This window comes from Perca fluviatilis, chromosome 19 (genome assembly GCF_010015445.1).
Source record: "Perca fluviatilis chromosome 19, GENO_Pfluv_1.0, whole genome shotgun sequence".
Lineage (NCBI taxonomy): Eukaryota > Metazoa > Chordata > Actinopteri > Perciformes > Percidae > Perca > Perca fluviatilis.
Window position 1 is genome coordinate 30,486,383 of NC_053130.1, and position 138,802 is coordinate 30,625,184.

The window sequence follows — 138,802 nt, forward strand, 5'->3', positions numbered from 1 at the left end:
TCACAGCTCTCAACGTTACTAAGGTGGGCCAGTCTAGTAGCACATCTATGATCGTTCCTGTATGGGTGTCCACAGTTCAGAGCCCGTCTAAAGAGCAATTAGTTTACGCACTATTAGACACACAAAGTGACAGCACATTTGTCTTCTGTAAGCAACCAGCTACAAGCGGACACTCACCCTGTAAAGTTAAAACTAACTACCATGCTGGGTGTTCACTCCATTGTTAAGAGTAACAGAGTATCTGGATTGCGTGTGAGAGGATATGAATCAGACATTCGCATCGACCTACCCTCTTCATATCCCAAGGACTTTATTCCAGTTAACTATGACAACATACTCACTAGTGACACAGCGAAACAATGGCCCCACCTGACAGAAATTGCTGATAATATGCCACCTCTTCTGAGTTGTGATGTTGGACTCCTTATCGGATTTAACTGTCCCAGAACTTTAGCTCCAAGACAAGTTCTACTAGGAGAAGGTGAGGAGCCATATGCCATCCGCACAGACCTAGGGTGGAGTATGCATGGCAGAAGCTTGAGGCTCCACACCAGCGCTCAATGAAACTCAGTCAAGTTTGTGTCATAGAGTCACAATAAAGCAATTACCCCCTGTAACTCCCATGGACGTGATTAGTGTGCTAGAGTCAGATTTTAAGGACACAAAAGCAAATGACAGAACGGTCTCACAAGAGGAGCTCATCTTTTTGGACAAGCTTAAGGAGGGAATAAGGAAAAACGAACAAGGACACTGTGAGATGCCTCTGCCATTCAGACAAAGGCCACACTTACCCAATAACAGAAAGCTTGCTGAAATCCGACTCGAACACTTAAAGCGAAAGTTCAACAAAGACGAAAAGTACAAAAGAGACTATATAACTTACATGAAAGACATTGTTGGGGACCAAGAAGCTGGTTAAACCTGATTTAACCAAAAAGGCCTCAGATTGAGCTGACCAGAGAGACAAAGGAATCGTGGCCTGTATGTAAACCCCAAAGCCTGGTTAATTCACACCTCTATGCGAAAGTCCCAGCTGGAAGGGACAAGCCTCACAGCTGGCAGGAAGTCAAAGAACTACAAGATTGTAGTCTTCAAACTTTCAAGAGTTTTGAGTCTTCCTATTGGTTCAGCGGGACCATAAACACAGCATGAGGTCTCAAACTATAAATAGCCTGTAAACCCCAAGATCTTTGCTTTTCCACGGTGACCCAGGTTACTACAGGAAGCACACTAGTCCGGGCTAGCTAGCCAGCATCACGTCGCTGGTCGACTTGGAGCTGGGACAATTTTATATCTGTCTGATATACAAAGGGGATCCGAGGAAATACTGACAGAGTATTCCCTCATCTGCAGCGGGTGTTCGTTCACTGCTCTGGACGAAACGGATCGTTTAACTGACAAACAACGCACACAGTAAGGCTTTACACAGTTCTGGGCAGACGTTAGAACTAGTGTGGTTGTTTTGTTTATTAATGAGCAAAGGGTTCGCTACCGCTTGTTGCCATTAATGTGATCTGTGATTGTAATCATGTGTTGGCCCATATTTGGTTATTAATCTGTTTCTGTGAATGTATAAATTGATCACTATACTGTTGGTTATGTTGTGTTAAGTAGCTGGTTAAAAACCGTAAGCGCTACCTGCTAAATCACTCCTTTCACGGAGTTTAGTTACTGTCTGCGAGATCATCGCGGAAATCAGCTGTTAGCCACTGAGCTGGCTATTATCGATAACTAAGATCAGAGTGTTTTGTTTTTCCTCCTTTTACTCTTCTCCTTTTACTAAAACACACACAAACATACACACGGACATAAGCTAGCAACGTAGATCCTGAGCTAACGCTGCTAGCTTAACCACCTGGGGTCCAGGGGTCGGCTTACGTTTATACAGAGCTAAAACACATGAACAGAGCAGGGTTAAGCGTGCGTGTTGCCTAGCAACCCCCTCGACCTTTTCAACCCCTCCTCGTGCACCCAGCACCACTACCGCCCTCTTGAGGCTAAATAGTTTTGTGCAGCTCACAGGAGTAGCCATTTTGGGAGTCGTTTTTGTGTTAGAACTACATTTCGACACCGCCCCTCCACTTTCACTCACCGTTACACACACACACACACTCGCTCACACTCGCTCTCTCTCACACACGCTCACACACAGACACAGACGTGTCCATGACATGCTGCTTTTGTTTTTGCTTTGTTTGGTTGTGATATTGTAAAAGGTATATACGTTTTATTATTGAAGCATTATTGATTGGCTACTGATAATTGTGACTTTAATAAATTCGATTATACTTGATTGGCAGTCGCTGGTGATTATTTGTGTACTTGTTGTGATAATTGCTGGTCGAACGGTTCCGCGCTCGAAATCACCCCTTCCTTTAATTCCTTTTAAAGGATTTTTACAGAAATGAGACTGTTCCACAGTTTGATTAGTGGTCCCTGACTTGCAGGGTGGTGCCCTGTTTTGATTGTTTGTCGATTTGATAAAGTTATTAATAACCATATTCATAACTTCATTAATATTGATAAAACATCTTTCGATAATTTGCCAATGATGAAATCTGTACCCTACTGGTATCCTACAACATTATTGAGAGGGGTGACGTCGAAGAAGTACACAATGAAGGAAAACAAGGTGAACAATGGTACATCCCCCATCACAGGATTTATCACCCCAAAAAGCCCACTAAACTTTGTGTTGTCTTCGATTGTTCAGCCAAACACAAGGGTACGAGTCTGAACGAACATCTTCTCCAAGGGCCAGACCTGATTAACAATCTAACAGGCATCCTTTTGCAGTTCAGACAACATTCTAATGCTCTAATGTGCGATATAGAGAAGATGTTCCACCAGTTCCATGTCCAGCGGTGCGACAGAGATTACCTGAGTTTTCTGTGGTGGAAAAACGGCAACACAGATACACAGCCACGAGTATACAGAATGAAAGTACATCTTTTCGGTGCGACATCATCCCCAGGCTGTGCGAATTACGGACTAAAGTATTTGGCTAAAGAATACTGTTACACACACCCTGTAGGATCTGAGTTCATGGAAAAGGACTTCTATGTGGATGATGGAGTTACAAGCACAGACACAGTTGAAAAGGCAATACAGCTCGCAAAAGAGGCCACAGAGATATGCAAGCAAGGAGGGCTCCGTCTGCACAAATTTATCTCAAATAGCCCTGCTGTTCTACAAAGCATCCCACCATCTGAATGTGCAGTAGAGACAAAAACAAAGGACTTAATGTTCAAAGACATGCCACAAGAAAGGGCCTTAGGCATCCAAGAGGCCAAGGTGGCAACGTGACTTTGCCAACTTAGACAAGGTAAACATAAGTCGTTGTTACTTTCCTGCTAGTTTTGGAGAGCTTAAAGAAATAGAGTTGCACCACTTTTCGGACGCAAGCACGAGTGGTTATGGACAATGCACCTATTTGAGAGCCAAAAACGTTAAAGAAGAAATTCACTGTTCACTGGTAATAGCCAAAGCCCGTGTTTGTCCTACCAAGCTGACTACAATCCCCAGACTCGAGCTAACTGCAGCTGTAGTTTCAGTCTCAGTTAGTAACATGTTGAGAGATGAACTCAGCTACGCTCAAGTCAAAGAGTATTTCTGGACTGATTCAAAGGTGGTTCTGGGCTACGTAAACAATGAGGCACGGCGTTTCCATACCTTTGTAGTGAATAGAGTCCAAAAGATTTGCCTAAGTACAAACCCTCAGCAATGGTTTTATGTGCCATCTGAAGAGAACCCAGCCGATAGTGCATCAAGGGGTAAATCGGTCACTGAGCTTCTCTCATCCAACTGGTTCACCGGCCCCTCCTTTCTCTGGGAGAGAGACCTACCCACAACACAAAGTGTAGAGCTGGAACCGTCTCTTGGAGATCCAGAAGTCAGAAAAACACGGACAATGTTAACCAAAGTTACAGAGACATTCAGCCTTGCAGAACGTTTATCCAAGTTCTCATCATGGTCCAAGGCAGTCAAAGCTGTCGCATGTCTCATAAGAAGGGCCAAGAAAGTCAAATCAGATGCACCGGCTACAGTGAGTGAACAAGAAAGTGCAGTACACGTCATCATTCAGGATGTACAAAAACAAACATATGGAAAAGAGATAAAATTGTCAAGCAAAGGCAACCAGCTCCCACATCACAACAAACTGTTCCACTTAGACATTTTCAGGGACACGGCCGGTCTCATCAAGGTTGGAGGGAGACTTTCATCTATAAAAGACTCTTTCAAAAACCCTATTGTGATTCCAAAGGAACATCATGTGACCAAACTCATAATAGCTCACTGTCACGACAAAGTAAAGCACCAAGGAAAAGGCTTCACCATAAATGAAATCAGATCCAGTGGCTACTGAATCCCAGGGATTAGCAGAACCGTTGCTTCCTTCCTCCGCCAGTGTGTCATCTCAGACTCCGCAAAGCTCCGGAGGGTCAGAGAATGAGCGACTTACCTGCAGAACGCTTAGAGCTCTCTCCGCCCTTCACATATGGCGGTATGGACTGTTTTGGCCCTTTTATAACTACAGAAGGCCGAAAACAACATAAACGGTATGGGCTTTTATTCACTTGCTTTTGCTCCCGCGCCATTCACATTGAGCTATTAGAGGACTTATCCACTGACACATTCATTAATGCATTAAGGTGTTTCATTTCTATCAGAGGTGCAGTTTGCCAAATTCAGTGTGATCAGGGAACAAACTTTGTTGGTGCAAAAAATGAGTTTAAAGCTGCCCTACATGAATTGGACACCCAAAGACTGAGTACTTATAAATCCCAAAAACAATGTGACTTTGTGTTGAATGCACCTCACTCCAGTCATGCAGGTGGAGTGTGGGAATGCCAGATAAGGATGGTCAGAAGTGTATTGACTACTACTCTGTCACTTGCGCATGGTAGACTTAATGATGCTTCATTAAGGACTTTATTCTACGAAGCTATGGCCATAGTCAATAGTCGCCCATTGACTGTAGACAACCTTAACAACCCTGACAGCTTGGAACCACTTACCCCTAACCACTTGCTCCACATGAAATCCAGCACAACACTGCCCCCACCTGGTGCCTTCCCAAAGGAGGACCTCTATGGAACAAAGAGATGGCGTCGTGTGCAGTTTTTGACTGAGCAGTTCTGGTGCAGGTGGAGGCGTGAGTATCTGCACAACATTATGGCCAGGCAGCGCTGGCATTCACCAAAAAGGAATCTAAAATTAGGTGATGTTGTGTTGGACATTGATGAACTGTCGCCCAGAGGTGAATGGAAACTTGCCAGAGTCCTGGAGACTGTTAGCGGCAAGGACGGACTCGTGACAAGAGTGAAGAGCTTTTGTTTTGTTTTTGCTTTGGAAGCACACGCGTCTGGCTAACGCAGTTCATAGCAGGTAGCTCATTCCAAAAAACGGCAATAACTTCGACACGGAGCCCATGGTAAATTACGAATTCATGCTTGCAGCCCTTCCGAAGAGGCAAAAGGTTTGTTTATTCAGTTGAGAATGAGCATTTTGCCTGTTAATGTTCGTTTTGCACAAATTTAAGACAGCATGTAATTGTGAACAATGTTAACTGATCGGTTACATGTTTTGTATACATTTCAGCTCTTACGTTGCCGACATTGTGAACGGATTATGGTTCATAAAGAATTAAACATCATGAAACCATCAGTAAAAGTCTCATCTCTATTCGGGGAGCATGCTACACTCCATGTTGACATATTGACTGATTTGGGTATATGGAAATAAATAAATTAAATTTTCCTCAGTTTGCAGCATTGGTCATATGTAGTGTTTGGTGAACTTATTGTATATTATCACTTTCTCTGTGTACTTCATTTACAGTACTCTAATCACTGAGAAGTATAATTGCTCAACGTGTTTTAGCAACAGCAGAGTGTAACTGGTTCAAACAGAATTCAGTAACAAAATATGTTTTTTTTATAAATTAGTGTATAGTTTTTGCAAGAGTGTTTCATTTTGCAAATTGTCTGAGGTGTTCTGATAATTGGGTGTGTGATTGTGCTAATTGGGTGTAGTTTTTTGAAAAACCGATCCCTGTTTTCAAAATAGTGCTTAAGCAATCAAAAAAATTGCTAAAACACTAAACTCCATGCTCTGAACCAAATGCTCAGTGGCCTAAACCCATTTGTTGAATGAATCACTCTTTTGGCAAAACCCTAAACAAGTTCAGGTAGTTAGAGACAAGTTGCCAATCTCATCCACTCTTCTTGTAAAACTCATTCTCACTCGCTAAAACACATTTCACACTGTGATGCACTTGTGTTGCAAAATGGTTAACACAGGCAGCAAAAGTTAAACACAACGACGAATTTTACACACGTTTCTACCGAGGTCAGGTGATCAAACCAATTGTAGAGAATAGAGCTCAACAGTCCCGCCCCTCCTCTGAGAGACCTTGGGTTCCGGAAGTAAATTTCCCATTCATTTCTCCCATTGACGTCTGGAAAAATCCGTATATAAAGAGTTTTAGATCATGCCTTAGGCTAACCAGATGGTATGTGACTCATATGTATACAACGTACCATTTTGAGTGAAAAAACGAACAGAAAATCCAAAAAAAGTCAAAGGTACAAGACTGTGTACATATTGTCATTTCAGAACAAAGGAACTACTCATCCCATAAACCACCGTGCACAACTGAATAAAGGAAGCTACGTTAGTTTAGCTAACAGCTAATTGGGCTAACTGCTAGCTGAGACAGCATGTAATAACTTTAAAAGACCCTCAAAATAAAACCTGAAAATAACCGTTACAATATATAACGGCTGTTACATCAGCTGTAGCCTGCTTTCCCCAGTGTTTAGTTTGAGTTAACGTTATTTTAGACTGAATCAAGCTGACAGATAGCGGTTAGCCGAATTAGCTGTTAGCTCAACTAACGTTAGCTTTCCGGCGGAGGCTAACGGCAGAAGTGTGGAACAGATCGTGATTCGTGCAATGTCATAAATCCTCGTGAAGGATCGTACGGATCGTACGGATCCCCCTCCTCCCCCTCCTCACCAGCATGAGTTCCACCAATCAGAGGCATCACTGTGGAATTGTGGGATTGTTCAGGATTGTGGGTAACGAAGTACTTATCCAAGACATTGCGAATAAAAGACGTTTATCTAAAAACAAGGTTGTTGCTCCATGATTTTTGGTGTCTATATGAGCACATAGAATCGCTTAGTCAATCGGTTTTAAGTCTGCCATCGACGGTTACCATTTTATGGCTTATACTCCAATTTGTCAATGGAGAAATTGCATTGTATTTTTACTTCCGGAACCCGCTGTGGGCGGGACTGTTGAGCTCTATATAAGCCAGTTCAGAGTGCACAGGTGGCACAGGAACATTGAATGTTGATGTTTGATTTTGCGGTTTCACAATATTTTTTAGTTCTACCCAGTGCCTAATATACAGACAATCAATATTGTATTGCTTGCACTACTTGCAGTGTACAAGATATTCACTGTACAAGTTGTGATATACTTTTTGTTTTCATTGTTCATTCATTGTTTTCACGTGCTGACGTGTAAGAGTGAGCGTATTGTGTCACTTCCGGTGTTCCCGTGTTACAAACGCTAGTTTGCTGCTCCAGCAAAAACTTACTCAACTCTGCTTTACTGTTTAAATTAGCGGCTATTTGCCTGGATTGCATTTGAATTACAATTGTTCTACTCAAGCACATACTTTATATTTTAGCTTTACTTACAGCGATTGAGTTGCTGAAAATTAAAAAAAAAAAAAAGTGTGTGATATTATTTAAATTAGAAATAAAAAAAAAAAATCCCCCTTTTGCCCCTCTTTCTTGCTCTGTGTCAAATGTTTAGCTATTCCTCTGCCTCCTTTAGTGATAACGATACATGTAATAAATGTAGTGTATTCGCTGCCCTGGAGGCAAGGCTTAGTGAATTTGAGGCACGGCTCTGCACCATGGAATCAGAATCATATGCTTCCGTAGCTAGCCAGCGCCATGCAGTTAATGCGGGCCACCATACTGTAGCTTCTGTAGCTTCTGCTAGCTGTCCCCTGGCAGACCCCGAGCAGCTGGGCGAGTGGGTGACTGTCCGAGGGAAGCGTAGCGTTAAATCTAAACCAGGGAGGGCACATGATGACGGTCGCTTTAAACCGGAGCGTCTTTGCCTCTCTAACACTTACTCCCTACTCAGTGATACACCCGCTGAGAAGCCAATTCTGGTTATTGGGAACTCTATACTGCGATATGTGAAGCCGGCGGCCCCAGCAGCTACAGCACCTACGGTCATATGTGTCCCCGGGGCTAGAGCGGGCGATATAGAATCCCATCTAAAGCTGTTGGCTAAAAAGAACCGTAAATACAGTAAGATCGTACTTCACGTAGGGGGTAATGGTCGTAAATTGGAGATCACTAAAATTAATGTTGAGTCACTTTGTGCATACGCAAAGACAATGTCGGACTCAGTAGTTTTCTCTGGACCCCTGCCAAACCTGACCAATGATGAAATGTACAGCCGTACGTCATCCTTCCACCGCTGGTTGTCGGGGTGGTGCCCAGCTAATGATGTGGGCTATGTGAATAATTGGGGGGCGTTCTGGGGAAAGCCTGGTCTGATGGAGAGAGACGGCATTCAATCAAAAAATCTGACCGAGTTTATCGGACATAAACCATGACAACCCAAGTTTGATATTAGTAATCAGAGGTGCAGTACTACGCGCCCCTCTGTGCTTCCGTTGGAGCAGTCGCCCACTCATAGTCTAATAAGCACGGTGTCTGTCCCCCGACTCAGATCGGTTAAATCAAAGGTAAACAAAAGATGCGCTATACTTAACCTAATTGGAATAAAAATGACTGCAACGATACAACAAAATAGGAAAATTAGGTGTGGACTATTAAATATTAGATCTCTGTCTTCTAAAGCAGTATTGGTAAACGATTTGATATCAGATAATAACATTGATTTATTTTGTCTTACTGAAACCTGGCTGGGCCATGAAGATTGTTAGTCTAAATGAAGCCACTCCCCCCAGTCATATTAATACTCAAATTCCTAGAGGCTCAGGCCAAGGAGGGGGAGTTTTTTAATTACTCCTAAACCTAAATTAAATTATAACTCGTTTGAAAGTCTTGTTCTTAATCTTCAACATCCAAAATGGAAAACATTACAGCCAATTATATTCGTTGTTATTTACAGGGCTCCAGGTCCGTATTCTGAATTTGTATCTGAATTCTCAGAGTTTCTATCATGTTTAGTCCTTAAATCAGACAAAGTACTTATTGTAGGTGATTTTAATATCCATGTGGACGTTGACAATGATAGCCTTAGTACTGCTTTCAACTCATTATTGGATTCAATCGGTTTCAGTCAGAGTGTGCACAAGGCGACGCACTGTTTTAACCACACTCTCGACCTTGTGCTGGCATATGGTATTGAAATTGAGGATTTAATAATATTTCCGCAGAATTCGGTATTATCAGATCATTCTTTAATTACTTTCGAATTCTTACTACCTGACTATATTAAATTAGATAAAAGCTTCTACACTAGATGCCTATCTGACAGTGTTATAGCTAAATTTAAGGAAGATATTCCAACAGCATTTGACTCTATGTCATGCCTTAACATAACAGAGGACCTTTATGTTAACCTCAGTCCCTCTCAAATTGATACATTTGTAGACGGTGCTACGACTTGCCTACGGTCGACTTTAAACTCCGTTGCTCCCCTGAAAAAGAAGATGATGAAGCAAAGGAAACTAGCACCTTGGTATAACTCTCAAACTCGCAAATTAAAACAAATCTCGCGAAACCTCGAAAGTAAGTGGCGTTCCACAAAAGTGGAAGAATCCCATTTGGATTGGCAAGAGTCTCAAAACCTATAGAAAGGCCCTAAGAAAGGCCAGATCAGACTATTACTCTTCACTAATAGAAGAAAATAAGAACAACCCAAGGTTTCTTTTCAGCACTGTAGCCAGGCTGACAGATAGTCACAGCTCTACTGAGCCATCTATTCCTCTAGCTCTGAGTAGTGATGACTTCATGAGCTTCTTTAATGATAAAATTACAACAATTAGAGATAAAATTCATCACCTTTTGCCCTCAACTTCTAACGGTTCACCTTTAAACGCAGGGTCGCTAGAAATAACGACTAGTCTCGACATATACTTAGACTGCTTTTATCCTATAGACCTTCAACAATTAATGTTAAAGATATCCTCAGCTAAGCCAACTACCTGTCTCTTAGACCCCATCCCAACGAGACTACTCAAAGAAGCGCTACCCGTGGTTTTACTAAATATGATCAATCTGTCCTTATTAAGAGGTTATGTACCGCAGTCATTTAAAATAGCTGTGATAAAACCTCTTCTGAAAAAACCCACCCTCGATCCTGAGGTCTTAGCAAACTATAGACCTATATCTAACCTTCCATTTCTATCCAAGATCCTTGAGAAGGTAGTTGCTAATCAGTTATGTGATTTTCTACATAGCAATAGTTTATTTGATGACTTTCAATCAGGATTTAGAAAGCATCATAGCACAGAGACGGCACTAGTGAAAATTACTAATGACCTTCTAACTGCTGCAGACAAAGGACTTGTCTCCATCCACTTAGTTGGCATTAAAGGAATTGCTCTAAACTGGTTTAAGTCCTATTTCTCTGATCGATCTCAATTTGTTAATGTTAATGATAAATCCTCCAAGTACACTAAAGTTAGCCATGGCGTTCCTCCAACCCAGTCTCACGGCAGTTCGTGTAAATGTACACGTTATTCTTAATCTATTGATACGTGTTCACGGAGACGTTTTTCTCGTTTTTTACGTGTAACTGTTACGTTATTTTCTCGGGGAAAGGACGCCGGGAGGCGCCCGAAAAGGTCGCTCCGTAAGCCGGGAGGCGCCCGGGGAAAGGACGCCGGGAGGCGGCCGAAAAGGTCGGCCAAAACAACGGCACGGGCCGCCACTCGCGATCGGGGAAATGAGGTGCCACACGCCGGCCAAAACAACGGCACGGGCCGCTACTCACGATCGGGGAAATGAGGCGCCACACGCCGGCCAAAACAACGGCACGGGCCGCCACTCGCGATCGGGGAAATGAGGCGCCACACGCCGGCCAAAACAACGGCACGGGCCGCCACTCGCGATCGGGGAAATGAGGCGCCACACGCCGGTCAAAACAACGGCACGGGCCGCTACTCGCGATCGGGGAAATGAGGCGCCAAACGTCGGCCAAAACAACGGCACGGGCCGCCACTCGCGGGCCGCCACTCGCAGGACACGGGAAATGAAACGCCACAATAACGAGACGGTTGGGGTTAGGGAAAAAAAAGAACGGGGTAAGGAACCGTCACACGCGGGACACGCCGACAAAGGAACTGCAACACGCGGGGCGCGATCCCCGGTCTCCGGCGTGAAAGTCCTGTGTTGTTTGGCCCATCCACCACCCCGACCAACCTCCCTACGCGGATTTTCGGCTTTATATGCTTCCCATTGAAATACATTGGTTCACAATTTCGTGTTGTCCACCACGTAAAAAACGAGAAAAACGTCTCCGTGAACACGTATCAATAGATTAAGAATAACGTGTACATTTACACGAACTTCCATGAGACCGGGCTGGTTCCTCAAGGCTCAGTGCTTGGACCAATTCTATTCTCCTTATATATGCTTCCTCTAGGCAATATTATTAGGAAACACTCAATTAACTTTCACTGTTATGCGGATGACACCCAATTATCAGCTAGCTAAACTTCAAGCGTGCATTAAAGATATAAAATCCTGGATGACCTATAATTTTCTGATGTTAAACTCTAACAAAACTGAAGTTATTGTCCTGGGCCCTAAACACCTCAGAACCTCATTATCTAAAGACATAGCTACTCTGGATGGTATTGTCCTGGCCTCCAGCACTACTGTCAGAAATCTAGGGGTTATTTTTGATCAGGATATATCCTTTAACGCCCATCTAAAACAAACCTCAAGAACAGCCTTTTTTCATCTTCGTAACATTGCCAAAATTAGGAATATCCTGTCTCAAAACAATGCTGAAAAACTAGTCCATGCATTTGTTACGTCCAGGCTGGACTATTGTAATTCCCTACTGTCAGGTTGCTCAAATAAGTCCCTAAAGACTCTCCAGCTGATCCAAAATGCTGCAGCGCGTGTTCTCACAAGAACTAAGAAAAGAGATCATATTTCACCAGTATTAGCTTCTCTGCACTGGCTTCCTGTTGAATCCAGGATTGAATTTAAAATCCTTCTCTTGACCTACAAAGCTCTAAATGGTCTAAGCACCATCATATCTAGAAGAGCTCCTAATACCTTATTGTCCCACTAGAGCACTGCGCTCCCAGAATGCAGAGTTACTTGTGGTACCTAGAGTCTCTAAAAGTAGAATGGGAGCCAGAGCCTTCAGTTATCAGGCTCCTCTCCTATGGAACCAGCTCCCGATCTGGGTTCGGGGGCAGAAACTATAATCGCTTTCAAGAATGAACTTAAAACTCTTCTATTTGATAAAGCTTATAGTTAGGGAGTGAGGAGTTGCAGTGTCCACCTAACTGGCCCACCTGCTTCTCTTCATAATTGTTAGATTAATAATATATAACAAAGTAGAGGGAGGCAGGCCAGCAAAGCCAGATCCGGCAGGGGAGAGTTCAAAGCCCGAAAAAGCTACCTCTCCTTATGACCTGTCTCTTAGTTACGCTGTTATAGTTTTAGACTGCCGGGGACTTCCTTCCGTTGACACACTGAGCTGCTCTCTCCTTTCCCTTTCTATTACTATTTCTATTACTATTACTATTTGTGTGCATCCCGTCCCAGAAATGCTTGTTATTAATCCTAGCTTCTGGGGAGTTTACTCCCCGGAGTCATTATGTTTTTTTTCCCCCAGCGTATTTCCTTGGAGAACGTTGGCACCAAGATCTTGGTTCCAGCTGTTGCCGTGGGCCTGCTGCACTCCCTGTTGAGCTCAACGGGGCTCTGCAATTTCATGCTGCGTCCTGCTGAACCCTGCTGCTTCCTGCTACGTCCATCCATGCTCTGCTGGGCCACGCTACATCCTGTAACGCCCTGCAGCGCTCTGATATGACATGAACTACTACGACTATCATTTGAAGTCACTGTTCCATTATTAATGTGACTATTATTGCCACTGTTCATCACATCCCCAACCGGCCCGTCAGACACAGCCTACCAAGAGCCTGGGTCTGTCCGAGGTTTCTTCCCAAGAGGGAGTTTTTCCTCGCCACTGTCGCACTGCTTGCTCTTGAGGGACTTATTGTAATTGTTGGTGCTTTGTAAATTATACAGTGTGATCTAGACCTACTCTATCTGTAAAGTGTCTCGAGATAACCTGTGTTATGATTTGATACTATAAATAAAATTGAATTGAATTGAAATTGCAAAATGTGTTTACTATATGAAATAAACATTGTTTTTTTCTGTAACTACATGCCCTGGACACTGTGTTCTCGAATTTTTGAGGTAATGTCTAAAGAATGCTCTGTAGTGTTTAGTTATTGACTGGCTGTGTGTATGATCTGAAAGCCTTGTTTGATTTTGCCAGCAGAGTCAGGTGTTTTGTGGATATAGTTTGAGAATTTGGTTTCGTTTTTACAGTTTTGAGAAAATGGGTGATGGTTTCAAGAAATGTGTCTTTGCAATCGAGACATTTACAGTTCTTCCCAATTAGTTACATGCTTTTGCTGAATCCTTTACTCATTTTCCCAAAACTGTAAACATAAAACCCCTAAAATGGTAAACTCTACAAGTCCCTAGCAAAAGTGAACATTGCATTCAAAACTGTTAAATCTTTTCATGAAAATGACATGCAAACACACACACACACACACACACACACACACACACACACACACACACACACACACACACACACACACACACACACACACACACACACACACACACTACTATGAATATCCCATCAGGAGGTTTATGCCTTTTGCATTCTCGGTGTTACGCTGTAACCGGTTGTAAAAGATTGTCACAGTAATGTATACCTACTCAAATATAAATAAACAAACACACAAATGCAATACAGTAATAAAAACATTGCCATTTATTTCCAAAATGCAGTATTTTTCAACACGTGTTTTGCATGTACCACTTTCCATATCCAAGAGGAGAAAAACCAGGAAAAGGTTTTACTGTCCAAAGATTACAAATGAAAGTGACTAATTCTTTCAAAACTCTAAACACTAGTGTTAATTTTGTCACCTATTTTTAATTTAGTTTACACAGTCTTAGTCTTGTGCCAAAAATTGTTGTTAGTCAAGTTTTATTCGACTAAAAGTCTCATCATTTTAGTCTACTTTTAGTCAAAAGAGAACTCAAGGTTTCTTAGTCAAGTTTTAGTCGACTAAAAGTCTCGCCATTTTAGTCAAGTTTTAGTCAAAACATTTTAGTCTTTTTTTAAATAATTTTTTTTCTGATAACCATTTCAGTAAAATAGTTATAAAAATAAATAAATTATATAAAGTTATATAAATGTTGAGCCTCTTATTTATTTCACCAGTAAATTTCTGCTAAACGACAAAAACAGACACTGCATGGGAAAAGGATATTTTACAATAAAATAAATGCAGCATGAAACTGGCGAGGCGTATTTCAAGTGAACGCAAAATATGTGTTTTTTTTCAGACAACGGCAGCTGCAGCTACAGACTGTCGTACGTCTCGTGTTGGAATCCTACACAGTGAAATAGAGACAAACTTTTACACCGTTTAGTTGTCAGCATTGTAACCGTGTTTACTCCAACTGCTAGCTAACGGTAGGCTAACGTTACCTGCTGCCAAGCGTAGTGTTAACTAGCGTCCTGTGCAGCGATGTTTCGGTTGACTCTAACGTCCGTTTAGGAGCATCAGAGAGAAGCGCTGGCACCAAAATCTGCGTTGTTATTAGGTCCGGTAGATAACGGTCGTTAAGGCACCTGTCGGTGCCGTAGCACCGGGTCTCGCTAATAGCTGAATATTCTATCTCATGATGAAAAAGTAGAGACGATTGTAGACGAAAATTAAGAGAGATTTTATCTTAGTTTTTATTTTATGCAAAACATTTTAGTCTCGTCTTTTTTCGTCAACAATAATGCATGTTAATTTAGTCTTAGTCAGCGTTTTTGGACATTGGCGCAGTCTCGTCATCGTCTCGTCTTAATCATGGAAAAAAAGGTCGTTGATGAACATATTTAGTCTCGTCTCGTCTGACGAAATTAACACTACTAAACACAAAAAGACAAAAACACATGCAAAATGTTGGACAGAAGAAATCAGGGTGCATCCTGCCTCCTATTTTGGTCCGGCCACAGCACCTCATCCACATCACAAGCAATGTTCTCCCTGGCTAAACAGCGGGGAAAGAATCTTCTGGAGCGACGGATCCAGCCTCCAAAAGCCCCCACATTAACTTCACCACATGCATCCTCCATTGCCTGGAGACGAGGCATGCGTGCGGGGGATGGCGGTCATACACCTTCCATCGCCATGCTGAAAAAAAACTCTTTGATTGGGTTTAGGAAAGGGGAATATGGTGGGAGGTATAGAACAATAAATTGTGGGTGGTTGATGAACCAGTTGCGGACCAGAACAGCCCAGTGAAAACTCACGTTGTCCCAGATGACAATATACCTAGGCTGCTCTGGTCCACCCCTCTGCTCGGATGGAATGAGGATGCCATGTTATGTGTCCAGGAATGTGATGAGAAGGGCGGTGTTGTAGGGACCAAGGTTGGCATGATGATGGAGGACATTGCTGGCCAACGGCTGCGCACATGGTGATATTCCTTCCATGCTGTCCAGGGACACAATGTCAACCACATGTCACACATGATCAACCACTGTGGCCCTGATCTAATCTGAGACAACTGTCCTTCCTTGTCCTCGTCCTCCTCTTCCTCCTCCCACTCCTTGACCTCTAGCTCTTGCTTCACCAATAACTTCCATTTTTCTCCAAAACAGGAGAGTTCATCTGAGGCCTTATAGAGCTAAAGCTCTGATTGTGCACAATTCAGCAACTAGTGACACCTGTGAGGAGTGGTTGTTGCCAATTGGTGTATAGAGCTTGGCATTGTGATTGGTGATGCTTTCCAAAGGGACTACAGAGATTTTAATTTTGAATGTTGTGCCTAATCTAGACAACTGTGTGTAGTGTTTTGCAAAACATGTGATACAGAATTGACGAAGACATAGACCAAGGAGACGAGCTGAAAAGATTTTTGCCACAAGGATCACACTTTTTCATTTGAGTGAACACAAAATCATTAAGCGTTACAGATTAAGCAGCCATGCAATATTACAGTTACTGAAAGAAATCAAAGATTACATAAAATCTCAGACTCAGTATTCACATTCCATTCCAGCAGTTGTTAAACTCCTCGCTACATTACAAATATTGGCTACGGATAATTTCAAACAGTATCATAGCACAAGTACTTAACACTTTGCTACAGCGCAATTTACGGTATAGTGGGCGGAGAAAGGCGCTGATTACCCGATGAACTGCAGGTTTGGTAAATAGGACTAAGCTGAAGTATCACAGCGTGCGCTTTCTGCGGGTTGGCCATGGCGCTGATAACGCTACATTCACAAATGTACGTACATCTGGCCCAGAGTGTAATACAGGAATTGTGCTTGCAATTTTGCAGACTTGGTTTAGGGATTTGGTACATGAGTTTCAGGTTTCGGTGATTGCATGTCAAGTTCCAATTTTGGTGTGTAAACAATTGGGAAAAACTGTAAATGAGTCAAGAAAGCTCACTTTCCTTTTAAAGGTGCCCTGCCACACAAAACCGTTTTTACTTGTATTTTCTTTTAAATATGTTAGGTACATATGTGTTTGTGTTATGTCGTGAATGTGAAAATGAACCGCTACCTCCTCTGTCAGCTCCAGCCACTGAAAAGAAATAAGTGGAGAAATCAGGCCAATTACAAAAGCTGGTCAGTCTGATGTGGTGTTGCCTGAGCTCATTACTATTCATGAACTCGCCCAGCTGCAGTGGGTAAAGGATGCTGGCTAGCTGTTAGCCAATCAGAGTCAAGCAGCTTAGCTCATTGAATATTAATAAGAACTGGCAGAAATCGAGCTGAGTCTTCCTGCAGGCTTTCTATACCACGCTAGAATGGCTTGAAACAAGGTAACCAAGGCATTTTTTCCACAAAAAATTTTACACACTCCATGGTAGAACTTCAGACATTATCATTACCAATTGATTTTTCATTACACTCACAAGATAATGTTATTGTGTAGTACAATACATTACAACTTTTGTTTAATAAATGTACCCCAGGAAGAAATTCTTTTTCTGATGGAGGTGGAAGATGTATGACCACCAGCCACATGATCACATGTCTCTACTGCAAGGGTGTCAAACATATGGCCTGTAGGCCAGAACGGGCCTGCCAAAGGGTCCAATCAGGCCCACTGGATGACTTTGCAAAATGTGAAAATTGCAGAGAAGTAATTCCAATTCCACATTTACCACTTTAATCTCAGAGAATATCCAAGTTCTTTTTCCGTAAATTTACGACTTTAACTTAGAAATTCTGAGTTTTTTCTCTGAATATTACCCCTCTCTCCTGGGTTCGTAACATTTAATTTTTCCCTACAATGGCCTTAGAACGCTGTCATAGCAGAAGCAACTTGCGTTTGCCAACATCAAACTGACAAGAAACTCTGTGGCAGATAAAGTTTCTGATCTTTCTGGAGTGGTTTACTGGTCTGGCCCACTTGAGATCAAGTTATGGGGTATGTGGCCCATGAGCTAAAATGAGTTTGACACCCCTGCTCTACTGGATGCAGTGAATGCTGGATGTCCACAAACAAACAAAAAATATCCGGACACATCTGCAGGGATGGATGAGGATCAGGCATGCACATACACACACACACACACACACACACACACACACACACACACACACACACACACACACACACACACACACACACACACACACACACACACACACACACACACACACACACAGGCAGTGATGGTTTCTGTTGAACTAATTTCTTAATTGTTTATATTTCTCAGTGGCAATTAGAGAGGTGCTGAAAGAATATATATAATGAAAGAATTTGTAAGACTTTGTGTTGTAGTTCCCTCAGATTGCCAGTAGAGGTCGATGCAAATCAAGGGTTACCTAATGTCTCACTGTAATCTAATTGTACTGTATCACTGTGCAAATCCAGTCCTTTGGTCCCTTGGATGGTGGAGCTGTGAGATGTGAGAAGAAGCTGTGGCAGGGCTGGAAGAAAGCAGGACTGCCATAACTGCCCCTCACTTTAATGATTATTAGGCTATTAAAAATCTGATAGATATGTGTGGGGTTTTGTTGTGAAATAAAGAAGCAATTTGTTGTTGTTGCTTTCTCGTCCGCTTCCATGGCGTAGGTTATAGCCTATGATCCAATTCATTTTTCATATTTTAATATTTATTCATCATAGGCCTGTTTTTTTCACAGATTACATACAACATTCCCGCCCACCTGCATTTAATGGTCAATAGGAATGATATCCGTATATGACCCGGGAGTTGCCGTCCCTTTAAACCGCACAAAGAGGGACAGTGGAGGCGGGCTGCTCATGGGGCTGTATGACTGTTCGACACCACACACTGTAAAGTAGGCTACATGGATGAGAACTATAAAGCCAGTGTTGGCCACACTGTACCCGCTTCCGCACGTGCGCTATTGGCCGCCACCGGGGTGTGGGCGGGACACGACGTTCTGACTCACCTCTGAGTCACTGCACTGCCTGCTGCTGCGTTCATGTACTGTGGAAATAAATGCATATTATAAACCTGTTTCAAATATACTGTATAGCTTATCCCCGCAGGGCCAGTCTTCCCAGCAGGGGCAACCTGCGTAGTCTACTTAGCCTATACTGTCTATATTATTGTATTATCAGTGGTGGAAGAAGTATTCAGATCCTTTACTAAAGTAAAAGTACTAATAGGCTACCACACTGTAATAGCCTATAGGCTACTTTGTTACAAGTAAAAGTCCTGCATTGAAAATGCAACTTGAGTAAAAGTATGTAAGTAGTCATCCGTAAAATGTAGCCTACTTAAAGTATTATAGTAAAAGTATGCTACTCAATGCAGAAAAACCCTCACATTTTAGAAACTGGAAATAATCAAAACAGTTTGGTAATGAACAATGTGTTTAATCGGCCAATTATTTTAGCTGTAGGCCTACCTATAGGCTATATTGTTGGGTAGTTTAATTTATAATAAAACATAATATTTCATAGTTTTAAAATCTTAATTTTTAAAGTAACTAGTAGCCCAACTAAAGCTGTCAGATTAATGTAGTGGAGTCAAAAGTACAATATTTCTCTCTGAAATGTAGTGGAGTAGTTGTCAAATTGCTTTGCCTATTTAAATCTCCCATATCTGGTGGTAAAAGATACATTAGTAGGCCTATGTAAACCCTGCATTTTAAGATAAGCTAATATTTCAACCATAGATTTCAACACGTGGATGTTGAGATGTGTCCTATAGCCTATTCAATGGTCGCTAAACTACTCGAAAGCTAAGGCAAACTGTAATTTATAATCGCTTTCAGCATCTAAACTCTAAAGTGAGCCTAATTGTATGAGTTATTGACCACATACAGAGTAGTGGGTTTATCGTATAATTTACTATCTGTCTCATGGCACTTAAATGCAGCACCAGACTGGCTGTTCTTCCATGACTTCGCATTGGTCGCGATCTGTGATATTAGAAGTGTTGGACTGATCCTACGTGGTCTATCAGTTTTTAGATGCAAAATAAATTAGACATTTCAACAGTAGTGGAGTGAGCTTTCTGCAAAACTTCTCGAAAGACATTTCTTTCAAATCTATTTTTCTACTTTAGCACCGTGCTGGACGGATCTGCCATAGAGGGTGAGTGTCTTAAACTGTTTCTTGAACTTTTGTTACTGATGTAACGTTATGGTGCTCTTGGTTGTGATTGTAAGATTCACGTTACCTCGTTTTGTAGGGTGGAATGGTATGCGCTGCCTCCTTCTTGAAGCAGTTTAAACATTTTCATAAAGTATGGTATGGTAAACATATGGTAGCGTGGGTAACATTACAATTAATGTGGAGGTAGCCTACTGCCTGCCTACATTTGTCAACGCTTTCACAAGAGGAAAAGCGCATCGTGGAATTCCTGTTACGCACCAGTCAGTGTACCGGAGAAATTGTTGTTTATTGAATCTTGCTTATTGCTTAAAGCTGATACTCGACAGAACAAGGCTTCATCTATATTCTACATATTTAGTTGAAGCTGCTCTTCAAATCGGCACATCTGACACAGCAAATATGACTTACTATCAATAAGATCTTGCATTTTGAAAATTGTGCCTCTCGTACCGACGTTCTTCTATTGAAAGAGACAGCGGGACTACCGTAACGAACCGGGTGAATCCATTTTAAAAGTTATAATTATATGAAAATGTGTCATCTTCGGCACGTTATCCGAATTTAGTAAAGGATTGTAAAGATTAACATAGCCTACGTTAATCTGTTGTAGGCCACATTTTCCCATTGGCAAGATCAATAACTTGCTATATTTTTCACGGAGATCCGTTTTAAAAGCTTTCACAGGAGTGGAAACATAACCTGTCAGGGTTGGATGAACTAGCCATGGTGTAACGTTACTCTCTTGTCGCTCCGAGGAAAGCAGCACGCATTCGCCGCCGCCGTTGCCACTGCTGCTGCTGCTGCCTGCATTATATAACCGAGTTATACCAAGTTAACCTGTCCAGTGCTCAGCATTCCCTACTTCCCCAGGGGTCTTTGATGTTATGTGTTGCCGTAGTTTATGCTGCTGCCACTGCATAGCCTACTTGATAGTTAGACAGAAAGTGACAACATTAAATTATATTATTTAATATTCAACAGCTAACATTCAAACTTCTGAATACACGCAAGTAATGTCAAGTCAAGTAAAGTACAAGTCGAGTCTCAAGTCATTTATTTTTTGTCAAGTCCCAAGTCATCAAAACGGTGACTCAAGTCGACTCAAGGCTTTGATGCGTGAGTGACATCAAGTTTAAACTGTAGGAAAACATATTGTAGAATGAGAAGTGTTCACTACTTTATAGAATATTAATATCGATGTTATTGTTAGTAGTATTAGTTAAATCTCCCATTGTGACAGTTTGACTTTTGTATCGTTTTTGAAAACAGTTTTATTATTTGGTCAAGGCATCGAAACAGGAAGCTCAAACACTAAGTTTTGCTCGTGTACCCAAACAGAAGGCCTACACATTAGGGTTGGGTATCATTTGGAGTTTTTCCAATAAAAACGATTTAAAACGGTGTCAGTGCCTAAATGGTGCCTGAACCGATACTTTTAAAAATATTTAAAAATATATATATTTTTTTAAAAGGAGCACAAAACGACAGTCAGCGACATTAAAGAACGGCTTATTTATTGCTAAGGCCACAGGCTCAAAATTTGGTGCGTTGTGACAACGCTGCAGAATATCCAGAAGTTAAAGCCCGAGCAAGAAAAATCTCTGCTGAGTTGTGTTGGTGGCCATGATGTTGTGGCCCTCCTCCCCACGGGGTTCGGGAAAAGTTAGATTTTCCAGCTCACTCCGTTAGTGGTGAAGGAGTTGGCTAAGGCTAACGCTAGCGATGCTAAATGCTAAATATAAGCCGATAGTTGTCGGTTTCCCCTCTTGTTGCACATGTGCATGACATACGTCACGACCAAACATTAGCGATTGGTTATGGCAGATCCAGAGTGGCTCTGGGCAGATCCAATAGTTTTAAACTTCAACAGAGTACCCGCCTTCAAGGAAGTTAACACTTGTCAATGGAGAGTGGCCAGACTATCTGTACAAATGAAATGTACGAGAGTCTGGCAGGACCAGGCTAGAAAATGTGTGTTTGACGTTCAAAATTTTGCTGGTATCACCTCATCAAGTCTAGAATGTCCCCTATAGTAAAAAATACAAAACACCTTATAACACAATCCATTCCTAAAGATTTAGTGGTTCTCAACATTTTTGACCTGTAATGTTTTATGATGAAACAGCATCTAGTTGGCCCATATAGACATGTTTCAGATGTCTATGAGATGTGAACAGTTTCACCAAAGAGTGGAGCTTATCAGATGGTCTCATTTAAATAACTGTTTCAGGCCCCAAAAGGCAAAATCATCCAATATTAAAAAAATAAAAATAAATGAATTTGTGTTGCAGAACTTAGTATTTTTCTTCTTCCCTATGTCCTTAATGAGATGAAACTAAGAACTGTATATTAAGTAGTTAGTTCCACCTGACCAGCTATAAAGCTATAGTATGAACGATTTTATAATGTCATAGTATATCAGAGAGAACCATATGGTCACATTTTCTTCTCTGAAATAGTAATGTAGCGATTTCTGTATAATATTACCTATGTGCGTATATACAGATATTTTCAGCATCCATGTAACATGTGTTAACTGTAGTATGGGTACTGAGTCAGTCAGTCAGTCACCCTGTCTGGCCCATGTTGGGCTGGCCTGGATGATTAGGCTGCCGTTAAATGGCCACGGGGCTGACGGAACTTTTTCAACGGGATTACATAAGCAACAAGGCTTTTAATTTAGCAGCTAATCCAGATTAAGGTGCCGTGATTGGTCTGTATTCGCTGCTTAAGGTTCAGACGCTGCGGCCCGTCTGGCAGACAGAGTCAGCAGCCATGCAGCGTTCACTGTCTCTGTCTGGAAACAGAGATGATACATTCAGGACCTTGAAATAAGGTCAGGTCCCCACATTTGAAATCTTTGTTGCCAGTAGAGTTTTTAAACTCACATTATGAGCAGTAAACTTCACTGATGTCTGTCCACATTTTATAAACTGGTCAGTAGAAACCAGTTTAACTGTCTTTGAGGGAATGTTCTTAAATGCAACTCTGATGGATTTTTTTTTAATGATTTCCAGATAGAAGTCTTGTGGTTTTTATTAAATCTGGACTCAGTTTGGAATAGAGCCGCAAAGATTAATCAATTAGTTGTCAACTACTACATTAATTGCCAACTATTTTGATAATTGATTAATCAACCAACACAACAAGACTCAGCCCCGAAAGAGCACTTCAGCCTCCTTCTGCAGCACGGTACCTTCCCGGCTGATCCCGGCATCTCATCGTCGCTAACGCTGCAGCCCCTAGTGTGGTCTGTAGCACAGACCCTGTCTCACCTGAGGAAGTCAGAGCCGCTCTGGGAAAACTTAACAACAGGAAAGCCCCCGGAATCGGTGCAATAGCTAAAATCAGGCGGTGAAAGCATCGTCAAGTGGCTTACCCACATATTCAATGAGGTGTGGGAGACAGAGAGGCTTCCCAGCGACTGGACCAGAGGAGTTATCTTGCCCTTCTGGAAACGTAAGGGTGACAGGCTAGTCTGCGGCAACCACAGACGCATTACCCTTCTATCCATCCCCGGCAAGCTCTTTACCAGGATCTTGCTCACTCGTGCTCTTCCAGCTTCTGCTCTCTGCTGCTGCTGCTACCGGCAATAAAACGAGTGCTTAATTTAATCTACAAATTACAACACCGAAAAGAGATACAACAAAAATATTTATTAATTAAACTTTTTTTTTTAAATAAGTGCTGTAGTACAACTAGCAGGAGACAAGTTATAATTGAGGTAAGTTTGGAGACATTACCTTATTTAATCATTAAGTTAATAAATATTTTTGTTGTATCTCTTTTCAGTGTTGGAATTTGTAGACGGCCCTAAGCACTCATTTTGCTGTCGCTAGCAGCAGCAACAGAGCAGAAGCCAACAGGCAAGTGTTATTTACATAAACTTCTGGTGTACTTACAAACTTTCCAATCCATAATTTTATGAGTGCATAACCTATTTGTACTACTGTAGAAGTTTGGTATCATTTCAGGCATTATTAGTGGGGTCATTTACGAGATAAAAACGTGGATCCATTAGCGCCGGCACTAAGCTATTCAGCTGATAACGCTAACTCGTCCAATGTAGACCCAGCTGAAAAAAGCTTCTGGAGGGTTGTTTGGCTCGAGGTTGTGGTGCAAAGGACCCTAGGGTGAAATTACTCCAAACCATCACTTTAAAATGTCCTTAAACAGGACACACTCAAACTTTCCCACTCAGTTTACATTGCTCTGAATGGCATCCACCAATATCCACTGCATTATTAACATGCAAATATGTTACAATCAGGGCTGTGCTAGATCTGTAAAAAAAATGAGTTTCTCCACAAACAATGCAAAAGCACCACTTTAAATCTTGTTTTAACACAGATGTGCTGTTATGTTTCTTCAATATAAGTCCTTAAGCAGTAATTAGTTTATAATGCTAGTGGTCTGGGCACGGGTAAAGTAAAGAGAAAACGCTATTTCTATACCACTAACAAGCCTCAAAACAGCACCACACTTCCACGGTAGCATAATAAGGGTCCCTACATGTAAACCGAAGCATTGAGAACTTTGTAAGTGTACAGACAGTTTATTAAAAAGAGTTATAAGTTTATAAAGACTGTACCGTGGATGTGTGGTGCTATTTTGAGCCTTGTTAGTGGTATAGAAATAGTGATTTCTTTTTACTTTACCTGTGCCCCGACGACTAGCATTATAAGCTAATTAGCAGTTTGCGCTAAAACTGGTCACAATTCGATTAACATGAAAACAAATCCCAGAGAATGGTCGATTCGGTACACATGTGTTATTAACCCCTAGGTTCATTTTGCGCTGGATTTATCCTTTAATAAAAAAATAAATAAAAAAAGAATAGCACTCTATGTAAGATCAGGGACAGGTGCTGTATTTCAGTGCTGAGTTTGAAACCGCTAACTGCTGGTTAGCGCTTCTGTTTTTTCTGACCTTCTCCTTTTAATGCATTTGGCATTCAATATGGAGAATCTGACAGAGAGACTGAAAGAAAGACAGAGAGAGAGGGAGAGACAGACAGACAGACAGACAGAGAGAGAGAGAAAGAGAGAGAGAGAGAGAGAGAGAGAGAGAGAGAGAGCTCTGTGAACTATAAATAGACAGTGGGAGAGTGGCTGTAATGATAGCATCACCACACAATAATCCCTCAGTAGAATCAGCATTGCACTACACTATAGCCCTAACAGTGAACAGGTATCCCCTACGTATAAGCAGGGTTATCTGGGGAACGTGAGCCTCTGACCCTCTGCTCAGCTTCTCTATTACAGTTTTTCTTGATTCCTTTGATACAGCAGTCAACTCAAACTCCACATTTTCAAAACAGTTAACACACAGGCCGAAACAGTGGCACTCATGGTCAAAATGAAACATTTTGTTTGCAAAAGGCTCTAACCGTGCCAAAACATTTAAAATATGCAACAAAAGCAAATTTTGCCTTCAAACAACACAACTTGCAAACAAGTGTATGAGCTCTTCCAATCAACCATTACACAGTGGACAACAAAATACAAAATACAGCACTCAGTGCGAATAAGTGCACCATTGCTTGACATTGTAGCCTATTACTGTACGGAGCTTTCATGCCAGTGCCATTTGTTGTCAAATTTGCCTTCTTGCAAAGAATTGGATCAGAAATTATTTGATGAAAATGTTATTGATTCCATTGATTCTTATTTTCAAACTCTGGCTGAAAACTGAAATACTGTAAATATTACACAAAATACATGTAAACCAAACCAAACTAAAATCTATTAGAGTATAAGAAATTAAGAAAATAAAAATAAAATCTATTACAGTAAAGTATAAACATCTATTACTGTAGAGTATACAGTTTCTCAATTGCTTAAACACATTTGCCCACTCTGACATCACATTTTCAAAACAGTTGACACACAGGATAAAACTGAAGCTCAATGGCCAAAATGACTCATTTTGTTAGCAAAATGCTCTAACACTCACAAAACATTAAAAGCATGCAACATAAGCAAATATTTCCATCAAACACCACAACTTGTAGTCAAATTAATTTATTCTTTCAATCAATCATTACACAATGGACAACAAAATACAGCCATCAACATGAAATATGACACTTTACAAACTCAAATGGATACTGAAAAAAAAGAAAAAAGCTACCAAAGGAAACTTATGGGTGGAAATACCTTTAAAAAAAAAAAAAAAAAAGATATATTTTATCTTTCACATTTAGTCCATTTGTTCTTGACGATTATGCCACAGGTTCTCATCAACATCGCATTGAATGTTTTCCCTTGCAATGCACCGAGGGAAATACCTCCTTGCATGGCGCATCCATCCCTGGCAGTCCTCTGCACCTATTGCCAGGCATTCATTGCCTCCAGGAGGGGCATCTGCTCATATGGCCGGTGATCATACACCTTCCACCTCCAAACAGAGAAGAACTCCTCGATTGGGTTCAGAAAAGGGGAGTATGTAGGAAGGAATTGCATCATAATACGAGGCTGTGCTGCAAACAATTCGTTCACAAGGCGAGAGTGATGGAAAGCCACATTGTCCCAAATTATGACATACAGAGTCATGCCAGGCCTCAACAGCCCTCTCTCTTCGGGTGGAATCAGTATTTCTTTCAATGAATCAAGAAATGTGATGAGGCGTTCTGTATTGTATGGGCCAATGGTTGGTATGTGGCAAAGGACCCCATCATTGGAGATGGCAGCACACATGGTGATATTGGCACCCCTCTGACCTGGCACTGTGACAGTGGCCCTCTGCCCAATGATGTTCCTCCCGCGTCTCCTCACTTTACAGAAGTTGAAGCCGGCTTCATCCACAAAAATGAATTTGTGATGTGCCCCTTCAGCTTCAAGCTCCATTATTCTCTAAGAAAAAGAGCAAATTCATAAAGCAAATTACAGTATTCCAGTTGCATGTAACTATGGTAAACAAGGTATTACAATAACAAAATCTGTACCTACACATACTGGAATCGTGCCTCCTTTATGATGTCAGAGTTTCTTTGAAATGGAACTCGGTACAGCTGCTTCATTCTGTCATGGTGTCGTTTAAGGACTCGATCTATAGTTGCCAAACTCACACTGTTTATATTTCTAAATGCTCCCTGATCTGCAATTACTGCTGCCTGGATTTCACGCAGTCTGATTGCATTGTTTGCCACTACCATATCTACAATGGCAGACTCCTGTTCAATACTAAATATCTTTCCTCTGCCACCAGTGTGTGGTAATGTGTGGATCCTATAAAGTAAAAGCAAAAAGCATGTCAAAATTGACATTACTGTATGACAGTCACATAAATGGGATTGATAAAACATCTGCATTACTGTAGACACAGTTTGTTCTGCTAACGGCAATACAGTAAAGCTGAAATACACAGTGGTATACATTACAGTAACACTGTGAATTATTATTACTGTTCTCATTCCAAAAAAGCCTGACAATAGATGCCACAGTGCTCCGAGTCAGAATGGGCTGGACCCTTTGTCCAGCCTCTCTAAAGGACAAGCCATGATTGATGACATGGTCAATAATTGTTGCCCGAATTTCATTTGAAACTTGAGCTCGATTTTGTCCTCTTGATGCTGCAACTCCTCCACCACGCATACGGGCTCCTCTTCCTCTGGCCCCTCTGCCATGGCCTCTTACTCTATGGCCTCTTTGATCCATGCTTGCAAATAGCAACACAGAGGTGGCATCTTTTATAGATGGATGAGGACTGATTGCTGATTGAAGAGTTGTGCAAATGAGTTTCACACAGGTGCATAGAGTTTTATAATTATGCAAGTACTTTCTATCAGCTGTGAATAGATGTTTTCCTTTTGTTCAACACAGTGAATCCAATAGAGTTCGGGGTCTTTCAATGAGATCTGTGGTAACTGTTTTGACAAAGGGTGTGAAAAATGTGTGAAATAAATGAAAAAGTGTTAAAACATTTGCAAGAGAAGACTTCTGCTGTGCTAATAATGTGATGATGAAGATAAAGCGGATCCCAGTTTCATTTAGTGTGTCTTAGCAAATGAGAAAAACTGTAAGAAATAGCCACTATTGATACTCAGGGCCCTATCTTGCACTCAGCGCAATTGCCTTTGTACACCGACGCATGTATCATTCCTATTTTGCACCCGACGCACAGCGGACTTTTCCCTCCACAGACGCACGTCGGTAAATTAGGGAATGTATTTGCGCTCCTGGGGGCGGTTCAGCGAAAAGAGGAGGCGTGTTCCGGCGCAAACGTTACTTTGTGCTATTCTGCAGTTTCAGAAAACAATTCCGCCACTGACCAGGAAAAACCTGGTCTAAAGTCAGTGGCGCTAGTCTAAAGTCAGTAGCTCGTTATTCAGATGCTATTTTAGGGCGCATGCTTGGCCATAATGTAGCGTGTGCACAACGCGCATACACTTCTCTCATCTAAATGGATGCAGCAGTTCCCATTTTTGAAAACCATACATAATTACAAAGGAAAATATTACTGAAAATGCGCTTCAGGTGTTTGGATAGATCAGGAGGCACTTTACAGTACAGTCCTCAAAAAGTCGCAGCATTCTTTGTGGCTTGTTGTGTTTTACACATTTCCATGAATCATGGATGTGTTGATGACATAAATGAGGAAATATTAGAGGACTTAAAGACGTGATGTTGAACTACGGTGGGATTGGACACCCGGCGGAATCTGGTCCGGAGTATTCGCGCGACCGCTCCTGATGGAGCCGGGTGGACGGAGATGAAGTGGGGGAGGAAGGGGCACAACAGGTGCAGGGGTGCGTTTGAGGCCCACGCTCCATGGCTGCAGCAATCCTCTCCAGACTTGAGGAGATGCGCCGAGTGGCCGCAGCAACATCGCTACCCAGCCAAGACGGGCATTTATTACTTTGCCGCATCCCGGACAGCTCCGGCCGCGTGCGCCAGGCAAACCCGTCCATAATAGCAATCTGCCATGGAACAAGCGCCCTGCTCTTAAAGGGAATGTGAGATGACGCTCTGATTGGTTTATTGCACGTTACGCCCAAACCACACCTAGCTACTTCAGACCAACCCATTTTAGATTTGCGTCGGGCGCAAGACTCATTTATCCCGCCGGTAAAATAGCAACAGCGGCCGAGATCCGCCCACAAAGCTACTTGCGTTTTGCGTTTCATACTTGCGTTTCAGATCGTTAAAATAGGGCCCTCAGTCTCTTCTGTCTTGATGATGGGGCCACATGGCCTAACCCTGCTGACTGATTGCTAATTGAAGATTTGTGTCAAGGAGTGTCAAACAGGTGCTTCAGTGATTTCATACTGATGTAGGTAGTTTCTAATAGTTAGGAACAGATGGTTTCTGTTTTGTTACCATAGCTAAAACAATGGAGTTTGGACTGCTTGAATGACATCCGTGTTAACTGTTCTGTAAAAGGGTGGGGAAAATGTGTCAATCCAATGAGAAAGGGTTAACACATTTGCAAGAGGTGTCTTCTGTTCTGCTGAGACATTGATGATGATGGTCAGTCAGACAGCAGGCGGAGGTGGGGATCATGTTGTGGGCTTTAACTGCCATTTGTTGAATGTCATGCCAGACCCTCACTGTGGCTCCCATCCGCTGTCGCTCAGCAACAGAACATTAACTATCATCAGATCCAGCCCTCAGATATATATCTTGACATGGCAAAACTTGTGTTGGCTGTAAGCTCTAATGCAGTATTACAAATGAAAAGAGATAGATTAAGATGCTCTTTAAAAGCTTGTTATTGCAGTGCTACTGTATAATTGAATGTTTGCTAGTCTTGCATTGCCAGATCTTCACAGTGTGGAGTAAGGTCTGGATACACCACACATGCATTCTGGGATAGGACAGAAAAATGCTCTGGGTAAACTAGGGATGCACCTGATACCGTGCGCATGTTCTCAACACACTCAACATACATCCAAACCATTAACTTGCCTTTATCATCCAGCAATAATATTACAATAATCATACTCATACGTAATCATACGACTGTCCAGTCGTGAGTGTTTTTATGTCTTAAATTATTCTTGATTTTAGCTACTTATTGTCTATCCTGTTTATTATCTTTAATGCACCTGCAGTTGTGGCACTCACAATTTCGTTGTTCTCTGTGCAATGACAATAAAGGTTTATCTTATCAATCTTATCTTATTCGTACTTGTAATCATAAAATGACTCCGATACTACCACACCCGATACCACCTTATAGCAACGTGACATTAACTTCTGTGTTGAGCAGGTTTAGAGATGGGGACTTGAGTCTGAGACTCTGACTCATTTAAGTCACACAAACAGCTGACTTCAGACTTGACTTGTGACTCGACCCAAATGACTTCAGATTTGACTCGGACTCGAGCTTCAAGACTCGTAAACAACCTGTTTTCATGCAATTATTGCTTTTTAAATCAAAAGTATTTCTATTTTCTTTTATTGGCGCATATACGTTGGGGAAACGTATGACGAGCTGCATGTCCCCTGCCCTTTGCCATAATGTGCAATGTAATGCATGCACTATGCCTTATGTGCCCGGACTCACATATCAAAAAATGCATTGAGGATGGCGACACCAAGTCCTCCCGGAGTTGTGCCTTTTGTCATTAGTTTTACTTTCAGTAACTTCGTAAACAGTGGCAGGAAGCGAACAGCTACATGCAAGTTGTGTGGCACCAAGATAAATGATGCCGGATCAACAACGTCGAACTTCATCAGGCATCTCAAAACGCACCCAAATAGGTCAGTCACTTGCTAATATGAAAGAGACGTTACATTTAGCATATATCGTCGCAGGTAACAAGCTAACCATTGCAAAGTGTTGTGCTAATGCTGGCCTCACTAACCTCTCCTCCTCTGGATTCAGTTTCACTGAGCGTACTAACACTTAGAAAATAAATGGTTAAATGAGTTCAAACTGCTTATTGTGCGTAATTTGGTCTGACACTGAGATGCATGTTGTTCTGTAACTGGTGTGGCGTTGCCACTATTCTATTGATTTCCATTTCGACATTAGACATTTTTTTGAGTGAAAGAGATGTTACATTTAGCATATATGGTCACAGGTAAACTAGCTAACCATCGCAAAGTGTTGTGCTAATGCTGGGAGCAGGCAAATTGTATAGTTGTATCCATATGATGTGACAGACTATAGGTTAATATTTCACCAAGTCCGAGGGCTAGAGGGATGTGTTAAGTAGACCTCATAAAGTTATCCTACAGCTGATTTTGATACTGTACTGTCTGGATGGTAGCTACTAGGACATGCTTTGAATTCATAAGATTTAACAATACAGTGTTAGGGACAGATCAGATGGCCAGAGACTTGAGACTTGACTTGGAACCGTGGCAAAAGACTTGAGCCTTGACTTGAACTTGCCCCTCAAAGACTTGACACTTGACTTGGACTCGAGCTCAAACACTTGAGACTTGACTTGGACTCAAGCTCAAAGACTTGAGACTCAACTTGGACTTCCAAAAAATGACTTGTGAACATCTCTGGTGGCGGAAGAGGAGCAATGCCAGTCATTTGGAGATTTTTGGCTGTAAAAAATAACAGAGGCTCCAAACGCGTAATTATCGGTAAGCAGGGTAAGCGGTGCTTACGGGCCCGCGTGACTGGAAGATATTGATTGACAGCCGGGGCCCCCTATCACATTTTCATTACTCACGACAATCCCAGCAGTCCCACGTGCCTGACCAAGTGGGAATGAGAACAGTCAAATAAATTTTCTTGTTTCAGAGACTGTTCTCTTAATACATCCATGGACGAGACACGTGTCTGACTCGAACATCTCACATTTACCAACAAAACGTACAGCGAAAGACATTTCAGACCGTCCTGCCAACCTGTATACATTTTAACATCATTGTATGCTGTAACAATTTTTCACTATAAAGTTGCTGAAAGCTGCTGCTGTTTCAGTCCTGTCGGCTGTCTGCAGCGGGCGGGGCTGCTGAGTTCCCTCTGACGCGCGCACACAGACATACACACACAAACACACACAATCTCACATGGTGGATGCAGGAAAAACCGCAGATGAGACGACACAATGACCTAAATTGAGGACAGCTACGCTCGTTATTGTAAGTGCAACGATAAGTTAAAGTCAGTACTTTATCAAACCGTATGAATGTGTGTCCCAGGCCAGGTTAGGAAATTAACTAACAATGTAAAGATCAACAAGCCACTGACACATATGTTCAAATTTGATTCATTTAATGAATTATTACTTTTTGTCTTAAACTAGTGCAGTGCCCGTTGAAAACGGGCTGATTGCTTTGCTTGTGGTGTTGCTGCTTGTAGAATTTATCAAAACCAAAGTGTACCCCAAAATGACTTACAGAAGGACCCTGAACCACTTAATATGCAACTCCACTGTATAGCCTACTATCTATTGACTTAGTGTAGGCTACGTCTACATCAGAGGAAGACATAGGCGCCGATACCGTGGGTGCTCCGGAGTTCGAGCACCCACGGAAAATACCAGTCCCCACTGAGCACCCACGTGTGCCAGACTGCCAGTAGGCTACATTCATTTAAAATTAAACATTGCAATTGGTGCTAAGTGGAGCGTCTGTCATAATGTGATTGATTATGTGCTGTCAGTCCCCTGCTCCATATCCTATCCACCAATCACAGCGTCTCTTGGATGAAAACGCCTCCATCCCCACAGGGGCGTAATGTGCGTTAGGTAATCAGAGTGACAATTAAACAGACAGATTTGTTATTAAAAAAGCAAAGTTAATGATGCAAGTGCATCGACGACATCCACCACCAGTGCAGAGAGTTCTTCATTTCCCACGAAGCTGATCGCGGTGGATAGGCTACCCCAGAGCCCGGGCGGACCCTTGATCAAGCGATTTTTTTTTTTATTTAATTTTTTTAAAGCCTAATTGAGTGGGGAGAAAGCTATGCCATAATCAGAAATATTATAATGGGCTATATAAAAGTAACAAATGTGTACAAAAGTTAGGCTGCAGTTACAAAATGCAACACGTGTCATGCGCGGACTCTCCCCTCTACTCGCACGCATCCCACCGGGCCTGCTGGGCTGAATAAACAACTTGTTGCATTATTAAACAGATTTCTGTATTTCAAACAACTCGGAATTGTAGTTGAGAACGTCAGTTATAACGGCCCACGTGTTAAAAAAGTGTTGGTTTAAATCGGGCTCGGGCTCATAATTACAGTTAATGTGTCGTGTCGGGCTCGGACACAACGTGCTCGGGCTGGGTCGGGCTTGATTTTTTGGGCCGATCTAAACTCTGGTGGTCAGTTAAACTTCTCATCTTCAATCCTATCTGTATTTGTGAGAAGTGGCGCTGTCCTGAGTTGAAACTTTACGGCTTTATTATCGAGTTAATAGTGTGTTTATATCGGCTGCTGTCCGTTTCCTAAGGTTCTGAAATGCAAACATTTTTTGACTACTTTTTTTTTTTTTTAAGGGCATGCGCCCGTGAGCACCCACGGAGGAAAACATAAATCGGCACCTATGGAGGAAGACATTGTGCGTCTATATTTACTTAAAATGTGGATTAATCAGACATTAGCGTCATGGACTCAGCAGCTACCCACCCGGCCCGTTATGAGAGCTAAACAGCACATAGCCTATCTGCGTTCATCAACCACCAGAACCGGTGTGTGTGTGTGTGCGCAGAGAGAGAGAGAGAGAGAGAGAGAGAGAGAGAGATACACACTGTACAGATACGTCTGGCTTTATAAGATAGATAGCCTGCCTATAAGTGACATTACACTCTGTCTGCACTTGTTGTAGCTGGATGTGCCTTGCATGTGTGGGATTCTGAAACGTCCTTAAATTAGGGAATTGTCGTTTGTTTATTCAAAAGTCAAAGACAGTCCAAAGTAGTGCTGCTTTGCACACAGTTTAGCTGCCAAAGCTCCGCTGCTCTCTCTCTTGTCTCTGCTCCTGCTCACTCATTGAGCAGAGGGGGAGGGGCCAGCGGCTAGAGCGGTAAAACCTAATGTGTGCTTCTTTTACCTGTATATTTAAGGATAACTTTTGCATTTCTTATCCAAACAACGCCAAACTTGGCACTGCACTTAATTACTCGTGCCCATAGCAAGACACATGTCAAGTTTGAAATCCATCGGACTAACGGTTCGAGAGATATGCGCTTAACACCCACACAGACAGACAGACACACACACAGACAGAAAGACGTTCCTGGAATTATAGATAGATAGATACACCAGCCATTTTCATATTATAGCAATATTTGCAGCATCCTGAGCCTTTTTGGTTCCTAGAAAATCTCAGCCCAGAGTAATTAATTAATAGTAATAATTATTATTCTCCTCAAAAAAGTTTCCTTTTTATTTTTAATGAACTATACAAAATAATGTCACTGTCTTCCGCAACTTCATTGCAACAAACATACAAAAGACATCGCAACTTTTATTGCAATTTTTTACAAAAGCTCCCGCAAAATCAGGCATTTTGGGCTGCAACAATCTAAAAAACATTTCGCGAAATCCTGGAGGGACAGCCCTTGTGTGTTTTTTCATGTGTTATGGTGCGCATTCACCAGTGTTTTTGTTGTTGTGGTGCGCGTAGGCTACTCCTGATTTTGACAGTCATCTCATCTCTTATATGCTGTGTCTCTATGATCCTATCCTGTCCTATTCATGGTAGCCTACTTGTGAACATTGCACCGTCATCACGTACAGTGCGTAGTAGGAGGGCCCGCCTTGATAATCCTGCATAAGGGCCCGGTGTTGGCTCGTTACGCCACTGAGAGGCTCTCACCCAATACGTGATTGCACTTGACCACCACCCATTGTCAGTTGTTAATAAGACTGTGTTTCGACGTCTTCTCAGTGTACTAGAGCCGAGGTATGAGATTCCTAGCCGTCACCACATTACAGAAACCTTGTTACCAAAGCTGCTTTGTGAAAAAGCACATCAGCAACCTGTTGCCCGTACGCTTCACCACTGATATTTGAAGTAGCGGTGTGAGCCCAATGTCTCTCAATAGCTTAATAGGCATATGCATGAAGAAAGCGATATTTCAATCTGATCCGTCTTTCTCCACAGCGCTGTTTTATCAATCACGGCGCTACTCTGCAAATTGTGATTTTTTTAATAATTTTTTTTACAAACAAGCTAAAACGAAAGCTCTTGGTTTGTAGTCTAATTGTTAATAGAGTTATAAAGCCACAAGTCTTACAATTTGGACAAAATCTTGTAAACTTAGCTGCTGGGTAAACTAAACATCCATCCATCCTCTACTGCTCCACATGGCTACTTAATTTGCACGTGAATGGCGTCATCAGACTTTGCGTTCTTCATTCTTTCTCAAAAGAAAAGACCACATAAAATATCATATGAAGTTAGCTGTTCATACAATACAGTAACGTGAGCTATTTAAATTAGCTGGATACATGGTTAAACATAATTTGCTCTTACCAGTGTATCGCTGTGTTTACTTCGGCCACGCAATCCCACCAATCATTTCCAAAACGTCCCAGTTAGAGAGCCGTGCCGTAAATATATTCTTTGTAAATCTTTAAAATCATTTCCAGAAAGAACCAAGCAGGTCTGCCTTGTTGCACAATTCAAAGTTTCTTCAAAACGTGACTTTTTAGCGTGAAGCTAGGTAGCTAGCTTGAAGTTAGTTGTTGTTTCCCGAAATGGACAGAGTTTGAGAACGTCAACACACAGAGAACGGATCAGGCATTTATACTAGATCCATACTAACCGAGGTCCCATTTGCTGTTGCTACTCCTGTTGAGCTTACTGTTCTCTTTAAGCACATGAATGGTTTATAATGTCATTATGTCATAGTCATTTTGAAACAATGGCAGATTTAATCAGCTGGAGCTAGCTAGCTATAAACTAACATGTTTCCAGCTGACTCATTTTAAAACATGAATCTTTTGAAAGGGTAAATATGCACTTGACAGCTAAATACATATTGTGCTAACATACTGGGGCTAAAGCTAACAGGTTTACACACTGTTTAACAAGCTCTACACTTTTTCTCTTGTGTTTTTGGTTTTGGAACGCATCTTTAAATGCAGAGTATCTTTCTCACTACAGCCCCATGCACACCGCTTCAACATGTGGAGCAATTTGAAGCTTAAGGGGAGACACCCCAGGCAAAACCATCAATTTTTAGTTTTTGGGCTATTTTACTTCCATAGCATGTCAGACTATTGGGAAAAAAACATCCAAAATACACATTTAGGTGTTTATTTTACTACACTTTGTGTATTTGCACATGCAAATTTCTCCCTAAATTCAGCAAAATCAGATAATGCCTCATTTGCATATTTTAACATAACATTTCAGAAAACTTTTAATAGAAAAATATATGTCTTAATGAAAGTAATTAACTGGCAATGTTTCATCCATGTTTTATGTAGTTATTTTTTGTACCCTATCACCTGTAGTGTCTTGCAAAATGTCTGATATTTTATAATCCATATGGTTTTTCTCAGACTCTGAGCCAGAAATCTCCACTTCAGTAGGACTTACATACTCCAAACCTTCCAGTTTCACTCCTATATATATTCTGAAGGTTTTGACAGAGGGGTTTGTTTGGATATCATTCATAGCCTAATTTATCTAACGTTTTATACCTTTTTTATGGCTGTTGACACCATATTCTGATCTATGCAGTGATAAAATGAGCTATCCAAAATCCCCTCTGTAAAAACCTTTGACCATAATATGTCAACAAAATAAAATAAAACTTTTTAACCTGTGTTCAGATTTCTGCTCTGGAAATGTATGCAAATAAGCACATATTTAACAAGATAATGCTTAATTTAATAAACTTGTAATACAAAAGATATCTGTCTTAATGTAAGGAATCAACTGGAGAAGTTTCATGGTAATATCTATTAGTTAATTTTTTCCCCTATTCACCTGCAGTGTCTCCCCTTAACAGGGCTAGTGCTTAGTTACAGTTGCTAAGCTAGGATTGGACAGAAGGGTTTAGCAGACAATGAATTTTCCAAAAAGACCAATAGAGCTTCTGTTTAGTTTTCTTTGGAAGTGTGCACTTCTTCATCCAGTCAAAAACCACAAGATGTTACAGTAATTGACCAGTAGGAACATAAACTCAACCAAATATTGTGGCAACTCTTTCATCAAATGCAGTGTATTTGCTCCTATGTAGATTTTTGCCATTTTTTTACATTACATGTCATTTAGCTGCAGTTTTATCCAAAGCAACTTACAATTGCTATATATGTCAGAGGTTGCACGCCTCTGGAGCAACTAGGGGTTAAGTGTCTTGCTCAGGGACACATTGGTTGATGTATCGCATTGGGAATCGAACCCAGATCTCCCACACTAAAGGTACGTGTCATAGCCACTGCGCCATCACCACTCCTTTGACTAATGATGTGAGTCAGTAATGGATGTGAGAGGTCTTCATGTCACATACGCCCTATTTTAACAATCCAAGCGCACACTATGAAGCGCCTGGCGCCGGTGTGTTTAGGGCGTGTACAAATCCACTTTTGCTAGTTTAGCGGCGGAAAAAAGGGTCTGTGCGCCAGGCGCATGGTTCAAGGTGTCTTAATTAATCTTAGGTGTGTTTTGGGCATAACATGCAATAAGCCAATCAGAGTGTCATCTCCCTTTCCCTTTAAAAGCCAAGCACGTTTGTACCTTGGCACATTGCTATTATGATGGCGGATTTGCTAAGCAGGAAGGAGAGATTTTCAGGAGAAGAAACTGATCTGCTCGTGCGTGAAGTAAAAGTGCACGAGCAGATCATATCATAATACTATTTCACATTGTAGTATTTTTATTTTTAATCTTTTGCATGTTTGTGTGCTGCTGCTGCATCCCTGTGTGTGTAACAAGCATAGTGTGCGCGTGCTGTGTACGAGCCTAGACGCATTTTACTAATGTGCTGTTAAAATAACAATGAAATGCTGGGTTATTGACTTTAGACCAGGTTTTTGTTGGTCATTCTCCGCTGCCTCAAGATAGCAATACGTCAAGAATGCACCTGAACACACCTCCCTAATTTTGCTATTTAAATGGACGTGAAATTGACAACTGCATCAGTCTTCAACTAGCAAAGACACTTGCGTCGGGCTTTGCACTGTGCTGTGCCAGGTGCAAGATAGGGCCCATGGTCTTCATCAACGGTTGGAGTTTGTTCAGTTGTGAGATGGATCTGTTGATATGCAGCTCAGTAGTTTATTTTATCCATATCATATATCTGGCCCTATACACTGGATATACAAAAGAGCTGTTCAAGCCCAGGTAAATGTGACTGTACAAAGCTTACAGCACACTGTTCTGGGGGACACATTTTCAGAATTCAGAATGAAGAATGAAGAATGCAGAATCACTGGCATGGTCCGATGACATCATTCACATGCATATTAAGTAGCCATGTGCAGGAGGCGCTGGTAAAGAGAGAGGGGCTGGTTTGTCCCCGCCAGCAGCTGAGTTTACAGACAGCTTTTACTTTAGCTTATTTTCCTAAAAATTTGCTTTTTGCAGAGTAGCTTGCTGTAGTTGTGGAAAAGCTGGACGAGAGACATGCAGACGTTAATGTTACCTTGTGTAACTTGTCCGCTCCATGACACACTGTACAGAGTTTTCGTTGTTTTGCAGCTTAAAATGATTCCAAACTTTCTGTCGTTGTCTTTTGCCTGTCTCTTTTCTTAGCCCATCACTATTTTCGCTCTCTTGCTTTATTTTGTAATACACACCGTCAGTCTTCACGGCACTTGTCCAATAATAATCATCCGTTCAGAAACACAGTGGTTTAAACAAAGCTTTGAGGCGAAGAATTTTGCATTGATTATTTTAGGTATTAAAATTATTCAAGTTACTTGAGAAATCATTTCAACCCTAGTCTGTAGGATAGGATTTGTGGCTGGGACGTCTCTGCTATGGAGGGAATATTTATTGCAATTGGCCATCAATTTTTGTAAAACTGCCCATATTCAAACTGTACACAGTTAATTTCTCGCATAAAACAGTCTCAGAAATGAATTTAGTGGTACAATAGCAGACAAAAAAAGCAATAAATTCTGGAATCTCGCGGCTCGACTGCGGCTCATAGAGATTCGGCATGTCCCCTTTTTTTTGTCTAGCCGTCACACATCCAGGTATCGATGTGAGCGGGGAAGGGAGGGAGGGACGGAGCCTGGTTCAGCCTGCTGGAGAAGCCTGTCTCCTTCCCTTGCCCGGGGCCGGGGCACATCAATACGGGCTGTAGCGGCAATTATGCCGAATCTCTTGATGAGCCCCAGCTGAGCCTCACATGATTGAACCGCGCTTATAGTTAGATCAAGTTGTGGGGAAATGAGTGGTGAAATAGCAGACGAAAATTGTAAAAGGTTTCCAGTTGTTGCCTGCTGCTACTACAGCAAACTCCTGATCAAGATTCTAGAATTGATTGTTTTTTTGTCTGCTATTGTACCACTAAATTCATTTCTGAGACTGATTTGTGTTTTATGCGAGAAATTAACTGTGTACAGCTTGAATATTCAATTGCACATTTTCTCCGATATGTTGTCGGACTTGGAAGCTCCAGTCTTAGGTGACAGCCAGCTGGCGGTGGCCGGGATCGCTTGCTTACCGGCGGCCAGTAATACTCACAGCAACCGCTGTCAGCTGGAAGTCGTTTCAGACCCTCCCACCAGCCGTTGGGCCACGCCTCCTCATTTAAATTGACACCTGTCATTATAAATGAAAAGCATAATGTTAAATCGAAATCTAAAAGGTGAATCTTAAAATGTCAATGTCAAATGTAAAACATAAAATTAAAAAGATAAAATGTTAAATGTTAAATTGAAAATTATAAAGGGGAAAGGCTAAAATAAAATAATTTCTTTTTTTCTATTTGAGATTTTAATTTAAGTATTTCCATTTAAGCTTTTACATTTCACATTTAATTATGGTATGATTTTTCCTAGTAGCATAGTAAAATAATACTATTTTTAATTAAAATAATACTATTTTTAATTAAATATAAGTCTTTGGACTTTCAATTTGAATTATGAATAAATATTCCCTCCATAATCTGCAGCACCTCAATACTTAATTCAACATGGTTTTACACATATTTTGCCTTTAAAAATATTGCGCCCCCCTGTGATTTGGATATTGCACTAGTCCATATTGTGATTTCAATAAGATTGTGATTAATTGTGCAGCCCTAGTATTAACCGTACTAACAAGTCACCCAAATTAACACCAGTGTTGTCAACACATCCGGGACCGTACTTCTGTTCTGCACCTTAAAAGGGCATGCTTTAACAACTCCAAATGATGCAGTAAAAGCTCCTTAATTTCCACTTTGAATGTAAAGTTATACCACAACCTGAGCGTCGCCCTAGCCTTCTTACTGCTTTCTCTCATCAAAGTCACTTTCGTACACTAATTAGACATGTAAATGTCCATGTACATATATGAAAATTCACACGTAGATTGTTAGCTATGTATAAATAATTCTGTTTGCACTTAGAAGCACTTTGGGGGCAATCGTCCAGGAAAAGCACAGCGAAAAGACCGGAAATGGTGGCAGACTGGTGGTGTCCAGATAAGGCCAATAGTTGCAAATATTGTCCAAACATGGACACAGTTACCTTCAAATTATTATTATTTTTTTTATTATATAACACTGGTAGTTTAACTGTTATTTTACATGTATTTAGATTTTTTTTTTATTATTTGTTTACATGTAAACGAGTACCAGTGTTACAAACATGTGCTTTAAATGTAAAATTCTGTTATTGGAGACAACCTTTTAGCTCCTACAGGCCTCATAATATGATCATGATTCAATACAACATTACACATTTTGTTTTCTGCAGTACTTACAGAATGTTTATGATGTTCATCACAATGAACTTAGTATCTAATGACTGTGGAAGTATTGTGCTGTATTCAGAGATCCAGAGGAGACAAGACTAAGTATGGATCTGAGGGACACATACATAGTGTACATGCAGAACACACACACACACACACACACACACACACACACACACACACACACAGAGTACTTATACGGCAGAGGGATGTGTTTGGTGTCCTCCAAAAATCTGCTACAGATCAAGACAGCCAAAAATCATGAGAACTGGCTTCAGCTATCTACACACACACACACACACACACACACACACACACACACACAAAAACAGGGGGATCGGATGTCAGAAGAGCAGCGTTTGCAGAGCAGGCCTCTTATAACGAGAGCCAAAAGAACAAAGTATTAATAATAAATAAGCCTGCATTCAGAGAGAGGATATATAGATAGATAGATAGATAGATAGATAGATAGATAGATAGATAGATAGATAGATAGATAGATAGATAGATAGATAGATAGATAGATCAGGGTTTTCCCTAGATTTGTGGAAGATTAAGGTGCACATATTTGATGGGGGATTTAGGGGTGATCCCTCAAGAAAATGTTTCACTTTTTTTTATAATTATGCAATTTCAATGGGAAAGCTAGAACAGATAATAATAAATAACATTCAAAAAGCTTAAAGACAAAACTTGCTTAAGAAGTCCATTGTTGACCAACTACAATCATTAGATCTGAGAAATGTCATTAGGTTAGTGTTGATGCTTGCATTGATTTTACATTCATTTGGCTTACGTGTTGCCCAAAGTGGCTTGGGTACTGTGCCTAAGCTTTATAATAGTAGGGAAAACCCTGTAGATGGATAGATCGATAGATAGATAGATAGATAGATAGATAGATAGATAGATAGATAGATAGATAGATCCAATTGAGCTTTCTCCGTAACAACGAAGCAAATATCATGTTCTGAGGAAGACCCTGAGACCATGTGGCACGAAAGCTCTGGAAAAAGCTACTTTTTGTAAAGAAACTTTGAAACTCCACAATAATAACTGGTAATAATTAAACATCTAGTTTACGGGTATTTTAATATTTAAATTTAGCCACACACACACAAATACACACACACACACACACACACACACACACACACACACACACACACACACACACACACACACACACACACACACACAAACACAACACAGCCAGCTCCTGGAATACAGTATGTTCGGCCCACATGTCTGATGTGGGTTTGCAGGCACAGTTGGCACACACACACACACACATACACACACATTGAGTTGTTGTGATGTTATCATGTTCACCTTCCTCAGCGCAGTGACTCATTGCTCCACTACCTGTATTATAGTAGTCAGTGTTACATCATGTCCACTGTTGGAATACCCCCTCCCACACACTCTTCCTCCGCTCTGTAAGTGTACATTGACACTGAGAACATGCTGTTCAGTGCTCAACATCAGGTTTAGACTCTGAACGAAAGCAGTTCAACATTATACATCAGAATCAACATGCTGCATAAATACCAGCGTGTTTCTTCTTCTTCAAGTGTCCTGTATGATATATTCATTTTATGTAAGTACGAGGAGTTAAAATTAGTCTTTTTTTATTGAATGCACCACCCACCAACTCAAAAGGATGTTGATTGTGAAAAAATCAAAAAGTAATGGTCATCGCAAGCAGTCTACAGAAATCTTCATGGAGTTTTGAAGGCTTTACGTTGTCACATCTGAACCATCAATCTGATCAATTCATCTAATGTCAAAGAACAGAAATGAAGCCGTGCAGTCCCACAGGTCAATGTATTGCAGCCTAAAGGATCAGACTTTATTTAGCACTTTGATTGCATTGTAATATTGCTGCTGATCCAGGAAGTTGGCTGATAAGAGTACATAATTCTTCAAGACGGCTAGCATAGACTGTAAAATAGTAAAAATAGTGGAGGTAGCATCCGTGACGTCACACATTGGTTTGTGGACTGCCGTTTGGAAGCCTTGAGTTTGGCGTTACGATCGTTGCCATGATGTTTTTTTGCAACCAGATGTGACGATTTTTGACAAGAGGCTGGAGCTGGGGAGGATGATGCAGCCAAGGCAGTGTTGTTTATGGTTGCTATGGCGCTGCTCTAAGCTAAATGCTAAAGGGGGAAAGTTGCATTGTAATTGATGCATTATTATGGAACCCACGCAACTTCTAGGCAAGACCCACCGTTCAATAGCATTCACACGCTACCATTGGCCAGGCCTCCATGCTTAGGCAAGGTAACGGAACCCGATTTGTTCAGGTCCTATCCCCTGACCAGTTGGCTATCCTAACCTTAACTACTCGAGGCCAATGCCTAACCCCAACCAATCGGTCTGCTACTTAGCAGGGTGTGGCAGGACGTAGCAGGGCACTCCAGGGCACTGCAGAGCGTAGCAGGTGTAACAGGGCATAGCAGGGCACGCAGCAGGACCACGGTGACAGGCTGCAACCATGATTTAGGGGCCACCCTTATCCAAGGAAACATGCTGGGCGAAAAGAAAATGTATGGGATCCGATGAATAAGCTCTGAGCTGTTCCTTAACACATGACAATAGCCTGCCATGTATTTAGTCCCAACCATCACAAAATGCTTTGACACTAGAAATGAACCGGACCATGTTTAATCCGGACCAAGACTACCTCTTTTGGTCGGACCAAATTTTGGCTGTTTGGTCCAGACCGTGGTCCGGGGGAGGTTTCACACCTGTCATTTGGTTCGGATCAAACTAAAAGTCCAGCCATGGCAAATGCTGTATGAGTGAGGGAGTGTTAACAGGCCTGCCCTGATATTGGGATATTTGGCTTGCAGCTTCTGTATGATTATGGCCTAATGATTATATACTTTATTATACAGTGCTATGTCAGCTTGGCAGCCATTCAAGTGGCTGATATCTTTGTCAATGGTACAGAGTAGCATTTGGGGAGATTACTGTTTGGTTCTCTGACTGAATGATGATGTGTGTAACACCATATTTTCGGCTTTGCATGGAAGCAAGTTGTGTGCTTGGTGTGACAACTTCACCATTCCATGTTACACACAGCTGGTCGTGAACATACAGTATAGTACACATATGGCGTTTTTCCATTACATGGCACCTGCTCGACTCGCCCCTTTTTTGGTTTTCCATTATGAAAAAGAGTCCCTGGTACCTGTCAAAAGGTACTTTTTTTAGTATCACCTCCGTCGAGGTTCCAATTGAGCTGAGACGATACCAAAAGGTGACGTGAAAACCTGCAGACTACTCATTGGTCACTAATCACTTGCAGAGAATCAAAAACAACACACCTTCGACGTTCTGTGTGTGTGCCGCATTAGGTCACGGCAGTTTCCTGTGACGACCAGCCACGCTCGCCTCACGCATGAGGCCGTACTAAATCTGCAATGGAAAAAGGAGGACGGGGCACCAAGGCCGAGTTGAGTCGAGCCAAGCCGAGCCGAGTAGAGCTGGTACTAGCAGTGGGTAAGCGCTATATAACCTTTTCATATAGTACACTGATGAAAAGGTTAAAATGCACTGAATTGCTGATCTGTAGGTAAGTGGTTTCATTCTGCCTTATGTTGCATTGCTCCCCAATGATGGTAAAGACAGACAATACATTGCAGTTGCCTCCAACCTGGGGGTCGGGATCCCCCGAGAGGCCTCAAAAGAAATCTGCCAAAAAGGTTATGAACCAGTGGTCCATTGTCTGCAATACTGACAGTTAAAGGCCTAGTATTGCAGCTATCGCTGAGGGGCAATGTGACGGTTGGGAATGAGAACATGCTGCACACCCTGCACGCTGTTATTGGCTGGTGGTTACACACCCACGTGGGGCCCAAAGGCTCTTTGCTGACGCCCATAAACGTCCCACACTCAAAAATAAGAAGAAAAGAGGAAATCCAGGCAGAGGGCAGATACACACACCACCAAACACTTCTAGTGGGTCATAGGTGATGATTGAGAGAGATTATATTTGTGTTAGGTTAGGAAACCTGTAGATTTGCACTACAGTGATTATACAATATGTTGTCAAACTGTGTGTATAGTTTATTTGAATCCTTTATTAATTACTCCTGGAGGATAAAAGTATATTCATTTATCAATTGTAATACATTATTTATTATTTGTAGATTAAGCTGTGTGAATAAGATGCACAGAAATAACACATATACAGTCTATAAATTACAGTGTGTGTGTGTGTGTGTGTGTGTGTGTGTGTGTGTGTGTGTGTGTGTGTGTGTGTGTAGCTGAGGCCAGTCCTCATGACTTTTGGCTGTCTTGATCTGTAGCGGATTTGTTTGGACACCAAACACATCCCTCTGCTGTATAAGTGTGCGTGTGTGTGTGTTGCATTGTGTTGGCTGGGACTGGTGCTGGTTTTATGTTAAGACTGTTGTAGAAGAGACTGGGACAAACTGTTTTGGATTGGGCCAAACTGGACAAAACGTTGGTTTAGCTTTGAACCAAACTTGAAACTAGGGATGCACCGATTCGACTTTTTCAGTCCCGATACCGATGCCAGGGCTTAATACCGTTGCTGAATTAATAATAAACTGTATACCTTCCACCTTATACCTTCCTTCCACCATGTGTAAGAGACTAAAGGCACCAGACCTTCCTAACTAAACATTACTTTCCTAACTAAGACAAAATAACATAGATGTAATGTATTGAATTCTTATTTATTCAATATCAATTGTGCATTCAAATCAAAAATATAATGTAATCAAACTTCTTAAAATAAATTTAAATAAATAACAATAACGTGCCTTCAATAATGGGCCACCTTTATATAGATTTATAATGGATTATTCTACTGTCAGGAGTACATAGAATATCACAAAAACATGTTAATGTCATTATGTTTACTAAAAGCTTTGATTACTAAAGGGTTTGGCTCCATGACATTATACAATAACTTTATATGAAGGAGAATCCATGAAACAGTTACAGAAGCTAAACTATTTTTATTTTGCAAATTAGTAAAATAAACTCAAATCAAATTAATAGCCTACACATACAAACAACTTTAACATTGTTTCCCTTTCAAAACAAAATAGTTGTAAGCTAGCTAGTTTTATAAACACTACCTTGGCCACAGGTAAATTAGGTTGTTGTAGTGTGGTTGTAGTGGGCGACTGAACGGGGTTCCGCTGTCAGCCTTCTTCGGTGTTTGAATAATGTTAGCAGGTTGGCGGACATATTTCAGTGAGGCAAGACATCTTAAATCCAGTGTTTTAATCATTGCTCTGAACCAGTCTTTCTCAATGGTCTGTAGCGGGACCGTAGGTGGATTGCGTTCAAAACGTTGCTCCGCTGCATGCTTGAAGTGACATGTCTTTAACGTTAGCACAGTAACGTTAGCACGGTAACGTTAGCACGGCCGAGTAACGTTATGGTAACGTTAGAGCGACGGGCAACAACATTGGCTAAATTATGTCCGATTTTTTTAGAAACAAAAAACTTCGGAACAACAGACGACTCCTCTCTTGAGCACACGTTGTTCTGGTGTATCTCCGGTCTTTCTTCATCCTCTAGCTAACTTTCTTCTCTGTTCTTGAATGAGCCTCTCCCAGCTTAACAGACTGTTATACTACCTGGCTAGCTAGCCAGCTATAATGTTACCCAGCATGCCGTTGGGCAGTGTAGCTACATTTGTAAATTATTAATAATAAATTATTAGTGTTAGAAACTGTTTAAGTCACAAATTGTTATATGCTATGGTGTTTTATTCTTTTAAAGAGAGTTAGTTGTGGGTTATTAATTGTTGTGTTATAAAGTTACTACCATGAATTAACAGGGGTTCCGGATGCTGCAACGGAAGAAAAAAAAGAAAAACTGGACTAATTTTTCAATATCGGGGCCGATATCTGATCCTAATATCGGATCGGTGCACCCCTACTTGAAACTAGACTGGACCACTCTGGACTAGCATGAGTTCAGGTGGACTGGACTGGGCTCAAATGGTAGTAGTTTGATGTTTGAGCAGCGTGTTTAGACAGGATAGGACCAGATTAGGCTAATCTGGACTGGATTCAGTTCACATCATTTACCCCCAATTTTCCATCCTATTTGCTATTATGTTTCTGAAACCAGCAGAAGCATCTCACATTCTCAGGTTTTCCATGTTCCATGTGTTGTTTCCAGAAAATCTCACTCCATTTCAGTTTCCCTCTGTTTGTTTGAGCAGTTTGGGCTTAAAAAAACGTTGGAAGCAAAGTATTTTTTCTTACAGGTTTGGTTTGGCTCACAATCACCGTGCTGAAGGAGAAAGTTAAACTAAATATTTAGTAGTCTGGTTAGTTTTTTCCCCCTCCATTCATTGCCCTGCTCTGACTGTTTTCCCTTCTGATTTCATAAAGATTCATTTTATTTTGTTGCACAATAGCTGCTCCATTTCAGTCCTTCTGCTACAGCTCTCCCCTTAATCAGCTGCTGTGGATCTCTGTTTTAGTGTGTTCATGTCTTGGACATTACAGCTACAAATGAAAAAAGGAAGCAAAAAAAAAAAAAAATATAGAATCAATAAGAACATAGCAGTGTGTATTGACATCCATGTATGGCAAAACTGTTTAGATGTGGTCTGTAATACTTTTTAAATGCTTTGTACAGAATGTGCAGATTTACATGTGAGCATCACACAAATTTATGTAAGATACAGTTTATGGCTTTATGGCTGTAAAAAGTTAAAAGTCCTGTGTTTGACCCATCCGCCACCCCAACCAAGCTCCCTATGCGGAATTACGGCCTTACATATTACTCGCTAAACCCCGTGTAGCTGCCTGCTCTTCCCGGGACGTTAAACAAACACGCTGAAGGATGCCTTTTTCGTCGCTTTAGACGCTGACCAAATGTCCGTATTTTACGAGTTCAGAGTGAGAACGGGTTGATGTGCCCTACATTTTACTCCCGTATACCACAATGTAATGCGGTCGTGTTTTCCTGGAGGAGAAGAAGAAGGAAAACCACCCGCGAAAACTGAAAAGCGGGCCTTAGTTTCTAAATGGTGGAAATGTAACATGCAACATATATATACAACCTTTTAATTTAATTCAATTCAATTCAATTTTATTTATAGTATCAAATCATAACATAAGTTATCTCGAGACACTTTACAGATAGGGTAGGTCTAGACCACACTCTATAATTTATAAAGCCCCAACAATTCCAACAATTCCAGTAATTCCCTCAAGAGCAAGCAGTGCGACAGTGGCGAGGAAAAACTCCCTCTTGGGAAGAAACCTCGGACAGACCCAGGCTCTTGGTAGGCGGTGTCTGACGAGCCGGTTGGGGGTGTGATGAACAGTGGCGATAGTAGTCACATTAATAATGGAACAGTGACTGGATGTAGCGGGAAGCTGCAGGGTTCAGCAGGACGCAGCATGACATTGCAGGGCATCGCTGAGCTCAGCAGGGAGTGCAGCAGGACCACGGCGCGACGCTGCAACCAGGGTCTTGGTGCCAACGTTCTCCAAGGAAATACGCTGGGGAAAAAAAGCATAAGGACTCCGGGAGTAAACTCCCCAGAAGCTAGGATTAGTAACAAGCATTTCTGGGACGGGCTGCACACAAATAGTAATAGTAATAGTAATAGTAACAGTAATAGAAAGGGAGAGGAGAGAGCAGCTCAGTGTGTCAAAGGAAGGAAGTCCCCCCGCAGTCTAGGGACTATAACAGCGTAACTTTAACAGGTAACTAAGAGAGACAGGTCATAAGGAGAGGTAGCGTTTTCGGGCTTAGAACTCTCCCCTGCCGGATCTGGCTTGGCTGGCCTGCCTTCCCTTACTTTGTTATGTATTATTAATCTAACAATTATGAAGAGAAGCAGTTGGGCCAGTTAGGTGAACACTGCAACTCCTCACTCCCTAACTATAAGCTTTGTCAAATAGGAGAGTTTTAAGTTCATTCTTGAATGAGGTGACAGTTTCTGCCCCCGAACCCAGATCGGGAGCTGGTTCCATAGGAGAGGAGCCTGATAACTGAAGGCTCTAGCTCCCATTCTACTTTTAGAGACTCTAGGTACCACCAGTAACTCTGCATTCTGGGAGCGCGCAGTGCTCTAGTAGGACAATAGGGTATTAGGAGCTCTTCTAGATATGATGGTGCTAGACCATTTAGAGCTTTGTAGGTCAAGAGAAGGACTTTAAACTCAATCCTGGATTCAACAGGAAGCCAATGCAGAGAAGCTAATACAGGAGAAATATGATCTCTTTTCTTAGTTCTTGTGAGAACACGCTGCAGCATTCTGGATCAGCTGGAGAGTCTTAAGAGACTTATTTGAGCAACCTGACAGTAGGGAATTACAATAGTCCAGCCTGGAAGTAACAAATGCATGGACTAGTTTTTCAGGCGTGTTTGAGACAGGATATTCCTAATTTTGGCAATGTTAACGAAGATGAAAAAAGGCTGTTCTTGAGGTTTGTTTTAGATTGGCATTAAAGGATATATCCTGATCAAAGATAACTCCTAAATTTCTAACAGTGGTGCTGGAGGCCAGGGCAACACCATCCAGAGTAGCTATATCTCTAGATAATGAAGTTCGGAGGTGTTTAGGGCCCAGCACAATAACTTCAGTTTTGTTAGGGTTTAACATCAGAAAATTATAGGTCATCCAGGATTTTATATCCTTAATGCACGCTTGAAATTTAGCTAGCTGACTGGTTTCGTCTGGTTTGATTTGACAAGTATAATTGGGTGTCATCCGCATAACAGTGAAAGTTAATTGAGTGTTTTCTAATAATATTGCCTAGAGGAAGCATATATAAGGAGAATAGAATTGGTCCAAGCACTGAGCCTTGAGGAACCCCATGGCTAACTTTAGCGTACTTGGAGGATTTATCATTAACATTCACAAATTGAGATCGATCAGAGAAATAGGACCTAAACCAACTCAGAGCAATTCCTTTAATGCCAACCAAGTGTTCCAATCTCTGTAACAGGATTGAATGGTCAATTGTGTCAAATGCAGCACTAAGATCTAGTAAAACAAGAATGGAGACAAGACCTTTGTCTTTTGCTGAGGATATCTTTAACATTAATTGTTGAAGGTCTATAGGATAAAAGCAGTCTAAGTATATGTCGAGACTAGTCTTTATTTCTAACGACTCTGCGTTTAAAGGTGAACCGTTAGAAGTTGAGTGTAAAAGGTGATGAATTTTATCTCTAATTGTTGTAATTTTATCATTGAAGAAGCTCATGAAGTCATCACTACTCAGAGCTAGAGGAATAGATGGCTCAGTAGAGCTGTGGCTATCTGTCAGCCTGGCGACAGTGCTGAAAAGAAACCTTGGGTTGTTCTTGTTTTCTTCTATTAGTGATGAGTAATAGTCTGATCTGGCCTTTCTTAGGGCCTTCCTATAGGTTTTGAGACTTTCTTGCCAATCCAAACGAGATTCTTCCACCTTGGTGGAACGCCACTTACATTCGAGGTTTCGCGAGATTGGTTTTAATTCCGGAGTTTGGGAGTTATACCAAGGTGCTAGTTTCCTTTGCTTCATCATCTTCTTTTCAGGGGAGCGACGGAGTCTAAGGTCGTCCGTAGGCATGTCGTAACACCGTCTACAAATGCATCAATTTGAGAGGGACTGAGGTTAACATACAGGTCCTCTGTTATGTTAAGGCATGACATAGAGTCGAATGCTGTTGGAATATCTTCTTTAAATTTAGCTATAGCACTGTCAGATAAGCATCTGGTGTAGGAGCTTTTATCTAATTTAATATAATCAGGTAGTAAGAATTCGAAAGTGATTAAAGAATGATCTGATAATACCGAATTCTGCGAAAATATTATTAAATCCTCAATTTCAATACCATATGCCAGCACAAGGTCGAGGGTGTGGTTAAAACAGTAGCGTCCGCTTTGTGCACACTCTGACTGAAACCGATTGAATCCAGTAATGAGTTGAAAGCAGTACTAAGGCTGTCATTGTCAACGTCCACATGGATATTAAAATCACCTACAAGAAGTACTTGGTCTGATTTAAGGACTAAACATGATAAAAACTCTGAGAATTCAGATAAAAATTCAGAATACGGACCTGGAGCCCTGTAAATAACAACGAATATAATTGGCTGTAATGTTTTACATTTTGGATGTTGAAGATTAAGAACAAGACTTTCAAATGAGTTATAATGTAATTTAGGTTTAGGAGTAATTAACAGGCTTGCATCAAAGATGGCTGCAACTCCCCCTCCTCGGCCTGAGCCTCTAGGAATTTGAGTATTAATATGGCTGGGAGGAGTGGCTTCATTTAGACTAACATAGTCTTCATGGCCCAGCCAGGTTTCAGTAAGACAAAATAAATCAATTTTATTATCTGATATCAACTCGTTTACCAATACTGCTTTAGAAGACAGAGATCTAATATTTAATAGTCCACATCTAATTTTCCTATTTTGTTCTATTGCAGTAGTTTTAATTCCAATTAGGTTGTTAAGTATAGCGCATCTTTTGTTTACCTTTGATTTAACCGATCTGAGCCGGGGGACAGACACCGTGCTTATTAGACTATGAGTGGGCGACTGCTCCAACGGAAGCACAGAGGGCCGCGTAGCACTGCACCTCTGATTACTTGTCATGGTTTATGTCTGATAAATTCGTTCAGATTTTTTGATATGAGAGCGGCACCGTCCCAGGTGGGATGAATGCCGTCTCTCTCAATCAGACCAGGCTTTCCCCAGAACGCCCTCCAGTTATTCACATAGCCCACATCATTAGCTGGGCACCACCCCGACAACCAGCGGTGGAAGGATGACGTACGGCTGTACATTTCATCATTGGTCAGGTTTGGCAGGGGTCCAGAGAAAACTACTGAGTCCGACATTGTCTTTGCGTATGCACAAAGTGACTCAACATTCATTTTAGTGATCTCCGATTTACGACCATTACCACCTACGTGAAGTATGATCTTACTGTATTTACGGTTCTTTTTTGCCAGCAGCTTTAGATGGGTTTCTATATCGCCCGCTCTAGCCCCGGGGACACATATGACCGTAGGTAGGCCTACTGTAGCCGGGCGCGCTGGCTTCACATATCGCAGTATAGAGCTCCCAATAACCAGAACTGGCTTCTCAGCGGGTGTATCGCTGAGTAGGGAGAACCTGTTAGAGAGGCGAAGACGCTCGGTTTAGAGCGACCTTCATCATGTGCACTCCCTGGTCTAGATCTAACGCTACGCTTCCCTCGGACAGTCACCCCACTGCCCGGCTGCTCGGGTCTGCCGGGGATAGCTAGCAGAAGCTACAGAAGCTACAGTATGTTGGCCCGCATTAACTACATGGTGCTGGCTAGCTACGGAAGCATACGATTCTGATTCCATGGTGCGGAGCCGTGACTCAAATTCACTAAGCCTTGCCTCCAAAACAGCGAATATACTACATTTATTACATGTATCGTTATCACTAAAGGAGGCAGGGGAATAGCTAAACATTTGACACACAGAGCAAGAGAGAGCAGGAGAGGGAGAGGAATTAGCCATTGCTAATGGCTAAGCTAAAGTAGCTAACAGTGTTTTAACAATTGTAAATTCAGCGAGTCAGTCGCTGTAAGTGAAGCTAAGTATAAGTGCTTGAGTAAAACAATTGTAATTCAAATGCAATCCAGGCAAATAGCTGCTAATTTAAACAGTGAAGCAGAGTTCAGTAAGTTTTTGCCGGAGCAGCAAACTAGCGTTTGTAACACGGGAACACCGGAAGTGACACAATACGCTCACCTTACACGTCGGCACTTGAGTACTTGGTCTTTTCAGTGACGTATTAAAAGTAATTTTGTTTCGGTTTGTTTACATGATGCTGGGCGCGCATACATCTTCCAAGTTGATTTATTTGAAGAGATTCTTTTTCTGTTTATTTAGTTATTTTGATGTGGGATTTGTTATACAAATCTAATTATTCAATTTGTATTTAAGATTTCTGTTATTTAAAGGGATACTTCACCGATTTAGCATTCAGCTTTGTATCAGTAGAAACCCGATAGTATTTCTGAATGACCGTGCTTCCCTCCCTCATGTCCCCCTGAGACGAGAGATCTCTGCATTTGGGGCCTGGAAAAAAATCTTCCAATGACGTAAAATGACGATTTTTGCGTCATCGGAAGATTTTTGGGCCAGTGGCAAGGACTACAGCCAGTATTAGGATCTACTTCCGTATGTTTTCAACACGCCCACAGGGGGTTGGACTGCCGAGTCTGGCCGAGGTATTCCGAATGAAAACGACTGTCAGCCATCTTGAACCTTCGCTAAACAGGCTTTCGGTTTTCAGCAGAAAACTTTTACAACAATTATCTGCATTCAAACTACCGGACGTGTGTACCACACAGACGCAATACTACAGACGCAATACTTGGCACACTACGTGAGCTTCGCCTGCACGGAGACCAGCGGTGTCGCTCAATGCCGCTAGCCGGCTACGGGACATCCTCATCGGCTAGGTGGAAAGCTAACACTAGCTGTCCACCTGTCCCATCCATCCTGCTTGCAAGTGTCTGCTCATTAAACTACAAGCTGGACTACATCCTCCTTCAACGAAACTCCCAACGTGAGTTCAGTGACTGCTGTGTTTTTGTTTTTGTGGAAACATGCCTGAACAACAGTATACCGACACCGGGACTATCCAGCTACCAGGCTGCTCTCGCCGGCCCGTGGAGGTGGGCTGTGTTAAACGGACTGGTGTAGAAATAAAATCCAACTAGCTACTGCTAACTGCTGGTGGAGCTTGTGACTGTTAAATGCACCGACCATTGGCTTTCCACGCTAATTCACGGCTGTGTTTATACTCTGTGTTTAGCTACACCAATGCTAGTATGCGTTAGCTGAACTTCCGGATCCTGCTTGCAAGTGTCCGCCCATTTAGACCACAAACTGGACTACATCCAACTTCAACGAAACTCCCAACGTGAGTTCAGAGACTGCTGTGTTTTTGTTGTTGTGGAAACATGCCTGAATAGTGTACCGGACTGTCCAGCTACCAGGCCTGCTAGCCCTCCGAGCTAGAGATGCTCTGTCGCCGGGTAAAAGAGGTGGGCTGTGTTAACACGAAGTGGTGCAGAAACGTGGTGATTTGTATCCATTTAACTGCTAACTGCTGGTGGAGTTTGTGACTGTTAAATGCTGACCATTCTACATTGCACGCTAATTCACGGCTGTGTTTATGCTCGGTGTTTACAGCCCACCAAGCACTAATGCTAGTATGTGTTAGCTGAACTTCACGGAGCCTATAAAGTGTGTGTATTAAATGTAGCCCGTTTCATATGTCGTTTTTATATAATGTCGTTTTTATATAATGTCGTTTTTATATAATGTCGTTTTTATATAATGTCGTTTTTATATTAAATGTGTTAAAAACACCACTTGAATCACGATGAAACGTTTCGTGTATATGGTTGAAATGACAATAAAACACGCTTGAGTTGAGTTGAATGCCTCTGTCGGTCTGTCAAGCGGTAGGTGTGGCTTGGGAGTGGACTCAAAGCAACGAAGCAGGTGCATTCTGAGATTTGGTGTTTTTCATCCATATAAGACCAAAACACATTTTCTGGCTTTTCTCGGCCTAGAAGGCAAAAAAAAAATTTCTTCACATTTCTACTACATAAGTGACCCAATTTAAAGATATATTCAGCTTTCCAGCGGTGAAATATTCCTTTAAGATAAAATACAATTTCAGTTGCACTTTTGATAAGGGGACACATCTGTTGTTTTGCACTATTAATATACATAAAGGAATATTTTTCAGTCATTTGGAGTCTGAATTTTAAATTGTTTTCAAATTGAAATTGCGATTTGAAAGAATGCGATTTGCTAATTGTGAAGACAGCGATTAATCGAATGTGCAATATTTAGTTGAATGTTTGGTGTAAGATTATTTATTCCTCTTTTTATTATTATATTTACTGTTTAAAAGATAAATGCTGGAATAATGTCACAGGTTGTTTCTTATTTCCACTGGATTTTTCATTTATGTTTTATAACTTTATTTAACATCATCGTAAACGATGCAACATGTAGGCTGCTATTAAACTGAGGTATATCACAAATTTCAGTTTGGAAGAAAGTACTGATGTTTTCTTTATTGGAATTGTTTTTGTATTATTATATCTTTAGCTTTCTGTGTTTGACTGTTCAATGTGCTCATTAAAAAGAAAAACACTCATATCTATGATCTCATTCTTGCATAAGAATATCGAGCAGTTTTGATTGTGTCTCATGTTATAATGCTCCATGACATGTTATATCTGTTACACAGTGAATATTGATCTTTGGCTAAAAAATCAAAAATCGAAACGTAATCACAATATCTGGCAGAAAAATCGTAATTAGATTTTTTCCCCAAATCGTTCAGCCCTAGTCATTTGTCTGCAGCTCATTCTGTAAAAAATCATATGGGGAGCTTAAAATTGTGACTACTACTCATTGGCTAACTTGGGTGGGTCGGCAGTTTTTACACACAGTAAACAGTTTGTTGGAAAGATTACCAGTATCATCGTCTTTTAACAATTAAGTGTCACTGAGATTTCTGGTCATTTACCTGGATGGTGAAAAACACTTCTAACGGATGATGGAAACCTACAGATTTCTCAGAACATACTGTGTTGGTTGTATCGTACCCACTTTCAGCTATGGTACATTTATTGCGATACAATTGAAACCATTTTTTCATCATCACTACTGAACTGACTGCGACAACTTAGCAGTTGTTCTGAGGTCTGTCAAAAGCTTTCTTCAATACTTTGGAAAACATGACAGAAGAAGCAGGTATTGGAAAAGTAATAGAGTAGTCAGAGAACTGAGCTGGGATTTATAGAGGCTCCTTACATAATTCAAAATAACAATGGAGCTCTATTTTAGTGTATTTAATGTATGTCTGTGAATGTATGTGTGAGCACCACAAACACAAACATGCATTTACTCTCCGCGTTGTGTCCACTTCTTTTTGGGACCAAAACATGTTCATCTGTTCTTCCTCAAATATGTTTTTTGTGTGCAGAGCAGAGTGTGGACAAAGGACTGGGTGTCTGGAGAGGGTGCTGGGGAGGGGAGACGAGGATGATGGGTGGGAATCTGGAGGAAGGAGTGATGGGTGGAGTCTGCAGGGGACGGCCGGCTGGCTGGCTGGTTGGCTGGCTGGCTGGCTGGCTGTGTTTATGAATGTGAGTTTGGGGGGGGGGGTTCTGAGTGTGTGTGTGTGTGTGTGTGTGTGTGTGTGTGTGTGTGTGTGTGTGCGTGCGTGCGTGCGTGCGTGCGTGTGTGTGCGTGCATTGATCTGCATATCTGTCTGCATGTGTCTAAGAACATGCATATACTCATTTGCTAGTGAACCCGTTTCTGTGTGCGCAGTGCCTGCCTGTTTATAGGCTTGTGTGTGTGTGTGTGTGTGTGTGCACGCATTGATCTGCATATCTGTCTGCATGTGTCTAAGAACATGCATATACTCATTTGCTAGTGAACCCATGTGCGCAGTGCCTGCCTGCCGTTATAGGCTTGTGTGTGTGCGTGTGTGCGTGTGTGTGTGTGTGTTCTGTTGTTTTGCTTTGGGTTGCTGGGTGATGGGACCAGCTGGGAGGGCTGAAGCCATTCACTTCCCTTCTGCTTCCCTGAAGGCAGCCAGCAGGAAGGGAGAGAGAGAGGGAGAGAGGAGGTAGAAGAATGAAATAGAGGAGAAAATCAAGGTAGAGGTGGAAGGGAGGGGGTGGGGGGTGTTTTACCTTATTGCATAGAAAGAGATTGAGAGGGAACAGCTGCAATCAAATGAAACAGAAAGAAAGTGACAGCGAAAAGAAGAGGGGCGAGGAAGTTTTGACCGAGCTCAGTGTGAATGAAGAGATTCATGAAGGAAAGAGAGGGGGGTTGAGGGAGGGAAATTGTGACAGGCTGAATCGTGATAGAGCAGCAGAGCTGACTCAGCCAGTCTGGTCTGGCGTAGGAGGGCAACAGCAGGGGAAGAAGTAATAGATTACTCTGCATATACAGTTTTTTTGTATATCAACATAAATAAACATTAACATATAAGAAAGTTATAGCAATACATTAATAGAAACCAATAACTGTGCTCTGCTACTCACAAACATGAAGTAGGATAAATCTGTTAGCTGCTAAGAAGTGTGACTGTTAGTCTTCTGATGATGGAATAGCCGAGAGACTATAACAAATAAATAAAATAATTTAATATTTTTTATTGAGCTATTGAGTATTGTACAGACAATGAATTAGTCAAGTCAGTGCTCATTAATTTTTTTTTTTCTAGAACAGTGAAAGTAAAATTACAATTATTAATCTGTATATATAAAATATTCGTTACAGAAAAACACAATTAAAGCGTACCATGTAAAACCAGAGAAGAACTACTAAAGAACAAAGGTAGAATTAAAAAGAAAAGAAAGGAAAAAAAATAAAAAATAAAAAATAGTGCATATAAGAGAGTTTCGTTCCTCTATACCAGGGGTCATCAACTACATTTTTTCAAGGGCCAGAATTTTTCTAAGCAGACACTCTGGAGGCCGGACTTTGAAATAAAATGAATTTATACCTAATACGCCTATTCTTGTTCGAAATTTTCACTTTCTTACTGAATTAATGCTATATTTTTTTTTTACATGTATTAGTGTGAGCAAACTCCTAAAAAACATGGAAACTCCATAATGATAACTGCTCTTTAACTAGAAAATGATCTCAGACTAGGAGGCAGTTCACTGAGGAGTGATGGCTAAAGTCTGTGATTATGGAAACATTATTGTAGTATGCAGCATCCTGATTGGTGGAAAATGCTTGCAGAAAGAAATGGCTGTTGTCAGGTAAACATGTCACTGTCAAAGAGGCTGAAGGGAAAAGTTGATGTGGAAAAGCCAAAAGCCCAGCTTTAATGATGAATGACTGATAAGCAGGCTATGCACTCGTCATGTATGCCTCATTTGCAATGAAAGATGCTGTTGAAAAATAATACAACCAGAATCATCATCATCATCATCAAGAATGAAGGACTCGAACATAACGATCGCGTCATTCACGTGCATATTAAGTAGCCACTTATAATACCTCCATAGATTTACCGCTCCAGCGGAGTTTGGTTTGTTCAGCCAGCAGTGAGGTTTACAAGACTTTGTCCAAATTCCCAGATTCCCGGCAAACTAAGACTACAGTTAGACTACAAACCGACATCTTTTGTTTTAGCTTGTTTGTAAAAATTCGCTATTTTCAGAGTAGAGCTGTATTTGCGTAAAACAGCGTGGTGGACAATAGTGGACTGAGCAGACTGTTTATGCCGGTCTACACAGGTGAGTGCATTGATAAGTATTGACTTTTTACTCACGAAGGTTTAATTGTAGCCTATTTACAGAAAAGAGACTAGCGTGAGTTAATCTGCCCCAGCGGCGTTGGTAACTCTCTCTGTGTCGTTCCAGTCAGGTGCTGCGTGTTTTAACGCACACACATCTCGGCTCAGCCGTGTGTGTGGAGCTTGGGCACCATGATGAGACAGTAGGAGAGGAATTGCTGTTGGAACTTGGAATTTTCTCAACATTTCAGATGTTCCAAGGACAATCAGTAAAGGGTCTGGTTCCAGTGGAGTGTTGGTGATTTCTGAGAAGGTTTTAAAGATATGAGTCCAGAAGGGAATTATTTTGGGACATGATACAAAACTGTGAAAGAGGGTTGCTTCTGAGGTCAGACATTTATCGCACATAGGCGAGACGTTTTGATAAATGGTGTGTATTTTAACCTTAGAAAAGTGAAGCCTGTGTAATATCTTAAACTGTATAAGGCAGTGTCTGGCATTATTTGAACATTTATGTACCATATTTTCCGCACTATAAGGCGCACTTAAAAGCCTTTAATTTTCTCAAAAAATGACAGTGCGCCTTATAATCCGGAGCGCCTTATATATGGATCAACCTCTCGGATCACTGCCCCGTTGACGGGACACTGTGTCGCTGTAACCTCGATAAAACTTCCACTCATTCGCGTTTTTATAACTTTAAAGCATTAAATATTCAAAATATACAGCCATGCGACACACCAATTGAAAGCTTAGCCTCTAATGATTAATTTAAGCCCACATACAAAGCATACGATGATTTATAGCAGTTACACAACTGTTACAAAGTAAACAATTTACAATAAAACAATTCAGCCATAATCTGCGCAGCTGTCGAGAGTGCATCCATACCTGATTTCGTTGTCCTTTCAGCAACAAAGTGGTATTTTGGCCAAAACTTGATTTTTATAAATCCACAAAAGTCCAAGGAAATGTAATATCCAAGCTTTATATTCCAAAACGATCTGTTCGCCTCACAATGTTGAAGTTTCTGGCCGAATCACAACGGAAAAAAGCGTTTTCCATTTCCGCACTTGTCATCGCCGCTAGCTTCTCTGCCCAGCTTGCTACATGATCGATGTGGGCGTCATCGTATTCCCCTAGCTTCCAAGCTTTCGATTGGTAGCTCATATTAGCCAATCCGTTCAGGTTCGCCTCTGATATGACCAATGGAAGCGGACAAGCCGATGACAACATGTCAGGGACCACGTTGAGACGATCATCATTTCTCGGACCACTTAGATTTAAATGCTATAAGGAGGGAGTGAACGGAGTTGTCAGAACGCTTAATAAAGTTTGACTTTATCTGACGGTTTTGTTGACATTCCCTTTAGCACAGCTCCATCTAGTGGATGCATAACGCAACCCCAGTCAAACGTTTGACTGCAGTATCTTCTATTCTATGCGCCTTATAATCCGGTGCGCCCTATATATGAAAAAAGTTCTAAAATAGGCCATTCATTGAAGGTGAGTCTTATAATCCGGTGCGCCTTATAGTGCGGAAAATACGGTATATGCTTAAGACTCTCTTCCCAAATATTGTCTGGAATTTGAATATCCATTTCATTTTCGCATTTAAGTTTGAAACTTTCAGAAGATGGAAGGGTTGACGATAGTAAAGAGTTGTATATGCAGGAGATAAAATTATTGTTAAATGGCGACATAGATAGGCACCTGTCTAGGGATGAAAGCTCCCGCTTTGATTTGTAAGTATCTGAAAGAATTGTTGTTTGGGAGGTTAAACTTATGTTGTAGTTGTGCAAAAGTGGCAAACGTACCCTCGATGTATAAATCGTGGATAGTATGAATTCCCAAACTGTTCCAGGCGAAGAAGGTCTTGTCTAGTCTGGATGGGATAAATGTGGGGTTTTTGTCAATCAGCAAGATAAGTGATAAAGGTTTAAGACCAAAATGAGACTTAATTTGTTTCCACGTACGTATTAAGTCAAATATGACAGGGTTGTGGTTGTCCACAGATTTAGGGATTAGAGTGGGGGTTAGGAGTATGGCACCTATAAAGTAGGGATGGCAATCTTCCTGTTGAAGCGTTAACCAGTCGGGTGGAGAGATTGAGGTATCTAACCAAAAGGTAAAGGATTGAATGGCAGAAGCCCAGTGATATAGCACAAAATTAGGGAGAGCTAGGCCCCCATAATGTTTTGGTTTGGAAAGATGTTTTTTATTTATCCTATGAGCTTTATAATTCCATAGAAAGGGTAATATTATTGAGTCCAATCTTTTAAAAAACGCTTTCTGCAGAAAAATTTGAATATTTTGCATTAGGTAAAGTAACTGGGGGAGGAAGATCATCTTAATGGAGTTCACTCTGCCAAGAAGAGAGATTGAGAGGGTTCTCCAGAACTGTATTTTGTTTTGTAGTCTATCTATTAATGGTTGAAAGTTGGCTTGAAAGAGAGAGGAGTGGCGTTTTTTGACCTCAATGCCTAGATAGGTGATTTTTTCTAAGGATATCTTAAAAGGAAAGTAATCTAGTGTACCTATGAGAACTGAATGGATGGGCATTAACATACTTTTACTCCAGTTAATCTTGTATCCAGCAAATGTACCGAATAGCTAGATTTTTTCTAAGATTGTTGGGATGGTTATTTGTGGGTTTGTTATATATAGAAGAATATCATCTGCATATAGCGAAATTTTATATATTGTGTCTCTTGTGTTGTAGCCGTGAATTTGGGGGTCCAGTCTTATACTTTGGGCAAGTGGTTCTATGGCCAGTGCAAATATTAATGCAGATAGAGGGCAACCTTGCCTTGTACCTCTGAGTAACTTGAAAGAGGGGGATATTGTTTGGTTGGTAAGGATTTGCGCTGTTGGGCATTTATAAAGAAGCTCAATCCAAGTTAGGAATCTGCCTCCAATATTAAACCTTCGTAGGACCTCAAAGAGATATGGCCATTCGATCTGGTCGAATGCTTTTTCAGCATCGAGGGAGAGTATGACCAGATCTTCATTTCCTCGTCTTTTGGTGTAAATAATATTGAAGAGTCATTTCAGATTAAAAGTTGAGTTTCTATTGGGTATGTAGCCTGTTTGGTCTACGTGAATTTGTTTGGTCATTAGTGGATTGAGCCTATTAGCTAAGATTTTGGCAAATAATTTCCCATCTAAATTTAAAAGGGAGATTGGGCGATATGAACCTAGTTCTTGTGGATCTTTTCCTTTCTTGTAGATTACTGTGATTATCGCTTCTGTTAGAGTTGGGGGGAGAGTACCATCGAGTTGGGCTTGTGTGTACATTCTGTGTATATATGGGGAAAGGATATCATTGAATTTCTTGTAAAGTTCAGCTGGTAGGCCGTCTGGGCCTAGGGTTTTCCTTTTCCTTTCTTTTAAGAGATTTAATCGTCTTCTGAATTTCTACAACAATGATTTCCGAATTTAGGTTGTTATGTTCTGCTTCGCTAATCTTCGGAAGGTTGCATTTTGCGAGAAAATCTTCTATGATCGACGTTTCTGGTGTATTTGGAAGTGTATAGTTTAGAGTAAAATTGTAGGAACCTGTCGTTGATATCTTTGGGTTTTGTTAATTCTTCTCCATTATTAGTCTTAAGTTTATGTATTGTTCCATCGCTCTCCATTTTTCGAATTTGACGCGCTAGGAGTTTGTGTGGTTTGTCCCCGAATTCAAAATGTTTTTGTTTGGTGTATAAAAATGCTGTACTTATTTTTGACGACAGTATTTGATTGTATTCATATTTCAAGTTCATTATTTTCCTATGTAGGTTAACAGAGAGAGATAGGGCATTTTCCCTGTCGAGTTGTTGGATGTGTTTCTCAAAATTTTCTATTCTTTTTCTGTTCTTTTTTTTCTTTGCCGCTTCATAAGATATTACACAGCCTCTTAGGAAGGCTTTGAAGGCCTCCCATAATATGGTGGATGAGGTTTCTGGGACATCATTTGTTTCAAAATATAGGTCAATCTGAGACTTCAGATATTCACAGAAGTCTTTTTCAGTTAACAATTGTGGGTTTAGTCTCCATGTCTTATGTGGTTTGACGAGAAAGTCAAGGGGCTATGATCTGAGATTCCAATGTTATATTTGACGTTGGTGACAAAGGGTGTACATTTTGCATCCATTATTCTACTGTATGAGTTATGCACTGAAGAATAGAATGAGAAGTCTCTGCCAGTGGGGTTGTTAATGCGCCATATACAGTACAGGCCAAAAGTTTGGACACACCTTCTCATTAAATGCGTTTCCTTTATTTTCATGACTATTTACATTGTAGATTCTCACTGAAGGCATCAAAACTATGAATGAACAGATATGGAATTATAGCTTCATGAGGTAGTCACCTGAAATGGTTTTCACTTCACAGGTGTGCCTATATATCTATAGACGGGAAAAATCATTTCATTCACTGTGCTGCTCAAAGGCTACCGCCGGCAGCTACCGGCAACTGTTAAGGTGTAATTATTTCTGGCGCATGAGTTGACGTCATTAAATATTAAACACACCTTTAAACATTGTTTTATTGTCTCTCTTGCATGAAATAAACTTGAGTGATTATTGGATCTTCAAGCACTTAAAAAAGTATGAATTTCAACCGGATTACGCAAAGTGAGAGTATTCTATTTCCTTACTTTTTTATTATAGGTGGGATATTTTTTTCTAATGTTTTTCAAAATATTGCATATCTCATATTTGGGATTTTAAAACAGTTGAAGGAAACTCACACAGATGAACTATTTATGGTTATTTATTGAATATTGCAGACAATTGCATTTTTTGCAAACAACAAAACATTTTAAATACTTTTTAAAGACTATATATATTTATATACTATATTTTACCATTTTTGTTTTCTGCCAGATTGTTTATAGAGCTCAACATTTCCGACCACACTTGAAAGCAGCTTCATTTCATGGAGAAAGAGAGAGAGAAAAAAGGACAGAGCGACTGTGCTTTGTTGTTGCAGAAAACAATCAGCTGTTACACAAACTCCTGGGCAGTTCAGTGCTTGTGTTTCGTGTTTTAAAACTTTCATGTGGCAGAGATAGAGGCAGTGATGTTTCCTGTTTACTGTACGGGACTCTCATGCAGCCTCAAAACACACTGACAAGTCTGATCACCAGTTACATGACTGGCCACTGCAGCGTGATGTCGGCTTGAGTTTCTCCAAAAGTTGAATCTGTCTCAACTTTCATGCTACTGGGGCGGAGTTACGTGACTGAAGTACGTAAACACACACAGTGGGGAAAGTATTAACAGTATTAAAAAAACGAAATAACCGACATGGGAATATAACATTGGTTAGAGGTTCTGAATTTATGTTTTGACTTTTATTTTGATTAATCATCCAGCCCTATGAGGAAGTGGATCACATGATTGATCGCGGGAGCAAAAACATCCCCAGCACCCATATAACACGATATATATACACGATATATATTGTGTATATATCAATGGTTTATGGTTATATGGCTGGCCCCTGCTTTGCTGCGGTCCAGCCAAAAAGAAGCTGCAGGAGGGCGCAAAAACTGGGAAAAGAAAGATGGATAACCAGCCAAACTGTACTCGCTGGCTGCTAGTCTCTGCTGAACTGCTGTGGCTGCTTCCTTGTGCCATGACTTGTGAGCAGTGGTGGAAGAAGTATTCAGATCCTTTACTTAAAGTGATGGTTCGGAGTAATTCACCCTAGGGTCCTTTGCACCATGACCTCGAGCCAAACACCCCCTCAGAAGCTTTTTTCACCTGGGTTGAACATTGGGAGAGTTAGCTAGAGTAGCGTTATCAGCTGAATAGCTTAGCGCAGGGGCTAATGGACCCACGTTTGTATCTTGTAAGTTACCCCACTAATAATGCCAGAAATTATACCAAACGTCTACAAGTAGTACAAATAGGTTATGCTCTCAAACGCGACGGATTGGAAAGTTTGTACGTACACCAGAAGTTTATGAACACTTGCCTGCTCTCTTCAGCTCTCTGTTGCTGCTGCTGCTGCTACCTGCAGTTAGACGAGTGCTTAGGGCCGTCTACAAATTACTACACCGAAAAGAGATACAACAAAAATATTTATTAATTTAATGATTAAATAAGGTAATGTCTCCAAACTTACCTCAATTATTACTTGTCTCCTGCTAGTTATACTACAGCACTTACTTAAAAAAAAAAGTTAAATTAAAAAATATTTTTGTTGCATCTCTTTAAGGTGTTGTAATTTGTAGATGGCCCTAAGCACTCGTCTTACAGCAGCAACAACAGCAGAGAGCAGAAGCCAGCAGGCAAGTGTTATTTACATAAACTTCTGGTGTACTTACAAACTTTCCAATCCATCGTTTTATGAGAGCATAACCTATTTGTACTACTTGTAGACGTTTGGTATCATTTTCGCATTATTAGTGGGGTAACTTACGAGATACAAACGTGGGTCCATTAGCCCCTGCGCTAAGCTATTCAGCTGATAACGCTACTCTACGCTAACTCTCCCAATGTTAGACCAAGGTGAAAAAAGCTTCTGGGGGGGTGTTTGGCTCGAGGTCATTGTGCAAAGGACCCTAGGGTGAATTACTCCGAACCATCACTTTAAGTAAAAGTACTAATACCACACTCACACTGTAAAAATACTCTGTTACAAGTAAAAGTCCTGCATTAAAAATGTTACTTAAGTAAAAGTATGTAAATATCATCAGTTTGCTATGGATGGGTTCAAACACACACACACACACACACACATTGAAGGGATAGCATAAACCTTTTCACATAGCCCTGAGCCAAACGCCATTAAACCATACAATAGAGTACTGTACTGTAAGTCTAAGGTGGCTATTACAGTGTCTCATAATGTCTTGACTGGTTTAACTGATTTGAAACATCATATACTCAACTTTAACACTTATTTTTTGTCTTACAGTGGCTGTATTCAATTCAAATCATTCATCATCTAATATGATTTGGATGCATAACTTAATGCTTGTTTTTGACATTTTAGACTCGGATTAGGGAGTTTGATAAACAACATGCCAGTAAAGTCAGTGAACAGAGAGAGAGAAAGCATTCATCTCCGAAGTTATGAAACAAGAAAAAAACTCAAAAGAAAGAGAGACAGAGCAAGAGGGAGAGAAAAAGAACAACAACTTCTTTCCTGTAAGTCACCTGACACTGGAAGCGGCGTCACATGGCCATGAGTAAACACACCTCCCCCCCTTCTCTCTTTCTGTCTGGGTCACTCATGTCCAGGCACAAGCCCTCTTCTTGCAAGATGAACAGTTGTGTTTGGAGGGCCCTAACTAGTTTCTATTAATAGATCTCCCTACATTTTTTTTTTTAAGTATAAGTCAGGTCTAATTCTTTATTTTTCATATTGTTGACCAATCCCATAAAAAGACCAAAACCAACAATGTGTTAATCCGTCTCATAATAAATTCTGACTTCCCAACTTGACTCTGGCTCTCAGCCCCAAGTCGATTGGCTATATAATTTTCTAAAACAGCTGGGCTGTAGTTTGTAACAAACTATTTTTTGCTGCGGATTAATACATATTCGATCCTCTTGTCTAGTAGTATAGAACTATTTGACAGTGTTGGAAGAAGTATTCAGTCCTTTACTTAATTAAAAGTACTAATACCACACTGTAAAAATACTCTGTTGCAAGTAAAAGTCCTGCATTGAAAATGTTACTTAAGTAAAAGTATGTAAATATCATCAGGAAAATGTACTTAAAGTATTAAAAGTAAAAGTACTCAATCCTCACATTTTAAAAACTGGAAACGATCCAAACAGTTCTGTCAATCAACTAAGTGTTTAATCGGCGAATCATTTCAGCTGTACTTGTAGGCCGTTATATTGTTGGGTAGTTTAATTTATCGTAAACATTGTATTTTATAAACTACATGTGTTTTGTGCGCAAAAATCATACTAGTAAACTAGTAACTAAAGCTGTCAGATGAATGTAGTGGAGTAAAAAGTACAATATTTCTCTCTGAAATGTAGCGAAGTACAAGTAGAAAGTGGCATGAAAAGAAAAGACTCAAGTAAAGTACAAGTATCTCAAATTGACTTAGTTACAGTAGTTGAGTAAACGTACTTAGTTACATTCCACCTCTGCTATTTGAGCATATGACTATAACCTTTCCAGTATGGATCTGGGTTTATCCGCCACAGTACACAGAACCCAACTTACTAAAATATCTATGAGCTTTAAGGATGCAGTATGATGGGAAGAAAATACAAACTGTGAAAAATCAAACTTTTGTTGATGTACTGTTATGAGCCGATGTCTGCATTCACAGCAACTTCAGGTGTGTTGGCTTAATGACACTGCTTACCAAACAGGGGAGCTGTAAAACCATGGGGTTAATTTAACTGAGATACCCTTAGCTTTTTTACAGCTTTCCAATCACAGCTGAGAAAGAAAGAACTCAGACATCATTGCACAACTTTTCCATGCGTACACTGTTGCATGCAATGGTACAGTAAATTGGGAGCAGTAAATCAAACTGATTTTGAGTAGTTGGTCCAACCGTGCTGCTATTATTGACCCTTCGCTAAGTCCCGCCCTTCGAAGGCAGACTGGCCAATCATAGCGTTGCATTGTCTCCGACCAGGGTCAGACAACTGTAGAACTTGCTGTGGATTTCAAGTTAGTAATGGTTAAACAACATGGACTACAAAAGAAAAGGTTTTGTATTCTATTGCTCAGAGCATTTAAACATGTTGAGAGCTGTTTCCAGTATTTGCGTGACAACGAAGAGCAAAGAATTTGGATAAGGTGAGCCATAAAATATAATAATAATAATATAATAAATTGAATTTATATAGCGCTTTTCATGGACTCAAAGTCGCTTTACAGGACAGGGTAGATTATAAAAACATAACAAAACAAAACGAGCAAACAAAACAAGTAGAACAAAACAAGATACAGATGAAAAAGGGAGGGGGGCAGGTGGACTATGGGTAGGCTGAGGTGAAGAGATGGGTCTTGAGGCGGGACTGGAAGATGGTGAGGGACTCAGAGGTGCGGATCTCTTGGGGGAGGGAGTTCCAGAGCCTGGGAGCTGCTCTGGAGAAGGCTCTGTCCCCAAAACAGCGCAGGTTGGACTTTTGGATGGAGAGGAGACCGGCTGAGGTGGATCTGAGGGACCGTGAGGGTTGGTAAGGGGAGAGGAGGTCAGTGAGGTATGAGGGGGCCAGATGGTGGAGGGCTTTATAGGTGAGGACCAGGATTTTGTAGGTGATCCGGTGGGAAATGGGAAGCCAGTGGAGTTGTTTTTAGGACTGGAGTGATGTGGTGCCAGGATTTGGAGCAGGTAATGAGGCGGGCGGCTGAGTTCTGGCCGCCAGTTGCTGGGGCGTTGGTACTGATGCGTCGGGGGAGAAGTGAGTTGCAGTAGTCCAGTCGGGAGGAGATGAAGGCGTGAATGAGTCTTTCAGCAGCGGGGGGTGTGAGAGAGGGTCTGATTTTGGCGATGTTGCGGAGGTGAAAGAAGGAGGTTGGGGAGGATGTAGATGATGAAGAGGAGGGGGGCCAAGTACGGAGCCTTGGGGAACACCTTGAGTGACTGTGGCTGTGGCAGAGGTGTGGTTGTGGAGAGAGATGAAATGGGATCTGTTGGAAAGGTAGGAGTGGAGCCAGCTGAGTGCAGTACCGTCGATACCGAGGTCTTTGAGTCTGGTGAGCAGGATGTTATGGCTCACAGTATCGGGCTGCACTCAGGTCGAGGAGGATGAGGATGTTGAGGGAACCGGTGTCAGCAAAGGTGAGGAGGTCGTTGAGGACTTTGAGGAGAGCGGTTTCTGTGCTGTGTAGGGGGCGAAAACCAGATTGGAGAGGTTCGGATAGGTTATTGGCAAGAAGATGGGTTTGTAGTTGTGAGGCAACTGCGCGTTCCAGGGTTTTAGACAGAAAGGGGAGGTTGGATATTGGGCGGTAGTTGTTGAGAGAGGAGGGATCCAGACCAGGTTTTTTAAGGATTGGGGTGACAGCGGCAGTTTTGAAAGCAGAGGGGACAGTTCCAAGGGACAGTGAGGAGTTGAAGAGGTTAGTGAGGTAGGGGCATAGGACCGGGAGGCAGGACTTCAGAAGTGGAGTAGGGAGGGGGTCAAGGGAGCAGGTAGTGGGTTTGGAAGAGCTGATGAGTTTGGAGATTTCAGGAGGAGTGACTGGGTTAAACTGGGAGAGGAGGAAGTGTGGAGGAGGGGTCGGGAGGTCTGGAGGGATGGAGAGAGGAGGGTCCAAGGTAGGTGCTGGAGTAGATCCTGGAAGGTCAGATACGGGGGATAGGGATTTGTAAATGAGATTGATTTTGTCAGTGAAAAAGTGGAAGAATGAGTTGCAGAGATCCGGAGTAGAGGTAAGGAGGCTGTTGGTCCGAGGCTTGATGAGGTTGTTCAATGTGGAGAAGAGGGTTCTGGGGTTTTGGCAGGGGTCGGTGAGGATGGTGGAGAGGTAGGCAGATTTGGCAGCAATGAGGGCATCTTTGTAGGCGATGAGATGGGATTTATAGGCTTCTGATGGACTGTGAGGGATGATTTCTTTGTCAGACGTTCCCGTTGGCGGCCAGTTTGTTTCATTTTCCCGGAGTGCAGGTGTGTACCAGGGTGAAGAGGTGTTAAAAGTGACGAAGTTTTGTTTTGAGGGGGGCCAGGGTGTTGAGGGAGGTAGACAAGGTGGAGTTGAGGTGGTCTGTGAGGTCATCGGGTGAGGTGAGGGTTGAGTCCAGGTGGAGAGTGGTGGAGAGCAGGTCAGAGAGATGGTGGGGATTGATAGATTTGAGGTTGGCGGAAGGTGATTTCTCTGAGGAGGCGGGGCCGGGGTTGGAGAAGGGATGGTGAACCGTATCAGTTTGTGATCAGAGAGGGGAAAGAGGCATGGATGGAGGTCGACCACTGGTTGGTTGGTGGAGCAGACCAGGTCGAGGATGTGACCTTTTCATGGGTGGGGAATGTGACATGTTGGGTGAGAGAGAAGTTATCCAGTAAAATTTTGAATTCTGATGAGAGCTTGCATGGGGGGAGTCCATGTGGATGTTTAAGTCAAACCGGTTAGCAGCAGACGGTGAGAGAGAGATGAGGCTAGTGTGAGGAGTTCAGTAAAATCAGAGAGGAAGGAGGGATTTGGTTTAGGTGGCCGGTAAATGAGGATGACTGTCATGGAGGAAAGAGTTTTGAAGGCGAGATATTCAAACGATGATACTGAGGGGAGGGAGAGTTCTGTGATCCGGAAGTTCTGATTGAAAATGACGGCGAGGCCACCTCCACGGTGGGAGGGGCGGGGTTTGCAGATGTAGTTGTAGCCAGGGGGGGATGCTTGGTTGAGGGAGAAGAAGTCGTTGGGTTGTTGCCAGGTTTCGGTGAGCAGAAGGAAGTCAAGAGTGTTGTCGAGGATTAGTTCATGGAGGGCAGGGGCTTTATTGTTGAGCGATCGGGTGTTGAGGAGGGCAAAGTTGGCATGGTGAGAGGGTGGTGGGATGGGGGCCGGCTGGAGAGATCTGAGGTTGTCCCGGTTTGCAGTGCGTGTGGTCGTCGGGTGTGGGGGTATTGCAGTTGAGGGGGACAGTGAGCCGATTAGCAAATGATTGGAGAGTATGATTGAGTGTATGTAAAGTGGGGAAAGCACTGTAGTCCGGTCCGGGTTTTCTGTGTAGCCTGATGATGCGTTCAGCCCTATGTGAACCAGTGGGTGAAGCATTCAGATGACGTGGGACAGGTGCAACAGAGCGTGCAGGTGACCAGATGGATGGAATGGATTGTCCGTGGTGGAAGAAAACAAACTTGGCGGGCGAGCTTCTGTGGATGTAACGGCGTCGACGTAGAAGTCCGAGCTGTTTGATGACTGGGATGCAGGATGGAATGGAGTAGTTGACGAATTGGACCAGTTGCAGAGTTGAATATTTGATCATGATGCCGAGCGGAGGGATGGAGAGCTCCGTGATAGTGGTTAGCCGTGGGCTAGGAGCACAGAGGTGGAGGTGGAGATGGATGAATGAGGTGATTGCCAAAATGATCCACAGCATGACCGAAGGAGAGGAATGTCTAGTCTTGGTCGCGGCTCGCATCTGGTGGAGGTTGCCTATGAGGAGGAGGTCAGCAATCGGGTTAGCCGGCGAAGCTAGGATTTGCCGCCACGCGTTTGGTGAACGGGGGCAGCTAGCTAGCGGCTAACCGACGAGGCAAGAGTCCGGTCAAGGAGCCCCAGGCGGCTTCGGGAACCAGCAGAGAGACTGTCCAGAGGTACAGAGGCTGTCCAGAGGTAGGGGGTACAGCGAACACAAACACAAGAGAATAGCAGACGAATAGCAGATGAATAGCAGACGGAGAAGCGGCGAATAACCAGCGCCAGCGTCCTCTCACGTCGGTTAGAACTAAAAATGCTTAGTAGTATAATGATATGTAATATGTAAAATATGTTCGGGAACAAATGTTTCCAGTTATTCTGACACCACATACATGAAGCAGAAATGCCCCTATCTTGCAATGTTAACGAAAGTGAAAACTAATTTGTAAATCTGCCCCGTGATTCAGATCTGCTCCAAAATGTAGTGGGTACTTCCTTGGCCCATGCCACACGCTTCCACCAAGTTATATGAGAATCTGGCCAGTCTGGTTTCTGGAATTTGGTTGGTTTGTCAAATGTTATAGTTCAGCGGATAAAATACTCGTAGGTATCGTCAGAAACGACATCGACACAACATTGAAACTACATGTTTTATGTCATATTTAATATCTCCAGATCAGTACAGTGTAGAAGTTTAGAAGCAGAGATATGCACCTTTTCAACGAGGTCCTGTCTTGTCTTTGTAAAATAAGTGTTTTTAGCTTTGTACCTAACAGCGGGTGCTTCACAACAAGCCCTACCGTAGTATCTTCGTAGCCCTTCCAGAAGTAGTACTGGCCTGGAGTGTCAGTGACTTTCGGAGACTTTGCACGAGTAATTCCAGAACGAATAATCCACGAATGAGCGGCTATTTATTGTATCTGTGTCATCTCTTTGTACCAAAAAACGATGTTTGCCAGTGCCATCTTGGATTGGGATGCCTTGACTAACAGCTGTGTTGACCAATCACATAAAGTGATTTTAGATAAGAGACGGCAGAATGAAGCCTGGAGGTTGAAATAGTTTCATATTTTTGTTAGTTACAGAGTTTATTTCCCCTGATTGCCAAGATTTGGGATAACAATTTTCAAAAGCCAAAAATTCTTCACAAATATTTCTTTGTGATTTCAATACATTTCTGTGAGATTATTTTACTTTATAGTCATATAACAATGTATACATTCATGTGGCATCCCAGCAACATACATATCCCGTTCCCGAGTCCAGGTTCTCCGGAAAGAAATTATGTCTATAACTTGTTCACATACAGTAACGTGATCTACATGGTTAAATGTAATTTGCTCTTACCAGTGTATCGCTGTGTGTGCTTCGTCCACAGCAATCCCACCAATCAGTCCCAAAACGTCCCAGTTAGAGAGTAAATGCCCTAAACATATTTTTTTTGTAAATCTTAACAATCATTCCCCAAAAGAACTAAGCAGGCCTGCCGTGTTGCACAATCCAAATTTTCTTAAAAACTTGCCATTTTCAATGTGTAGTTTGCTAGCTCCAAGTTTGTTGTTGTTTCTCGTACCGAAGAGATTTTGAGAACGGTGACACACAGCGAGTGGAATGTAAGGGGCATGGATGTCAGGATTTATCCTGGAAATGTACTTCCGTTGATTCAGACTAGTCACAAAAACAACTAAGTCTAGGGGGCATGACTACACTTTGGGAGCATATTAGACTAAAATGGCAACTTGATTTGCTACTTGCTTTTCTTATACTTCCCCTTTTGAAGTGTATAAGTCAAGGCACTTAACAGTGTTTGAAGTATCAATGTAATAAGAAGAAATAATGATTGTGAGAAGTGTAGGGGGGCAGACGAATGGAGAGATTCCATTTTGCATACCAACTCTGGCTCTTTCCAGCTTTGTCTTAATATCAATTGAAATAGTATAGTACATAATTGTGGCACCGATCATGGATATATCACGCTGTATCAAGGATAAGTGTCCTGTGTGTGTATGTGTGATTGAGGTAGGAGCTGTATGGGGCAGGGAGGAGGGAATGATGGACACTGGTAAAGAGACAAAGAGAGAGAATAGGAGGAGGTATAGACAAAGAGAGAGAAAGAAAGCAGATGGGTGCTTTTGGTGTGGAGCCCTTCCCCATCCCCCCATCCCCCCTCCCTCTCTCTTCATGTTTGGCTGGAATGCCACACCCATGTCTAATAGTATTAATAATATTCCCTGGTCCTCTTCACACACCCTGCCCAAATCTGTACACATGGATATTTTCACTGGTTTTACTCTATTTGTCTGTTCATCTTCTGTTCCGTCCAAATATCAATTTATTGCATAAAATTCTTGCTCAAAAATTTCAAATTTAGATATTTTCCAAGCTGTACAATCAAATGTGAAATTGCACTACCTGTCCCTTTGGGTTTGTAGTTTCCAAATGTGATTCAAGAAAGCTTTAACATTTTCTTCCACACTTTCCACACAATATAATCAAAAAAGTTAACATTTATAAGTTTAACCACACTCTTGTATTATATTGTTTTACACTGTACAGGTGTTCATGATATTATGTCTATACCCTGGATCTTAACTGTGCATTCACCTGCATTTTCATAAACACAACTCTAGGATAGTGTTAGAAGAAAGAGTAAACAATCAAATTTTAAAGGGGTACACCCTGAAATGTGCCCGTAAAATGTCCCCAGAACTTAATTTAGACCCTGGTCCCTGCTGTCCAAACGCAATGAGTTCCTCAGAAGGTTCCTAGTCTAAAAAAACGGCTTTTGTTTAAAAAAACAATAGTAGTAGTCGCAGCAACAGTATTGGTAATGGTTAGGTGTCTTTACTGTAGTAGTAATAGTAGTTGTGGTAGTGGTCAATATTGCAGTAACAGAAACAGTAGTAGTAACAGTGATAGTGATGGATTACTAAACTAGTACTCACTGTACAATGCAAGTTACTAGCTAACTTTGCATCTATTCACAGATTATGTTATTGACTCCTCATAGAGTCGAAAACATACTGCTAGTAGTGTGTAGGGATTCCTTTATTAATAAGACTTAGAGTTTATTCCTACCTTGTAATACAACCCACAGGAGCGTTTCATAAATTAGCGCCCCCTAGCGGTGGCAGGAAATACAACGGTCACAGGTTTTTTAAACACCGGTAACGTAGTGAAATGGTCGCAGTTTGGTTAGGTTTAGGCACTAAGACTAATTACTTACTAAAAAGATTGAGTTTTGGGTTGACGCAGCATGTGACTTAGCTCCATATAACTTTGACTGTTTTTTTTTTTTTAAACAAGACTCGAACCCCAGTCTCCTGAGTGAAAGTACTGACGACCTGGTTTAGTGGTTTATTGCAAAAGCTAAAAAAACATAATGCAGGTCAAGCTAAATAATGGAGCTAGTTAGGTAGCTGACGTTAACATAACATCTTACATGCCCCTAAGAGACGATGTTGGTTTAGGTTTAGGGTTTAATACTTATCTTATGATACATCCGAGGGCTGTATGCTGTAAAGCCTGTAACGTGGATGAGGGATGAAGCCATGGATGTATTAAGAGAAGCTCTGTTCACGAAACTGCTTAGTAGCTAGCTGGTAGCACGACATAATAATTACATCTCCTTGGTTCTCTAAAAACATCCTTAGTTTATTTAGATAAGCATGTAAACGATCAGGAACAATGAAAACACAATGTTTAACGTTAGTGAATATTTTAGACAATGAAACGGCGAGTTCATGAGTATACTTCTATTATATTCGCCACGTATACCATGGATGTATTAAGAGAACGACGCATACTTGTAAGAGACATGAGAAAGAAGCTCATGAACGTGCAGTGTTGCTACGACAACACAAACAAACTGTTGCTAGTGTCCATCGTGACGTCATGGGCCAGTCAACGCGGAAGATCGAGCTCCATGACTGCGGAAGATCCGTGGATTTTCGAGCTCCATTGGTGCCGAACGTTGTATCCAGTTCTCTTAATACATCTATGATCCTACTGTGCCTCCTATTTGGCACAGTTATACTTCTTCACCTTACTTCCTGCTCTGCTCCCGTCATAACTACTACGGCTAGTAGATGGCGCCACCACTATAAACGTAAATATAGGTTGTAATTGCTGGTTGAACAAACAATTTAAGTGGGCGTTTTTTGGGGGAGGACAATCTCCACAGACACATGCGTATGACTCAAAAATTACAGCTCTGTGTGTGTGTGTGTGTGTGTGTGTGTAGCCCTGGCAATTTTCTGCTTGTGCCTCTGTGGGAATTTATAGACCCTGATGATATAAAAATGCATGTGTGCTGTCACAGCAAATAAATGGAACATGATGGTCGGCAAACTAATTCTGGTGACAGTGGTAATCCTGCGTGTTACTACCCAAAGGTGCAACACGTTGATGGATGGAAGCAACATGTAGTCTCATGTACTGGGCTGGAGTGATGAGTGGGAACAGTGAACTCACTATGAGTCAGGTTCACACTCAAGTTCACACTGATAATTACACACACACGCAACCTGATACATTTACAGAGAAACGTAGACACTAGGGCTGTTGGAACGAATTCCGAAAGTCAAATATAATTCGAATAGTAAAAAAATCAATACTATTCGAATGCTGAAATTACTATACAAATAGATAGATTTTTTTTTTTATATAAACAGGTTGGCTAACATCACCTAATCTCCCTCTTCTCATGTCACGTCTGATGAAAAACAAGTTATGAGAGTGAGAAACACAAGGCATTGTTAGCTAACGTTCCGTACCGAGTAATGTTAGTACAGGGGGGAGTGACAGGCTGCAGCTGGAAATCGGAAGAAGGATGGGAAATCTTTTAAAATCAACATCCACCGAGCCAAAATGCTTATGTTATCAATAGCTAGCTCGTTCTGGTTTCCAAACTTCGTCGCGAGTTATAGGAGCTTAGCTGGGAGCTTCATGGAGAAGGCTCTTATCAGCTGCCCTACAGCTGTCAGAGTTAGCTTCGACTTCATATATTACCTTCTAACAGTTGTCTTCTCAATAACGTGACAATCTGCAAGAAACAGGTTACTTTTAAATCACTAAAATAGTAGTGGCAGCACCGTTTGGCTTAGTTATAAACGCCGTTAGCATCATGGCTAACACTATTGTTACTTAGTTTATGACAAATCGTTTCAGCTGTGCTTTCTAACATGATGTCGTTATGGTAACCGAGCAACATTAGCCTTTACAACAGAGCCGCTTCATTACACTTGTTAGATAATGTTTCATTACAGAGTTCTCTCTTGATTTGTGTTTGTCGTTGTGTGCGTGGTGGGAAATAATGTAAACAGAGAGCAGCATGCCAGAAATGCAATGTGCTATGATGTAGGTCCTCTTCAAGGCCAGGCTGATGTTGGAAGTCCCTCTAGTGGACAGAACGTTTAACAACAACCACATGCTTATAGTGGCATTGACAATGCATAACCCTAGAGTAGTGTAGTACAAATTAATAAAAAAACAAAACAAATGAAATTTGAATGGTATAATAGAGGAAGGCTGACAGCTCTAGTAGACACATAATAACTAGAATAGAACATTCACTGATATTGTAGCATGACATGTTCTCTGTTATAATATTGTAGGTTCTGATGATTATGCCAATTTTTATAGCACGTTTGGAAACAAACAACATAGCCTTTCATTATGGTTTGAATGCATACATTGTTAACCAGGACACTGTTTCCAGAATGGAAAAAGAGAAGCAAAGAGAAGCAGAGAATGCAAAATAAGGATAAAGCAACAGCAAAAAGGAGAGAAAGACAAGGAGCGGGCAGATTTTGCACAGAGAGGGAAATAAAAGAAGAGCGAGGGAGAAATAAATAAAGATAGATGAAGGGAGGGAGGGAGGGATGGTGTGGGTGCAGCTCTCCAGTTGGTGTTGCTATGGCCCTGCCCTCCCTGCTCACTGAGCCATTTCCTGTTTTTGACCTGAAATCTTTATTTAGAGCCATCCCTCCTCACTGCTCAGCATTCATGAGTCAACTCAGAATCCAGAGAGATGAAGACAGAACTAAAATCAGATCTCCATTCACCACAAAAGCTACGTACTGTATGCATGCACGCGTCGCATGCACAGAGCGACCCAGGCTAACCCGCCTGTTAGCCGTACTCCAGCTGAGGCTTCATTCAGGCTGTTTGCATGATATCGATATATTGAGTTGCCAAGAATAACACAATATTCCTCTTAATATTCCTGTCTTTTATTCTTTGAGCAGCAGTTTGCATAAGCTCTGCTGTCTGCACTCATTGAGCTCAGTTTAGCCTTTTATAAGAGTCTCATGTCTCATGTCGTACTGTCCAGTGATGGATGTTTTGTCTTCAGCCAATGATGACTTAAAGGTGCACTATGTGTTCCTTGCAAGGCAGGGGTTCCCAATGTTTTTCTGCAGGGCTCCCCTTTTGTAGATACAAAATTTCAAGCCCTTAATCTTAAAGGGATACTTCACCGATTTAGCATTAAGCTTTGTATCAGTAGAAACACGGTAGTATTTTCGAATGACCGCGCTTACCTTCCTCATGTCCCCCTGAGACGAGAGATCTCTATATTGTGGGTCTGGAAAAAATCTTCTGATGACGGAAAGCGACGATTTTTGCATCATCAGAAGATTTTTTGCCCAGAGGCAATGGACTACAGCCAGTAGTAGGAGCTACTTCCGCATGATTTCAACCCGCCCATAGGGGGTTGGACTGTCGTCTTTACCCGAAGCTTGCCGAAGCAAAATGAGTGTCAGCCATCTTGAAGTTCACTAACAGGCTCCGTCTTTTCAGCAGAAAACTTTTACAACAATTATGTGCATTCAAACTACTGCACATGTGTACCACCGGGATACATTGGTACAGACACTGCAGGACACTTTATTACAGACAGAACTATGCGAGCTTCGCCTGCTACCGAGACCAGTACCTCAGCCTGCGGTGTCGCCCAATGTCGCTAGCCGGGGAAAGGGACCTCGACAACGGTGTGCAGGAGTGGAAAGCAGCTAGGTAAAAGCTAACGCAAGTGTCCACTCATTAGACAACGAACTGGACTACATCTAACTTCTACGAAACTCCCAACGCGAGTTCAGAGACTGCTGTGTTTTTGTTGTGGAAACATGGCTGAACAACAGTGTACTGGAATATCAAGCTACCAGGCCTGCTGCTCTGTCCCCGGGTAAGGCTAGTGGAGGTGGGCTGTGATAACATGGACTGGTGCAGAAATGGGGTGCTTGTATCCAACTAACTGCTAACTGCTGGTGGTTTGTGACCATTCTACATTCCACACAAATTTACGTGTTTATACTCTGTGTTTACATCCCACCAAGCGCTAATGCTAGTATGCATTAGCTGAACTTTATGGAGCCTATAATGTGTCTGCACTAAATGTAGCCTGTTTCTTATGTCATTTTTATATATTTTAAATGTGTAACACCATTTGAGCCACGGTGAAACGTTGTTTCGTGTATATGGTTGAAATGACAATAAAACACTCATGAGTTGAGTTGGCTGTCTCGCTGTCTGTCTGTAAATGGTAGGCGTGGCTTGGGAGTGGACTCTAAAGCAGCGAAGCAAGTGTATTCTGGGATTTGGTGCTATCATCCACATGAGCTAAAAACACATTTTCTGGCTTTTCTCGGCCTAGAAGCCACCAATTTCTAAAAAGAAAATCACATTTCTACTACATAAGTGACCCAATTTAAAGATATATTCATCTTTCCAATGGTGAAATATCCCTTTAAAGGCTTGCTATGCAGTTTTTGCAATTTCTTCGTTGTGTTTTCGCTACAGCTTCGGAATAGATATTTGGCAACACTGTAAAAACTTGCTCGGTCAGTCTGCCGTTTCCTCTTTCTCTGTTCCTCCGAGAATGCTTTCCTAGCTTTCTGCTTCTTTTTTGACGGCTCAGCCATGACGATAGTGTGAAAAACTATCGCTACCTTGTTCTTGCTAGCCGGTTCCTGGATGGGGGCGTGTATGTGTGCAGTGCCTAAAGCAATTCCTTACATCGCGAGACCTGATATCACGCTATATTTCCTGACGCTGGCGAGCCTCAAGTTGCAAGGGTGGTTTTTCCGCTCACAGGCGCTAGGGGGAAGCGAGACGACCACCATTCAACCCGAAAAAAGTCATATAACCATTCCAATGACTGCGAAGCTTTTCAGTTAAGGTAAATTAAGCTAAAAAAAAAATGCATAGTTCCCGTTTAACTGTATGGCTAACATAGTGGCTGCTGCATCTATAGTATAAGCTTATCTTCAATGTGTAAATAAACAATATTTGCTATAATATGCTGGATTCATATTATTCTATATTTTCATTTTTGAAAAAAAGAAAATTTCAAAAAATAATTTCTTAACATCATTTGGCTGCCCCTCTGCACTAACTCTGAGGAGCCCCTAGGGGTCACGGACCCCCTTTTATATATATTTAAGATCAGCTGTTTCTCCGTGAAGAGAGAGAGAGAGAGGGAGAGGTGCGCAACATTTAGCTGTTTTTTCCCCGAAAGGATGGTCAACGAGGCACAATGAGATTCGACACAGAGATTGGCAGTTGGCTCCTTAGAGGAATGTGGGTCACCACTTTGTATTTTCTTGACTTTGTTTTTCTTGAGCCGTGTAGGCCCTATTTTAAAAGGTGAACTTTCAGGTTAACACAGTTCATTCCAGTGGAATTGCTGCAAGCTGGATCCAGTCACAGAGGCAAAATAAATCTGCACCAATAATGTTGTGTTGAACTTTGGTGACCTTTGACCAGCAAATCTGCAACGTTGACCGATAGCAAGCTGCTATGACAGTGCTGACCTTTGAGATAACAGAGAGCCAAAGAGTCTAAATGTCTTATTAGCTGTTTTGCAGTGTTGTAGTACTCAAGACCGGTTTCAAGACGACTTTTTGAAGGTCTCGTCTCGGAATCAAAAATGCGACCAAAAACTTGACTCATTTCTATTTTGAAATTTGTTACTGTTACCCCCTTAACACACAATCCCAAGAACGTAAATGCGGGAGACAGGAGAAGAAACTCTGGCTGTCTGGGAGATGTCAGCCAAATCATCAGTACCAGTCTTTACAGTGGAGAGTTTTAGTACACCATGAAGACTTAAAATATGTTTTCCAACCCTGACAAGAGGATGAACTGAATGTTTCTGTGCCAACAATTCAGTTCTGTAAACACAGGACTCCAATTGTGACAGCAGGTTAATCAAAGAGAGTCCTGAGAACAGGCAGCCCGTCTTGGAAAATAGGGAGACTTGTATTCTGATTGTGAGTGTTTCAGTGCACAACTGGGTGAGTGTGCAGCAGGGGGCATCAGGGACATAAACGGTCTGAGATGCCCATTTTCTGCCCTGCTCCACTGGTGTTTTTGTCTGTTTGGAGCAGACTCTGCTGGGTTTTGTTTGAGTTTACTGGACATCTTTCCGCCATCTGCTGAAGGGTAGGACGGTTACCGCTAACCAGTCAAACAACACCATCAGTTCAGTGCTCATTTCTGTGACCACTCACTATTCTCGTGCCAATAAAAGAACAAATTAATGATTCCAAGTTCTCAGTAACATCATGCCTAAGTAGCAGATACTAAAATCTCTGATAAAATACTTATACTTATTATAATTAAAAGCATATGACTAATTTAAATGTACTGGTAGGGCATGTATTTGTAATGGGGTCTTGCCACAGTAGTTACAGTTCTAAACATGAACATTTCTTCCACTTTAGAGTTTCAAAGTGTTGTTAATGTTCAATTACATATGTAATACTGAAAGGGAGAGAGAAAGAGAGTTACAATATTACAGAACATACCGTGTGTGTGTGTGTGTGTGTGTGTGTGTGTGTGGGGGGGGCGGAGCAAAGTTGATGACGCCACTTCTCGGGGCAGCTGCTAGCTTCTCCTGCTGCCTTCATGTGCTCCTCGTAAATTTACCTGCCAGTAACAAGATGGATCCTGTCATTATTATTCCAGTTATACTGTTGTTATATTAAAGTGCTCATATTATGCTTTTTGGCTTTTCCCTTTCCTTTATTGTGTTATATATCACAATATATATATATATATATATATATATATTTAACTGCTCCAAACAGCTCTATTGTAGTGTAGCCTTTACTTCCGTGACAAACGAGCGTCACTTTGTAACACACGTTATAATGCTCGCCTAGCTGCTAGCATGGCAAGCCCTCATACTCTGCTTCTGACTGGGTAGCAGTGCTTACCTAGGTACTGTGCATATGCGACTCCTATCAGAGATGGAACAGAAGTGTTATGCCTCACTCTGTAGCTAAAACGGAGATCTCAAAACACAGGGTGAAAAGAGGAGCTACAGCAATATGTGGTGTTTTATTTTTGAAGATTAAACCATGTAAACCTATTCTGATATAACCTCTAAATACAATTATGAACCTGAAAATGTGCATAATATGAGCATAATGATGTTTTAAGGAAAGTAGGCTAACTGTCAAAAACGTTTGAATATCAAGGAAAGGAAATTCATTCTGGCTAAATGCCATCAGTCCATATTAATCTGTATTAAATATTTCTAAGTATTAAGGAGCACATTTTTAGGGAGGCCTGTGCACAAAAGATTGTACCATCTTAAAGCTGATCACATACTGAAAAGTAGGTAGTGGAATGCATCCAAATGACCTCTAATTGTCACAGCGTTTTGCTGTCTGTCCTCTAAATGTCCCATCTTGGTAGCTCCATGGGCCGCTGTGTGTCTTGCTCGTGCCCAGTACAAGAGGATCTCCAAAGGCCGCCATGCAGCAGATTATCTAAAGATTAGAGGGCTCTTTTGGTTACTTTGCATGGCAGCTGAATTGTCGCTATATTACAAGATCCACAAAAATCCAACTTGTCTGGCTTCAAGTAATGCAGTTGTGTCCAAACGGCAGCAACCAAACCAATCAGCGTCCAGTGAGGAGCTACTGGCAGCTACAGCCACCGTGCGCAGTGTGTGTGATTGCCACGACTGTTTGGGGGTTCGTTCGACCCAGTGCCCAGGACCCAGGAGCCAGCCCCCCCCTCCTCCGTTCGGGAAGGGGGAAGAGTTGCCCATGTTCTCCATTTAAGTGCTACATTCACCATACATTAGCCTGTCTTAGCATCGTTTTCCTTGTGTGTAACTTGGTGTCACTTGTGTCACACTGATTAACTAATATCTTGTTACGTTTTTGCTTCAAATGACACCGATTGCGGGACATAAGCGCACGTGCAGTTTACCACGCGAGTATGTCCGACAGCTCTTGAAGGCAGCATCGTTCCTGCGAGCGGAGGCACTTTTCTCCTCCTATCAGCGCCATTGTGTGACAGAGTCTCGGGGAGCGAGGAGGACGGTTTGTCCTTCTGTAGCCGACAGGACTCTTTAAATACCCTCCATGTTTCTCTTTCAAACTCCGGCGGACCTGGATGTGGTAAGACACCGTTTTTTGTTTTTCGAATAGCAAAGAAAAACACGCCGGAGGAAATACATTACGGCAAGGCAGTGTAACGTTAACGTATTTCTTATGAATAATAGACACGGCGGAGGTGTTTCAGTAGTGCGGTGGGTAGCGGGTTCTGGTTAAAAAAAGTTTTCGTATTAATGGATAATATCTGGCAATACGTGTCCCCGCCGCTGTACTTCCAGTGACCCTGTACCTCTATCTGCCAAAAACTCCTTCCAGTTTACAGAGCCGAGGCAGCGGCCGCCACTCTCCACTTTATCACTACGGAGAAAAGTCTGTCTCATAAACTTTTTTTTGCTTTCCCCAAATACACTCAGCCATTAGCATATAACATGCTATGATGCTATAATAAATAATAGATAGGCCTACGTTAGTCATTTCTACTAACGTTATTCTATTTTTTTTAAGTAAATAGGCTACCAAATGACATAGAATGACATACTTTTGTACAAAATACTCTTGCATGTAAACGACATTAATTGAAACTGTATTTGGGGCCAAATATGGCTTGGTTAACTCTACATATTTGAACATGTATGTCAACAACACCATATAGAGAAGATTACTCTATTTGTTTACACAAAAGCCATTTGTAAGCACACATAGGCTTGTTTAGTCTTTTTTGTTAACTTGTGTGAAGCATCTTCTTGTACACCTTAACCTGCTTTTAAGTAGTACAATGGGTTTATGCAGTGGAAGTGGAAGTGATTTGGTCTCCAGTGTTTGGGACTGTGTAGCTGTTGTGGTGAGTGGAGGGGCCTCTGTTTCATAACGTGAACAACAAAACAGCAATTTGCTCTTATACTTACTGTAATGTTACCCTTCTTCACTTTGTCACTTTCTGTGCTGTGAGCCACAAGCTTCACATAGGCCACCTCAGAACGAACCAAACTCAGCTCTCTTAAAGTGGACCAAAAAGTGAACCAACCGAAATGAGACTCTTCTTTTTCCGTTCACATGGTCAGTTTACTTGAAAGAGCACTCACTTCTCTTTCTGGTCCACTTCAGCTCTGATGGGTCCTCAGTAGGGCTGCACAATATGAGGAAAATATCTAATTGCGATTATTTTTACTGATATTGCGATATGATTCACAATATTGGAGGGAATGATCATTTTTGCATCATTATTCTCATTTTCATTGACAATTATTACAATTTAAAGAAATGTAAATGATTATAGTGTGTTCTTTTGGGAGGATCTGTACCAAAGAAATATGTTTTTTTTAGTCTGTAGGATAAAATTTTTAGGCCGGTATGTCAGCACCTCAATATGTAATTCCGAATGGTTTGACACATATTTTGCCATTAACAAATATTGTACCCCTTTGCAATTTGGATATTGCACTAGTCCATATTGGGATTTCGAAACAATTGCGATTAATTGTGTAGCCCTAGTCCTCAGGGATAAAATACATTGGCAAAAGGCAAAACGAACCTGAAGCATATTGTGTTCACAATGCACAGCTGAAGAGAACCGCGACGCAGACTTGAAGTGAACCATACTCAACGAGTATGGTTTGTTCCAGAGAGGTCTGAGTTCCTTTGGAGTAAATCACAAAAAGCAAAAATGCTGACTAATAGGTCTGAGTTTTTTTGGAGGGCTGAAACGGACCAAGTTTGAAAACGCCCCTTCTTTGTCTGTACGAGCACCCACAATTTAGACTCCCATCAGCCCACAGAGCCCTGCTTGATCAGAGCTGAACCCCTTCTGAGGAGTAGCCAGACGTAATGCAGAGTTACACAACTGCCTATACTGTAGTATGCAGATAACCACAGTGGGGGGAGGAAAGCCTAGTTTTTGCTGAGTGCGGTACCCTTCAGGAAGTCCCAGGACTCCAGGTAGGGTCAGAGTAAACACGTTGATTTTAAATGTCACTGTTTATTTGTATCTGTATGTGTATTTCATTTATTGGAATATGTCCAGTAACAGACCATGACAATGGCTAAATTCTGATCAGCTTCCACTCTACACTTTAATACTAAAGCTTTCTAAACAAAATGGGGAAAAATATCAAGCCTTTTAGTTTTAAGATGCACACCCTGATTTTCCTTTTAGCACTCAGTTGTCCCTCCAAATGTCCTCCCAGCTTGTGTCTGTAATTTCAAACTCAATACATCAATTTTGATCTGGGAGGAAATTTGGCGGATTTGGAGGCACTATAACAAAATCGTCTTTAACACAAGTCATGTCTTCACAGGCATTTTTAGAAGGCCTTGATGTGAATGTGTATGGGCCATCATGAGGTGACATTTGCAGGCTTTTATTGTCCATTTCTAAGGCTTGAATTTACAGTAATAAGCAAGTTGTGTTGCACTAGCTACCCTATGAGAGATGAATGTACTCTATATTGCATACCATCAGTAGCTGAATAACTAATAATAGTCATAAGGCTCAAGGTGCAGCAGTAAAGCTTCAAGTGCAGCAATAATATAAGGCTTGTACTGCATTCACAGGGATTATGCTTAAGTAGTAAGCGTGCTGCCTGCAGTAAAAATGATGACACTTTCAGCACTGAAGCTAGTGCTGCTGTAACAAGATTGCCACTGAGGTAATAAGGCTAGTACTGCCTTGATACACCCATGCTGCAGTAATAAGGCACATACTGCAGTAATAAGGTAGATACTACCATACATACACCCAGTGAGCAGATATTTTGACGCTGTAGGTTTCTGTAGCTACTGAGGCTTCGTCACTGGAAGTGTCAAGCTGTGTTTTCTCCCCTGAAGATGCAAAGAGTGGAGCGCTCAACGGCATGTAGACACGTCTGCTGACCTAAATCTGCTCTCTTCTTCTGCCTTTTATTTATAGACTTAAGTGTGTGTGTGTGTGTGTATGAGAGGGAGTGAGTTTGTGTGAATACACTAATGACCAGGCCCAAATGGAATCCGCAGATTATTATTTTATTTATTTTTTTCTTACAATTTTCAGGAGTCATCCAGAATGAAAATCTGCGTAATTTAGCGGGCTGTTTTTCTGCTTGTGGTGGAGATGTGTTAACATTCTTTTATTTTCTTTTAATTAGAATTTCTTTTTAATTTGTGGAAAATCTGCGAAATTTCTGTGTCCGCAGATTCCGTGTGGCCCTGCTTAATGACCAGAAATTTTTGTGGCATACACACACTTATTGTGCATGTATGTATGTGTCGTTATGACTTATTGCTCAATTCTGTAAAAGTGATAAATGATGTTTGTAAAACAGTGGATTCTCTTTAACTAACATAGTACATTTAGTCTTAAAGAATCAGGCATTGAAGCACAGGCACCTGTCAGGTCTCTCTGTTGTGATTGACTTACAGTGTGTTTTTTTGTCCAGCTCAATTCTGTCAATGAAGGAAGAATATTAGAAATTTAGAAAGGGTGTCACGATTCTCCAAATCCTTGATTCGATTACATTTTCGATTCTAAGGTCACGGTTCGGTTCAATTCAATTCTCAATTCAATTTTTTTTTTTAAAGCACAGGGTGCTATGCCATTTTTAGACTAGACTTTTATGCAATACAATATCTGACCTTTGTTCGCAATGTACCACACTACATTGTCAAATTTAAAACCTTTATTAACAACATAATGTAACAATAATCAGGGTTCGTACGGGTGATTGAAATCCTTGAAAATTGAATTTTGATGTTGTGTTTTCAAGGTTTGAAAAGTGCTTGAATTTTAGATAAAATGCTTGAAAATGTAACTATTTCTTTTAAAACAAATACCTATCTGACTGAATAGTTTGTTTATTAAATGGAGAAATAAAATGTTGGAGAGCCTTAAATTAAACCTGCTCGCTTGTGCATGTGTGACTGCGATCTGCCACCACGCCAAGACCTGCCCTAGGAAGCAGCTCGATTGTTTGGTGTAAGGCATTTCACCTTGAGTGGTTAAGGTTAGGATAGCCGATTGGTCAGGGGATAGGACCTGAACAAATGGGGTTACATTACCTTGTGTAAACATAATGGACACCTGTCCAGTAAATGCTATTGAAGGGCGGGTCTTGGCGTGGCCATAGTGGGATTTGTAATATCGCTGCCGGCAGGTTGTCGTTTCAATGAACGTTGGCTGGAAGATGAAAAATACAAATTATGGATTAAACGGGGACAAACCCTAGGAGTTGCCTCTTGTAAAGTCTGCAAAAAAGACGTGCAGCCTTTCACAATGGGCGAGTCTGCGCTCTCGAGTCACATGAAGTAAGATTCAAGTAAGCCAACTGAAGTAGCCTACTGTACACGTTAGCGTAAGTTAGCGCCTATTTGTTTACGCTAGTAACTTCTAGCTAGAAATTCGCAGGCTAAGTGACTGTGTACTTGGTGTGATAATGTAATGTTAGTATTGCATGTCCGTTATGGCACGTTCATTTGTGGAATTTGCAGTGAACATAGCCAAAGTTACATCACAGTAACTGTAACGTTACCTGCAAATTAAAACCTGCAAACGTTAGCCAAGTGCATAACAACAATCGTTGATTGCTGAACAGAAATCGTGTCAGATGGAGTGTCATGCAACGATACAAGTAGCCTACTGTAAGGTTGAGGATGGCCTTATGCACTATTTGCACTGCTCTTTTCCAGTAGATAAATGTAACTGTCTTGGCAATGAAATACTTCTTTTTTTCAATTAATATATGCTATTTGTCAGGCAGGTGCCTGTGCACTGTCAGTCTTCTGGGTTAAAATGGAATTACAGGTTGTTGTTGTTGTTGTTGTTGTTGTTGTTGTTGCCCTGTCTCAGATTTGGTTCAAACCTTGTCTATATCAAGAATGTGTCCCAAAACCAAGGCCTGTAAAATATTTCTGTTCAAATCCTATGTCTTCATATTTTCAGCCCTTGAAATTACTTCAGTTTTACAGCCTGAAAATCCCATTATCTGGGAAGCAATATTTGGACATTAATATAAATGAAAAGTATTATTCATAGGCAGCCCAAACTTTATAGGGTGGAAGACAAACGTGTCAATATGACTGAACCGTTAAAAGTTTGTACGGCATGCCCTACATGTGGAAAAAAAGTGTGAAAAGACTGACATTAAGGGTAGCATAAACTTTGAGCAAAATCTAAGAGGGTGCAGCAACTGTTTTCCTGGATTTAGTGTGATTTGACACAGAATGACCCAGCGGCATGTCATTTGGCACAAATCCTCCCACTCAGTGCTACTCTCCATAGCTGTCTTACTGTATGTTATATTATGAACCATGAAGAGATTAAACATTTTAGTGAAGTGAACCTGTCGAGTGATTTTGTTTGGGGTAATTGTTTTTTTACATTGACTCAGGCAGGTTAGATAGCAAGCAAAGTGTAAATACAGTGATACATTTTGAAAAATAAAACTTGTGTTTTGCTTAAATATCTGATCCTTCTGCTATTACGAAACACAATGTTGGCTGTTTATAGCATTATGTCTTTTAATGTGACAAAAATCCTAATAATAATTTTGACTATGTATTGGTATATATTTTACGGTGGTGATGGGTGCTGGAAAAAGCTTTAAAATGGACCTTGAAAGTGCTTGAAAAGTGCTTGAATTTGACCTTGGAAAAGGTGTACAAACCCTGAATAATATATCTTCAGTCAATTGGAAACTTGACAATTTGTCAATAAAGTAAAAAGAAAAAAAAAGTTTACCGACAATCCTGAGGGCAGACGCTTCGCAGCACACAGAGTTTGGTGTTTGAAGCCCTCAACGTCGTCTTCCAGGCAGCGCTGCCTGGAAGGTACTAGGATTAGGCAATGGTTTTGGCAAACCCCCAGGAAAAGCACCATGTCTTAAAGCCCCCATGGGCTTAGCGGGTAAGGGTGGAACTGCACCCCATGGCCCAGAAAGACTTTTCACATAGACTTTGCATGGCGAAAGAAACTTCTGTATTTCAGCGGATATTTTTTTCGGGGTACATCAACTTACCAGCCCGAACACTTAAAGGGTCCTTGTTTAAAACTTCACGTTTTTAACATTTTAACATTCACTAGTAGCCGAATCCAGAGTTATTAAACTAGGCGAGCAGACCTGCGGGACTGCGTCCGCTCGCTCACATGACCGTTCTCCCGTGGTCCTGTAGCTGTAATAATGGATATAGCTAATGGTTGTAATTCAACATGTGTTCTATTAATACGTCCATGGTATTATCTTATGATACATCCGAGGGATGTATGTATGCTGTAAAGCCTGTAACGTGGCTGTAACGTCATTAGCGTTTTCCAAACTGGCGGGGCTATCGGCTAGTAGCTAACATCAGTGGTAGCTAGCATGGATGTAAGAGAACGGTAACACTATACATAGCTATATGCCTACATAACTTTACTACAGACATAGTGATTACATCGCCTTGGTTCTCTCTTATGATACATCCGAGGGCTGTATGCTGTAAAGCTTGTTACGTGGATGAGCTCTGTTCACGAAACTGCAGGCTAACCTTAGTAGCTAGCACTAGCTAGTATCTAGCTAGTAGCACGACATAATGATTAAATCTCCTTGGTTGTCTAAATACATCCATCATTTATTTAGATAAGCATGTAATCGATCAGGAACAATGAAAACACAATGTTTAACGTTAGTGAATATTTTAGACAGTGAAAATGGCGAGTTCATGAGTTTGCATACTTGTAAGAGACACGAAAGAGAAGCTCATTAACGAGCATGTTGCTACCAGTTGCTACAACAACACAAACAAACTGTTGCTGGTGCGCATGTCCATCGTGAAAAAACAACCACTGAATGGGAAAAGGGTATTTTACAATAACATTGAACGCAGCACAACATATGTGTTGCGTTCACATAACGGCAGCTGCAGACTGTCATACGTCCCCCTGTTGGAATCCTCTACAGTGAAATACAGACAAACTTTTACACCATTTAGCTGTCAGCATTTTAACCGTGTTTAATCCAGCTGCTAGCTAACGATAGGCTAACGTTAGCTGCTGCAAAGTGTAGTGTTAACTAGCGTCCCGTGCAGCGATGTTTCGGTTGCCTCTAACGTCCGTTTAGGAGCATCAGAGAGAAGCACAGGCATTTAAGTGGCACCGAAATCCGCATTGCTATTTGGTCCAGTAGATTGTAGCTGTATTAGCACCGGGTCTGGGTAACCAACCATAGTAACAGCTGAATATTCTATCTCATGATGGAAAAGTAGAGATGATTGTAGACAAAAATGAAGAGAGATTTTATCTTAGTTTTTATTTTATGCAAAACATTTTAGTCTCGTCTTTTTTCTTCAACAATAATGCATGTTAATTTAGTCTTCGTCAGCGTTTTTGGACATTGGCACAGTCTCGTCACATATTGAGTCTCGTCTCGTCTGACGAAATTAACACTAGTCATGGGCCAGTCAACGCGGTAGATCCGAGCTTTATGCGATTTTGAGTACTCTCATTGGAATGTACAGGGCTTCCTGCCGAATGCTGTATCCAGTTCTCTTATTAGATCCATGAGTTATGGTTGCAGACAACGGTCGCAGCGCTGCCTTGAAGGCTTAGTTGGGGGCTTAAAACACCATCGAGCCAGAACAGCAGCTGAGCAGACCGAGGCTTCAAAACGTGCATGCAGGCTGAAATTCAACCGTGCGGTTTTGTTGGGATAAAGCTATAAGCAGAAGGAATACCCGCTAGCTGCTAGGCTAATGTGCAATGGTAAACACATAGAATATGGTACATGCACATAGCAGAGCTTGCAAACTGTGGCTTTTTTGTCGACAACGCGAACGTTGTCAACATAACTCACTGGAAATCCAAAATACTTCCACACTTTCACACACTTCAGTGAAAGAGGATGGGGCTCAAGTTCTGTCGATGGGTCTCCTGCATCTGCAGTTGCCATGCTATCTTTTGACTGGCTCTTGCTAAGTTACAGGCTAGCTAAGTTACTGACTCGCAGCACGTCAACACGTGTGTTTTTTTCCGCTTGACAAGCCGACCGGACGTGACATGGGGGCCTTGCAGTATCGACGATTCCATTTTTTTATTCAAAATTCAAGATTGTGACTTAATTTTGGACACCCTTAGAAACAACAAACCCTAAAATAGCTGTATATGTACCCAATGAACTGGCAATTGAGTTTGGTTTCAATATGAGTCAGGGAAAAAAAGGTTTTACATGTCAGTGGCTCTTGCTGTGTGAATGTGTGATTAATCTCCTAACTTCAGACATCTTAACTTGCACCTTAAATACTGTAAATCAAATAAAGATAGCCATTCATAAAAGAAAAATAGGATTGCTTTCACAAATGAATTGTAATAGGTTAATTGGGCACACAATATTAATTAAAAGCAACATCCTCCACATACAGCAGTGTTTCCCACACATAGACTGTGTGGCGGTGCGCCTCACTATCAACACCGGCCGCCGCACATTACGTTTAGTTATTCATTTATTTTTATTTTTTTAAATGCTATTTAAAACATGTTCTTCTGCCTGAACCGGAGGTATCAGTCTGAAACAGAGCTGAAAAGTCCGACCAGTGTAATTAGTTATGTTATTAATTTGTTTACAATATTTTCAGGCTTCAACCAGTGAAAGACAGGTCAGGGAGAGAAAGAGATATATTCGTTAGGCATTAAAGTAGGAAAGGAGGACAGCATCCAACAGCGTGTCCTCAGTTTTTGACACAGGGTGACACCCCGCGCCACAAATTGCTTTCTAATCTGTGGGAAACACTGTACAGACACCAACTATCTCATCTTCTTTGTAAAGGTCCAATCCACCCTGAGCTTGCCATGCCGGCGCTCACTAGTGTCTTTATTAATGGGATGCTGCATGTTGCACAGTAGGAGCTGTAGTGTTTTGTAACCAGGTCTGTCATTACGTAAGAGATCAGAGTGAATTCCTTGTCTGATACCCAGATGACCTCTGTCACATGGGCATTTTATGATCACTATGAGGGAAAACACACACACACACACACACACACAGAGGTTTGTAGCATGCACACATACAGACATTGTTTCTAGCGGGGCTATTCAGTACCTGAATCAGAACAAAAAAGCTTATTCAGCTGTTGCATGACATGTTAATGTGTCTTGGATATTTTTTAGGGCTGTCAGCCTTAACGCGTTAAGCGCGTTGCGATTAAGGGCCAAGCATAACGCGTAAATTGTTTTTTAATCGCATTAATTTATTTTCACTTCACTCGGCTTCACATCATGCCTAACAGGCTACTATTTTGACCCTTTGCCGCACCTTTACTTACATTGACATATATATTAATGGACCAATAGACCCCGTTGCTCTGGACGGAGACCAGTGAAGGCTATTAGAAGCACTTTTCCGGTGATCTCTTGCTTTACTGCGCTGCCTCCAACTGACAGAGACAACGTAAATGTGACGTGAGCAACGTGTCTGAAAGTTGTAAGTCTTCTTGTAGCTGTGCCAAGCGAAATCTCAATCATTTCCAATCTTACAGAGACGGAGAGTGTAGGTATATGTAAGGAGATAACATAAGCACAGGCTAATTATTGCTAACTAACATGCTAGTTAACATTCGTAATTAAACCTAAACAGCTAATGTAAGTCGAAACTGCCTGCGAGCTTCTCCTGTACTATACGGTAATTCTTCTACTGTGCGACAGTAAGTCACTTAGTTATGACACAATCGTTAGCGTATTTTTACAAAAACGTCTGCTACGGAGCCATAACGTGAGGTACAAGGTAATGGAGCCTTTTATACATTGTCGTGTTTCTTTAGAATTAAACAATGGACAAATAGAGTCTTTAAACGCTTCAGATGTAAAGTTATTCGCAGTCAAGTGACGTAAAAAAAAAATGGCGGTCAGTGGAATGCTAACAAGAGGTGATACCTTTGTAGCAACAAAATGGCGCCATCGGAGGTTCGCGTTCAGAAGCGAAGCTTACCCCCTTGTTTACTTATCATCAAGCTGCCATACTTCCTCGTAATACATCCTCCTCCTGCAGGCATGATGGAGAAATGAAGCAGCAACACAATTCTGAATGGCGCTTTTTATTTTCCAAAACTCCCGGACGGCTCGTAGACAAGTTGAAAGCCACATGCACATTGTGTAAAGCCGAATTAAAATATCACGAAGCACGTCAAGCTTGAGCTACTACCTACGAGCTAAGCATAGTACAGTTAACGTGACTCAGGTTGAGGCTCAGGCAAAGCAATATTTTGGAGAGTGCTACTCGCCGACCTGTTATTTAAACCAAAGTGCAAAGTGCTAACGCTGTCTCATCAACCGGTGATCACTGGACGTCAGCGAGTAATCAAAATTATTTAGAAGTTACTGCACACTATATTGACTCTGGTAAGTAGGGTTGGTTACCGAAACGTGCCGACCTAAACGGTAGTAATGAGACTGAATAAGAACGAAAATTTCGACGAAACGTTAGCCTACCTTTAGCTAGCAGCTGGATTAAACACTGTTAAAATGCTGACAGATAACGTTAAACAGTATAAAGTGTGACTGTATTTAACTGTAGAGGATTCCAACACCGGGACGTTAACAGTCTGCTTTGCAGCGCAGCAGCTGCCGTTGTCGGAATTAACAACACAGACGCTGTGTTCACTTAAAACAGGTAGCCTCGTGGTGCATTCACAGTAATTGTAAAATACCCTTTTGCTGACTGTTGTTTAGTACCCTTCTTTTTTTTTCTTTTGTTTACAGTAAATAAATAATAAACAAATACAAATCTTAAAGTCAAGTTCATAAAGTAACTTTTTTTGCATTCATTTGATTCCCAATCAAGATACACTGGTAAGAATTGCTTTCCATTGTTAATATGTACTTAAAAACTGTTCTGAAATACAAAATAATATAATTTTAATCATGTGATAAAACATGTGATTAATCGCGATTAACTATAGAAATTCAGCAATTAATCGCGATAAATATTTTTTTATCGTTTGACAGCCCTAATATTTTTATATGATTATCTTGGTAATATATCACTTCAAATGTATGTTGTATGAATTTAATTACATACATTCAGGGTTTGACATTATGTTTGCACAGCAGCCACTGTGGCTAGTGGTTTTCCAAAGTTAGCCATGCAGCATTTTCACTAGCCACAGAAATTAGGTTTTATTTGATTAAAGTTAAAGAACTAGATTTATAACCCTTTTTAAATGTAAACAACAAACCAAATCAAGACCACATAAAGTGTATAGGCTCTAACACTCCAGTGATGAAATATTCAGCTGTGACAAGGTTGTGTGTAAAGCTCCTTTTGTATTAAAAAAATGCAACCGATTAAGACACAGATGTAAAAAAAGAGTGGCTTCTTATTGCATAAGTGGTGCAGGGGTGGAAAAGATGAATTGAAAACTCAAGTAGTCAGCAGCTGACCCCCGGTGACGAGAAGCGGAGCAAAAGTTTGTTGCCTTGGTTGCACCATTTTCCCGCCGCAGCTTAGCTGGTTTGGTGTGCGAGATTTGGTGACCATCGGGGTGGACGGACCACCATGCCGCCACAGTGGCCTACTCCAGCGACCAGGGTTTCAATATTTTGTTGTTTCCTCAGAATTAAGCTGCTATGTGAGAGACACAGTTGCACAGGGGTGCGTACCTACTCAGCACAGAAGTGACGGTACTCAGTTAGAACAAACAGTACTCATGTGGACAAAAATCAGAAGTGCCGGTACTCAGGCTTATTCATTTTGATTCTTGCTCTCCTTTTCCATCTGTCCTCCCTTGTTGTTCAGAAAGATTTTTCAGCAATGTCAAAATAGAAGTGTTTTCAAGATTAGTTATACTGTTTGGGGTCAAGTATGCAGGGTTTAAGCTCATTCTTATAGGCTATTTGACAACTTACTGTAGCTAACACTAGTACCAGTGCATGGTCATAATATAGCTAATATTCATAATAATATTGTAATATTAAAACGTTGGCTGCAAAATTGCACTTACAGACACTTAAAGGTGCACTATGAGTTCCTGCATGGTTTCAGCGCGATTTCATTTTTGTCTCAAATTGTAGGCATCGCTCCTTGATCCGCTAGCTGCCTGCCCCATGAATACACTGTGAAAAAGCCCGGTCTCGGGAGACAACACAGGGGTCATAAACGTCAAACAAACACTAGAGGCACAGGCTGTGCACCAAAATACAACAAACCACTCCAGCCAATCACGACAAGATGGTTGTGGGAGGGGGTGGGGGGTTAGTGACAGTCAGTTAGTCATGACAGTTACAGAAACATGGGGGGAGGGGCGAGCTTACTCAGTTTTGTTTGGAATTTACTTGGAACGTCAACAGAAGTGACCATGCAGGAACTCATAGTGCACCTTTTTAAAGCTTTAGTGCGTACATTTTTGATATTAATAAATGTCCGTTACAGTCAAGCCATTGCCAAATGAGTTGCTACAAAGCTAATTAAGACTGTCAGCTCCACACAACTCTCTCTGTATTTCTCAATATGGCTATGTTCAGAAGATTGTGTCGTCCGGCGACTTTCGTGTGCAGAAACACGAGTGAAGATAATGACCTAATAATGAGAGTCCATCATGTTTTTTTAATCCTCCGTGTCCTCCTTGGCTACTAGCAACTGCGTGGAGGAGGGGAGGGGGCTGTGCGCGATCACGGTAGGCTTGTATAATGTGGATTAATGTTGTCAGTACTTAGAATTCCTCATGGAGGGAGGGAGACAGAAACTGTGCACTATAGCTTTTAGATAAATAAACACGTTTAATCTAACTATAAAGCAGGGAATATCTTTCTGTGTGTCCTTGGCATATCTCGAGAAGCGTTCATCTGATCTTCTTAACACTTGGCGGGTGTATTGCGGGGACGTGCATGTGGAATTTGGTGCAATTTGTAAACGTGACACGTTCAATTTTAAGCGACCACTTCTGTTAGTGTCTCTGCTGACTAAAACGAAATATGGCAGAGTCGACACTTAGCTCACGTTAGGTTGGGGATTAGCAAACTGTGGCTTTTCCGCCTTTAATTGATAGGACAGCTAGGTGAGAAAGGGGAGAGAGACGGGGAAGACATGCAGGAAATCGTCACAGGTCGGATTCAAACCCTGGACTTCTGCGTTGAGGCATAAGCCTCTCAGTATATGTGCGCCTGCTCTACCCACTGATCCAACCCGGCCACGAAATCACGGAGGTTTCTGCAGCGGTCAAAAGCGTCACTGACATGTTAACGTTTTTTTTTTTCTATTCTTCAGTCCTTTTCCTCTTGCTGTTTCTCTGCCAACTGTTGTTGTTGATAACTCCTGTCCCCGGCCGCTGCTTCCCCCCTCTCCCCCCGCCCCCATCACTCGCTTGAACACGCCACCTGGTGCTAACTGGCTGGAATAGTGTTGTTTGGCTCGTGCACACCTTTCTGTGCGGGCTGTGTAGAAATGCAGATTTTTTTTCCAGCGCACACAGAAAATAAGCTAAGCGACCGTGAGGAGATATTTGGTGAATTTGACAAAAAGTGTATTAGATTAACATTGCTTACTACACCCAGTGTTTTACCTAGGTTTGTGGAAGAGTGAGGTGCTGGGGGGTTAAGGGGTCCTCCCTCAAGAAAATGTTAGGTTTTTCAATGAAAGAAAATATGCAATTTCACATCATTTTGGACCATTATTATCACCATATCTGTGTCTAAAACGTTGGAAAAGTTAACGCTTAAAAAGCTTAAAGACAAAACTTGAACCTAAAGAAGTCCACTGGGGACCAACTACAATCATTAGATCTTAGAAAAGTATTTTAGTTACATTCATTCTTTAATAAACTTTGAATAAACTTCTTAACGTTATAACTTATTTATGTTTATAAGCATCTTGTAAGGTCCTATACATGTTTTATTACAAGCACCTTAAGTTACCAAGTATTATTTTAACTATCCAGGTACTCCCCTCTCTTCTCACTAAACACAATCGTGTTTCACATTAACGTGAAATTGACCGAAAGGAAAAGCAGTCCGGTGAGAGCAACATTTTTTTCACAAACACCACTAAGACACAAGGCAGCGCTTTCTACAGTTACTCTGGTGTCTTACTGATTTTAGCAGCTTTTCCCTAATCACCTGCTCACAGAAAGTCAGCATCATCTGAATGTATTATCATTTTGTGTTTTTTTTGTTTCGAAAGACGAGTCTCGCCATCCCTCGTGCTGCGGCAAAATTAAATCTAAGTTCTACTTGGTGGTGGTTATGTCAAAACAAGCGACTAACACGCCTGTCTGGAAACTAATACCTCCGCTAAGTGTATATTTCACCGGTGTTTCTGACTGTGAGTAGCCACGACTTGGGTGTGATTTATTTTCTGAAGTGTGGATTGGTAGCTGGAGAGATGCCAGTTTACCTCTTGAGCAAGGCACTGTACCTGCTCAGGGTGCTGGTCCAGCACTGGCAGCCCACTCACTCTGACATTTCTCCATTTGTGCATGGATAGGTCCTGAGGGTGTGTGTGTATTTCAGGCCTGTGTGTAGTGATTTCAAAAACAGAGTGTAAATTGTAATTTCCCCACTGGGGATCAATAAACAGTATAAATTAAATTTATTAACTGTTAATAGTAAAACTATTATTACTGCACAGTAAAAGTCCTGCATTCAAATGTTTACTTTAAATGAATAGTCCAAGAGAGGCATTATCGACACAATGTAAATTGATTAACGTCTTTTCAAGGTGGAGCTTTCATCTCTAATATAATGCTGGATAGTTAAATGAATAATAATATTAGCATCATATTTTAATTGTGATATTTTATGAGTAAAATCTGAATCTGCAACATAACCAGTAACATTTCATAGTCATAATATAGTAGTACAATGATTTCCTCTGAAGTAGTAGTATACATTAAGTCGGTAGTATACAGTTAAGTTGCATATTTTTTAAGTGCTTTGGGGGCCTTTTGTAAGTTATTTCAGGGTAGTTTGGGTTAGAATAGTAACACAATTATAATCATTATAAATCTATACTGTAGCTGTTTGGGGCCCAATACCACAGGCCAAGCTATCTGCATGTTCCAAACAGGCTTGTGTTGAACCGGCACTGCATTAGTCACCTTCAATATTTAAACCATGACCATCATCAAACCTCCTGTTGGCATTTCACCATTTAGACCAAATGTGAACAGAACCTTGATTTGTTCAACCCTTGTGTTGTCCTCATGTTTACAAAGTTTTTTAGATCAGAAATATGGGTTTCTTTCAACCAAATTGCTGGTGCATGAATGTACATTGTATGGAACCCATACAACATTCTTTGCAGGTAAAATGAATGATTACTTTCATTGCATTTTGGGTGTTTTATTCAATTTTAATAATAATTAATAAATGGTTTCAAAACAGCATCCTGACTAAACCAGTCTTTGATTCACTCAACATCATAAATTCTACAAGGACAAGTTCATGGTCGAGAGGAAGACAACACAAGGGTTAATGAGACGTCTTGAACAGTTTAGTTGGTGTCACTTGAGTGTCACAGATAGTCGCAGTCTGGTTGAGAAAAGACACATACTGTATTTTCCTGGTTTAGGGTATTTGCCTGTTTTATAGCAGGCCCATGCAAAAGAGCCAGTTGATGATGGTGAGTCTTGATGACCTATGTCTAATTGTAGCACTTTAAGCAGTGGTAGAAACAGTAGTAGGCATAGTCATGGTGTAACTGTATCTTAAAGGGGTGATAGAATGCAAAACTGATTTTACCTTGTCATAGTTGAATAATGACAGTTTAGTGGGTAACTAGGACATACATAGAACCTCTAAATCCCACTGACACCTCTTTCCTCTGCAAATCTCTCTATTTGAAACTGCCTCTGAAAACGGGCAAATCTCAACGAGCCCCATAGTTGACGTCAACTATTGCGGCTCCTCCTCATTTGGCTCTAGTCTCTGTGTTTGTCACGCACCAACATTTGCATAGGCTACACAACTGACCTGAGATCAGTTAGTCTTCTGAATCTAGGTCATGCAAATCTCAGAAATTGTATACATTGTTCATCTGCTATTTTACCATTAAATTCACTTTTGAGACTTTTTTATGCGAGAAATCAACTATGTAGAGGTAAAAAATGGGCTGTTTTACGAAAATTGATGTCTAATTGCAAATTTTGTCCGACTGTGTCGGAATTCAGCGGCCAGTGCTGCCTGGGTTGTTGCCTCGCCGTCCGGCCTGCCTTCCTTCACAGACCCCGGCCTTCTGTGAGCTCGATTGAGCTCCGTTAGGCTGGCAACCCACAACACTCCATACAAAGTCACCGTTTTGGGCTAATGGACTACGAAACGCCGCTGCTCTGACAGAGCTCCAGGGCCTGCAACTCCCCTCTTCCTGCTAGCTAAATGCCCGGTGTATGTGAGTGAAAGCACGGTCAGCGAGCTTGTTACGCCAGCATTCTCTTACCACAGGTTCCAGTTACTCTTTTAATGTGTGTAATTATAATGTTTTGAGTTATTTAAACAAACGATTGGGAAATAAACGCCGCTTGTCCGTGAGTCTCATTGATAGAGCCTGCGGCTGGATGGAGCTCTATCAATGAGAGCTAGCTAGCCTCCTCTTAGAATTCCTCTGGAATTCACAAAAATTCATTAACTTGAAATCGGACACCGTTTTTAGCTTTATAAGACATTTAGTTAGATGTTGATATGTGTGGACCGAAATTCAAACTGTAAATATACTCGAATTACCCCGAAAATGAAGCTAACTATCCGTGATTTGTAGCTACATACAGCTAGGATTGAAGGGACAGTTGCAGCTAACAAACCCCTTACAGTTCACAAATATTCATTAACTTGAAATCGGACACCGTTGTTAGCTTTTTAAAACAGTTAGTTAGATGTTGTATAAGTGGCGTGACGAAATTCAAACTGTAAATATACTCGAATTACGACCAAAAATGAAGCTAACTAGCCGCAATCTTGTACACATAGGCTTGAAGGGAAAGTCGCAGCTAACGAAACCCTTACAGTTCACAAATATTCATTAACTTGAAATCGGACACCGTTGTTAGCTTTATAAGACATTTAGTTAGATGTTGTATAAGTGGCGTGACGTGTGTAACATGTGGTAAGAGATTGCTGGTGTAACAAGTTCGCTGACCGCGCTCTCACTCTCACACACGGGCCATTTAGCTAGCAGGAAGGGAGGAGTTGCAGGCCCTGGAGCTCTGTCAGGGCAGCGGCGTTTGGTAGCTAGTCCATTAGCCCAAACGGTGACTTTGCGCGAGTATGAGGTGCTGTGGGCTGCCAGCCGTGCTGGAGCTCAATCGAGCTCACAGCAGCCCGGGGTCTGTGGAGGAAGTCAGGCCGGGCGGCGAGGCAGCAACACAGGCAGCACCGGCCGCTCAACTCCGACACACAGTTTTACCAAATTTGCAATTAGCCATCCATTTTCGTAAAACGGCCCATATTTGAGCTTTATATAGTTGATTTCTCGCATAAAAAAGTCTCAGAAGTGAATTTGGTAACGAAACATTGCAGTGTCTGGAATATGAGATTCTGTCGCGTCTCTAATGTGTGTGATAGAATGTATTGTGTATTGGGGATTCGCTCAACCAATCAGCACGCGTCTCTAATGCGTGTGTATGGCGATTCGCTCAACCAATCAGCGCGTGTCTCTACGTGTGTGTACGGGGATAAGGCTCAACCAAGCAGCGCGCAGCCAGTGTTGGGGAGTAACGGAATACATGTAACGGCGTTACGTATTCAGAATACAAATTATGAGTAACTGTATTCCGTTACAGTTACAATTTAAATCGTTGGTATTTAGAATACAGTTACATTGTTGAAATCAATGGATTACATGACGATACTTCTCTGTTTCACGAGTTTATTCACTCTGACTAAATTAAGGCAACTCTATGCATTTTCCAGAAGCCCCGATATGAAATCGAAAAAAATAGCTATTTGCGTGCTCAGTCACAATGGAGTCGGAACCGGCACAACAGAGCCAGGACAGGAATAAGTTTCTATCTTGGAAATTCAAACAGCATTTCACATTAAAGAACAAACAGGGAGAATGAAATACAACTGTGCATTGCAGCCTCTGCAACCAGCAACCAACCTCCTTTCAGCGTCCAAATTACTCCACCTCCAACCTGAAGAAGCATCTTAAAGTAAGCTATTTTTTTAATTAGCCAAGGGTAGTCGTCTGCTGTAGTTTTACTGGTCACCTTGCTATTTTAACATTGACGTGCGACTTTACATTCTCCTACATGCTGATTTACTAGCTGCAGAGCCGTTTAAAGACTGACTAGCCCCGTTTGACATGCTAGCTAACGTTAGCTAAAATTAGCTCGTGGTAGCAAGACTGCAGTTAGATTTTTGTAGTATGCAGTTCGGGACTACCAATACAATAACCTATCTGCTTGTTCAGGTACACATTCAGCTAGTTGGAATAAAAAGAACACATCATTATAGGCCTGTTTAGTAAGCTGGATGTGATAGCTGCATTCCTACACTTATAAAACGCAATTCAATGTGGAAGTAATCCTGAAGTAATCCAAGTATTCAGAATACGTTACTCAGATTGAGTAACGTAACGGAATACGTTACAAATTACATTTGTGGGCATGTATTCTGTATTCTGTATGAAATACGTTTTGAAAGTATCCTTCCCAACACTGCGCGCAGCTCATCTAAATATTCATGACCATACCATATTTGGAAGAAAAGCTCTTGTAACAAATAGGGCCAAAACACAGGGATGCATAAGGGCCAATAAAATATCAACCAGGCCATTTTCAGCCCAACTAATGTTAAATACCCCATTAGGAGACCATAAGGAACAGTGTGAAATACCCTATATAATCATTCTATCACCCCTTTAAGTTGTGTGTGGAAGCATAGCTGCTATTAAGCGTAGTCAGGCTGGTCAGGCGAGCACTACAATGCACTCTTCCTCTGGGTTTTGTCTGGAATGTGTTTACTAGTTCTACATTGTGTCTGTGTGTGTGTGTGTGTGTGTGTGTGTGTGTGTGTGTGTGTGTGAGAGAGAGAGAGAGGCCAATGAACACACACACACACACACACACAGTAGTAAGTTGGACAGGGTTGTCCTCGTGTGCAGAGCTGGATGTATTACAGTGAAGAGGAGCAGTGGAAGCACAGTCATGGCTGCGAACTGAATGAAATACATGTCATACTGAGCATGCGGCACACACAGTGCTACATTCATCCACCTGCAGCAGCAGAGTGTGGAGTGTGTGTCCATACTTTGTGCATCCAGAGAACCTGAAATAGTCTGATGTGGAGGTGAGGGGGAGGGGTGGAAGTGCAGCTCAGCTCAGGCATGGAAACTAGCGTATCCGGTTACAGGATCATAATATCACTGCAGAGTCCATCCACTAGCACTGTAGTACTGCACAACACACACACACACACACACACAACACAGCCAGCTCCTGGAAAAATATGTTCGGCCCACATGTGGGATTGCAGGCATGCACGCACGCACGCACGCGCACACACACACATACACACACTCACTCTCTTTCTCTCTCTCATGCCTGCACACACACCTGATCTGCACTCTAAATGTGTAAAACATGTTTTTATGTTTTACACAGAAACACAAAACAGGTTTTACACCATAATTTTGTGATTAGATTTATACTCTTCAATCATTCATTTATATTAAAACTCACAGCTTGTTCTTAATGGTCTATTTTTCTTTGCCCAGACCCACTTCCCTGAAGTCATCATCAACTTTTAATGTAATCTTGTCTTAAAACACACGCACACGTGAGATGACTTTCTTTTTGAGATGAAATTTCAGATTTTGATGCTATTTGTTTGTATTGTGTCCTTCAATGTCAATTAAGGGGACAAAGTGTGTGGGCTTGGTTGTGTAGACGTTTCAGAGTAAAAAGGAAAAGCCCAGTCTGTGTTGGTTCTTTTTTTGTATCAGGATATTTGGTGATATTTTGGGCTGTAGGCAAAATTAGAGTGTTTATTTTGAGAAATGTTATTACCTGAAGTTCTTTTCATAGATCAGGTCGCTCTGCTGGAAACAACCATTTATGAATCAATTTTGATTTGTTTTGTATGTGTTTCATTTTTGAAGGTGGTTTATAAGATATATAATATAATTATAAGAAAAAAGAGGAAACACTTCAAATGGAACACATTTCATAAGATGTCTTATTGATTACATATATTGATTAAATCATAGACAGTCCAGTTAATGTTCTTAGCCTCTGATATGATAGATATGGTGCAGTTTGATTTCCCAGAACAACATAGGCAAAATAGCAAAAATATACTGTTACTACTTTATCGCCATCACAATATCGACTTGCACAATATACACATGCGAAAGGCTGCAACATACATACAACATTGACACTTTTTGTGTTAGTTGAAAGAAAATAAATCCTATTCTTATTCTTAATTTTATAAAGGACAACACACATTAATCAGCATTTCTGTAAATGTGCCAGTGTTAGCCAGCTGGCTAATTCTCAACTGTAGTCCTTTGGCCAGATGTTTTTAGCACAGCAAGACATTAGTACAGTTTAAACTATACAGAAAGACGTCAAGAAGACACCATACAGCTAGAGCAACAAATAAGCTTTCTCAGTAAGCCATGCAGAGCTTCCTGTAGGAAGCAGCAAGACATTAGCACAGTTACACATCAAGAGTACCCCCATTTAGTATAAAAAGCCATGCAAGCATCAAAACACAGCCAAGCAACACAGACCCAAGCCATCTTCTTGCACCGTTCAACCATGCAAAGCAGTAACAAGCAGTAATAAAAAGATGAAATAGGCTACACTTTAAAATGTAACTATTATTCTTTTTTTAGTGGTGCCTTTCATATTCAATTCAATGTTCAATTTGTTCAATAAAAGAATGTTGGAAATTATTTATTTTCATTTGTTTTAAATTCAACAAGCAATTAGTTGATTGTATGACTACTGAAAGCAGCATAAAGGCAAAACAGAGTACACTTTAAAATCACAAGTAATATCGTTATCACGATATTCAACGTTATCGCATATTTTCCTCATATTGTGGAGCCATATTTTTGTCTTATTTAAAAGTAATGCCTATTGAGAAAAAGATCTATTGTTAACTTTAGTCCAAAATGATCAGTAATATTACTGAGTTTTAAAACTGTAGGTTGGTTGATTTCTAGTCATATTTGGTTGCTTCTTTGCTTAAAAGGGTTTAGACCTTGAGCTATATTTGCCTGATGGAAATCTTTCTGGAAAAGGTTAGTATAAGACAGTTATTGGCGAGACGGTTGCGCGTTTAGTCACAGTGACCTTGAATGAAGACCGTGGCACCATTTTGGAGAGCGGCACTCCTCCACTGCTGTGCTTTATCTGCTCGACTCATTGTGATTTGTTTTTCTTCTTCTGGTGTGTTCATATCCAGACATGGCTCATAGGGTGTAGGATGGTTCTGGGCCTGTGGACTCTGACAGTCAGTGGAAGGAGGGTGGGAGGTGTGAGGTACAGAGCGGAGGAAGGAGGAATAGATAGACGGAAACCAGGTGAAGGAGGGACCAAAGAAGAGAAGAAGTGGAGGAGAAGGGAAGGGAAGAGGAGGATAATGAAGTGGAATGTAACGGGTGGGGCACCTCTGGTATGTCAGCCCTACAACGTGTGTGTGTGTGTGTGTGTGTGTGTGTGTGTGTGTGTGTGTGCATGCGTGCGTGCGTGCGTGCGTGCGTGCCATGAGTTAGACATGCGCAGCTGCTTCAGCTCTCAGTCACACACCCCACAAACTGCTTTGAAACTAACTCTGTTGCTCTTTCTTTGACTCTCTCTGTCTCTGTGTCTTTCTGACACTCTGATTCACCATTTGCCTACAAACTCCACAAGCAGCTGCAATGAATACAGAAACTCAAGCAGTAGGTCATTAAAAGGCACAAATGTCTTAATGTTAGGTTTTTAAAAAGAAAAAGTACTTTTACTTATCCCCATTATTACACTCTGTTGTCATTATTCATTACATACACACATAGGCCCAAAATACACACATAACCTATAAACATTAGTGGAGAGATGTAGGTGGGGACTGCCATTTAGTAGGGGTGGGGGAAAAAATTGATACAGCAAAGTTTCGCAATATTTTCCGCGGCAACACTGTATCGATACATGGGCGCCAAGAATCAATCTTTTATTATATAAGTTGCACGTGAGAATTTAACTTTTTAGTACTGAGATAATTAAATCAATTGCTTTTTCAGTCCACTAGATTGTAAGATGAACAAACATAGAAATGTATATTTTTAGATAAAACAGATGTTGACAAAGTTTTCCTTTGGGGGCATAATTTGAATTTGGAAAAGGAGAAAATAAATTGCAATATATCGAAGAATATTGCAGTATAATTAAAATTGCTATAACATCGTATCGTCACATCATTCTACCCTACTACGTTTTCATTTTTAAGCAGCATTTTGAGACAAAAATCTCCATCCACACAAGAGTTTTAGCGTCTGTAGCCAAACTAATCTCCATCCGTACTAACACGTTTGACAACGCAAATCACATGACCATTCTCATACACTGGACCTGTGCGTGCCGGTGTTAACAGGAAGTAGATTGTCTGACGTTACTCTGCGGTTAAAATTTAATTGTATAATTTGAAAATCAAGAAAATACTTTGAAAAAGTAACAATGTTTGACCATGAATAAAAATGTTTGCGTCCGTACAGGCTACAAAGCAACTCCGGAGTTTTCAAACTAAAACGGGGGCAACAGTGTTTCCAAATGTCTCCGTTTCAGGGGCTCGGAAATGCCGTAGTAGTGTGGACGCGAGGCGTAAACATAGCAAAAGTTATCAGTTTTTAAACCAAACCGTAGTAGTGCAGATGTAGCCTTAGTCAAGCAGTTAGGGGTTCAGTAGTAGTAGGGGTTCAGTAGCACTATATCCACGACTTCCACGTTCCAATTCCGCCGGATCGCCCTCTTTTCAGCCTGATGTCCGTTACCTTCCCCTTCTTTGTGTTGGAATTTTAAACTCCGGTGGATTTATGAGGACTATGGTTAACTGCTCCTCAGATCTCTGTAGGGTAAACCCAGACAGCTAGCTAGACTATCTGTCCAATCCGAGTTTTCTGTTGCACGATTTAAACAACTTTTGAACGTACACATGTATCACCAAAACAAGTTCCTTCGCAAGGCATGTATGTGAGGATCAGAATGTTTTCATTCAGCCCTGTTTTCAAGTCGGTCATACGCTCCAAGTTGTTTTCCTGCTTTGAGTGTCTTGTTACAAAGACCAAGACCTCACAATAACCATCTTGTTTAGGGCCAGATTAATCAAAGTAGTAGTAGTAAGTGACATAGATAAAACATTTAAGAGGAGTGTCCAGGTGAAGGACACTTGCATGTCCTGCAGGCCGTAGCTGGCCATATATATGAAAAGGAATGGAGACATGTTAGAATATATTATATTCTATTTAAATGGAATTTGAATTATATTTTTACCTGTCACTGAGAATTGATTAGATGACTGGTTTGCTCACCTGGTAGAGCGTGTGCCCCATGTACAGAGGCTCTGTCCTTGTCACTGCGGCCGTGGTTTGGTTCCGACCTGCAGCCCTTCGCTGCATGTCATCCCCCTCTCTCTCCAAATTTCAAGGCAAAGAAATCAAACAGTCGAAGGGTTTTTTACATCCACTAACATCAGTAAAATGTGAATATGTGCAGCCAATGAACCGACAGATCTGCATAATTTATGATACAATTGCAAAGTGTTAAGTAATTCAGAGTGCATAGCTCAAAGGCACCTCGGCAGTAGTCTTATTAGAAAAAAGGGGGGCTAATTTAGATTTACTTTTCTGACCCATAGCCGACCATTAACTGATCATTAACCGTTAACCAACAGTCAGGCAGCAGTATCCCAGTTCACCCGTCCAGGAGGCTCGGACATACTTTCAGTGTTCCGCGCGTGCTGACAGCTGCAGGCTTGTACCGGTCGTGCAGCAACGATGTTGTGTGCATTGTCATGGACACATGCAGCACTTTTTTTGCACGTCTGTGCAACTGATGTAGCCCGTCTCCACCGCATCCACCTGCGAGGTTGTCAGCTGTATGTCTCCCTGGCATATTCTGTGTGTAGGACGGCCGATTTAATCCGCCAGTCCTCATCGATATAGTGGCATGGGTCATGTAGCTCTGCGCTGTGAGAGCCTTCCAGCAGAGAGCCGTGAACTTAGCAGAAAAAAAGAGCTTAAAACGCAACTTGCTTGTGCAAATTTAGCACTAAGTTTGCACTAGCAAGTTAACGAACACTCAGTGGAAATACATTTACATAGATTTTTCTTTTAAAATGCAAAAAAAACATTTTTTTAATTACTTTTTTAATATTTGTTTTAATGATACTGTTTAATAACTGTTTAACTGATAGTATTAATCGGGTAAAATTCTTATTGTTGGTTAACAGTTAACCGATTAACATCCCTAGCAGAAATAGATGGAAAGTTGTTCATTCCCCTCCTACCTTTTTCGGCCAATCTCTCACCTACTCCACTGCTTCCTCCTCCTCCTCCTCGTCTTCCTCCTCTTCCTTCCTGCCCCCCAGCTCACCCCCTCCCGCCTCCTCTTCTCCCCCATCTTATTCTTTGTCATCTCTCTGGGTGAATTCCCAGCTGACTCTGTTTGTCATGGCAACCAACCAGTGTGGTGACTGGGCCTGCAGCTCACACTTCCTGTGTGTGTGGTTGTATGTGTGTGAGGAGACGCATGCGCATTTTGTGTGTGTGTGTGTGTGTGTGTGTGTGTGTGTGTGTGTGTGTGTGTTTAGACAGCAACTGGCTGCATGAGCCTGTCAGCCTGGATTAGAGTCAAACACACTGCAGCGATTCCTGCTTTCTTTCTTTCTTTTTTCTTTCTTTTTCATTTTCCTGTCTTTATTTCTGCTGCCTTCCTTGCTTTCTCTGTAGCACCAGTAATAATACTGTCAGATAGTTTGATTAGATATTAAGCTATTGGAATATGTACAGTATATTTAGGAAATGCACTGTGGCTTCACCATGGCTCTCTCTCTTTTCTCTCCCACTGTATGTCTCTCACCCGCCCGCCACCCTGCCCCACCCTCTCACAAATACCCCATTCAGACCGACACAGTGATGCAGTTCGGGGGTCTGTCTGTATTGGTCAACTGCATCAGCTGGCCCTCCCTCATGATCCTCTTCCCTGCCAGGGTTGGACGCCGGTCGGACACTGCCAGGCGTTGCTACCAGCAATGGAAATTAATTCAAAGATACCGGAGTTTAAATGTGATTTAACCAATCCACCGACAAAAGAGAGCGAGAGAGAAGGAGAGAGAGATAAATAGAAAGCACGTGCATGGGTGATCAAGAACGATGGACAGACAAAGAGGGGAAACTGAAACGGAGCTTTTATCTGGTAAATTACTGGATATTATTCAGTGTAATTCTGTGGTTTACCATTAAAGTGTTCAAAACTACACTTTAGACTGGATCCTCTGCTAACAATGAGAAGCAGCGTGACAGCTGTCTCATATGAAAGGGTCCAATGCGGGTTGAACACGCGAGCTGTCTGAAGGTGGTATAAGTAACTCAATGTGCTATTCTAATATGGCAGGAGGGTGGAGGGGGGCTGGGCTTCAAATGTGGTCCATGATCCTGTGGTACAGCAGGGAACACTGCTATTACATAACTCTGTGTGTGTGTGTGCGTGCGTGCGTGTGCATGTGTGTGTGTGTGCTGGACTACAGTATGCAGGGTGAAGGCTCCCTTTGCAGCTGCTCTTGGTTTCAATGTATGTTTTTTTTTTAAATCCCCTGTTGCAGTAAACTTGTTGCGTTTAAGCAGCTTTTTGAATCACTACGGTTAAGCTCCTGGGTTTCAGTCTGTAAACTTCCCTGTTGTATATATTAGTGTTTCAGTTAGCTGAGATGTGGTATAGAGCATGACCGATATATCGGCGGGCTGATATTATCGGTATATTATACGCTCGTGTTTAACCCTTTAAGTTTCATATGTTAAGTTTGTATTTTTATACATTTTATTTATCAGAACTTTAATATATTTTGATGTTCCTGTATTCTGTTGTGACAATAAAACAAAGTTTATTTTTAAACTGCATTATCATATTATTTTAGTGAGGACTCATAAATAACTACAAATAACTAATGTTATGGAAATCTGTTTATGTTTTGTTACCCGTTTCTGGATAATTTTTTTAAAGATATATCGGCCGAATATCAGATTTTTAAATCACCAAATATTTATATCGATATCTAATGTGGTATGACATTGATAATATAATGCTGTGATCTAGTAGTGCTATTGGATTTGAGGCTTAGTACAAAAGCCCCAATGGTCAGGTGTAAACTTTCTGCAATGTCAGAATTGTTTGAGGTGTATTTCAGACAGGGAACAAAGAAGTGTGTAAAATTTCACCAATTTAGAAATACTCAATAACAAACCAGGAGGGAAGAACAGTTTTTGGTCATGGAAGTGCTCTGAATTGGTTAAGGAAAGTCATTGAAAATCTTATTTAATAGGCTTGGATTTCAATTTTTCAAATTCTCACCACTGCCCTGTATTTTGTTATATACAAGGCCCCTCCTTGTATATACATGTACATTTAATCCCCATAGCCCAAATGGGACTGGACTGGCCCAAGTGGGGTGCTACCATTACATATCAGTGTAAGATGATTTAATTGTCACTAAAAGGGCCAAGCCAGGACTGCATCTTTTTTTTTTTAATGGCTTGAGACCTAGATGATTAATTGATTGATGGATCAACAGGAAATTCAATGGCAATTACTCTGTACTCCATTAGTTGTTTATGTAATTTTGCATGCAAAAATGACAAATGTTTGCTTAGCTCTGGGAAATTGTGAGGGGCAATTTCTACTTATGTCTAACATTTCATAAACAAAACGATTAGTCAAGAAAAAAGTTGTCTAAGAATAATTGCTTGCATCCCTAGATGACATGCTTGTTGCCTTGTTATGTTACTGACTTCTATGTCGAGCGACAATTAAACTCCTTTCTCCTGTTCCTCTGGTTTTGTGTTTTTTCAGATATATGTTCGGTAAAGGTGCGAAGCGGAAGCTGGACGAGGATGAAGAGGGGCTGGAAGGCAAAACGCTGGAGGCACCGGTGGCGGGAGGGGGAATAGGCCTCGGTCCGGAGGGCCTGTCCAAGGTGTCGTACACCCTGCAGCGGCAGACCATCTTTAACATCTCCTTGATGAAGCTGTATAGCCAGCGGCCGCTCGGCGAGCCCAGCCTGGAGCGCCGCGTTCTAATCAACAACATGCTGCGACGCATCCAGGACGAACTCAAGCAGGAAGGCTCCCTGCGGCCACTGCTCTTGCCACCCTCGCCGCCTCCCGACGACCCCATGGACGAGGGTTACCGTGAGGCGCCGCCCTCCTTTGGTGTTTTGTCAGTGGCATCGGCAGCACAGGTATCCCAGCCTTCTACGCTGTTGATGCCGGTGATCGTTCCACCGCCTTCACCCCACCCAATGGTGCCTCCCAACTGCCAGGCATCCCAGGCCTGCTCAAACCGTGTGGAGGCCTGCCCCGCCCCTCTGGAAGCCTGCCTCACTCCAGCCTCTTTACTGGAGGAGGATGGTGGAGATTCAGCCTTTTGTACTTCATCCCCACCCACTCCTCCTCTGTCGCCTCCACCGGTGCAGCCTCCTCCGTTACCTTCGGCACTTCTGAGCCAGGTGTCCCCCGGGGTCCCTGTGCCCGCCTCGTCCAATGACAGTTTCCCCTCCGCTCGGAGTGACATGGAGTTGTGTACTTCCACAGCCATAACAAGAACAGAAGCAGCTAATACTACGACCGTGACTACCTCCCCAGCTCCCACGCCACTCACCCAGCCCTCCCACTTAGCAGCCCTCTCCCCAGCACCCAGAGACTGCAGGACAGTGGGTGCTAAACCAGAGGCAGCTGGCGTCTTGCTAGCCGAAGCCTGCTGTGCCGATCTCCGGCCGATGGACACTTTGCCCACACTGCCCCCTGTTGGCCTAGTAGACATTTCTTCCTCTTCCTCTTCTTCCTCTCCCTCGGGGTTTCTCTCAGACTTGGCACTGGACGACGTCCTGTTCGCCGACATCGACACGTCCATGTATGACTTTGATCCCTGTACGACAGCGGGGGCTGTGGGCGCGGCGGCAGGTGGTGGACTCACCAAACTGTCGCCGGTGGTGACGGCGGACGACCTCCTCAAATCGCTGGCGTCGCCGTACAGCGGCCCTGCCCCCCAGGTTTCAGCCAATCAGCCTTTCAAAATAGATCTGACAGAACTGGACCACATCATGGAGGTGCTGGTGGGCTCGTAACTCGCCAACACCACCACCTCAGAAACACACAGACAGTTTCATATGGCGAACAGACTGGAATGAACTTTTGGGATCGATTTGGTTATTTTCCTGATTGTTGTTTTTATGTTTAAAAAAAAAACTCTCTTCAAAGGTCGGTAATTGTAAACGTCGATAGTGATGTCACTTAGTACTACTATGACAACTACTACTACACAACACTGTGCATGCACTGTGCTCGCCTTTCCAAATATGGAAAAGAAGTAACCGGGAAACAAAGAGACACATACATTTGTATTTCTATATTTGTGAGGACCTCCATTGATTCCATTCATTCCCTAATCCTAATTTAAACCTAATCATAGTTTTCCTCTTTAACCTGAACCTAAGCCTTAATCCTAAAAGTAACTGTAAATAGAAAAAACTAATTGTGAAAAATTGTCCTCACTCTGGAGGATTTTTGCAATCATTCTATCCTTGTACTCCTCACAGGTATAGTAATACAAGTGAACACACATAGACATGACACACACACACACACAAACACACTGAAATCATGGCTTTTAGCAGATGAGTGCCTTTCAAAATGACCACTTCTTCAATTCCTGTTTTACAGTATTTTTTTTCTAGTTCTTTTCACTTTAACAGCCTAGAGAGGTCAATCCTCAATGTTTTTTTTTATTTATTATATTGTGTTAAAACTATTATTAAGTAAGGTAATTTGTTATGATCAAATAATAATTATTTAATCTTTATCTTATTACATATGCTATGTTTTATTTGTAAAGCAAGCATAAAAAGGTTTTACAAGGAATACATTGTTTTGTCAGTGTGCTACATAATATATTAGTCAATATAATCACGCTTGGGAATAGCTCTAAGACACATTGCCTGGTTGTTTGTTAAACTCATTTTGGTAGAAGGAAATGTCTGTTCTTATACACATCATGTCTATGAATTCAGTTCAGGACTTTTTTTTTTTATTGGTAGGCAGGCACATATAACTGTGCTGGATGCTTTTTTACATGAGCTCAAACTATGGTCTAGTTATCACGCTTCACTTACAGCATTCAAATGAGCTACACCCACAGGAAAGCTTGATGTGTTTACATTGGAAGCGGCAGCTGCGCCACCACCAACTCTTGCCTCCCAGTTGGATGTGGATGATCTGAAAAGTCCAACGTGAGCAGAGACTTTAGGCTGTAAACACATTTTTGTGACTGTGGACTCAAGACAAAACAACTATCACAGATTGCATAGAACTTCTCAGAATTACACCAAGAAAATTTTATATTTTAGTTTTACATGCCCTATTTTTGGTTTGGGTCCTACATAATTAGCACCATAAGTGACGGACAGAATACAGCACTGCATACAGTATTACACACACATACACACAATTTGCAGAGTATGTTTACTTGTGATTAGAATAGGAGGCCTATATGCCAAATCTCAGGGTTCTGCTCTCTTCTGTGCATTGTGTTGTGCAGTTTTGATGTTGACCCCAAAGCCCAGGTATGTTTTAAACATATGATAGCAGGAGAGCTAAATCTGGCTTGTGAGGAATTTCAATGTGGATTTCCAATGAAGTAGGAAACCCAAACCACAATGTTAACCTGATACTGCAACGATGCAAAATACTAATTGTTTCATAAACCCTACCCCCCTGCACAGCACAAGCCACTATGCATGATCTTTGATTTGACCCAAAAAGACAAAATGTGATGGCTAAGTGTAGCTTCTAAGATGAGGGTCATATGAGGATTCCTAAAGTCCACATGCTTTTTTCCCCCAGCAGACCAAAAGCTTGCACACACACACACACACACACACACACACACACACACACACACACACAGAGTTTTAGCAGCCATGCTATGTCCATATTCAAGCCTTTTATATGATATCTATTGAAGCTAGAAATACTCCTATTTACACAAATTTCGATTACCTTTAAAAATTAAGTTGATGTTATTTTAACTAACTGTCCCCAATTCACAGATTTAGCTATTAACTGTGGTTTTCCATATGAAAAGGGACAACACTATATGGAAGAGATATTTGGAGTAGAGGCAATAGGTTGAAAACAGCTGTGTCACAGTCTCCTAAATCTACCTTCTCAGACTGCTGACCTTCATAGAAACCACACAACAAGCTTTTGCAAGGTCACAGTGTCACATAATTTGCACAAAGTCCATTCTGAATGAGGCACCAGGATAGTTGTAGATAAGGCCAGTAGTAGACACAGACATTGGCAAATCACAGACCTACCATATTTCCTAGTAATGTAAAAGTCATACTGGCTACAGGACTACGGGATAGAATAATTTCTAAGGTGCAGATACATTATGTACATTAAGGGTCGATGGAACAAAACAAAAAGTTGTAAAATACCTTTTCTTGCGGCAATATTCAGAAAGACAGAAGCAGTGAGTCAGCAAAAGTCAGACTAACTCACCTTGCCTCTTATAGCCACACAATGCAATGAAAGTTGAACTAATCGGCTCAAATATTAAAAAGAAAAATCCACACTGGGATACTTTTATACATCACCAGTCATATGTTCAATGCATTTACGGACATGCTGTGTGATGAAGTGTAATTGTCTTGAGGCTACTCTGGGTGAAATTGGATTATGCCTCCTGCTTTTTTAAAAGCCCTCAGTTTAATGTTTAAAACTGTGTTCATAGGTTTTTTTAGCCACGTGTTGACAACAGAACGAAAAAAGATTGCTGCACATTAGTATTCATCTGGAATTCTGTCTCTGGCCACCTGATAATTGCAAGTTCCATATTCACTCTCTTTCAGGCTGTTTTGGTCTCCACCAACGGCTGAAGGGGGGACACATCTGCCTCTTTAGCTGGTAATATGCTCCATTATGTTCTGCAAATGTGTTGCTTCGCAGTGTGGGTTTATCAGAGTAGTGGGCCAGAAAACCAAAACAATGAGCTAAAACACTCCGTAGAACCAAGGGGAATGCACTACAAACGACACCTTACACATTATGCGTAATCATTTGATAGCAATAATAAATGTATTGATGAGTGCAGCTTTAATGTTGACACCAAACATTGTAACTGCTGTGCCCTGTATCTTATCATCAGACCCAAACAAAATCTGCTGTTTTTTTTAACAGTTTTCAGCAGTGATCCAGAATGAAAATCTGCGGAATTTAGCGGACTGCTTTTCTGCTTAGGGTGGAGATGTGTATGCATTCTGAGCTTTATTTTTATTTGTTTAAAATCTGCAGGAAATCTGCGGTAAATTCAGCATCCATAAATTCTCTGTGGTCCTGCTTATCATTATACATATCATCTACATTTGTCTAGCTTTTCTCAGCAATACACAGTAAGAAAAAGACACCACAGATAGACACTGCAGTGGTGCACAAATGCACATCACCAACAGGGTGGTTTTTTTCCTTCAAAAGTACTCAAGTATCAAATAGAACAAGAAAGCCTAAACACTTGTGTGTCTGCCAACACAACCTTGCTATGGTGTAAAATGGTATGTTAATGGTATTTCTAGCAGAAGTCCCAGCTGGTGGGACCCAGTAGTTGTTAATGGGACAGAACGTGTTATCTGGACTGACTCCTCTTGCTGTGGTAGCCAACAGCAGTGAGGTCAGGGCGGTGTTGAAACTTGTTCCAATTGAAGATCATTAGTTTCCCAGCGTGCATTTGACCGTAGCCAGTACTTAAATGAAATGCATTTGAACTGAATTCAAAGCAGAGTGTGAGCCCGAGCAGATAGCAGCACCAAGTCATGCTGTCTGTAGATGACTGTGTCTTGTTTCTTTCACTATGTTTGGATTTTGGAGTGCTTGTTTTTTCTTTTGTCTATGAAGTTATTTATTCATGTTGTCTTTCTTTTCTGTGTAAATATATTTATTTTTGATGTGAAGTGAACATTTGGATTGTAAATGTGTGTACAGAATGTGTGGTAGGAATGTATTTCAGATAGGAATGTATCTGAGCGTGGAATTATGGGTGGAAGCCATTTTTTTTTATATATACATAGGTAGTTCTATGATGTTGTTTATGTTTGTTTGTTGCTTTGTTATTGATTTTTGTGGGGTGGCGGCCACAACTTTTTACATCTTTTCTACTCTTTTATTTTTTTTATTTTTTTATTTTATTCATCTTTTTCCAGTTGAAGGCGAACAGATCATGCAGCAATACTCAAAAAACCTGTCTCCAACCTTCAGATGTCAAGACTCCAAAGCCTGTCATAGACGCTTCAATGCCAAAAGTAATGTACATAGTATGAACAGCATTCAAGCTCCTGAGACTTTATCGATCAGTGTTTGTTACCGAATCTGTTTTCGCGCTGTCCGAGCATGTGGCGGTTCCGAATCGCCGAGAAAGACTGACCGCAGTCGAGGCTGATTTCCTCTACGAAGGCTGTATTTTACACAGACCTCAGAGCTGTGCCTTTTTCTATGCAATAGAACACAAACACAGAGAGAAACTATCAGCTGATCACTGTATTGGGATCCAAATGTGGACTGTAGATAAAAAATATATGTGTGTATATATATATATATATATATATATATATATATATATATATATACAGATATATATAGTATATGAGATAAATGGACTGCTCTCTATGAATTTGAAACAGTCTTACTTTTGTAGTTTTATATATATATATATATATATATATATATATATATATATAAATATATATATACAATAAACTGTAAAAAGAGCAGATTTGTTTTGTCTCCCTACTTTCTGATATTGTGTACCGTCTTGATTTTTCATATGCATGCACATAAACACATTGACTTTCATATTTACATAATTGGACGACGTTTGACCAGTTTGTGTTTTTCTTTGTTTGACAAAATAATCTTAACTCAAGGTCCACTTACTAGCTTTTTCTGGAGCTTTTAACCACTTCTCACGATTGAAAACATGTTATCATGTGGCCGCAGTTCCATACTTGGGCCATGCTGAACCTTACTTTCCATGCCAGAAAATTCCAAATGTTTACTGATACTGTTGTTTATATTTTAAATTTTGGAAGGGTATATTAAAACTTTTCTTCTACCTCAACCATGGCGTGCAGTTAAAGCCAGAGTGATAACAAGAAGAGGGGGAATACAACAACTGAATTGTTACAGCCACAGTGCATGTGTGGAAAGATATGTCTCAACTTCTGTCTTTAGCGAGACGGTTCATTCTTGATCATGGTAAAAACTTGTGTATGGACTTTTGTTCACATGATAACAGGTGGTTGTATACATGCTAAGGAAGGCCATGTGATGTTGACACCAAGCAAGTGAACCACATTGAGAATTTTTATCACAATTATATCAAACTATAAATATAAATATAAATAACACAACAACATAACCATATACAATTTATACCATGAAGTATTATGCAACCCTATCAATAGGCAACACATTCTCATGAACGGGTTTGTATGATATTGTACGAAAAGTTATACACACTAAAATGTATGATATACGAAAAATAGGAGACCACCCAGCTGGTCACGTGACATAGACTACAGTGCTCCGTGCTACAGAGCGGCAGTTGCTAGCTGTTTAAGCTGCTCCAGACCTTTGTGACGCCGGCTTCAGACCTCCGTCACAGGTCGTCGTATCAGCGGCAGTTAGTAGATGTGTTTAGCCGCTACAGAGCTCTGGTGCCCATCATGGTGCTCCGTCAGGTCAGCGGTAGTTGGTGGTTCAGTTACCTGAGAATAGGTGACTGTAGCGGGTACAGAACACCGTGAACTGCCAGTCATGGTGTTCCGTCAGGTCAGCGGTAGTTGGTGGTTCAGTTACCTGAGAATAGGTGACTGTAGCGGGTACAGAACACCGTGAACTGCCAGTCATGGTGTTCCGTCAGGTCAGCGGTAGTTGGTGGTTCAGTTACCCGAGAATAGATGACCTGTGACCCGGGTACAGAGCACCGCGAGCTGCCAGTGGTTTCGTCGGAGATTACGGTTAAGTTAAGTCAAGAAAAAGTGAGCGTTCTGCGGCCACGAAAGTTACGTTAAGGCACCAAAACTACTTGTTAAGTTTAGGAAAAAGATTGTGGTTTGTATTAAAACACTGTATTAAGAAACACGCATTCTTGTCTTCCCCGGGAAGCAAACTCCGATCCCTGGCTTGAAAGTCCTGTGCGCCCACCCATCACCCCGACCACTTCGCAACGCAGAGAGCTGTGTTCTTATGCAGCAGCAGTCAATGTAATGCGCACAGCAAAAAACAAACATGGAATTCAAACAAATTACAGAGCTTTCGTAGATTTTCGAACGTATTGTTGATGATAGGCTGCAATAGGTACACTAAGAAAAGTGGTTTGAAAATGGGTTATAATTTATTTACTCATTCAGACCGGGGTAGACTAAGGGATTAAGTAGTTTTAAATAGTTTTCCAGTGTTTTCAAATGTTCAATAACCTCTTAGGATTACGATTTTATAAATCATGTTCAGCAAGGTGTTGTGCCATAGGATCATCTTGAATTTTATGTTATCTGACTTTCTTCTTCAGATGTTTCTTATTTCAGTCAGACAACTACGATTGAAATGTTCATTATAACAGCAGAATATTGTGTTTGGCGGCCAGACTCCAACCTCATCACTCCCCGCAGATTGGGTTCACATGAGATATTGTATATGTAATGATGAAGTAGTTTCCCCCTGGCTGGAGCCTGCATGTGGATGCTGGGGTGGTGGTGGGGCTTAAAGAGTAGTCAGCAATACTGGAGCAGGGCAGCAGCGCCATTGACGAGCAACTTAAATAGACCGCCAAATTGATGGGGTGTGTTTGGTAAATGATACAGAGTGTGAAGCGTGTCACATGTGTATGCAACAGTGCAGCTCGAGTTGCATGCCTGAACTAGCTCGCAGGCGTTGCCCAATATATTAAAATTTGTTTATTAGGATAAACCACTTGAGATGTATTATCTCGTTTTCGAGGGGGTCCCAACATGTGGATCACCTTTTCCGTTTTCAGCTCATAACAAAACATAACAGACAACCTGCGGATGGCATACAAACAAGCTCTCCACACAGGGTTGTAATCTGGATTTTACTAAGGTCATGATTCCAAGTGGCCCAATGCACCCCAACCCCCTTAGAAAATTAACAAAAGAAAAGACATTTAATATACTGTAGTTATGTGTTTGTCAAATTGTTTTTATCCAGTCAATTGTTACATTATATTTTCTGTAAATGTATTTCCCTACATGAAGGTCTCCACACAAAGGCTGTACTCGACTTGATCCCCTGCAGCTAAAAAATTATAAACAATTAAGAGCAAATTGTCAGCTGATTTTTATGGGAAACACATGACATCTGATTCTTTTCAAGGCTTAACGGTTGTTTTAAGAAACATAAATGACTCCTTTGAAAGGGTATTTTTGCAGTACATTAGGTTGTTTTAAAGGGCCTGAGGGATGTAACAGACGTTATTCTACAACTGCCAAATTAGTGGCCATTGTGGAAACCAGTAGAAACCAGTATTTTGCAGCGCTTCATCCTATTCATCTTAACCGACATGGATCACAATAATTGGGCCACATTTGATTTTTTAATTAGGTGTTGGTACCAGCTTGATGCGCCTCTTTGCACTGGATATTGTATGGCTTTGGGTCGGCTCTATAGTCTCCATTATAAAGTTCAGCCTGTGTCTTTCTCTGTTTTTATAGTTTACAGTGGCACAGTGCCAACATTTGCCACTGTTAAACAGCCATGACTCCTGATCCGCAGGCCAGTGGTTATTTCCAGCATTCAGGCCACACAGCTGTGAGGGGAAGGGGGACAATCTGTCTCTATTGGTGGAGGGAGGGAAAGTTTAGTTCAACTTAGCAACAGCAGAGCTAAGGTCACTGAGGACAACACAGACAGAGGGCTGCTTCTCTCGCTGTCTGTCATCTCATTTTATTTTATTATTTTATTAAAGGAAGGGTTGGTAACTTATTCCAATATACACTTTTTGACATAGTTTGAAATGGTCTTTACATCCCGACAGCAATAAATAACTTATGGGCTCTGAAAAAGGAGGGAAAGGAAAGGAGGAGGGGTTAGAGGGAGCCCTGAGGACAGGGGGAGGCAGTTTGCCCGCTCCTCATTTGCATAAAGTTGAATCCAGGCAACTTTAGTCACGAAAATCTTTTAAACTGATGGTTGTCAATCTGAAATAAAGAGACAGATTCGGCAACTACATAGCTTATTTCTTGTAGAAAATGTTTTCAGAAACACATTTCAGTTAACTATTTTCGTAAAATAAGAGAAAGTTACTGTTGAGGAAAAACTTAGGAGCAGCACAACTCATTTCACATATGTGAAGAAGTTTTCGGGAGACTTTGATGAATTACACACAAGCATTTAATGAACACTCAATTGAGGAGACAATTACGGTAGAAAGTTTAACCACGATGTATTATCGTGTCGTGGCGTCCCATTTCTCTGAAGTTCCTATCTTCCTGAAGGTGTGTTTAAACTCATGCTGGAGGCGTTAAAGGTGCAATATGTAATATATTTACTGTATTAAATTAAAAAATGATGAATCAGATATTAAGGAAACATGCTAAGTTGAAATACTATATTTTCTGACAACAATGCTAATGCCAGCATTTTAGTAGTTTGTGTTGTGTTTTGGCCTGTGTGTTGTTATGAACTGCCAAGTTTGACAGTCAGGCCGGGTTGCCTGTAAAAACGTAAACCCTGCGCACTACAACTGTAACATTAGTACAGCCATGAAAGCAGCAAACAAACAAACGGGATCAACGGAGATAGATACTACCCGACCTAAAAAAACCTTGGCATGTTACTAACAGTTGCGTGACCAGAGATGTAACCAACCCCCTGGTAAATATTGGAGATGTATTTGAAAGATGGAGATAGCTTAGAGCCCAAAAGGACGCAGAGTTGGCTCATTTCCTCCTTCAGGCTAATTTACCACGGCTATAGGGACGGGCATTTTATGTAATTTCAACATTTGTGTACTCACATTGAATTGTATAGTACTTGAGTTGGTTACTCACAAAAAGAATTAAGACACAGCCAGTAAAGTGACCCTGACTGGTCCTGGCTAATGCCGCCATGCTAACACTGCTAACTGCTAACGTTACCAGAGGACCAGGCAAGTGGGCCACGGCCCGTTCAGCGGCCGGAGCCAACATCAGTGAGTTATTTTAAGCCAAGAAAGGGGGGCTGTAAATCAGGAGAGAGGACCATGAGTTTGCAGTGTGTTTTGCGATTGTTGCTGTAATTCTAAGCCAATAAAGTGTGTATTTCAGTCAAGTGGAAAAGGATGGCAAGGTAGTGGTATTTTTAGCGGTTCTTACCCTTATTCTAAGCCGAGGAAGTGTGTCTGTCCGGCGGGTGGAGAGGACGGCGAGGTTGTGGGGTTTTAAGCGGGGGAGGGGCCAGGGGAGATGACTCTCTCCAGTATTTTTTAATTTGGACTGCAGGAACTATTTTAAACGCTAGCTGTCATATTACACGTTGCACAAGTTCAGCTAAACCGTTAAGGTAAACAAAGATATTGTGGGCGCCTAAATATCTCAGCACAGACAAAATGTGTTTACCTTCTCCATGGCCTTGGCAGGGTGAGCAGCACTGTCTTATCATACAGCTGTTACATCTCCCGTCATCTATAGAGGCACAAAGATAAAGTACTACTCTGCCTCGAAAGGTTATGAGGTTATGTTGGACACTGACTTGAATGACATCTGGGTACCATTGTCTCAACTTACATAGCATGAGTTCATAAGCTGGAAATTCCACAACAGTTACCAAATGAGCTTCCATGTTGGTCTGTTTTGAAATTCGGGAGCAGACAGCCCCTATGTGTGTTCGTCCAATCAGGTGCAGCCATGGCGGTTGTAGGAGGATGGAGCCTGTTTTCTTTGTTTGTCAGTGGTCAGTGAAGAGAAACTGATAACTGCTAGAGGCGAGCCCACCAAGCGTCCAATGCTGGGAAGATCCCTGCCGTCAAAAAACTCAGTGGACAAGGAGATGCTACTTTGAAATCTTGCTAGCTTTTCAACATTACCAACCCTGACTTGAATACGGCTTTTACAGCAGCTGGATACTGGTCTTTATTGAGTTTTAATTTTTAACAAATAGCTAAATAAAAAAATAACAATAAAAATCAAAAGAAATACAAGATAAAAATAAAAGAAAATATATAAAATCTGTATTTATACATATATATGTACATACGAACAGGCGATATACTTACATACACACACATACATACATAAAAAAAGAAAATACCTCTACGTATTTTTACAACATATATATATATATATATATATATGTATATATGAAGTCTTTTAAAATCTACATTGAAGAATCATAACTGTTATAGCTATTAGCTATATAACTATATAGGTACCTATACTCATCCATATACTGCCGCAACCAACCATTTCCATTCATGAAATACATTTGCAAAGAAAAGATAATTAAATTAAATAATGTAATACGTATGCATACATGCACATATACACACACATACACCCAAATGCACGTGCAAAAAATTAAAAATTAAAAATAATAAAAAGAAATAGAAAAGATAGAAAAAATAGAGTAACTAAGTTAAAAATAAATAAAAAAAATGGGGATGTGGGTACACTATAGTGCCTTATCTAAATTTCAATCAAAGCAGGTGTGCTGAATGTCCTCTACCGCAGAGGTTATCATTATCCCTCCCCCAGTTCACCGAGCATAAGAGATAGATCTTTGCCCCTAATGTAGTCTATAAAGGGGCCCCATATCAGTTGAAACTCCTCTTGTTTGTCCTTAAGTGTAAAAGTGATCTTTTCCAGAGGAAGACATAGAGACATTTCCTTAAACCACTGTCTGATACTTGGTCTTCCACTGCTTCTCCATGTTATTGCAATTAATCTTTTGGCCTGTAGTAGACAAAGGTTTACAAAAATCTGTTTCCTACAGCTAATATGATAAGTTTGGGGGTGTATGCCTAACACAAGCAGCTTAGGTTCTATTATCATATGGATTGATACAATTTCTTGTATTAACCTTCTAACTTTCCAGAATTCTTATTTTGGGGCACTCCCATATACAATGAAAAAATGTTCCCTTATCTCACATGTTGTACAATGGTCTGGAATACTGGGATTAAATAAATGTAGTTTTTCTGGCGTAATGTATATTCTCATTAACCAATTGTATTGCAATTTTAGCCTTGTATTAGCAGTTTGAGATTGAGCATTCTTACATGCAGCAATCCACTCTTCGTTTGGAATTTCCTCTTGTAGATCACCCTCCCATGCTTTTAGTTTAGAGTCTGAGGAGTCAAGTGAACTGTCCCTCAGAAGGTCATATATGCCCGAAATGATTCTTTTCCCGAAGGGATCTTTGACCAGATTTTTCTCCATTGAGGAAAGGGTTAGGATAGTAGCGGGTTGATTTTGATTTTAAGATCTAATAAAACTTATGAGTTGTAAATATAAAAAAAAAATGTTTATGGGGGATATCATACATGGCTACTAGGACTTCAGATGTTTTAATATTATCATCTACTGGATTATACATGTCCTTAATTTGTTTTTTTCCTCTTTCAGCCCATACTTTAAAACCACCATCAGCTCTACCCGGCAGAAAACGGTTGTTACCCCAAATCGGACCAAATCTGGAAAGAACAGGAGTTTCATTTAAATATTTATGTACCTCATGCCATACCACGATCATGTTCTTTAGTATAGGATTAGAAAGTTTCTTTAGACTAGAAAAAAAGTGTGGAGGAGGTGGCAGGGGGATATTTTGGAAGAGATATAATAACTTGGGGAGAATGCTCATCTTCAATATATTAATTCTGCCTAATTGAGAGATTGGGAGTGATGACCATCTTTCAGCTGGGTCATAAGTAGATTTGATAGCAGGATTGTAATTGGTTTGAACAATTTCTTCTAATCTGTGAGTAATTTGAATACCTAGGTAAGTAACCAAAGATGTTTTTCATTTTCAAACTTGTAGTCTTAAACCCCAACTGACGATGACTCAAGTGACATCACTTGAGTCAGTTTACCAAGGACAAGTTCAATCTCAAAACGGTGTGCACTGTTTTGCTATGGTTTCCATGTTGAACAACATGTTTGAAACGATGTACAACAGCTTTGAGATATGTTTTCTCTCGTTTGGTGGGAGTGTCTCGTTTATTGGCTGTGTGTCACAGGTGATACCCAATCAACGGTTTTAGTTTAAAAAACATGTTGCTAAGTTTTGTCGAGGCTTAAAGTGTGAAATTTCATTAGTATGTATTGTTAAATCATATATTCTTAGAAACCAGTACATGTATGGAACAAAACAATAAATATCAATTTAAATGTCATAGTTTATTGTAAAAAAAAACAACAACAACAACAACAACACACAGCCCTGAATGTTTTCTCCAAAGCCCAGAATCTTTTAGGTTTTTAAAATACCTTAAACTTTGTGTTTCAATGCAAATCAATGCAGCAAAAGTTCTGTTAGGGAAATATCAACATTCATTCTGTGAACTCTACTGAAAACAGGTTTCAGATTCCCAATGCTGTTTACGCCAAATTCCTACCCTACCTACGTTCTGTAACTTTGAAATACTATATATATTATATATACAATTATATATATATATATATATATATATATATATATATATATATATATATATTATAATACAAATGTTTGCCTCTCTTTAGGGGGCAGGGGTGAAAATCCTCAACATGTGCTGTGTTCTGGTTCCAGAATGATAAAGACAGTTGGAGAATAATTAGCCTAGATATAAAATTGGAAATTTTTTGTTTTTTTCCCCAAAATGATGTACAGATTTTAGGCATTCTATTATTAAATATCTTGAAAAATAGTGCATATAACTGACGTAAATGGGAACTTCCCCCCTCTTATGTCTTTTATTTTCATTCCGCTTGTGGTTGCTTGCCAGTTTTGTGCTGCTTAATGCATGAACATTTTTGATTCATCAGTTTATTTGTTGATATTTTTCTATCGACTTGTAACCCCACGCCCTATCTTTACTTGGGGTGGCTGTGGCTCAGTAGTAGAGCGGTCTCCTGCCACTCGGAAGTTTGGTGGTTTAATCCCTGGCGCTGTAGTCCCATGTCGAAGTGTCCTTGGCACTGAACCCTGAGTTGCCCCTGATGCTGCACCATCGGAGTGTAAATGTGTGAGTGTTTATCTGATGAGCAGGTGGCACCATGTACGGGAGCCTTGACCACAGTGTGTGAATGGTTCCTGTACTCTGTTAAAGTGCTTTGAGTAGTCATGAAGACTAGAAAAGCACTATATAATTACATTTACAGTCCATCTTATCATGTTTAAATATTAATACAAAAATATATCGCCAAACCTTTATTTATACAGCACATTTTCACACAAAAAAAGGCAAAACGGTGTGCTTTAGAAAAATGAGTAAATCATAAAATAAAAGACAGATGCCGAAAATATGAACATTCAAAACCTTTTCGGCAAAGTCAGAAGTTGATTTATTGCTACCCTTTTTTCTACTCACGTGTTACTTTAGTTTACTTTGTCTGCTGTGTAAACCTGGTACATACTTATACACTAGCTTTGTTATAGTGCCATCTCGTGGTTAAATACAAGAGGTGCAACGAGGATTCACATGAGTAGGCTTAAAGCTTTAGTATGTAGTTTCTGCTGCCCCCATGAGGAATTCTAAATAATGACAACAAAACTGTCGGCTCGTCCACATGATAAAAGCCTTCAGTGACTTCCTCCACGCCAGGCTTGTGCAAAATTCAGAATTTCAGAATTGGCCTCCATTCAATTCATGAATTTGAATTGGAATTGGAATGACAGGAAGTGGAATTAAATTCATGGCAATTCAAAGAAATTACACACAGTCACACAACAGAAAGAATGTGTTGAATCTCACATACATTCAGTGTTCGGAAGGTTACTTTGGAAGTGTAATTGCTTACCCATATTAAATGTGGTTTGGATTACTTAATTTGGATTACTTTATCAATGCAAAGCAATTTCCTTTTGATTTGATTAATTAAATTACACATTTTACCTCAGTAATACAACTAAATACAATTACTTTAATTTTGTAATTTAATAACATAATTTCATTAGACTTAACTAGTCACTCCTCAACCCTGCATACATTTTGTTCCAAAATATAGATCACTCTTTCAGAGAACAAATATTTCTATTAATTCCACAATTGAATTGTTTTCTTGATTTACAATAAGTAATAAGAAAAACGTATGCTTGCATGCTTTTAAACACATATGATATCCAGTGTTGGGGGATTACTTTACATTACTTCCTTATGAAGTAATGCCATGATATAATCACATTTGGCTGTAACTGAGTAATGTAACACATTAATGGTACTGTTACTATGTTGTGAGTTGGTGTGTTTAAGCCCTTTATGAGCTGTATGCCAGTCTCCTGCTGTGTTGCGCTACAGTAATGTAATGAGTTACTATCCGGAGAGAATAACAAGTAAGGTAATGCATTATGTTTTTTTAAAGTGAATAATGTGTATTACATGTTCTTGAGTAGTGACCCCAACACTGATAATATCAAATATCAGTAGCATAATACCATCAAGAGATGGTTTTCAAAATAAAATATTGTCTGTCTGTTAACTTACTTGTAGATGCCTTTTGAAATTTGAAGTAGCCTTGATGGAGCCACAGACTGGAACACTGCAGTGCTTGCATATGGCTCTGTGGTTTCCAGGTGTTCTTGTTGGAATTGGTTCTTCAAAATGAACTAGTACAGATGACCTTTTAGGCCTGCTATTATTTTCCATGTCGCTGTTATTACAGGTGTCAAATCTATAAACGTTTGTAATCTGAAGTTGTAAGGTACTTAAGGTAACTTAAAAAGTCCAGTGTCGACCATCAAATTGTGTAGAAAAGAAGCTTTCAAACAAATGTCCACCTCACATTGTTTGGCAACAATTTTAAATACTTGGTTAAAGTAAAGCATTCTGGGAAATGGAAATGTTCCATCATGTTCTACAAAATTACAATTACAATAAATCAAACTTAACTATTTGTTCTGTGACTAGAGCTTTTAACATTCATTGCTGGAGGAAAACATTTCCTGTTAATGTAATCTGTACAAGTAGTTCAGACTAATATCGTTCATAGAATATGTAATGCAATCATATCTGACATATATTGTAAAGCTTCATTGTTAAACACTTCACTTAAATTATGTATATGAATTTCTTTGAATTTTATTGAATTGCAATTCTGCTTCCTTTAATTCAAATTCGAATAGTAATTCTAGATCCTGTTTTTGACATCAATTCAAATTCAATTCAAATTCAAGAATTGAATTGGAATTTAGGAGTCATTCTCAATTCAATTCTGAATTGTGCACAAGCCTGCTCCACGCCAAGGAGGACACGGATGATTAAAAAGGTAGGCCTAATTATCTTCAATAAGTTTCTGCGTAGGAAAGTCACCAGATGCCACAATCTTCTGAACATTGCCATACTGAGAAATACAGAGATAGTTGAGTGGAGCTGATAGTCTTAATTAGCTTTGTAGCAACTCATTTGACATTACCTTCAATGGCTTGAACGTAATGGACGTTCATTAACCCTCCTGTTATCCTTGGGGTCAATTTGACCCCATTCAATGTTTAACATCTCTAAAAAAGTGCTTGACATCATTTTTTTTGCTTCATATTGAATGACTTTTCCTAATTTAATGGGGACAACTGGGTAAACATAAAATTAACATGATGATATATTTTCAATGTCCTGTATGCATTTTGTACGCATCGGTGTTCCTTGGGGTCAATTTGACCCCAGGCTGTTTTAGCTATAAAAAACATAGAAAATATGAACATTTTACACAAATTTGCTGAGATTGTTTTAGCTGATATTGAGGTCACTTTCTCATGCAAGTTGTTGCAATTTCAAAATCTTCAATTCCCCTACCCCCACCCCACACACGCACACACGCACGGAAAGATGTGGATGTGACAGACCTCCATGCCTACATTGGGTTGCTCATTTTGGCAGGAGTATACAAGTCAAAAAGTGAAGCAACAGCAAGCCTTTGGAATGCTGAAACTGGAAGGGTAATATTTCCAGCCACTATGTCTCTGAAAACATTCAATGTTTTCGTGACAAATTGGCAGCAATACGGGATGTATGGGACAAGTGGGGGCAGCGGTTAGCTCTTTCTCTACAATCCAGGCCCCCACGTGACTGTGGATGAAGGTCTGGTTGCATTTCTTTTCAATTTAAGTTGAATCAGGGAGATTTTGTAGTGATTTTCATATGTTTCAATAGTCACGTAATAGGTATTCTGGATGTGTGTGTGTGTGTTTGGGGAGGGGGGGCGCTGTCAACATTTTCTGGTTGCCAGTTTAGGCTATCAACATAAAAATTTGGTAAAAGTTTTTTAATTACCAACATTAAAGGTTAAAGGTTAAAGGGTCACTTTATTATCCCGGAGGGGCAATTTGCATTACAGCCAGCAGTAACAAATAACAAATACCAAACAGCAACAAAGAAACACAACAACAGTATAACATAATTAAAATTTGGATTCACAGGATACTATTAACAATGGGGATAACAGCAGGGATGAATGATCTTTTAAATCTCTTTGTCCTGCATCGCGGCAGACTATATCTACGCCCGGAGGGTAGCAACATAAATTCACCCCACAAGGGATGACTCGAATCAGCCAGGATGGCTCTCGCCTTTTTCAAAGATCTGGCCTTATATAGGTCATGAAGGCCATCCAACGATGTGCCCGCAATTTTGCTGCACACCTTCACGATACCTTGCATTCTATTTTTTTCTTTAATAGAAAGTGACCCGTGCCAGCAAATAAAAGTAAAAGTAAGAACTGATTCAATAAAACAAGAGTAAAACATTTTCATAAAAACAGTGTCGACATTGAAACTGCGAAGCTTACGAAGAAAATACATGCGCTGATGTGCTTTTTTACACACAGCATCAACATGGGACTCAAAGCACAGTTTACTGTCGATCACAGTCCCAAGATATTTGTACTGCTGCACTAGTTCAACTGGTTGATTGTCCATTACAACCGGGGAAATGACAGCGGGATTTCTTCTGAAGTCAATGCACATCTCTTTTGTTTTTGCCACATTAATGTTTAAAAAGGAGGATTTACACCAATCAATAAAATCATTGACTACCGGACCATGTTCAGAGTCGTCACTGCTGAGGAGAGACACAATGACAGAATCATCCGCAAATTTAATGATGTGGCGCCGTTCCTGATGGCATTGGCATTCATTTGTATATAAAACAAATAAAAGAGGAGAGAGGACACAGCCCTGGGGGGACCCAGTAGAAGATAAAAGGGCATCTGATAAAACACTGTTCACTTTAACCCGTTGTGACCTCACTGTAACATTTTCTGGAGGTTTAAAATCCTGGGCTCAAATTGACCCCAAGGATAACGGATGTTGGTAAATTTGAGGATAACAGGAGGCTTAATATCAAAAAGTTACGCAAAGCTTTCATTTGGACTAATCTAAATCCCATCATGTGCAATATACAGTATATCAGTCCTTACTTCAGAAAAGAAAAGAATCTTTTTGAACAGTATGCTTTCTAAAATAATCATTATTTCATGAAATGATCCATCTCCCCCTTTCAGTTAGGCTACACTAACTGCCAGTGATGGAATGTATCTACTGTACTACTCTACTTAAGTACAAATTTGAGGTACTTGTACTTTACTTGAGTCGTTTCTTTTCATGCCACTTTCTACTTATACTCCACTACATTTCAGAGAGAAATATTGTACTTTTTACTGCACTACATGACAGCTTTACTTACTAGTTACTTTACAAATTAAGATTTTAGACACAAAACACATGTTTATTATAAATTAAACTACCCAACAATATATACCCTACATTTACAACTGAAATGATTAGACCATTAAACACTGAACTGTTTGGATGGTTTCCAGTTTCTAAAATGTAAGGATTTTTCTGCATTGAGTACTTTTACTTTTAATACTTTCAGTACATTTTCCTGATGAAACTTACAACATTTTCAATACATGACTTGTAACAGAGTGTTTTTAGATCGTGGTAGCCTATTAGTACTTACTGAAGTAAAGGATCTTAATACTTCTTCCACCTCTTCTAACTGCCTCTATAAAAAAGAAAAGGTGGAAAAAGAGCGAGCAGCAGCACCCGCAGGAGGCACAGAGCTGGTCATCCATCCCTCCATCTCTCACAGTACTATGTTCCTGCAGTACCGGTGGCTGCATTTCCAGGACCGCATTTATCTGATCGCATTTCCAGGACCCTAGTTTTTCATATGTTAAAAGGTTCATTTCACCAAAAAGCTATTTTCTGTCCAAATATGTCTTGCATTTCAACTTGGTTGCTAAGAGTTGCATGTTGTGCGATATTAACAGGTAAAATAGAGATATACTGTACTTTTTAAATGTATTTAAAGGATTGCGAAGATCCAGGACTTAGCCAAAAAATTTGAACATCGACAACTTCTCAGTCCCTCCCCCCTTTCCTCTAAAGCCCAAAACAGTCTCCTAAGCTCCCCACAAGGGAGAATGAATGCGTGTGCATGAGCAGTGATTGAGAGCAGTTAGACACCCCCCCTGGCCCTGATTGGTGCATCTGAACAGGGAGCTGTGGATTTTTGCAAGTTGCACTACAGGCTTTAGGTGGTGCCAGAGGAGCTGGATTTTTTTTAAATTACCTGCTTCATGTAGTTCTACTCGAACATAAGGTCAGTTTCAGCAAATATGACAGGAAGTTAGTTTTATAAGTCTTACCTACTGCACCTTTACATTGAAAACAACATACTAAACAAATTTCACAACCCACCCCCCAACAAAGAAAAAAAAAGCAAGCGACTAAGTCAAAAAGTTTTTAATTTTTTAATTTTCTCTTGGGGGAATTATTGAAATTGTTGGGTCACTGTAAATTATAGAGTGTGGTCTAGACCTACTCTATCTGTAAAGTGTCTTGAGATAACTCTTATTATTTGAGACTATAAATAAAATTGAATTGAATTGAAATGTTGGCATTTCCACATGAACTACAGACAAACAGGAGAATGACAGTTTTAATTATTTATTGTCTGCTGTTTCTGTTCTTCACATAATCAAACACTTTCAACAGTCTCAATGATTCCTGCAAGAGAGAGAGACAGAGATGCAAGAAAACAATAGAAATGACATTTTATTAACATTTGACTTTTCCACATTATGAAGTAGGTAAGAGCACTACCTTTTAATTGAGTGGTCTTTCTTCTTTTCTCATTTGTTTTTCCAATCGTGCAGAATTCCTCCACTTCACTGAAATAGTAAGTGGACAACATAATCATTGATGGGTTATAAAAATATTGGTAACACTTAAAAAAAATGCATTCATTACTACTTATTAATTAAGGTTTTAAGAAGTATTAAAATTTACATATTAGTAAATAGTTGATAAAGATGTCATGGCATTGTGTCAAAAATACCTGTGATGATAAAGTGTCCCAGGTATACAATGAACATTAACATTTCATGTACACTGAAGACAGTGAAGACCATAAGGACAGCCTTTTATCATCTTTTGAAGTAATGTGCTGGTTATAATGAATAGTCATAAAGTTAACAAGTAATATAATACACCTGGTTGGGCTCACCAAAGATAGCTAAAACGTTAGTTTTATTAAACAAATACTTTAGGCTAACAGTTAGCAAGCTATCATAAGCTAACAATGATTGTAACGTTAGGAACTTTAAGACTTTTAACGTTAATGTTAGTTAACTCACTCACACTTTGGCTAGACAGCTAACGTTACTTTACTGTCGAATTCAAGACACCAACTGTTTTCACAGTAAGAGTTAAACAAATGAAAATAACGTAATTCACAATCAGTAATGTTACTCACACTTGGCTTGACGAGCTCTTCTTCCATTTTGATGGAAATGCAATCCTGTCACGTTATTATGAATCCCACTCGCTTTCTTTGCAAGACCCGCCCTCCAGTTAGGGTCCTAGAATTGCGATCATGAAAACGTGGTCCTGAAAGTGCAGCCTCCGGTGCTGCAGCTATATGCTACTCATCTCTCAGCCTGTAGACCTGACAGCTTGCTTGCTTGATGGCTAAATCTCATCTCACACACTGAAAAAACAACAACCTTGGATCAACTTTAAAAAATTGAAGTAATCAATCACACAAAATATTTAACATTGACTTTGATTGAATTAAATAATTTAATTTAGTTTAACCTGAAAAGTTTAACTCCATGCAACCACTTTTTAAAGGTTGGATCAGACTAATTATTTATAGGTTGGAACAAACTAATTATTTTAACTAACCAATTATTTATAGATCCAAGTAAATTAATTATTTTAGGTTGTCTCAAATCAAAAAATAACAGTTGTCCTTAATTGAAATGTATAGTAAATCAAATAAAAAAAAAAATCCTTTTAATACATTTTGATCAATGACTATTCAGAACACTTTCCTTTAGAACACATTTATATGTATTGTTCAATAAATTGATAACATTGAACATCTGTTTCAAATGTATGAAGATAAACAGTGTGCTTCAGCTGAACACCAGAAACAAGACTATGTCATCAGAAGACAAATCATGGAGCCATGAATAGTAGCACAACTCCTAAGACATCGTGCAGTACCCATGGCAAATTTACCGGGACATATATTTGTGTTTAGTTGATCTTCATCATTTAATGTAATGGCTTACACAAAAATACTTTGAGCCCACACATTTGTTACATAATTCAAATCATCACTTGATGACATCACATTTGTAGTAATATTGAATTAGGAAGGTTTTTCCTGACAGAACACATTTCACCCTAAAACATCCTAAAATACAATTAAATGATATTATGACAGCGACAAATGTGACAAATGTATATGATGATGAACAGTCTCTTTCAGCTGAACACCAGCGACAAATCCTGTAACTGCTCCTCAGACAGTGAACAGTGGAACTCCTACACTGACAGAGTTTCTGATTCAGAGCTGTAAGCTCTACAATAATAGCTCAAACAAAACTCTGAGCCCACAAAGTTGGTGACTTTAAGTATCAGTCACTTGATGGAATCACCAGTTAGAAACATTAAAATAGGAACATTTTTCTGACAGGAAACATTATCCAAATGATTTTCTTCAAGGCTTTTAAGATGACTTGTGTGAATCTCTCCAGTTCTCAAGCTCCTGGCCCTCTCCATTGGTCTGAAAATCTAAATTCTTTCTTACAAATCTGTGCATACGCTGCAATTAGTCTCTCCAGTTGTCCAGAACGCTTTGCCTACTTCAGCCTTTGAGGCTGGTAGTCTCCGAACATGGGCAGCCACATTTGTAAATGCTGCAGTGAAAATGCAGCCATGTAAGTTCAACCTCTTACAAAAGGATCCAAAGTCTTGAAAGTCACTTCTACACATTTGAGAACAATCTGCCTACTTCGGCCTTTGAGGTAGGTTTTTCGAACTTGGGCAGCCACATTTGTAAATGCTGCAGTGAAAATGCAGCCTTGTAAGTGCAACCTCATATAAAAAGGATCCAAAGTCTTGGCTGTAGAATATAAAATGTAACCACATATGGAAAATAAAATCAAGCAAGTCTGTGTAATTCTGCTCTGCCTACTCTGTGCTGTACAGCTGGGTGCTCAGTCTATTGACTTTTGGGGTCATCTTTTTTCCATCAAGCTCCATCAGGACCTTTTGCACAAATTCAAAGGTGAACTGCAGCCTTTTCGGATATTTTAGGTTGAGTGTGTATATGAGCCCAAAGACCATGGCAAAAGCTGTTGCAACCGAGGGCAACTCGTTCAGGACCTCTGTTCCTTCAATGACAATTTTAATGTCTTTGGGTGGATGGAGAGGACCCTCTTTCCCAGTGATAAAGATCGCCATGGTTGTCTCCTCCAGTTCTTCAGCCTCATTTTCCTGCATTATAAAGAAAAAGAATAGAAATACGTTATAGTTTCCAAAATCTCCAGATTTCATGTTAGATCATAATGTGCCAAGCTCTTATAAACTCTAAACTTTCAAAACTTAAATAAGTGCAAATCAAACAAATGTTTATTACAAGGGGTGTGACTAGATTAAAAGTGACGAGATTTCTCGTCAGGTTAAAAGCTGTCTCATGAGATTCACGCAATTCACATTTTTTCACACGCGACACAATTTTCTCACACAGTAAAACAGATAACGTGCATTCGCAGGTTGACGTAATGACGTGTGTAAATTATGTTGAGTTTTCCAGCATGCTAAGCCCTTCAAAAATGCGAGCAACGCTCAGAATAATAATAATCCTTACAAAAACAATAGGTGCCTCGCACTTATGTGCTCGGGCCCTCATTAAAGCTGTAAGCAGCGATGAAAGGGCCCTCGCCTTCTTGCATTTGGGGGTACTGGCGGACAGTGCTCCTTGCGGCCGTGCATTTGCGCGGCACTCAGACACTGCAAATGGTCAGCATTGAAATGGGAACTCTCTGCTGAGTTCAATGATACCTCACACAATAGTGTAAGAAATGGGTCATTATTTATTAAATGGGGCAGGGCAAACTGTCACCAATTAAAAAGGATCTCTTTAAGGTAAACTCAAGAGTTTACCTTAAACAGTTCACAAGGTATGAAAGGGGGCGTGGTCTGTGTACAGTGTTGTAATGTAACGGAGTACAAATACTTCGTTACTGTACTTAAGTAGAAATTTCACGTATCTGTACTTTACTTCGCTATTTAAATTTATGTCAACTTTCACTTTTACTCCACTACATTTCCTAGATAAAATGTATATCTATTTGTATCTATTTCAGCGCTTGTTTGTTGCAAACCGCCATGGAAGCATGAGCACCTACTGGAGGACCTCCCGTTATCGTAGACCACCAGGCTCGACATAAGCAATGGCCCGATGGCCCGCCCGGGGCCAGTAAATACGTATGTCGGGCTGGTTGCAGCCACAGTGACTGGTGTGTGCGTTACTTCACGCAGCACCATGTAGCCTACTGACTGGAAACGTTACCGAGGATTATTTACCGCCGATGGCGCAGATGAACTAACGCTACACTCGTTACTGTAAGTAGGTAGCCTACAATAAAACCTCCATGATTAAAGAGTCAATACTTATCAATAACCCACGTACCTGTTCTACAGGCAGAAACACGTAGAAACCGATATCTCAGTCTGCTCTGTCTGGCTGTCCACTCTCGTCCACCGCGCTGTGCAAACACAGCTCTACTCTGCAAACAGCGACTTTACAAACAAGCTAAAATGAAAGATGTAGTTTGTAGTCTAACTGTTTGTCTTAATTTGCAACCAATCTTGAACTTTGGACAAACTCTTGTAAACGTAGCTGATTTCTAAACGAGCCATCCTCTCGCTGGAGCGGTAAACCTATGGATGTATTTAAAGACCAAAACAAATACATGTGGCTACTTAATATGCACGTGAATGACGCATTCTTCATTGTTGACGATGTTGCCAGTTGTATTATTTAGCAACAGAATCGTCTTATTTCAAATTAGGCATACAGGACTAATCTGAGATCATTTTCTAGTTAAGCAGCCTATCTAGTTATCATTATGGATTTTCCATGTTTTTAGGGGTTTGCTTACTAATGTAAAAAATATAGCATTAATTTAGTAAGAAAGTGAAAATATCAAGATGACAAGATGATGCGTATTAGGTATAATTTTATTTTCTTTATTTGAATGTAGTTGATGACCCCTGGTCTAGCTTTGCTGCTAATGGCACAACATCCAGTGGCAGTGGCTAGCTTTTTTCCTGCTTTTTTGTCCTTTTCCAATCACACCTATGATATTTCTTTCAGGGCCAGTAAAAATGTAGAAGGGGCCAGCAAAACTCTGATCTACTGGCCCCAGGGGCCAGTGGGGATTTTTTTTTATGTTGAGCCCTGCGACCACCCCGACAATAGTGGTGAACTCGGTGAACCGGGTAGTGGTGAAGATAACGTCATACACCCGTGTTGCAAGAAATGTTTCTGTACATTGATGTCAGCTCTAAACATATGCTGTTTGTTCTTTGAACTTAAGAGAATTGTGCCTGAAAAGTCCCTGAATATGCTTTATGCTTTACTATAAGAAAGCCACAATAACCGCTTGCTTTTAAAAAAAACAACTTTTACTTTTACTTTTACTTTTGATACTTAAGTACATTAAATATCAGAAAATTACTTTTGATACTTAAGTACAGTATATATCAGATACTTTAAGAGTTTTACTTAAGTAATATTCTAAAAGGTAACTTTCACTTCTACCGAAGTCTTTTTCTAGTACGATACTTGTACTTTTACTCAAGTATTGCTTTCTAGTACTTTATACAACACTGTCTGTGTACATGGGTGTGGCTAGAGTATAGAGGGCAGCTCAATATCACATGAAGACCACACGTTCTAAGTTTTATGTAAATCGGAATAACTTGCCAAGAAAAAAAAAAAAAAAATTGCCAAGATACAACCGTTCCCATTTCAACAGCCACCTACAGGAAGTTGGTCCTCCATAACTTGTGCATTGCATTTAGCCTGACAAGCCAAGAGGGAACTCTCCATTGACAGAGCTCAATCCGAGGGGCGGGATAAACAGTTGTCTTTCAAATTCCCTTTGCACGCAATAGGATATCGCTACAACCAGGCAGAGCAAGGAAGAAGGTAGCGAAGCTAGTTGATAGATTAAACTTTTGACGTATCTGGTTGGCAAAATTCCGAACACATCTTCCTTTTGTAAGAATGACTTCAGTGCCGTTCTTTGTTCTTTTCTCAAAGAAAAGCATAACTCCAAGTCTTCCAGAAGACCGCTGTTCCCAGCAGCAGCCATAAGCCCAACCACCGACTCTATACACGATGTGATTGGCCTGACCAGAGTTTGGTTTTTCCAGCTAGGAAAAGATGTTTATATGTCATTTTGACACAAATACATATTAATAAATGACATGTTGATGTTTGAAAGTCTCTAGGTTTTGATATAAACGCTTTGATATAACGCTCATGCCACGCAGTGTAGCCGGCCTGAGAGCATTACTGCATTATATTCTGTTATAGTGTAAGGTTTTGAATTGTCATCTGCCACATTGTGTTTCCCCCTTACATAAATAAAGACATTTCCATCATAAATTGGTGCAGAAAAATTCACCAGAATGCAGGAGATAAAGTGTTTACTGCTCAAAATTCAGTCATAATTCAGCATCAAAGATTTCTTATAAATAGTGTTAAAATCTCGTCTTGTGAGCTGAGTTTCTCGTCACACCCCTATTTATTACACATGGCTAGAAATACCTAGACTATGACCATGTTAGTCTGTAGGTGTTAACTGTGTGAGCAAGTGAGAGAGATGCCCTTACCTGGTATTCTTTGATAAGGTGCTCAACAGGTTCGCCCAGGTAGATCATCAGAGATTTGAGGATGCATTCTCTTCTGATGGTGATGTCCACAGTCTGAGTAAGAACAGTTACTATTAATTAAAATTAAACATTTACAAAAAAACAACAACTATTCAGCCATGGATCCCACTGATACACACCTTATTCATAGATACCTCATCTAAAACCTGCAAGGTCCTGGTGGTCTTCTCTTTCACAACTCCTCCCTTGCTCCTGATGACCTCCAGCAGTTTGAGTGTTTGTCCAACTGCGCCAAGAACTTTGTCTCCAAGGGAACTGTTGTGATTCGCATGATCGCATTGATCTAAAAAGTAGAGCATACAGAAAGAAGTTAAGAAGTTTTTAAGATGGTGAAAACAAAACGGAATCACCAGCACAGCCTAACCAAATTATCACATAACAAAAACAACAACTCATAAGTGAATCAACAGTTAGGTCTAAAAATGTTCAACTGTAAGCTATAAGACATTTGCTCACATGGATTGAACTGGTCTTAGACAAAGTGCCATGCCTATGAAACTCCACTACAGGCCAACAATTAAGTGAGTAAATTAATGGGTGACTAATGCATCTAAGGTGCTTTGCATCTAAATACCTACCTCTTCCATCTGAAAAAGTGCAGGCCATCTCTTGAAGACGTCGTCAATGCTCAGCTTCCTATGCACAATTTCTTGTCTCCGATATCCAAATGTCTTTGCCATCTTTTCTTTTATTGCTTGTCTGTTGTTTCTTTGCTGTAATTCTGCCAGCAGGGAAATCTTCTCTTGTTCCAGGCTTTCTGGAGTCTCACCACTTGGCAAGGGTGGAAAATGGTTGACCTCAGCTCGTCTAGGTCTCTTCAAATTCTTTGCTGGGTAGGCCTCCTCTGGAGACTTGGATTTCAAAGAATTCACAGTGAGCTCTGCAGATGTTCCATGTGCCCTAAGTAGAGTCCGGTAGTTGGCCATTTTTACCTTGAGTCTTTGTTTCCATCCATTGCTCTCATTGAAAGACCCTGGTTCTCTCAGGCAGGGGTTCTTCCTTGTCAGTGCCTCAGCAACATCGCTGAAGTCAGCATCTGTAGGGTATGCTTTGTGTGTGTAGACTTTTTCAGCCAGTTTCTCCAGTATGTCTGATAGCATTTTTGAGCAGGGTGTCAGCCTAGATTTGCTTCTTGTGTACTCCTCATTCCCCCTCTCTAGTTGACATTCTGTGTCATAGGAGAAAGGTGGGATTGGGAATACTTTTGGCCACTGCTGTGTTCTTAATGAGTCTGAGGAACAGCTGCTAAGAAGTATGGTGTCATCTGTTTGTGCAGATCCTGAGGAGGAATCTTCACTGTCCTGTCCACCTGAAGGGATGCTACTCATTGTGGGACCAACTGGGTACAAGACAATAGTTGTGGTATCAGGGTCTAATTGGACAACTTTGATAACTGAGAGATCCTTAATTACAGTTGTAGATGTCAGATTCACAAATATGTTCCCAAAATCAGTGTCCTTGTACTGCAGCCTTATGTGTCCTCCTAATCCACATGCAATCTTGACCTCTTCAATGAGCTCTTCCAGTGAGTTGGGAATCCCATTGCGTAGCTCCATTCTTACACTGTTGTCTTCATTCAAGATGATCAGCAATCGAACAGTTGCAATATCTGCCATGGTGCCCTGAGTAAGAGAGACAGAGGGGAGGCAGAGACGTGATAAGAAGGAATGAGTGACGCAGCTTTACACTTAATAGGGGGGGTATGTTTTCTCCATTTGTGAGTATTGAAAGCTCCATATATAGATTGGTTTTGTATGAGTATAACGATTCATGACTTTTCAAATGTTTCCCAATGTGTCGAAAATAGTCTGTCTCAGTAGAAAGTAGATTGTTGTCACAAATGTGGCACTTGAAGAATTGTGAAAAGCTATCTTTCTGTTGAGCAGGATGGGATTTGCTTAGATGGGTCAGTAGAGTGTTCCATGTCCTGCATGTGCATGGGCAATTCTCATAAGTACAGCGGTAAGCACGGTCCCGTCCATAATGCCGAAGGTTATAGTGTTTCAGAAATTCAGATCTTCTTCAATATGAATTGTCACAGTCTTTACATTTCCACATGCACGGATAACTGAGGAAACATGAGATAGAAAAGATACCTTTAGTTAACTGAGCAGACCACACCTAATTTTTAATTTACATTTAGTTTTACTTAGTAGATCTGGTAGACAATTTCCCGGATGAGAGAAGATTCTATACTTTCCCCAGCCAACTTAGGAGGATGGCCTAATTATCACAAATGCCTTCATGACATTGTAAATAGAACTTACCACAAGCAATGATCACTGGCAGGAGCTTCCAAATAAGTTGCACAGCAGGAACACAACTGATAGGTGGCTGTTTCCCTGAAGTTGAAAGAGAAAACATGATTTAGTTTTAGCTGTTAGCCATCAAAGTGTATTAGCTACTAACATCATGCACAAATTAAGAATACCCAACATTTAACATAAATAGATACATACTTTATTTTATGATTTTAGAAAAGCTGGCATTTTGGTACATTTCTACCACATGTAACAGTGTAGCTAACATTAACACTAAACACTAAACTAACATTACCAGCTAGAATTAGCTGGGCCTTGTAATATTATGGCTGAGAAATACTGAACACAAGATAATTAGGAGTGTAAATAAAAGATCACATATGCCCTCATGCTATTAACAGCAGAAGTAACCATCAGTCAAGTTTGCAGCTTGAACCTGGGGATTAACTACCACATGTCAAGTGTCAAAAACACAACAAACAAAAAAAGCCTAACTTTTGAGCGTTATTTACCCCCCTTCCTGACAAGCTAGCATGTCATGGTTGGTACTAATTGATGCCATGATCTTCACTAGCTTTAAAACAGAGCCTGCAGGGCTCTTAAAGACAGTAATGTCGGCAAATAAACGTTTTCTAGGCTCTTCGTGCCACTGTTAACTATTAAAAACACTCAGCAGAGCAAATGCATTTTAATTCACGAACATAACGTTAACTAACTTACACGTGGTAACTTTAGCTAACGTCAGTGCACCCACAAAATGCATTTAGAAATTATAGTTTGCATTTATTAGTTAGCTAGAGAACTGTGATAACATTACTCACCCACAACCAGAGGATGGCTAACGTAACCTAACGTTAACGTTATAATTTGAATGAAGAATGCTAACGTTAGTGCTATCTTATAATTTACATGCTATCAAGTGTGAGTGCTGAAATTACGGCCAGAGTCAAGGCCAGTCAGGGATACTTGGAAAAAAATGTTAACGGTAGACAAAGTTTATTGTTTTTACCTACCATACTGGTAAGGTAAAAATGTTTGCATGTTTTTCTTCTGTGTCGCAGCCTGGCTGGAGGGGTCTGTTGGAGTGTACCGTCAAGGCCGCAGCCCAACCATAGACAGTATATAGCCCAACAGGTTATTCTGTGACGGACGTTTTTTTTTAAATCCTTTATTTAGATGTAAACAGGTCAGAGAGCGGGATCTCAAACTCAACAATGCGCATGTGCAAATCATGCTTAATCTAATAAAATGCTCTGATCAAATGAATAAATTCTGTTTAATGTCCCGCTGCCAATTTATATTGTATCCATATAAAAAAATGTATTCAACCATAAACATAAACTAGAACGTTTACATTAAATGAAAAAAAACTAATACTTGTAAGCTATTCCAATGAGAAAATACACATTAAACGGACAATAGCAATGTTAGACTTTTTTCAGTGCACTTGCATCTTTGATCAATGAATTAAATCTGTGTAAGTTTCTTACACATCACGTTGCAGCTTTTCAGTGTTCTTGCAGTCTGATTTCATTATTAGC

General features: G+C 40.8%; 1 protein-coding gene across 6 annotated transcripts; it reads left to right on the forward strand.

Annotated features, from left to right (window-relative positions):
• Window positions 1–19,671: 19,671 nt before the first annotated feature.
• On the forward strand, window positions 19,672–114,227 carry sertad2b (SERTA domain containing 2b). 6 transcript variants are annotated; one of them, XM_039783831.1, is made up of 4 exons: window positions 81,293–81,442; window positions 102,717–102,926; window positions 106,411–106,702; window positions 108,353–114,227. In XM_039783831.1, exon 4 carries the CDS (start codon window positions 108,357–108,359, stop codon window positions 109,623–109,625), a length of 1,269 nt encoding a protein of 422 aa, XP_039639765.1. In that variant the 5' UTR covers window positions 81,293–81,442; window positions 102,717–102,926; window positions 106,411–106,702; window positions 108,353–108,356; the 3' UTR covers window positions 109,626–114,227. The 6 variants fall into 6 exon arrangements, with proteins under 6 accessions (XP_039639767.1, XP_039639766.1, XP_039639763.1 ...); XM_039783833.1 differs by lacking the exons at window positions 81,293–81,442; window positions 102,717–102,926; window positions 106,411–106,702 and adding exons at window positions 19,672–19,879; window positions 44,042–44,186; XM_039783832.1 differs by lacking the exons at window positions 81,293–81,442; window positions 102,717–102,926 and adding an exon at window positions 19,672–19,879.
• The last annotated feature ends 24,575 nt before the right edge of the window (window positions 114,228–138,802 follow it).

Excerpts from the sequence above, each read along its gene's own strand:
- sertad2b (XM_039783833.1), top strand. The coding sequence starts at position 108,357 with ATGTTCGGTAAAGGTGCGAAGCGGAAGCTGGACGAGGATGAAGAGGGG.